Source organism: Cebidichthys violaceus, unplaced genomic scaffold (assembly GCF_023349555.1).
Source record: "Cebidichthys violaceus isolate CVI_PGR_0920_01 unplaced genomic scaffold, fCebVio1.0.p SCAF_37, whole genome shotgun sequence".
NCBI lineage: Eukaryota > Metazoa > Chordata > Actinopteri > Perciformes > Stichaeidae > Cebidichthys > Cebidichthys violaceus.
The window spans coordinates 2087914-2229700 of record NW_027176561.1 but is presented as its reverse complement, the minus strand read 5'-3'; the positions used below and the strand labels follow the sequence as shown (position 1 = coordinate 2229700).

The following is a 141787-nucleotide window of genomic DNA, read 5'->3' as shown; positions in this document are numbered from 1 at the left end:
TAATTCCTTATTGTCATTTATGTATTTTTCATTGGAATATCCTCATTAAGACTTGAACCAGACATGTTTTGAGACACTGAAACTCTTTTTTTTCCCCACAAAAAAGTTAATTCACTTAGTAATTCTATTAAATCCATCACTGAAAAATCCAGACACCATGACTTTGGATGTTCAGCCTACTACTTTGCTGAACTTAATTCTATGTGTTAGTGCAATGGAGGTTTCACGTTTCCACATCACGCTGCATATTGGACTACAATTGGCTTCCAAACTAGTTTTGATGTCTCAAAATCATCTTATACATATAAGTCTTATGTGTTATGTGTTCCATTTGAACTGGGAGTCCCAGTCGGAATTTTTAAACTGGAACGCGGCCTTTAGTCAGATTTCCAACTCAGATTTTCGGACCAACCCCACCAACTCCGACCTAAAAATCCAAGATGGCTGTCCCCCACATCAACAGTAACATAATCTGTGGTAATATGCTTTAATTAGCACTTCTGTCTTATTTGTGTCTCATTAAAGCGCTCATACACATCGTACTGTCCAACTTCTATCTGTGGACATGTTTGGTGTTTAACGGCGTAATGAAAAATATTTAGTATGTTTCAATACATAGTATTTAAAATGCAACATGCCAAAAATACCAGGATGTCCTACTGCTTCCGGTTGTATTTTGCAGTACACAAGCCAACACACTTTTCTGGCTGTTCTGACCTGATCCTCTGTGCAGCGGATACATGATCAAGATGGTCAAATTTCAAAATGTAATGTTATGTTGAAGTACCATGTCCCAATTGAATGCATACTGCATGCAACACTACTTACTTTGTGAGGGCAACTGCTGTATGTACTGTACGTCAAGGGAACGCCAATCCTAGTTGCATACTTAGTTTTTCGACATGCATGCAGTACGCATTCAATTAGGACGTTCTACTTTATTATAATGGTACCTTGAACTTGAGCTCAAAATACCTGCTGCGCAAAGGATTGTGGGTCAGAATAGCCAGAAAAGCGTGCTGGCTTGCATAATGCAACATGCGACCACTTGCAGTAGGACATCCTGGTATTTTTTGGCATACTGCATTTGACGCACTATGTATTGGGACATACAAAATATTATTAAGCATACTAAATAGTATGGGTATTGGAACGCACAGTCGCATTTAAATGAAGCACAAAAACACTTTGTTTTCAACAAACATGAAGTACAACAAACACATTTTTTTAAAGGAGGGGGAATTTAAATGTGCACTTTCTATGAAGGATTCGACACTCTGATTACTAGTTTATAGGTACAAATAAATACCCCTAACTCCAATAAAGCAGCCCTGCAACGACTACAAATGTTTCTATCAGTGAGTTATGACTCAACACAAAACAAACAGCAGCACAAACTACAACGTGGGAAATGACACACATTGATTCAACAACTCTTTGAACAGAACACAGAACTTTTTCAGTAAAATATGAGCAATAAAACCCTCATGAAGGAATTGTAGGACCGCATTAGTTAACGCTAACGTCAGGTGTACTTACTAAACGCTAATTGAGTTTGCTTTCTCGGAGACGGAAGGCTTCGTGTTAACGGTACAATGTGAAACTTTTGGAGAGCAATGTAAGCGTTGGACTGGATTTCTGATTGAATATATTTTTCAATATAACATCAAAACCAAAGAGCAAACCGAAAATAAACCCAGTAAATGTTCTCACCTCGAAATGAGAACGACCGTCTTCACCTGGCGTGGAAACGCTGTGTGAAGGACGACACTGCCTCCTAGTGGCAGAACTCAACACTGGAGGCTATGAAATACATGAACATTTCTCCTGTTCAATTTGGGAATAGGAATTGAAATATAATGCTACATAAACCGAATCCGAAGATTTCTAATAAATGCAGACTGAAAATGAGAAGAAACAAGAGGATGCCTTAAAATAACATTTCTTTATTGACATCCTGTTGTCTCAAAATTATTTTTGAAGCACCAGCTGGCTGCAGGATGACTAATATCTGATATCTGACTAATTGATAAGAAGTAGTCTTATGAGGACTAACGGGGCCTGATGCCTTCTCTCCGCAAGGTGGAGTTATACGTCTTGATGTAGCTTCAACTCTGTCAATGGAGCTGCATTCTGTTTTATTGAGCTTTTGCATTTGATTCCAGTTCATTGTACACTCACTGAACACGCTCCTCGTTCTAATAGCATCAATTTGCATAATAGTAATAGACTCTTTGTGAATCATCAGCTCCCACACTGACACTTGTGTGATTATGAGCCCTCAGCCTCACTACAGCTACCAAATTCCCAAAATAATTACTTTAATGAGTGGGGTGCAAGAAAAATAAAGATTACCTTGCAAATTACAGCTATTTCATCCATTTGTCAATTATATAGTAATATTTGAGGACTCCTGTGATCATCAATATGAAGAACAACAGAGAGAGAAGCTTGCGAAATGGATACAAGGGACTGTGGTATCTTTACAAGACAAACACACAATACTTTTATTCAAATTATATTTTTTCTTTGATCATTACAATTAATTTGCTTTCCCATCTCTCAGAGCGACATGACTTTCTCACTGTTTGGTCCAATGATTGTCAATACATGTTACTCAATGAATAACTGTCATCACTTTGGTAGGTGTTCATACTGTAACGCTTAATCTGGAGTCATATGGTGAAAAAACCCACATGTTGCCATAGCGCCCTGATGTGAAAGGCCTCAGTATGACTGTGTTTATGTTGGTGTAAGAGGAGAGAAAGGATTCCTATAAACAGTCTGGCAGGCGATGACTTGTTCTGCTTTCCAGAATGCTTCCATTTTTATTATTGTACATAGGAAGTTTTCTTTTTGTCTGGGGAACACTTTTTTAGTTCCTCATATATTCCACTCAAGAAAATATTCCAGTAATTGTCAAAATTGTTTTCTGTTTGGTAAACCATGAAGAACTTGTGCTTGCTTGTTTGTACACATTTGATGTTTTTCTCTTTAAAAAAATGCACATACAGTTTTCTGTATAGTCATATTTTTCATCATTGTATTTTTTGTTAATATTTCATTTTTCCCTTTTAGAGAGATTTAAACTCAGTTAGATATCATCATTGTTACTGTCACTGCTCCTGCTTATTTCTTAGTGTTTCTTGTGTTTCAGCACCTCCCTGTCTGTCTGTGGTGGCGCTCCTCCCGCCTCTCCTTGCTCCCAGCGCTGCTCATCACACACACCTGATTCCAATCAGGGAATCATCCCTCCCAGTCTGCACATTTGCTTCTCATCAGCCTGCAGTAAATCTACCCGGGCTTGTCAACCACACAGCTGCAGTGGTGGCTACACTAACAGGCCAAGCTTTGTAAGTTCAGTTTCTCCTACGTATTCTTTTGCCTGAATTAATTGTTGTCTTGTTTCCTGTGATCCAGGCTTTCTATCTGCTACCCTCGTTCAGCCTGGTCTTACAATAAACGTCTTTATAGGCTAACCTCTTGTCAGTGTTCTGTTTGGTTCCACCTGTACCACACTGTAACAGATTTAGTAGGACTGTATTTCAAGGGAAGCAGATACCAATCGCATCCTAATTCTATTGAAAGGCCCCTAGATATAACTTTTGAGTATCAAACTGTCGCCATCAGTGGGTTTGGGAGGTTGATGCAAAAAGGTCGAACGCTTCTTTCTTAAGGAAATAGCAGCTTTGTTGATCTTGTGTTGTTATCAGTTACTACAGAGCTGGATTGCAGCCACCTTTACGCCTCCAGGGAATGAATGTTTGATACATGTGTAGATTTGGGGTGATACTCACAAACACTTTAAACTCCTTACAGCTGCTTTATGTAGTTAGTAAAACAGGGGATGATTCCAGGATTCTCTCTGAGAGGCCACTTGTAATTCTGTACCTGGGTGCCAAACTGAGGGCCGCTCGAGGCTTTAACCTGCGACTCCCAGCAGGCTGTCCGCCAGCGGTGATGGAGACTTTCTGTTGAAATCCTTCCTTTGCGATGATCCCAGTGACCCCCGTGGTCTAACGTTGATCCTGAAGAGGGTCTCTGGGGCTTAAATACAATCCTGACATGCGGACCGTAAACAAGTAACTGTGATGTAAAGAAACGTACAGAAATCCTGAATTAACTGAATGAATGGTGTGTCATTATTACTGAACCTGGATTTCCCATCTGACAATGAACACTATGAAATATTACACTTATGTTTTGTATTAAGCATTGTTGCTTCCTCAATTTAATGCAATTTTAAGATGTCAAGATATTCCTCATTGACAGGATGGTTTCTCTTCATAAATGTAACCAAAGGTGTTACCAGTTATGAGAGATTACAATCACAATTCTAATACCTTGTCTCATTCATGGATGTCTCTCAGTAAAATCCAAACTCAAAGTAGGAGTAAATAATCAAAAAGCATAAGAACAAGAGATGCTTGAGGAAAAATATATTTTGTGCAAAAAAGGCTCAGTAGCACAAGCCTGCAACTCTGCACTAAACTTAATTTCACTGTGCCATCCGTCAGAGCAACATGACCTCATTGATGACATGTCATCCCCTATATAGAAACACTACCGGTCATGTTTCTGATTCATTGGATAACTAAGGACGCCCACGTTGCCTCCCTGCAGCCGTTTATGAGGCAATAACAGCAGGCTGTGGCGGTTTTCTTTTCCAGTGGTTGAGTTGTGTGCAGGGATCACACTGTGTGTCCTGCTCTGTTTGTGGACAGCAGCTGTATAATGATGAGTAAACAGGGATCTCTCGCCTTTGCCAGCAGCTGTTGGGTCAGATGCCAAGTGATGGGCAACGTGTCAGGAAGGAGCTGTTTGTACTGCCACAGCTGGCTTTCCTCCGATAGCGAATGAATTATCTTCTCAAGCCGTGTGCCTTTCTTACTTAGCCTGTCATTTTTTTTCTGCTACACAGTGTCTTGTTTACTCATTGTTCTTTTTAAAATCCTCACCAAGGCTTTTGAACAGAAACGCTTCGCATAACTGTCAATTAAATAACCTTTCAGTTTTATTCATAAAATGTGCCACAAACACATATGGAACATCTGCAGTAACAAACATGGCATACACATTCACTTGTTCTTGAATATCCATCTTGACATGACACAGCTTGCTCACTCTTTGCAGTTGATGCAAGGATTTAAAAAACAAATTCAAGTGTGTGGGGAAAAAAAAAAAAATTTGTGGTTGACCAGGCTTACACAAGAGCAGCTTTCATGACTCAGAGAAGCTTGGCTGGACATCTTCTTTCCCAACGGAGGTTGACAAGCAGCAACCACAACGTGAGTGCAGGATTATCAGCCTTTATACAACAAGAAGTACACAAACAGGCACTTGGATTAAAGTACCATCTCCTGTTCCTGTTTCTGTTCTGGCATAGTGCTGTACATTCTGAAAACGAGCAATAAACATTCAACAACATAACACACAGAATGAGCTACAATCAGAAAGGTTTAGCACAGCACAGAGAGTCGTAGTCTCCCTTTTTTTTTTAAATCAGTCTGGTCAATCGCACCAGACATTTCCATCCAGTAAACAGCGAAACAAACAAGTCCATGCTACATGGAGGAAGTGTTCTGAGCAGGCAGCATCTGTGTGGGAGTGCTCTCCTTGCTGTCAGAGGTCAAGGTGGTGTTATCTCCAGTGACGCCCACGTCAGACATCTCTGACATATGCAGCTCGCCGGCTCCATCCTGACAACCAGGCGGAGGAGGGGTGCCGGAGCTGGACTTGTGAGAGGAGGTGAGGGAGTTGGTGGGGCTGAGCTGAACGGCCGTAGTGTCCTGCAGCATCTGGTCGCTCGTCTCCATCTCGAACGCCGCCGTCCCCATCCGCATCAGCCCCCACTTCCCGCCTCCGTCGGGCCTGCGGGCCACGTGGGCCGGGGGCCTCCTGCTGACCACACAGCACGCCGTGAAGAAGGCCAGGGCTACCAACAGGAGGAGAGGCCCGATGATGATCGGGGGGTTGCCGGTAGGGATGAAGGTGCCGAAGGCGAATGCTCCCACCAGGGTGATGTTGATGCCGGCCAGCATGATGCACAGGCCGCAGGCGCAGCACAGGGCCGGGGAGGGCAGGCTCTGGTGCCGCGGGGCGCGTTGCTTGGGGGCCTTCATGGGAGCAGATGGTCCCGAGGAGTTTTCAGGTAGCACCATGTCTCATGGAGAGCTCTGTGAAAACCCAGAGGAGCTGAAGATTGCATGACTGACTTGTCAGTGAACTCATCACTCAACACAGAGAGAGACGATGATGATGATGAAGATGAAGAGGCTGAAGAGCCGACATGTGCAGCTCACTAACAGTGCAGCTATGTTTAAGAGGCTGCAGCTTTCATAAACTGCACTTTAGGTTTCTGTGACTCTTGATTTTTTTTCAAACATGCCATTCAAAAGTAATTCCTTCAATGCAGCAAAAAACTAAATCTCAATAAATTACTAAGTGACAAATTATAAAACACCTACTGAGGTTTTTCAACACCAATACCTGACTCAAGACATGTAATGCATGCAGCAATACCACTAAAAGTGCAGCTATTCCCAAAAAGAATACATTTTAAAACCACATTTACCTCACTGCTGGTCACTTTAAAATTTGCACCAAGAAGAAAACCTGGAAACATACGGTAACATTGTTGTAATGCCTTCTATTCTCAGTGTCACTTACCTTCGATCAGACCCATAAACCTCATCGATGTTTTGCTGTCTTCTGTCCGTCCATCACATGCAGAGTTGGAGATCTCTCCCTCCTGCAGGTGAACAGCAGAGTGAGCTGCTGCTCTCACACACACACACACACACACACACACACACACACACACACACACACACACACACACACACACACACACACACACACACACACACACACACACACACACCACATGTTATAATGAACAAGGACCGCCGGGGGTGCTACAGGGATCTGAAACAAACCCTCCAATCAAATCGGGGGCAATAAAGTGCTTGCATGTGTGCATCGAATACATTAACATTTGATTCTTTGAGGAATCTGAGAAATCAGTAGAAACTCAAACACACCAAATGGGTGGTGTTGAATGTTACTGCTGCTACTTGTTGCTTTAAATCCATTTATTTAATTATGGTAAAAGTACATTCTGTTGTTGGGATCTTAAAACGATTCAGCTTATCTGGGTACACACGCTTCTCCTCTGCTTTAAACTAAGTCTTAACAAGGACACAGGGCGCTATCTGATCAGCGTGTGTGCCGGTTAACCACACCGGCTTCCTGTTCCTTCACCGTCCTCTCAGCATTCAAGGACACTCCCTCAACTGAAGCGTTAAACCACATTTACTACTACTCAACACACCTGAATGAGAACTTGCATTAAAGAAAGAAAGCATAAATAGACAAATGAATGTAACACAGAGTAGACAGGCGAATATGTTTGAGGATATTGTTTTATTGAGAACACAGCTTACCAGTGAAAATGTGCTCCACACTGAGAGCTTTATGCATAGGACCCCATAAGAGTAAATGGAACCCCAGAACTGCATCTCATTTGATGATATTACATTACATTAGAAGTCCATTTATGTTGTGTTTTTTTTCTTTTTCCCGCTCTGAGCAAATCCCCGTCAATTCCTGCCAGCCTATGATGGCCCAGTGTTGCTATAGGGATGGGGTGTCCATAGCAACAGTGTGAAATCAGGGGGACGTGTCGTTTAACGGCCGCAACACACATAGTTAATTGGGTGATTATGGAAATAAAAAGGTGGTAAGACTGCCGTCGGTGTCCACTGGTCAAACAAAGACGGGCTTCATAATGAGCGAAACAAAGAGAAGTTAAAATATTTCTTTAAAATAAAAAAAAAAGGAGCTTGATGGACTCAACAAAATCTTGGTTAGTCCATTATTATTTTCCATCGGCACACTCAGAGCGAGTCACAGAACCAAAACTACAAAACACAAATATAAATCCATTCATCAGCTCACTACAAAGCGTAACATCAACTGTTCATAAACCCTCTTCAAGTCTCAAGTCTTCAGCTACAAACAACAAAAACAATTCTCACATCTCAATTCATCCAAACTAAAAACACACACGGATATCAAATCAATAACTCAGAGTCTTTTTGGGATGTTTAGTTTCAAAACAATGCGAAGATGTGGTGCAAAAAAAGAGCCAGAGGTAATGTTGAACTCTAATGAGGATTAAACAGTTGTTAAAACATCACTGCAGGTGTTGAGTTCAAATAAGACCAAACTGATTATTTACATACAATACAATATTCTCCCTTTCAGATAAATTAAATCAGAGACTTATGTTAAAGTACATCAGTGCTACAGGTAGCTTGTGTTGAAGTGAAAGCTAGAAACGATAAGAAATAAAAAAACTATTTGATCGAAGGGTCTTCTCAAACTTTCAACACCCGTTCACCGTCCTGCACGTTCTGTAAGTTCTACGGAGCCTCGACAGAAATTACTTAAAAAAATAAACAATGGGTAATATGGCGAAAAGCCCATTCTCAGTTTCCTCTAAGTCTATTTAACCACATCCATCAAACCAAATACACTGACAAGCTTCAAAAAGCAAAACATAAAAGAGAACGCACCCCTCTCCTCCAGTGACTGAGAAGCAATGAGCAGCATTTAAATACAATATTAACTAATTCACAGTTGGACAACAAGAAAAATAAAATCTATCAAAATTAGATAAAATTGCATTAGAACAGTAACAGCTGCAAAACAGTGCTGAACCCATGTAATGCTGTGTTAATAATGATATGTACTCATACAGGCATTAAGAGCGGTCTCTGCAGCACTGGGGTCATTGTAAAGCTGAATCATTGAACAGAAAATAAATATCTCTGTTAAGACTAACAGTAAACCCAAAAGCTGTTCTCAAATGAAACAGTTCTTGTCTAAAATCAATAAGGAAGTGGTAGCCGGCGTTTAACCGTCAGTGCTCAAACTCTGTGATAAGATTACTGGCCATGGGAAAGAGCTGCAACACCAAGAATGGTTACTGTGTGGCTGATCCTAAAAGGCTCCTGGTGAAAAAATAAATAAATTAAAACACAAACACAAACACGCGCGCACGCACGCGCGCGCACACACACACACACGCACACACACGCACACACACACACGCACACACACGCACACACACGCACACACACGCACACACACGCAAGTAGCAGGCAGAGGCTGAAATCAGTCAGACTATGCGACGAGGGGACTTTTACTGGTCCTTCAGGCTGTGAGGTCGTCTGACGCGGGTGCAAAGTCGCTGGTGCGCAGGGCGTTGGACTGCGCCCGTCTGCGGGCCAGTCTGGAGTTGGAGGGAGGAGAAAGCCTCATGGAGCAAACGATGGCGCCCACGTCCTCCTGCTGCTCGTCGTGCTGGGATAGCTGCCGGTTAAAGGCGATGGCTTCTGCTGCAAACTGGCTCAGGTCTTTGGTGCTGCTGTTCCTGGAAGCAGAAGAGGATATGAGAGTTTTTACCGAAATCATCAACACACACAGTTTTCACCCCAAACACATGTGTTCAGTCTATTACTTTAATCTTAATTGACTTATTCTCTAGAGCATTTCAAATCACTAGAATTTAGTTTAAAACAACTTCATAAATGCATTTGATGTGACTCTCTTAACTCTCTTACCTCTGTAGAACATGAGGTGTTGGAAGACCTCTCTCTGGAGCGTTCTGTAAAAAAAAAAAAAGATTAAATAATTGCTTTAAATACAACAAAAAATAGCATTGGATGAGTGATACAGTGGTCTTGCATATGAGATGAATCAGGAGATCTAATGACACCCACCCCTTGCACCCAAGGGTGCTTGAGGACCCGAGCAGCACTGAGGCGCAGAGTTGCGTCACGGACCAACAGCTTGGAGATGAGATCCTTGGCCCCCTCTGTGATGTGATCCCAGTCCTTGTCCGGAAATTCATACTTGCCCTGCTGGATGCTGTCAAACAGGTGACTCTGCGGAGAGAATACGACACGACATCCTGTAGAACTGTTCAGCTGTCGGTGCTTTTTGTTGTGCATTTTGTAGTGAAGCAGGATGCCAACGTTCTTCAAGCTGAAGCACAAACACAGACACTTCCTCACTTAAATCAGATAAGGCTAAACTAAGAGGCTCATCTACTAGGATTACTGTTGAGCAACACAGCCTGGCTGTAGCAGGCAAGCAGTATTTATAGCGGATATATTATCTTGTTAATAACTATGATATATGCATACTATACAACCCCATAACAAGTTCCCAGAGTCCACGGTGACTTGATCTTAAAATGTCTTGTTTTGTCGAACCAACAGTCCAAAACCTCAGTTTCCTGTCATAAAAGACTACAGTGGCCTTGTCAGAAAACCCCCTCCCCCCCACACACACCTAAAAGAAGTTCCGACTGTTTCTGCAATTTTCCGAAACGGACAATCTGTCGTTCACACCCGCTGTAACCACCGTAGGAAGTGAACACGTACAAGAGTGTCAGGTGAGATGGACACGGAGCGAGCGCAGTGGCTGATTGGGGGAGAAAAAAAAACAAAAAAACAACGTACCTGGCAGGTTCTGCAGGTTTCTCCCCGGTCCCAGCCACAGTCGGTGCCACAGTGGCCCGTGAAGGGGGGGCTGCCGCTCAGCAGGATGTAGAGGATGACCCCGAGACTCCACAGGTCACAGCGTTTGTCGTAGAAAGAGGCCTCGTCCGTGAACACCTCCACTACTTCTGGAGCCATGTACTCTGCTGAGCCACACTGAGAGAAATAAAAAACACACGGGAGAGTCACGTAACTCGTTTTCCATAAGTTTGGTTCAGTTTGTGTGTGTGTGTGTGTGTGTGTGTGTGTGTGTGTTATGAATTAAAAACTAGACTGTTACCGGTGTGGTGAGCTCGGGAGTCGTTATGGGCGTACAGGCACTGCTGAGCTTCACTCCACTTCCCAAGTCAAAATCACAGATCTTTACTGGGGACACCTGCGTAGAAAGATTATACTTGTACACTCTACACCTCGAGGAAACACTAAAGTTTTTCAGCTTCCTGTACTTTAAAAAGTCACTTACCCGGTCAGTGCATTCACAAAGGATGTTTTCCAGCTTAAGGTCTCTATGGGCAATGCCTGTAGAAAAGCACAGTCACCATGACGAAAATGAAAATAAATAATCCACAGTTACTCTCTTTGGCCTTTCACAGAACAGCCGTGGGGTTGTTGACGAACCTTTAGTGTGTAGGAAGTCAAGAGCTTGTGCAATGTCCCTGACCACCTTACTGGCCTCCAGCTCGTCAAAGTGCTTCCGGTTCTGGATGTGTGTGAGGATGGAGCCTGAAGGAAGAGAAGACAATTGTTGTAGCAATCTGTTTATCAAGAGAAAAAAAGCTACGTGTAAACAGATTTAATATTTATACTTACCACCACGCAGCTTTTCAAACACCAAATAAAAGCAGGTGCTGTCTTCAAAGAACTGGATCAATTCCAAAATGTTGCTGGATCAAGATATTTCAAGATACTGATTAGAATCGGTTTCATCCTGTGTTTGTTTTAATTTTGTTTAAAAAAAATGTCTTAAACAAAATACACTCACTTGTTTCCTTGACACTGGTAGAGAGTTTCCACTTCTCGAAAGACTCTGCTGCGGCTGTGCCCTGCACTCTTCTCTATGATCTTTGTAAAACAAAACATATTAAATACATTAAACGTATAAAAAGTCAAAGCATTTATGCAAACACTTGCATTATTAAGCCACAAAATGTGATACAAAACTATTTCCACAACTTTCTGTGTCATGGTTGTCCACCAGGTACAACATAATAAAGCACAGCTTCTTTTTTAAACTGAGAAACCGCCTCCAACAAGCTGTCTAAGCATTTCCTTAATCATAATAACAAATAACTTTGTTACCTAAAATGATCCGTACTCACCTTCACAGCATACTCCTGTCCGTTCTGCAGACTTATGCATCCTTGAACTTTAGCATACGCCCCTTGACCGAGCATCTCATCTGTCAGTTTGTAGAGATCTGAAGAAGGAATATCATTATGGGTCTGCAGTACATGTTTGTGTCATCTTTTGATTTTGAAATAATATCAGCTTCATTACCATCAAAGGTGCCCGTGGAGCTGTCGGTCGCTCTGGTCCTCTTCTTCTTTTTTCTTTTAGCTGCATCTGGGATATTCACTGGCTGGCTTTTCTCGATTTCTGTGGCGACACAAAAGAACCCATTTGCAAGCAAATTCGTTATAACAGCACAGAGTTTGCCGGAGTGTTACTGTTGTGAATCATGGCGCTGTTGTACCTCCTGGGCTTTGGGAAAGGTGCTGTCTCTCCTCTGAAGCGACCCCGTTCTCCTGAGTTCCCCCACAGCTCTGCCCCACTTGGCCCAAAGCCAGGGAGTTACCCTGTAACAAGAGCGAAGGAGGTCGCATGGGAGAGGGAGGGGGGGGAGAGGGAGCGAGGGGGAAAGTGCGAGAGTATCCAGAGTGAGATCAGGTGGTGGTACAGTAGAGAAAGCACGAGAGGGACATACATAATACGCTCACTTTGTTCTCAGTGTGAAATTACAAAAAAAAACTAAAAGATGTCCCACCAGCAGGCTTACCCTTATACGTGATGAAAACTTATTTTGCATAATGTATGTGTTTGCATGATGAATAACTACTATTACAACACATCATATCTCATCTTCCCCTTTGGCAACCTGCCAAAATAGTGGCCTGGTGTGAATCCAGGAAATGCCATATCAGGCCTTACCTCACCCTGGTTATTACCAGAAGCCTTTATACAAACACTGATAGTGCGTGACTCATGGAAAATGATGACACTTCTGCATTTCTGTTCTGACAGCCTTGACAGTCTGTGAACTGCGTCCAAGTTAAAGGGTTTGAAATCACCAGAATTAAGAGAACAGATCTTACCGGGAGGGAGTGCTGGAAGGTCTGCAACTCTGTCACCATGCTGTGCCTCACCATATCTGCCAACTGAGAGCAACAAATACTGAGTTAGTCTGGAACAAACTGCATCAGCAGATACATTAATATACACCAGGACAAGCTGTTTAGGTCAAATGGAATATAGAAAATGAAAAAGCAAAAAAAGTCCATTGATCACCTCAAAGTAACTTGACGTGTACCAAAAACTGTTTCCTCTTTCTTTCACTCTCTTGAGTCACATTTCGGTCTGGTTATCGAGTGACAGAATAAGGTTAAGATCTGCTAAAGTAGGTTAGCTTTAACATTATGACAAGTATTATGTAGCTTATGCATTGGACTTCTGTCCCGTTAGCTTTCTGCTGCAATATCCAGCGTTATACCAACTTAAAGTTACTAGAATGTAGCTTACTGTTGACGTAATGAAACTCGACAGTTAGCATGCGAGTACCGACAGCCAACACTGCAGCTAACATTTGCTACTTCATATTCGCACTGTTTCTACACAAATCGAGGCACACCGACCAAGAGGCAGCACCGGCTAAACGATGAACCACTCATGTGGAAAGCTTAGAGTCAGCGTTCACCGGTGACTGTACAACCATGGATGTTATTGTCGTTAGCCCCAGCTAGCTAGCTAGCAAGTACCCTTAGCTATAGTTTGCTCTACCAAATGTTCATCCATTCGCTAGTTTTGTGGTAGTTGGTATTTAAATACCAGTAAGGTTTCGTTAAACAGAAATAATAAATACAACAAACCTGGACTCTGGGTCCAAATGGTCCAAACCAGCCAAGTCCCCTCTGTCAAAGCCTCTCACAGCTGATGTAAGCACCCATCACTAGCTGAAATTTCAGTCAGTGACGCGCAGGGCGGGAAAACACATAAACAGACGTTTGCTCCGCCCCTTTCTGCAAAACCCACTTTCTCCCATTGGTCGACAATACGGCTACCTCTACTACGTCACCTCGCTTGTCTCCCCGCCACACCCCGCACCACGTAGTGGGGCTTTTCTTGTGCATGATGATGCGATATATTTACAGAAGCACAGGTTTGGCAGGTCAGCTTCACTTATACGATTAAGTATGACTCACGCCACATACCTACAATGTGTTATCATTCATATTTTTAATAATCCTTCTCCTTATCCTTGTCTTTATTTATCTGGTGAAATATTCATCTGTGTTGGTTTTTTGTACCTATTTTTTTGTTTTGCAGTGCAAAAACACATTTTCAAAAGCATTTTTAGACTGCATTTTTATGTTCAAACTGTACAAAAAAATACACACATTTACAATATAAACATTCAACAAAAAACGTCTTTACACTGTATATAAAAATGTCAAACATACATGCACAGGAGGAAATAATAAGCACAAGTACAGGAGGATGTATTATAATCCAACACAAAGTCCTATAATGATGGCACCAAGCACCACTTCACTGCGAAGGCACTGCCACCACTGAAGAAATGTAGTAAGTTAGTGGACCTTCCCAGTTATGCTCATACAACTTGATGTCAAATTGTTCTTTGTTTTGAGAGTTTTGACTTCTCACGGGGCTCAGATAACGTCAAAATGTAAACTCCTTTTGTCCTTGTAGTTTTGTTTAATTGCATATCTTCTCTGTCATCGCTTTCTGTAGGAAAAGAAAACAAAGCACATGTTTAACACATCAAACTCATATTGTACGAGGAGATGAATGATTGTTAATAAGTGCTATCTACACTTTCTGTATGAAGAACATTATTTCTCATTGTGAGAAAGAAAATTCCTATAAGACAAACAACAAAAAGAATTGCCTTATGTACTAAAGGTGGAACAATAAAACAGAGTTTGTTTACAAGACGCATCCTTTGTTGGAGTGTTGACATAAATGTCTCATCCCTGTTTCACTTTATGAGGGCGGATTACACGGCCCAGGCTTCATAATGATAACTGAAGCTTTTTATTGACGCTCGGAGGACCACTCTCCATCTGCTCATATGTGATGGAGGTCTACAACTACACAAACTCTGCCTCACTACATGACTACACAAAGACAGCAACTTCTCTTACGAGAGTTGTTGCTTCAAACCAAACCATAAAGCAGTTTACAAGTTTATTTCATAATGGAGAATTGGGGAAAAAGTCAATACTGGTTCCAATCCTAGAGTAAAATGGAAAATGATTGTTATCTTAAGGAGAACATAGTCTGTAAGACTTCAGAAAACAAAAATTGCCGTTATTTTCTTTGTGCATTACCCGGCAAAACACACTGGCATGAGGACAAAACTCAACCTCACCAAGCATGCTGCACATCAAGGTTATAGATGGCAGGATGGCTGATGTTTTCTGCAAGACTGACAGTTATGGGAGTGAGACTGACACCCCCTCCCAACACAAAACATCCATTTGATCCTCTTTCTCCTGCTCCCTGTCGTCACCTTCACACATCTGAGGTCGTTGCAATTGTCTCACCAGGGGCTCCAGTTCCGAGTGATCGATGAGGTTGAACTCCGAGATGAAGTAGTAGTAGTGCTTGTAGCAGGTATTGATGTGGGCCTCTGCACCCATGCTGCAGATGCTGTCAAAGTGATGGATGTAAACGTGCACAAACACCCTGAAGAGGCGGCTCAGGATCTTCTTGCACACCTGCTGGAAGTTCTTGGGGAAAGGTACACCTAGTGTGTAGAAAGGAGAAACGTGTTACAGACATTAGTAGACTTCCACCTGAGAAATTGTTTCATTAAATCTGAGACATCAATTTAATCATTTTATATAATTGAAACCATCATCATTTAATAGATGTAATATTCTATAAGTAATGACTTCTCCTCAACAGCATCAATCGTTGAGTGCTGGTGTATCCTAATGAAATCTGATTTGCATGGGCGCAGGCTCTTTTGAGGGACTGGGTTGATGAAAGTGAACATAAAGGAGAACATATAAGACCTGTAACTTAATACTCTGTTGCACCTTTTTCAAAAAATGTATAACAACAAATTTTTCAGTTGAAGAAGGCCTCTATCAGTCTAAGAAATGCGTTAATGATTTGTGTCAAAGAGATCAGATAAAAGCCTCTTTTAACTGAAATACTATCTTTTATATATTTGTAGGTAAAGGTGCAGTAGAGCGGTGATCCTCAGCCAGGAGTACATGTACTCCAGGGGTTACCTCTGCCCTTACTGTGGAGTATATTTGACAAAAAATACATAAAAAAATGTAAAAAAAGGAGAGAACTTGATCTTTAGCATATTTACTGCCACAATATCCATGACTCAAGCTGTTGTGTGAAACTTATCGAAACATTCCAACTTAATAACTACAGGTTACAGATAAATGGCAGAAAAGTCTAAACAAATACAAAAGGTTACGGTACTAAGGCACGTTGTTCCACGTCTTACATGGACGCTCACTCTATCCTCCCATTTTCTCTATCTATTCCTGCTCAGGGCCATGGAAGATTGAGCACACACTGGGTAAAAAGGTAGACAAACACCCGGTTAAAACTGGCAATCTTCAGTCTAGCAAGTAGGCAAAACCCTTTAACACCTAGAGGTAAATTTCACCTGACCTGCATGTCTGTGGAGTGCAGGGGGGGGAAGCAGAGCTCCCAGAGGAAAATCACACACAGAGAGGACCCCGATTCTCTCCTCTAACAAATGTTGATTGTCAAATCTGCTGCTGGGATAAAATATCACCACAATCACCCGTCTAGTCTCCTCTAAATGTCAACCTCATTGTTTAATTAACCCTGCTTGAACTTTATCATCCCATTTGAGATGTTAATGAAGGGGAACCGCACTGCACTCCAGGCAGACACTTCAGCAGTGATGCAGCACAACGTCAGTGCAGCAATCAATCAGGTATTAGGCTTCGCACTCAATAACAGTCTGACGCCTTCATTTGTAAGACTCCTCACACACCTACTCTGGTGGGGAAGATGTCCTCGTTATTGATGAGCGACTCGATCCAGTCCATCAGCAGGTTCATGTACTTGAGAGCGGGCAGCTTGGTGGGTTTCTTGTAGTCGTTGCCGTCCTGCCACCTGTACTCGTACCTCAGCCCCCCAGACATGATGGGACACGTGCGCTCGGAGCAGTACTCGCTCACCGTGCCGTAGATCAAGTTGATCCTGTTAAAAAAATCGACCACGTGAACGGCAATCCAGTCGTTGATGTTCTCCCCCTCCGGCAGCTGAACCACTTTCCTCAGGTCCAAGCCGGACTTGAGCGAGGCCTGGGCCTTCTTGTACAGTTCAAAGCGCTGGGTGCCCGGTTCGAAGCGCTTCCTCGGCCTGAACGTTTTGTCTTTGCTGAAGACTTGTCCGAGACACAGCGCCATTGACTCGGCCGATCCCCCTGTGATAAGGGGAGAGTAAGCTCTCCAGAATAATAATTAGTTTTGAGCTTGATAAAGCGTGACCTTTCCTGAGCGATGGCACCAAACGCGTTTCAGCTTGGAAATCAGGTCAAAGGGGGTCAGCGTCTGTCGTGTAAAGATTGCAGGGGGCCCTTGTTTTCAGATGGTGGGACGTTTCTGTGAAGAAGAAGAAGAAGAACAAGAAGAACAAGAGGAGTCAAAGGCTCATTCATTTCAGGTCAATCCACTGCTTTAAGCCCAAATAATCCAAAACATAAAGGTAACATCAAAGGTATACCTACAAACCAAACATAACACTATCAGATTGTGTAGGCTGGCATGATATTTAAATACACAAGCCAAACAAGAACTACAGTAGATCATTAAAATGACTCATGTGGGCCAAAGCATGTCAAACTGTATCACTCCCAAGTAACAAACTAGTGAGTTCATCCCAAATGGGCCTTCATCGCTTTGTGTGACTGAGACAACCTTTTCACAAGATCTTCGGTGGCACACGCTGATAAAAATAGCAACAGATTTAGTCGGTTGTGGTCAACCGCTACAGTCAAGCATAATTGAGAAAATGAATGGCATGCTGTGTCTCACTCAAAACACTGGATGCTATGATGGCAAAACTTTAAGTTTGGTTTATGACACACAAACAATACAATATTGACATATTATCTTTTTATGATAGCTATTTTTGTATTTTTATTCAACCCATTTTTAACCACGTGACCCAGAGGTCAACTAGTTTTTTTTACAAGGCCGACCTGGCCACAACAAGACGATATATCTTGTGATCTCAGACTATAACTATGTAATCACAGTGCTAATAACCGCCTGGCAGATAATACACACTGACCAGGAGCATGCCCTCTCTGAACTGTTATGTGATCCAAAGCCTTCATTATTATGGTAATAAAACAATATTGCCCGCATTTGAATATTAACTACATACTGTAGGTTATTATAGGAAAATGAGGTGGGCAGTTTGTGAGAGATACAGTCTAGGTACGTCACATAGTTGAAAGGGTTACATTTCATTGTGTTATACACTCCACTGAGTTGTGTGTTTCCATCCAGCAATGTGGAAGAGTGCAGCATATGTTGCTCCCACAGATTTGACACTGCAGTGACATTCAAGTGACTGTGGTTGCAACATGATACTATATCCGCATTTGTGTCCCATTTTGAACTGCCGGTCTCAAGGTTTCCTGTGGTTGTTTCTCTCTGACTCCAATAAGCAGAAGTTTTTTTTTTTTGTCCCCGCATTATCATCTGTGCTCACATTATAGGCTGAGCACTGATACGGTGGTTTGTTGTGAACTTCTGTTGACCTAGTGCCTCATTTCGGAAAAATAGGGTTCTGTTCTCTCTTATCCTTTTGAGCGAACAGTGAAATGCAAACAGAAGTTGATATATGAGAAGGGTACTCTTTCTTTCCACTAGCTTTCACAGTCTCAGTTTGAAACTCACCACTGGGGGAGCGTGAATACGTGGTCATGAGATAGCTCCTAATGTGTCCATAACAAAAGGGCTTTCTGAGGAAGGCTCACATACAGCATGCCATTCAGTTCTCCATAGGGAGACACGGTTTCAGCCAAATATTGAACTTGGACACTCTTAGTACTGAAGCCAGAAAGGGATTCAACAAAAAGTGACAGCATGTGGGACAGAGGGACTTTTTGTATTGATCACTTTACGTCTCCCTGCGTGCCTCAACAGCCTCGGAATGAAGCATGTCTGATCACGCACTGTTGGAATACTTAAATGGCTTTTTCTGCAGTTTGCTTCTGACAACTGCAGACTAGCAAAAGCCCTCCCAAGACCCAACACACAAATGAAAAAAAAGAGAAGGCGCTGCAAGTCTCGGTAACCAGAAACAAAGGAAGAGGGAGATCAAAAACAAGAGATTACAGAATCGGGGGAGTAAAAAAAAAAGCTGTCTGCACTGTACCTGGCTGAAATCCTACCGCAGAGGAATGTGGTGGAAAGTTGTGAGAAGTTCAGGGAGGATTCAGGCGCCAGAGCCCTTTGCTTTAAACTCCCCGTGGAGAACAGATCCAGCTGCTCTGCCCCCTCTATAGCTCCTCTGGATCCACTCCCTCTCTGCCGGCCACTAACAGACCGAGAGGCTCCAACTTCACTCAGCAGCACAGACAACACAGTAAAAGGAGAAAAAAGTTGTTTGGCTTCTCTTCCTGTGGATGATGTCACATCCTGACTTTGCCTTCTGGGCTCTGTGTGTGTGTGTGTGTGTGTGTGTGTGTGTGTGTGTGTGTGTGTGTGTGTATGTGTGTGTCAGTGCCTGTGTGTGTGTGTGTGTGTGTGTGTGTGTGTGTGTATGTGTGGAAGACCTATAAATTGAAAGAGTAGAAGGGCTGGAAAAGGCCTTTCTAAACCCCCACTCAGCCCTCCCTGTTTTCCATTTCTTTCCTTTCTTCTCATCCTGTAGACAGAGCAGCCGACCCACTTGTCCCACCAAAGTCCAGCCCTCTGGTAAAGGTCCTGAGAAAGCAACCCCTCCCTCTTAAGCCACATATAGGACAGAGGGAGCAGAATGATCCCACAAACATTTTTGGATGTTTGGCAGTCAGTGCAGCTCTTTTTTCTTTTCTTTTCTTTTTTGTGAAGTCTCAATAACATATTATTTAAATTCTTGGCCTTTTTTTTTAAAGATATTGTCGTTGAACTCAATCTTGAATAGAGAAAATGCTAGTCTCCACAAATCATGAGCAAACAAGGCATGTTTGACTGTCTGTCTCGCGGTGCCCTCGGGGACTGAGTGTTCTCCTGATAGCTGCCCTGACTGTTCGCTTTGTCTCAAAGGTGAATGGGTGCCGCTAAGATGAAGACGGTGTCTGTTTCTCTGCTGTGTAATGGCACCCAACCTGCAAAGAAGAAGCGGTCTATTCTTTGTGATACGAGTCCCTCCAGAATGGAGGCTCTGAGTTATGCTCTGCTTCATGCTCTTAGATGCTTGTTTGGAAAAGGAGATGTACTTATGACTTCTGGTGACTAGTAGTTCTTTTGATTACCAATGTTGAATGCACTTATTGTAAGTCGCTTTGGATAAAAGCGTCTGCTAAATGACTGTAATGTAATGTAATGTAATGAATGATAAAACTCCGGGATGAGATAAAGTCTCATTCACACAGGTTCAGCTTTATGACATGATTTACATTTTCTTAATTATGGAGCAACAAGATCAAAAGCTAGCAGACAGACAACTAGAGTTAGATCTGTGATGACTGATGCCTTCCTTACCAGGATTACAATATTGTAACAGTGTTCAGTGTGTGTCCTTATCGAAACACAAGTGTTTAACTGAGCTGCAGCAATCAAGTCAGTTAGTTGAATTGAGGGGGTGAGATTCCCAATTTTGGGGTCCTTCATGAAGCAACAGGTATAATGAGATTTTATTGTTTCCTTTATCTCAAGACGCTTCATGTTGCTGCATTGGAGGAATTCTGACCCTCCTCACAGTCATTGCTTTCAAGACATATTGTACTGTACGAGGTGAGAATTGTTTTTTTGGAAAAGTTATTCCTGACTATATATGGAGCCAAACATGTGCTACGAAGACTCAACCTGAGACATAAACGCATGATTATGATATTATTTGTATCATTTAAATTAGGGATGCTCCAATCGGGCCGATACTGACTCAAATAGCTGGTATTGTGGCAAAGTAGCCGATCTGTTCAATCCAATGCTATGTTTATATACTGTATACATTATAAACTGGTATTTTCATTCATGTTTAACTTTTTTTGACCAATTTGTTGAGTTGCAATTTCTGCGAATAACGTATTATTCTAATGATAACTAACAATTCAGTGAATTTATACCTATGTATTTATTTGTTACATTTTGTTCTGCAAAGTTAGGAAAACAATATTGAAGGTATCGGCCGATACCTAAAGCCCAGGTATCATATCGACTGACATTATGTATGCATAAGTATATATATGTATGTATTTTTGTATATTTTGTTGAATTTCTTATCAATTTAATTCTGCATCGCCACCTTTATACTATTCAGTGCTTAAATAATAAAGGGACATGGATTGGAGTGTAGTCATAAATTGCAGTGACACAACATATCCACTTGGGGTCACTATGACTATTACTATGAGTGCAGTTTCATGACACTTTCTATATTCTGGGTTATAAGTGATGATTTAACTATCATCAGAGGAATAGCTTTGTTTTCAGATCAGCGGGTGGTTTGGGTTTAAATATTGATTGAATATTGTTTAATGCTTATCAATTTGGCATAGAATGTTTGTACACTGCACAATACATAAAGAAAGTGGCCTCAGAATAAGTGGAAGATACACTTTTAAACTGAGGTTAAGTGTTGGATTAGTTTACCAAACTCAACTCAAAAGGAGTAGAAGTCCATGTTGGACAGAAAAAGGTCTATAATCTTTTACATACAATTACATGCGATCTAACCAAAACAGCTGACATAATGCAAGTACGATTTTTCAAAAAATCCCCAAAGTGACAACATTTCACACAGGAAATGCATGACAGATAGGTCTGCTGCTGCTCTATGCTCTACTTTAGCTCTGAGTGTTTCTGTCATGCCCAGAAATGTGACACAGGAGGAAGTGCAACCAGTCAGGCCTTCTCTTCAGCTTTGATCGTCACTCAGCATGGCACTCACTACCACCATTGAACATGCTGCCTGTCCAAACAAACCCAAAGTTTAATGACACAGTTGTAGCTGTGGGTTTGGGGAAAGTGGTATGCCTGTATTGAACTGTAAATATGTTTTGCTACCATCTGTTCTCAACTAAAAGTAAACAAGTTCACCTGGAATCCTCGGGTACTGTAACAGACACAGGTTGATGATTTATGATCATGTTAGCAGAGCAGGTGTCCGACTCAATACAGATCTCTCTGTGTTCTCTGTGTAATCATTACAGGTGAACGTCACCCATTGCAGTATCCATCTCACTTTAATGTGGGATTACTTTAAAAAGGAGACAGCAGGTGAATATGGACCAAAAACAAAACGAAAGGATATCACCACGAAGCTTCTCCATTTGATTACTTACATTTGGACAATTGTTTTTTTTGTACGACAAGTTTTCTGAAATGTTCTGTTTAAATATGCAAATTAGGTACTATATTTTTTAAATATATGCTAATTAGCAGCTATTTCCAGAACAGAAATCTGAACATTGGATAAAGCCAGGTTTGAAATTCTTGTTTCATTTCGTTGACATATTAGAGTCAGAGGTTTCAACAAAATATTTTCCAGACATAAAAAACGTTTTTAGGAATAAAATGTTCTATAAATCAGGCTATGAATGATATACATACCTCAGTAAAAACCTTCAGACTATAGTTTGGAATGAAAGTGGAAGGTTTGGTGTGTTTGTGAGAAAAAAAACAACTAATTTTGAGAAAATAGCCTTTAAAAGATATCTGATGCAAAATGCCATGATTTTTGAGAAAGCTACACATACAAATAGACAAATTGTAGCGAAATAAATACCTAAATGTGTAGTGTCTCACCTCAAGTGACCAGCATTAGATCATTTTTTTTAAATGTGACACGTATCTGAGCAGACGCAGGTTTAAATAGTGTCAAATGTAATGCTGCTGCTGTGTGACAGACATGCACAAGCAGCAGACCTTTATCTCTAAGGGGATCAGATTATGTCATTCGTTGACTGAATACCAGTGTTGTATAAATGATGTTGCCTTTTCATCCTACTGCACTGAACAGTGTGCCTGAAGATAAAAGCTGTTAAAGAGATAAAACTGTGAGGCAGGTAGCTCAGGCATGCTTTGTACGGGGGGCCCTGAGGGTCAAAACACAAAAACACTTCACACAAAACAAAAATGTTTCACAAAACCACAAAAGATAAAACACAACCACATTGAGGTGAGACACAAACAGGAAGTGGTATACGTATTGAACAACAATTCTGTCAGTCTGCGACAAACTGAATTACTTATTTTTCTGGATGCCTTGTGGCACATTGCTCCCTCTCAAAGGTCGGGATGATAAGATTAAATTAAACTTTATTTATCCCAAGGGAATTATTATACCATGTGTGAAGAGTGCAAATATGACGCCCAGTGTAGATGAGCTCTGCTCCGAGCTATCTCTAAGGCTGAGCCCAGCTCCCCTATGAAGGAAGCTCATTTTGTTCCGCTTGCATCCGTGATATCATTCATTGTGTCAACAACCAAAGCTCATGACCATTGGTGAGGGTCGAAGTGTAAATGGACAGCTAAATCAAGGCTCAGCTCCCTCATCACCACAACGGTCTGGTACAACGCCTGCATCTCACGCTCCATTTTACCCTCACTCATGAACGAGACCCCGACATACTTGAACTCCCTCACTTGGGGCGCTTAACGAAATATTGCTGTGTTTCCTGAAATGTTGCAAAATGTTGTGATGTTGTTGTGACATGTTGTTGTTTTGTTTTGTCAAACGTTATTGAGTTTTGTCAAATGTTACTGTGACGTTATATTTTGTGATTTGTTGTTGTGTTTTGACCCTCAAGGGCCACCTTAGATTTTAGCGTCTTATTTTGTTGGAAATATCATAGATATGGAGATTGTGTTAAAGGCTAAAGGCTAAAGGTTAAAGATTTTTTAAATCATCAAACCGAAAAACCAAGTTCAGTGTTGCCAACTCTTTTCCAATGAAAGTAGTGAGCAGCATTAGCTCCCAAAGTTGCTAAATCCAGCAAGAAAGTCGCCTGAGGTCCCTACAAAGCAACTCCCTCAAAATGATCATTATGAAAGTAACATCATAATGTCAAGTAGGCCGTTCAATCATTACATATGGGCTAAATGAAATTATTATTATTATTTTGACAGAATTGGATTCAATGATTGCTGTTGGGATTTAATGAGAATTTCAACATAAATAGATGAATAGAAGATTACCAACCCTGCCTTTAAGTTGGCTGTGACAGTATTTATATATATTATATATATATAGGTAGGTATTTATATATATATATATATATGTATATATATATATATATTTGGTTTTGATGGTAGTATGATGCCAAATACTATTTGCTCTCTTTACATCAAATACCAAAATGCAGTGTATAATTATACCCTATTCCAGAGATTAGACAGGTCCACTCCCATCAGAAGCAGCCTAACTCACACTTTAGTTTGTCCAATTAACCGCTGAGTCTGGCAGAATGAAGCTGCAGCTGATTGATCTCATATAGGCGGTGACTTGACATTTGATACAGTCAGTTGGTTAACTCCATATTTGGCGCCCAATTCACAGCAGTGTGTGGAGAGAGAAGACTCCACCTTTTTTTATTTTCCAGCTCCATCAAGCGTTTTTGCGTCGCGAGGAAGGTTTCCGCGGAGAGGAAGAGGAAGCAGGTCTAACTTCTCTCACGCGCTGGGTCATCAGGCTGCTGTCGACAGCCTTTATTTCAAGTGAGTACTTTTCTAACGCTATTTTAACAGTTTGACCGATGGGAATGCGTCGAATCGACGAGGTTTTAGGTTTTAGTTCATTTCAGATGCGTAAATAGATTGTTGGGTTGGTGTTTGGGGGGTTGCGCGCGCTGCCAATTTACGTAACGTCATATCAAAGTGTTATTCATTCAGGTGGCTTATTTTTCTTGTATAATTTGAATAGCTATGGCTAAACTCATTTGTTTTACTGTAAATCAATAGTTGTTTATTTTAAAGCGAATTAAAGTTAGGCGCGAGTTTTGTGCCCAAAACGTGTGCTTGGAAATTAAATTTGCTCAACAATATGCTTAGTTGTGTTGGGCTATTGATGGTTTCTTCTTCTCATCATTTGCACCTGTGCTGCGGACAAAGAGCTCATTGACAGCCGGGACTCTCTCCTCACTGTGAAGGCAGATGGTTGTGTCTTTTAGTTTCATTGTAGCCGTCAAACATGTACATGTCAGTGGTAATGAGAACACATTGGTGTGTGTGTGTGTGTTATGGCTGTTTAACAGGTCGGTTATGAATTATAGAAGATGTAGTTTAACTGTAGTCGATCTAGAAGTGCAAACAAAAACCCACCTACTGGCCAAATGTTATAACTGTATTATAACGGTTTTACTTTGAGACTCAGGTACATTCATGTGTCTTATTTAGAGACACAGAGCTCTTGGTAGCTCCAGTTTGTGGCACAAATTTAAGCCATTAATGGGTCAGAGGTGATGAAACTATCTACCACACACAGCATACAAGCTGTATGTAAATGATACATATTTACATACATATTTTTTTTTTTTTTTTTTTAGATTGTAAGATGTAGTTTCAGTAAAGCTCGAGAAACATTTGACTCATTTTGAGCAGCAGGAGGAGGAGTTGAACTTTGTACCGTGTGATTCTGAATACATGAGTAAATATTGACAGTGTATCATATATAAAGATAATGTTTTTTCGATAAGTACTCAGATTATTTTGCCAGGCGACTTTATTGCTTCAACAGCATTAGTCATGTTCAACTCTCGTTTAATTTCGCCACTGTGGGAGAAAGACAAGAACCACTAACTACCACACCTCGTCTATGCAATGCATGATGGGGAAAGAGCACTGGGAGGCTACGATTGTACGTTTTTACCACACAATTAAGCGTCATCTGAATATGATCCTGATTAAATAACACTGCTTCTTACACGTCAAGTTGACATTGGGCAGATGGCAATGTGTCAGCACCTGTTTGCATATTGTGAACAATGTTTATAAGATGGCGTCTTTATGGGTTTTTTTTTTACAAAAAAGGCAAAAGATGTTGCGCCGGAGCTTAGGGTGATGTTTCTTGAATGCCTCGTGTTAGCTGGCCCCCTTATTGATGGCCTCCTAAAGTAGTGTATGGATCACTAGCTCTGTGTAGACATGTAAACATTAGTCGTAACTAACGGCTGTGGATGGAGACAAAGGGCCTCAAGGTCTACCAGCCCAGGTGTACTACTGCTATTAATGTAAACACTAAAGCAGCGTGGTGGCTGTTAACGCTCCGCCGTTGCAGACTGTTATCACGTCATAATCTTCCAGAATCAACACTCTGATAAAAGGACACGCATTTAAGGCATGTTTCAGCCAGAGAAAATGACGCAGACATTCTTCAAACCACATTTTTATTTCACTAGAAAACGTTGCAGGCTGAGCTGAGGTGTGTTTATGCAGCAGTTGTACTTCAAACAGTGGACCAGTCTTCTCTTGTTGGTCACTGAGCAGCTGTAGTAAAGTGCTTTGCTAGGTAGTGGATAAATGTTAGTCACCGCTTACTCCAAACCACTCATTGGTAAGTGTCAGCTTGTGACTCAGACCATCTACAAAGTCTTCTTCAGTCCTTCCTCCGGGTATTTAAAGACGTTTGAAGCTCAAAGTGGGGGCCGTTTCTTCATAATGGCCGCCTCTGGTACACTGTAGAACCGTCTCTCTTTACTTTTGGCCCATGTCTGCCTTGTGCAGTGCACTTTTAAAACCAGTCAGTTTGTGAGACTAAGTGAAGAACTAGTGAAGTTCGGATGTCTAAAAGTTGAATGAAGTTTCCACTTCCTGTGGGAACAGAAACTACCGTGTTCCTGACATTCAGCATTTCATTTGGGCAAATGTTAGACTGCCAGTAAAGGTTCAGTTAAGGATCCTAAGCTACAGCTTGTGTAGATTACTTTGAGGCGGGGTTGTTTTCATAGATATGAAACGTGTCTACCCAATACTCGCAGTATTTCCGTTTCATTGGATCTAAGTGATTTTTTCCACTCAAATGTGTGAGTTTATCATTTGAAGCTGTTTTTTGGTGGCTGAACCGTTAGCCTACGTGTAGTAAAATGTTTTTGATCAAACATTATACAACAGGAGGATAACAAGTGAAGACAGTGGATACACAGTGTCAGCACTGACCTTGTTATGCCCTTTATAAATATGTCCTGATGACTGTGGGATGATTGTGGTTGTGTGTTTTGACCAGCATGTCTGAAATGTGGCTACAAGTTCAGGTGTGTTTTTAGTTTCATCATTGACTCCTTTTTAAAAAAACGTGTCCTGTAGTTATTACTTTGCCTCCTGGGTAATATTTTTAATAATATTTTTTTTTAATATCTGCTGCTCGCTTGCTTGTCTGCACAGCCATGAAGAGATTTAACAGAAAATAAAAATGTTGCTAAAAAATGCTGCCTCATCATTTTTTGGAAAATTGGACCAAAGGTCAGATTGTGTCTCTCTCTCTCTCTCTCTCTCTCTCTCTCTCTCTCTTTCTTTCTTTCTTTCTTTCTTTCTTTCTTTCTCTCTCTCTCCGTCTCTCTCGCTCTAGTGCTCACACGTCTGCACGTTTGACACATGGAGTAGAAGTTCTTGTCATAGTAGAATCTTAGGTATTCATGACGGGCATGAGGAGAGTCATTCCAGTCGTGATTATGTCTTGCATAATCCCAACCTGTCTGCAGGGCCTGTTTTACACTTGCCCCAAATATCAAGTCTGGAGCTGTTTTGCTGACTAAGGTTTTGCATGCTCTCCCATGAGACACCTACAAGGACACACCCTCGTGTGGGAGAGGAAAACCCTTTCAATGAGTGCACAAATGTAACTTTTTACACACATGAGGGAATCGCTTATGGTTAATGAAACAGTGTTGCAATTGAACTGGGTATTGTTCTTGCTTGTACTAAATACAAACCTACTAACTGTATTTAGTTTGACATCTGTAAAGTATAATTGCAGCAAAGTTGTATATGTGACGTGTTTACACTTAGACTCAACATTCAGATATCCGTAGGTTGTTTCAGGAGAGACGGAGGTGTTATGACCCTCATATGCAAATCCTGGTTAATTGTTCCTCTCAGATTACTAAACTGGCAGGATACTGCACACAGGGCTCCAGTGAGAACTTGTACATTTTTGCACAGTCTTGCCTCCCAGTATGCCATCGGTTTCTTACAACTTTTGTAGGTTTGGCCGTCGTTTAAACATCGTACTATCCAAGTTCCCTCTCGAGATCTCCATAAAACAGCTACATCTCTCAAAAGAGAAGAAAGTAAGCAGTTGTCATACAGGTTTACAAAAAAAAAAAAATTATTTGCAACATCATACCTAATTAAAGCTGCAAGCAGCATTGATCGGGCCCTCGCAACGTCACACACGTCGAGGGTACTGGCAGGACTCTGGTTGATGCGGCAATGCATTTCTGTGACCATCATACACTGCGTGCACAAGTTAGATGATATTTCCTGCGTCGACCAGCAGCATAGCAAGACCATGTTGCCAGGTCTTAAGCCTCAAATGTTTTGAGTGTACCTCCGATACAATCATAAATGTAAGCCTGTTAAGATCATTAAGAAAATGAACGTGTGAATGTGCTTCAGTATTTGTAACATAACAGACTGTCAGGTTACTGGGATGGAGTTCAACTCCCTGCAGTGTCCTACTGATTGTATTTGGACTTACATGAAAGTTAACAGAACAGCAGTGTCATTTGTTTTTACTTGAACACTTTAATTTGACACTGTTTTCATTTTAAGCTCTTCTGTAACTTTAGATTGTAGTGTGAAGCATTCATTGTAACATTTAACCTGATTCTCATGTAGAAGCTCTAGACAGATCATTTATACTAATGCCCACTGACATGGTTTGAAAAACACTGTTGATTAACTTTTGTTCTCCAAGCATCTTAGTTTGCACATATTTAGATCAGAGAAGTCTTTTTCTCATGGTGTGCCCACAAACCCTGTTTGGGCCGCTGTTATTAAAGAATTCTGTTTACGTCCGTGGTTGCCAGTAGGTGGCGCTATGACTATGAGTTAATATTGGCATGCAGAAGTCCTAAAATCACGACAGCAATCAAGCATGTCAAGTTTGGGGCAGTTTTGACAAAGTAAGGTTGAGTTACAAAAGCTTGATGGATGATGGCGAATCATGTAAAATTGCCGCGACACCAAGTCCATGTTATCCGATGAAACATCAAGCTTTTAGTAACTTTTAATCGTTAAGGTCTTTAGGTTGTTCTGACCAAATTCTAAACTGATCGGATTATTTCCCTAGGAGGAGTTCGTAGTGCAGCACCTGGAAAAGGAAATAAAACCACAAGAAATTCATACAAAATTCAAATTGGCTGACTTCTGGTTGGGTTTAGAGCATGGACCCCTAAGACTTTTTTTTAAGTCTACATGTGATACACCTGCTTACTTAATTTCATACATCTAGGTGAAACGTACTGCGAGGGCTGCATCGTCGAAATATTGTAGGGGGTGCTATCGAGCCGAGTTGCCACTCTGAAGCATTAAAATCACATCAGACAACTACATTCAGGATTTTAAATGTGTGTGACAAGTTTGATTTTGTTTTGAGTATTTTTAGCCCCTCAAAAACACCTTTGTTTTTCATGGCGAGGAATGCGTCGCCACGGCAACAGCATTTCACGAAACAACAAGCTTTGAGTAACTTTTAATCACAAAGGTCTTTAGATTGTTCTGACCAAATTCTAAGTTGATCTGATTAATTCCCTGGGAGGAGTTCGTTAAAGTAGAGCGCCTGGAAATTGCAAAAACGACACTAGAAATTCAGACTAAATTCAAAATGGCTGACTTCCGGTTGGGTTTAGGGCATGGCCCCAAGAGACTTTTATTTAAGTCCACATGTGATACATGTGCCTACCAAATTTTGTTAATCTATGTGAAACGTACTGCGAGGGCTGCTTCGTCGAAATTTTGTAGGGGGCGCTATTGAACCGATTTAACACTCTGATTGAATAAAATCATATTATAGAACTACATTTTGTCCTTGTGATCTGTGTGTCAAGTTTGCTTGTGTTTCGAGCTTTTTTAACCTCTCCAAATGACCATCGTTTTTCACGGCGAAGACTGCGTTACCACGGCAACGGCGTTCGACGAAACATCAAAAGCTTAGAGAACTGGCATTATGAACTTCTTACATTTGTGTGGAACAAATTTGATGTTGATTTGATTTTCCAACTAAGAGAAACAAGCCAAAGTATAAAGACTTTAACTTACTGTTGCCAGTAGGTGGCGCTATGACTATGATTCAAAATTGGCTTGCAGATGTCTTCAGGCCTGGAGTTTAATCAAACATGTGAAATCTGGTAAAGATCTGATGATGCGGAGTCGAGTTACATCAGTTTATTCGTTCATGGCGAAGGATCGAAATTCGCAGAGCCGCCACGTCGCCACGCTTCGACAACTTCCTACAATTTTCACAATGAAGCATTATCAAGGTCTTAAGGCTTTTGTGACAAAATTTGAGAAGGATCCGATTAATCTGTGAGCAGTAGGGTGTCAAAGTACACAACCTATGACTTCCTGTTGCCACTAGGTGGCGCTATTACTATGATTCAAAATTGTCATATACATGTGTTCAGGGTCAGGATGTTATGACATATGAGAAATTTGGAGCAGATTAGGCAATGTACAGCCGAGTTACAACAACTTCCTGTTTCATGGCGAATGGTGTTTTTTTGCCGCCACGCCACGGACACATAGTTCGATAACTTTTTGATCTTTGAGTATGGTTTCACTGCCAAGGTCTCAAGAGCATACTGACCAAATCTGAAGGCAATCGGGTTTAATCTCTAGGAGGAGTTCGTTAAAGTACGGCGCCTTGAAACGGTCCAAAAACGTCATAAAATTCAAAATGGCCGACTTCCTGTTTGGTTTAGGATATACCTCCTTTTGACTTTTTTGTACGTCCCATCACGTTCCACATACCTACCAAATTTCATACAGCTAGGTCAAACCCAAAGTTGGGGCTACTCTGTAGGGGGCGCTATCGAGCCAAAATGTCATGCAAATATTGGACACCCCAATAATACTGGAATTTTCACCACGATTGAATTTTGTGCCAAATTTCAAAAGATTCCCAGTATCCCAAGCACCTCCTTTTTGCGATGAAACTGGTACGATAATAATAATAATAATAATAATAATAATAATAATAATAATAATAATAAAAAACATTAGAATAACAATAGGTCCTCCGCTCCGACTACGTCGGTGCTCGGGCCCTGACTAGTTGCTACAATTTTGCAGTTAACTTAGGTGGGATCCATAATTCTGCAGTTCTCCCTGTTAATATCTCTGTGTGGAGACAAACTGAAGGATGCCGCCATGTTAATTCACTCTCCCTTATCCTTCCTGCGCCTGCTGAGCTGCAGTAGTTAAGCTTCAGCGACAGCTCTATCCGGATGCGTTATGTTTTCAGGTTGCCCATCCGTTGCGTTCTGGTGAATGCAACGTTCTCAGGAACGTCTGGAGGGAATTTCTTCAAATTTGGCACAAAGGTCAACCTGGACTGTGATCTCACAAAACACATTTTTGGCCACAACTCAAGAAATGATATGCTAATTATGACAATATTTTTTACACAAATTTCTGATAAGATAAAATGATGGAGTGATGGCATTTTGGACAAACTTGGATGTAAACTACAACATGACCGGTTGGCGGAGGTGGTAATCGTAGTTCGTCCACAATCGGCACCAGTTAGAGCTCATTCGTGAGGACGGGATGCTCTGTTGTTGTCGGTGGAAAATTACAGACATCTGAGTCGTTGAGACCTGCAGAGAGGTCAGAGAGGTCAGAGAGGGGGAGAAGGAGGGAGGGAGGGAAGACAATTAGACCAGTGTTTAACGGCCGGCCAGGTCTGCAGGTGTGATACTGCTCCCCCACCTACACACACACACACACACACACACACACACACACACACACACACACACACATCAAACCCTCAGACAAACACAATGAGGGTATAATCATGTCAGTGTCCAGACAAGTTTAGCAACATTCCTGTGCTGGAGGGGTCACGGTTACTACGACTTTAATTACTTACCAAAGTTTGCTTTTCTTAAATGTGTGTTGTTTTTTTATGGCTACATTGCACTCAATTTTTATATCCCCAGTATCATTTTTTATCATACCAAAAATCTGCCATGCGTGGCTGGAAACTAAGGGCGACATTCAAATCTAGATGGTTGTGCAATCATATTCTTTTGATTTTGATAAGGCAATGCAATGTGCATTAATATATTCAGACCAAAAGACAAGGTTGCAGCAACAGATTCAGAGTTTATCACGTGACATTTCTTCTTAAAGAGAGGCATGCCAACCAGGAATGTCTGCGGTAGTTTGAGGTAATTGAAGGGTCCATTAAAAGTGGGGAGGGAGTTAATGGAGGGGTTGTTTTTCTTTTAAATTCAGTGTTGGGTAAACTTTAACCAAAGTTAAATTTGTACATGTAATGAGCCTTTGTTTATGCTGAATGTGTAAAGTGTACTTTACCTCAACAAGCCTTCAGCCCAATACTGGATTTGTGAGGCTGTTATACATTACCCCTTTTTTTTCTTTATTACACAAGATTACATTTAAATACTGAAGAGCTGTGATAGATTTTAAATATAAGATCGATGTCCCTGAGTGTTAATCGCTGAAGGGGCTGTTGCCACATTACAAACAAGTTTAGTTTAGCTAATCAGATCATAGCAGAAAACATCATCTAATAAAAACCCACAGCGTCTAGACATAGGCCTAAGTTTACATTAACTAAACTGTTAGCTTGATCTTATATTTGCTACTGACGTTTCCACTTCAGGACCACCCAACAATACGCATCTCTAAGTCTTTGCTTCTACAAGCGGCATTTATTAGTTAACAGTAATAAGCAGCAACAAATTATGATTTGTTTAAATGGATGATTTATTTTGCTCCACCAACATAAATAGTTCTGCAACTGACTGGGACAAGCAACATGCGTCTACATGTTACCGCAGGCCAGATAGATTACGATTGTGAATGTAATTTATGGTCATTAGAATCCAGTAAAGTGGAGTGATAGTATAAATAGAATGCCTCTTGTCCAATCAAATTACTCGGTCGGAACTAACTGTCATATACAACAAATGACTGCTGAGCAGTGACGGTGTTTGATCATAATAAACATTAATATAACCTTCCCAGTTCTGAGCCAAACCCCTAATAACTCAAAATACACCATCAGTCTTTTCTTGCTTTTCAGAGAAGCATCATTTCTTGACAGAAGATATTTTCATGACATTGCATAGCTTGATCTGAGACTTGTACCTTGACAGCAAAGTCAGATTCCTCACACGAGTGTGTGACATGCTGGTGGAAATATCTGACTCAGTGCTCAGCCGCACACTTGTTCCTGCTTTTACACTCTCCAGGTCTCCAGATCATCCATTGGGGTTATTTATTGTTTTTATTAACTGTTGTAGGAAATTTAAGTCTAATTATCTTTGTCCTATTTGACATCGAAGATACGGTCTGCACACGAGGGCCTACCACATGTGGGCTGACTGGTTGAACTTCCTTTGACACTTAGGGAAGGCAGGTGATCGCATGTTCAGGGAATTAACATGCCATGGGGGAAATGTAAGTTTAGCTTCTGCCCTAGAGCTAAATTACAACCATGGTTTCCTCTGTCGCCAAGAGTGACCTTCGTGCGAGAACAGAGTGTCAAGTGAAAAACCAAGATACCATGCACTTCTCTTATCTCATGTGAAGACAGCCTGTCATGGGCTGTCTTCTGACTTGTGTGTACGCACGTTTACAACTATATAACCCAGTGGCTTGGAGTTGAAACTCTGAGCAGTCTTGACACATTACCTTGTATGTGTACAACCCTGTCTCCTTCTTGCAAGAATAAATGTCCTGTGATTATTACTTTTACATCGGCTTCGAGTGAATTTCTCTAACATTAACCATAGTTCAGAATTCAACTTTTTTTTGTCAGTAGAGTCCATTTGATGTAGCTCTTATGCATTTCAAGATAAAGTCATAGATGTGTTGTCACACTGTCACACTTTGTGTAATGGATTGATTTCCCGTCTTAAATGGACACATTCATTTTGTTTGGCACTGCTCATCTACAACACATGTCTGGCCTAGTTTTGATAATTCCCATTTCAGATAATAAGTTGAACTCATTGATTCTAAAGTCACTCCCACCTTTTATCTCTTTCAGCTGTTATGACGACAGATGTTGGGTTAAACAGATGTAGAACATGTGCATGTATCATTTACTTTGTGCTACTATAAAAGAAATGAAGACGATTATCTGTAAATTACTGTATTATTGTATTACAGATATATGATAATCGTAAAATGTACCATATTATATCTGTAATACAGTAATATGTTTGATTAAATTCAATTGACTTACTACAATAAACTTTTCAGGTTTTGGTTTTTACTTTGGTAAATACACTTAATACCAACTAGCCAAGACTTTTGCTTGACCAGGGTTACCATGGCTAACTTTTTACTTTTTCTAACATGACTTGTTTTGCTCTGATGGAGCAAAACTCTTCCAGGCTTTGTAAACCACAATAATTGTCACCTGAGGTGTTGGTTTCACAGGAAAAGATGAAATAACTCTGTCAGTCCACTATAGTAGAGGAAGCTGATCTATTTCGTTGTCAGGTGTGTTTTGGTGTTTGGGGGAGGGGCTGAAATGCACTGGAGAGCTGACCCCCCCCCCCCCCCCCCCCCCATCTCCCGCAGGGATCGAGTGACCAATCAGATGCAGTGATAAGATCACCAGATTCCAGATGTTTGTGGCCAGATGTAGTTAAACCAAGTTCAACTAGTATTTACAAAAAGATGACATCATACTTTTAATAGGAATTCCAGGGTTCTTATAACTATTTGCATTTTACTTATAAGCTACATTTTGAGCATGATCTGACTTTGCAGTGACTATTTCTGTATTAGTCCACAATAGTGAACGCTGCCTTGTTCATTGATTCATACATGTGACTTGATCTCTGAAACCCTTAATGTTTAAGTCATTGTGTGCGGTTTCATCACACCACATTAATAACTACTTATGTTCTCAAATGTACAGAAGTTATGCGTTCCTCCCTGCAGCCAAAGGACTAAAATGATTTCTCAGCATAAAATGAAAGGACTACAATTGCTATGATGTTTTGTTCCTCTCTTTGAAATGAATGGGTGTGGCAGTAAGATCAGAGTAAGTGATTTCCTATGACAAAAACCTCCTTACACAACACGCTCAGAGGAACTTTAAACATTATCATATGAGTCACCTTCTCCCCTCGCTGCATTCATTTTGGTCTGCCATTAGCCTCACTCTCCAACCCTGAGCATACATCAAGACTTTATGACTGTTCATGATGCTCCCTAGCTCCAATGTTCTTTATCTCTATCATGAGCTGTACTCCTTGTAGTTAGGTAGGAGTATATGAAGCAAGCATGTTGCCAAATATTAAGCAGACAAACAACAAAAGAGGCATTTTCCGCGATGACATCGATCATCTCCAAACAGAGAGCGAAACATGGAAGCTACTTTTGCTGTATGGGTGTTGGCTGGGTCCAGAGCCAATACAGGGTAACAATGGCCCCTTTCATGATAACACAGTGTCCTCTGATTTCTCGCCTGCTGCCTGTGAATAATATTATCAGCCCATCCCCGAGCGAAAAACTTACAGGGCGACTCCAGAGTTGTGTGTCGTGTGTGTGTGTGTGTGTGTGGGTGAACAGGAGAGAAAAAGGTGGGGGTTGGTATCTCAGACTCTTTGAATTCAGGGCGGTGGTCACAAAGCAGCATCTTAAATGGGGGTTAGGGTTTAAATAGGGCCCATCTCTCAATCTCACCCCAGTTGTACTCCGTCTTGGCGCTGGCTTGTGCTCGCTCTCTCTGGCTCATCCTCTTCCCCCTCCCTCTGCTTCTATGAGCTAGTTATTCATCCACTGTGTGAGTCAGGGAGGGTGGGGATTTGGAAGACTGCTGTACCAGTCACAGTTTGTCAGTTTACACTCTCATTCCCCTACCCCATCTCTCTCTTTCTCTCTCTCTCTCTCTTTCTCTCCCTGCTCTGCTGTTCTCTCTTTTTGCTGCTGCCTGTCGGCCCGTCCTTATAGTTTTGCAGAGAGGCTTTGCCGTCCTGTGAAAGAAGAATCCACATTGGCTTTTGATGATTTAAGAGGTTAATTCTAGTCTCAACGAGGTAAGTTGTATATGGTTACGTAGAAGGTGAACTAACTAACTAACTCCGCCCACATGTTGAGCAGCTCAGTGGTTCTGTTCTTTTGGTGTTCGAGGCTATCAGGCTGTGGTGGTTGAAATGTCCTTTTTATAACGGATACTTTGCTGTGTGTAACAGGTTTCCTGTCTGCTCCCTTTTTTTCCTCCTTTTTTTTTTTCCTAATTCAGTTCATCATTAACTTCTACCTCGTGAATGTGAGCTCCCTTTTTCCATCCTTATGATTCATTGACATGGCCTCCACAGGAAATGTTCCACCTCCCTTTCCACTCTTCTATAGAGACGTAACGGTGTGTTTTTGTAGAAGCATTAAAACAACATTTTACTCTGGTTTGAGAATGGACTTGTGTAGCTCAGGGCTGTACATTTTTGACATTCCTCTTGAGAGTCATCGCCTAAAGGCAGCGTGGTGCTTAAGCGGTCATGTGTCTGCTAAATGTCTTCGCTCCGTCATGGTAATACTCCAGCGCTGTGTGGACCCCTCTCACAGGTATGCGGATGTTCCTCTAATGTTGTGGAATTACTACTAGTGTTTGTTTATTTGGCTGAACTGCACTGAATGTACATATTAACAGTGGAGTTCCAATTCGTATGAGACACACAAGCCTTTAATTGGTGGAGATTGAAATCAGTTGAGTGGTCTCATCATGTTTGAGGTCACTGATGGGTAGAAGTGTCAGAGCAGTGATGTTCATTAACTGCTGTCGGCTGCTCTTGTAAAAGATCTGTGGTTTCACTAAGCTGGGATGGAAGGGATTTCATCTGGGACTCAAAGATAACAGAAATTGTGTTTCCTGTTTCTTCTTAGTGTTCATGATCACAAGACTATCCTCCTGACCTCGCACAATCAGTTTATTTATGTGTATTCTCTAAAACATCTCTCTCAAGTGAGTCACAAGTTGTTCAATCAGCAGTTTGAACCTGAAAACTGGGAGATTTATATGACTTGTATTCAAAAAGCAAATCCTACATATGTAATTGTAGGGTTTCTGTATAATCCCACTGTGCACTGCTGCAGTGTCGACAACATCATTTGATTGAACTCAGAAAAGTGGCTTTTGGTGTCCAAAAACTAAATCTATTTTTTCATGTATAAATTCAACTATTTAGTGAGTTACCAACATTTTGGCTTTAAGAAACAATTTATGAACTCAAATTCTAAGCCATGTGACGTCAAACTGCCACGACTCAATTCACGGTGTCACAATAAACTCGACATTATCACTAACCTGACCCGACGGTCCTCTGCTCAATGTAACTCAATGTAAGCATTTTTCCTCAGAACAAGACAGACTGTCCACAACAGACGTGATGGTACTCTTGTTGAAATGTGAGGCGCCTGACCGAATGTCTCACCGTCGGTTCAAAAACAACCAGCGTGTTTTGCGTAAGACTTTTCTGAAATGTCATGTATCTGATCTGCTGTACAACACCGTCATTTTCAATTTTGGTGATAACGGCGAGGGGCTGCAAGAGCACAAAAGTCCAGTTCAAGTTGTCACCATATTGACGAATGGAAGCTAAGTCAGCAGTGCAGCTGTTACAAATTGTTCTGGAATGCTGGACTCAATAACCTGGAAGCTCCACAAGAAGATCAAGCTCAAAGATACCGCCCTGTTGACGCTGCTTAACGCATGAAAAGCCCTGAGGCGAACAAACTGTACGAGGGAATTTAAAAAACGGAGATGATACAATCTGTTTAAACTGTAGATGTGTGCTGCTCAGAATCCGTTTCAACTTTGACACAATAAACTCACTAAATATGAACTTAAGCAGATCAAGGGCTGTTGTACATATTTTGTGTCGACAGCTCAGTATCTGTGTGGATTTATTATTTTTGCCGTTAGTCCTTCAAGATGTAAGATAATGTGTTGTACGTTCATTACCTTGAGGCATTCAGTGAGTGAGTTTTAGACTGAAGCAGCCTTGAAAACAAGTATGCACAAGTGCAGATTACAGAGCCGGTTTTACACCCTGGGAAAAAAACAGATTTTAAAAAATTGATACTGAAAGCTAGCTAGCTTTCTTAAACTTGGATCCAGCTCAGTGTTGGCAAAATCCACATCTGCAGTTTGCACTTAAAATATATTTTTACCTGAGCAGCACCTCTGTGAGCTCCACTCCTCACCTGCCCTTCATTCCACAACATGGGATTATCGGCTGGTAATTATATTGGTTTAAGGCGGGCTGTTCTTTAGGCCTTGAGCAGTGAAAACTCAGAGCTTTGCAGATTGTACAACAATAGCGTGGGGAGAGAGGGCCGCACCCTGAGTGTCCTCTACTTTGTGAATACACTGTACACTTGATATGGCCTTTTGTCAACAGAAACATTTGCAGGTCAGAAAACCAGAGCAACATTGGTGTGTGCACATAGTTGTAGTTGAGCTGATAGATTCAGTTTGCAGTGGCAATGTCTCAGTGCGGTTACTACGTAACAAGAAAAAAACAACCACTTGTTAGTTTAAGGAACTTGGATGACAATGTCAGAATTCTGTGGTTTGAGAGCAGTGTGTCTGTGTCTGTATGCAGAAGTCATGAAGTCAAGACACAAAAGCCAGCCGGTAGAGTGCCGCCCTGCTGTGAGACGAGGGTTTCCCTCCCAGTTCCTTGTAGCACCTCCTCTCTGATATCAGCCCATGTCTGATGGTATTTCTGTTGGGTGTGTTTGTTTGAGGAGAGATGAGTCGATAATTGCATTTCAATCCCGCTGAATCAGGAAATGCTCCAAAATGCTCCTCATTGATCCAAGCCCAAAAAAAAGCTGTGTGATTTTTATTTTTGTTGAAACCATTCATGACGGAGAACACTATTTTAGGAAATTTCACTATCTAGGAAACAGATCAAAACAGATGAGGAAAGATAATGGTACATGTTAGCTTCTTTTACACATCCAAAAAAGAAGACATCTGGATTGAGAAGACGTGTCCGAGATGTGACAATTGAAAAACGGACAAAATATAGTTTTCTTGAATTGAGTGATGCATCACTCTTTGAATTTCTGTCATGGGAGTGGTAGAGGGATTGCTGCTGTCTTTGGCCTTGACAACATTAAATTAACAATGAGCTTGTTGGTTCTTTGCAGATAATTTGGTCACAACAATTCAAGACGGCAAACATGCTTCGAGAGATTCAGGAGATTGGCTCACATGCCATTGACATCTACAACTACCTCTTGGCAGGAATTGGTAGGTGACTTAAACTAAACTAAGCTAAGCTAAATACAAAAGATCACTCTATATTATTGTTTTCTAACGTATTGCTCTTCTTTCTCTAGATCCACGGCTGAAGGAATATCCAATGATGCAGACTCCTGTTGCTATGTCTGCAATATTGCTGAGTTACCTCTTGTTTGTACTGTACCTTGGGCCGCGCTTGATGGCCAATCGTAAGCCCTTCCAGCTTAAGGAAGCCATGATAGTCTACAACTTCTCGCTAGTGGCACTGTCGATAATCATCGTCTACGAAGTAAGACACTGTTACCTAAAGTCTCCGACATTTAACGACTTGTAATTCATTGACTTTTTTGACACAGTTTGTACATTTCTTGGTCATACATGAGTAAAAAGTCGCTTAATTTGTCTAGTTTTGTTTGAATTTATATCTGTAAAGATCTTAATCTAGCAATGACCACAAACCTTGTAAATCAAATGTTCTTGTAATTTAGTTCCTGATGTCTGGTTGGGCCACAACATATACCTGGCGATGTGACCCAGTGGATACGTCTAACAGTCCTCAAGCACTTCGAGTAAGTCCCCTCTTTCTGCTCAATTGTTATGCAATTCTTGATTTAATATAAAATTAAATTAGTCTTTTCCCTCCTCAACAGATGGTCCGAGTGGCCTGGCTGTTCTGGTTCTCCAAGATTATTGAGCTCATCGACACAGTAAGTTCAGTCTTTTGCTTGACTCGCCTTTGTGTTTCAGTTTTGGTCACCGTAGCTTGACTTTAACTGATCAATATCGTCTTTCGCTCAGGTCTTCTTTGTGCTGAGGAAAAAGCACGGCCAGGTGACTTTCCTACACATCTTCCACCACTCCTTCATGCCCTGGACCTGGTGGTGGGGAATTGTCTATGCTCCTGGTGAGTACACAGCAACACAATCTTGATTAAAAAGTATTAATGGTTTTAGTGTCATTACCTTGTAAGCCAATCTTGTGGATGTTGACCTGTACAATCAGCAGCCCTGTCCTCCAGTTGGCTTCTGCTCTTGTTTTTTTAAAGGAACCTTCTGCAGGTTATTGTATAGTTGTGTTATAGTTTAGTCATGAGAAAATGATTAACCAAGAGTCTCTGACCTTCCAAGAATGTCGAGGCCGTAGATAATTCTTGGGTTCTTCCGCTACTTTAAGTTGGCCTAATGCTGTTTGTGATTATCACCCCCAGGTGGAATGGGATCTTTTCATGCCATGGTGAATTCCACCGTCCACATCATCATGTATTTCTACTACGGCCTGTCTGCTGCTGGACCACGCTTCCAGAAGTTTTTGTGGTGGAAGAAATACATGACCGCCATTCAGCTGGTAGGGAAACCCTATACTCTGCAGTTTTCTGTGTTGTTCGTTTCATCATCAATTTTTAATTTTAATTTAGCAACTCGTAGGCTTCGGGGATCAGCTCAAGGACAGCATGAGAGCCTTGCTAAGCGTCTTAAACTACTCAAGTCTTTTAATTTTAATGTCTGGTACTCTGGTTCAGGCTTCAAGACAAATTCATCTGCATATATTTATAGTAAGTGCTTGGCTGACTCCTGGTTTCTTCCCAACAGACCCAGTTTGTCCTGGTATCTCTCCACGCTACCCAGTACTACTTCATGGACAGCTGCGACTACCAGTTCCCCATGATCCTCCACCTTATCTGGATGTATGGAACCTTCTTCTTCGTGCTCTTCTCCAACTTCTGGATCCAGGCTTACGTGAAGGGCAAGCGGTTGCCGAAACAGGATGTTAAGCAGTGTCAGAACGGCGCGGCCGTCTACGCCAACAGCAAGCAGCACGAGAACGGCGTCAACCACGGAGCGAGCAACGGCTCCGCTCGCCACGAGAACGGCAGCAGTCACGTGAGCAAGATGAAGAAGGCCTAAGATCCCTGGAAGGAAACACCTAAGAAGTATGACCCAGTGAACCTGTTTGAACTACTACGGATTCCAAAGATAGTTTTGGCTGTGTTTCTTTTCCTGTTATTAGTTTGAATTGCAACACATGGGGAAATGACGTGGTCAATGATTTCCACAGTTGGGCTCCAAACTTTTGGTTGCTTTGTTTGTTCGTTCAACTCGAAACTTCTTTCTGAGTTGGGGAAACCGTTTATGGAACATAAATGTATGAAGAGAAGATGTTTTGACCAAAATATTATCTTCACTGATGTTGCAACAAGCTCCTAGTTCAGTATCACACTGGTGGCCTTTCACCCCACATGCCTTCACTACTTCTCTGACCCCCACATCGCACTGACCTCCCCCTGTTGACAGATAACTGTACAGTTTCTCTCAAACTTGAAAATACTTTTTGTAAATAGTTTTACAGCAAACAAAAATAACTAATTTGTATTGGTTTAGACTTTCTAAATTTTGTGTATTTAAAATTAAATGCCAATAAATTCAATTTTTAATTATCTTACACGTTTTGTGCGTCAGTATTTTCACTGAATAGGTGCTTACTGTATGTGTCGCATGCTTAATAAGTTCCAAGTTCAAGTTGCCAAGGCTCTGGGGAGAGACTGCTGTGTTGCAACAGAGAAAAGCATTTGCATTGCGTGCTGAAGCCTCTTGTCTTAACCATCTCAAGTATGTGGAGCCAGTAGGAGCTTAACAAGAGCCCCATTCTGCTTTGTCTGAAAAAAAAAAAATTCCATCGTCAACAGGCAGAGAGAAAGAAAGCATCCTGCAGACCGGATCTCCACCCACCGTTATCTACCACGCGCGGGTTCATCAGGTCCAGAAATGCGATCTTGTTAGCGAAAATGAGTTCTTTACGTCCATTCAGCCTGAAAATGAACGCAAGCTAAATAAACCACAGATCCAGTACATGAAGTAGTTGCTTTGTTTTACAGACTGGAACAGGCAGCTTTTCTTTAAATTCCACACGCCATGTCATAGCTGTAAACTAACCCTCCTTTCAAGTTGCTTCATAAAACTGATTCTTTTTTGTATATGACTGCATTATATTTTACATTGATAGGTGTCTCTAACATTCAAGTTAAATGTATACCTCTATGATAGTGTCAATCAAAACTGGAGTTTGTTATCTTTGTAAATGAGTTATTGGATTTGGTTTTACAGGTTTTCCCTAATAAAGTCAATGAAGGCATTTTTTGCACGTGAAATCTTAATCTGCAATGTAGTTTGTCATTATAGCAGTTGGAGCAAATGTAGTGGAGAAAAAAAACCCGATATTTCCCTCTGAAATGTGACGTATAAGTATGAAGCTAGTTAAGTACTTAAGTAAATGTGTCCTTGATGAACAGGCGGTAACTCGGTCGTTGTTGCAAGTTTAATTCCAGGCCGACATTACATTTCATGAGCAATCAATTAAAATACAACCAGTATGAAAACATCCTTTAGGCATTCATTCAGTGTGCATCAAATTGCTACAGATCTACTACATACTGTTCTTCAAGTCATTCTCTTTTTCTCTTTGCTTTTAGATCGTGGGTCTGAATCCAGCTCCCACTTTTAAAGGTACTCTCCATATTGGAATTGGTATTGAACATTGTGACGTGGACGATATCAAGCTATGAAGTTGCTACTACTGTACAGTGTACAGTGATCTGATGGCCCATCCTAAGTTTCATGCGTACCCAGATTGTCTGCTGCAGGGCAGGGTGAGATCAGAAAAACCACTAACCACTTCTCTCTACTCGTGAGTGGATGAGATGTATGCAGACCTTGGATGTGGTCCGGTTCGCCCTTTTGAATGCTTTTATTGCCCTGAAACCATTGGCAGCACTGATGAGACAGAGTTGTGGTCAGGGTTTGAAAAGATGAAATAGCGGGGTGTGTGCGCTCTTAAGTAATGTTCTCCAGGATGTAAAAGATGAGCTCCATCACGATGGGCTCGTCGCCCCTCTTGCGCCCCCTGCTGTGTATGACAGGGATCAGCACGCTGTCCAGGGCGTTCAGGTACTGAGCTGGGAGGGGAAGCCCATTGCTCCCAGCCACAAATCCCACCTGAAATTACAAAAGAAACCAGTAATTTGTTTGAATATAGTCACACCCAGGAGCTTGAGTTAATAACTTTACAACTGTGAGTCATATGTTACACCACTCACAGTTAGACCAGTATGATTTTTTACAAAACATCCATGACTATTTTTCATAAACTTTTTGTCCGAGGGAAGGAGCATCTGAACCCTGAGGGAATCCCAAGCTGATGTAAGTCTCACATTGTTAGCAGAATACCACTTATTCTGTAGCATAGAAAAGAAACTGCTAATTAAAGAATTTATAAATGATCACTGTGAGAAAAAAAATAAACGTTTATAGAAAATGGATTTAGTGTCGATGTCATGGTTGTATGGCTTCATTTTATGGCTCTACAGGCTGATAATATTACCAAATATATATATATTCCATAGACCTACATAACACCTAAAATAAATACAGAGACTACATTCTGCCTGGTGACTAGTATCTATAAACAATGTGTTACTTTCGCTATCTTTTCTTTTTTGGTGGGGGAATATAAACCCGATTCTGATAATCAGTCTTTCTGGTTTGCTATGCATCTGTTTGACATACAAATTATTTTTATATTGAAGTTAATATTAACCATTTAATATGTTTAAATATGTGACATAAAGGTAACTCAACCTAAGAGTGCAGTTACTGTGGCTTTCTATAGCATCATCATTTTTCTATGGCAGAGCAGACGTCTCAAACTAAATTCTGAACGAGTATGTACTTATTGTATTTTGGCTTTGTAGGACAGTATTCATGATGCGACCTTATAATGGGAAGTTAGTAACAACATGTCATTGTGACTCAGCTCACTGACACCAAATACCAAACATCCTTTCTGACCTCTTGAGCGTCAAACGCGACACGCAGCCCCAGCTTGGCCATCCCGTCCTCTTTCAGCAGCTTGAGGTGAGGACACAGTGCCAAGCAAAACGCCCGGGCGATCCGCTCCGTTAACCGGTCGTGTTCGGCAGAGTGACTCGCTCCTCCTTTGGGGTGATTCCCCCTCTGCAGGAAAAACACCTGCACAACACGTAGACAGAGATGTATAGGGAGGAGGCAGTTATGTTAAAGGCTGCAACTAACGGTTATTTTCATTGTCCATTATTCTGTTGATTATTTTACCGATTAATCAATGAGTTGTTTTTGTCCATAAAATGTCAGAATGTCGAACAGTGTTTCCCAAAGCCTAAGCTCTTTGATAGTCTTGTTTAGTCCACAACTCAAGTTCAAGTTTGACATTAGCTCTACTTATCTTGTGCATCTCATTACAGGTACTTCATTAGATGGAGAATACAGTGTGATGAATCAGATCTAGCTGAACACCTGCTGCAGCTTTATTTGCTCCACAATGTCAGTTTACTGTCACCGTGGAGCAAATAAATCAGAAAATATTCACATTTCAGGAGCTGGAATCGGAGAAATTTGACTTTTCTTTCTTAAAAAAAGGAGTTAAACCAATTATTCAAAGTTGTTGGTGATTCATTTAATAGTTGACAACTAATTGATTAATCGTTGCTGCTCTACTTATGTTGATATTTTAAGCAGATCATCATATGTACTTCTGTCCAGCGGATGATCTTTCCGTTTTCTTTGTATTCTGACTTCTGAAACATCTTCGTATTGCAGATGGACTCCATGGATTTGCCATCGATGGGGCTTATAACTCTGGAGGACACACATTTACAACATGGGACAGAAATGAAAACGCAGACGTTATTGTCTTAAAGCCTGCACACTCTGTTATGTTGTTCTCTTTGAGCACAAAAGCCTCATTCTGCCACATGAACATCAAACAGGCGGACACACTCACCCCTTATTCACCGAGCATTTCTCCTCCACCCACTGTACACACACGAGCTCCTGGCTGTCCGATTGGTCGAGCCGTCCACAGGTGACGGAGTAGTCTTTCATGTCCCGTAGCGACCGGCGCAGCTCGGCCATGGTTTCCACGGTGATCTGCACCATCAGTCCATCTGGGGAGAGGGGGCAGCGATACAGGAGGAACACACGAACAGACACACGTACACTCACATGCATCAACATGTACACACGCTTGGACAAACAGTCTGTTAAAATGTACACAGACACACACATATACACACACATTCTGAATAAACCAGTCTTAGAGCAGGGGTGTTAACATGCACTACTTTTTTTTTTCTTTTTAAATAGTAAAAATATGTAAGCAATGAATTTCCTGCAGGGCAGGAAAATGTCAAGGTGAATCTGACTCCCCTCTGAGCAGACATCCTACCTTCTACGATGCTGGACTTGGCAAGGTATCCTGCAGACGCTTTCAGTGCACTGCTGAATATAAAAAAGCATGATCCAGTAACTGCAATAACAAAAAAAGAGAAGGAAAAAAAAACATGTTTAGAGACAAACTCTGTGGCTCCTGATACATTAGTCTTTATCGTAACGAGAAAAAAAACGATCATGTTGTGCCATCTAGTGTTGCATAAGAGAACTTCTTGAGCCCTTTGTTTCTCTTTAATTTCCCTTTGGACCCATTTAAAAAATGAATAGTGTTAAACAGTCTGTATTCTATATCTGCTTCCGATACAATTACATTCATGTAACATTTTTAAATCCAAGATTTAATTTTGTACGGGCTGCATAATCACACGGAAACTTCTCCCTAGCGTTTACATACTTCCTTGTGCCACTGAATCAAATTATTGAATGTCTTTGGGAACGTGGGATGTAGAATAAAAGATCATGGGTTTGCTGCACATTTATCATTTCTAATGGTAGATATTGAGCAGCAAATACTATTTTAAAAAGGTGTAATATTAGTAGATAGAACCACATGGTTGGTGGAATTCAACGAGTGTTTCTAGTGAAAACCTGCACTGAATGTGTTGATCTCTTTCCTTCCAGCGCACAAATTCAACTGAACCAACGTTCACCGAAATAGATGAATTATATTATCATTCAATCGAGGTGTCCACATGCCTGTTTACAATGAATGTCCCCCACTACTGCTTGATTATGTTACATTAAGTCCAGACTCTGATATCTTGATGTGCCTCTCGGTATCCTGGAATGTCCCACCTTTGCGTGGCTGATTGTGGATGCTGATGGCCTGGGTCTGGTACTGGCCATCGTCTCCTTGCACACAGATGAGGTGGGAGTCTGCAGTCTCATTGAAGCACGCCCCAATGGCCAGAACGTGCTCATTGGACTTATTCAAAGCCTTCATTAGCTAATGAGAGGGAAGGATGGCGATTGATTAAAGAAAAATAAACTACATACAGATTATTATTATTAGATAGATAGATAGATAGATAGTAACTTTATTGATCCCACGAGGGGAAATTATTTCGTTACAAGCAGCAATAGGTTCCAGAGCAGCATTATTATTAACTCTGTGAGGCATTTAAAGGCTTAGTCCTACCTCATTGTACCCAGTGGTCGGTATCTTTATGCAGGTCCTCTGAGCCTCTAGATCCACAGTGAGCCCCGGCACCATCGGTAGGCTGTAACGGTAATTCCTAAAGTCCTGAAGCATGATGGGAGGAACGGGGAAAGTTTGGTCAAAGTTTCAACACCAAACGTAACTACTAATGGTGGGAAATGTGGTTTTTGTAACAACGCCGAACAGGAAGTTGTTACAAAATGTCACACTCACCACTAACAGTCTCATTATGGTGTGGCCGATTTCCCCAAACAAGGGCTTCCTAAAGCGCACGCTGTACAGAGGACACGGGTAAACTGGAACAAGAAAGAAAGCTGGTAACTGAAGAGGAATCCTGCAGCGTTACAGGCGCAGCATTTCATTCATTGCATGGCTTACATCTGTATTCGGCCCCCAATCGCAGCATGAGACGCAAGGGAAAGGCTTTGGCCCAGGCCACCTCTGCTCTGTGGACCAGCAGGCCAAAGAGGTAGGGCTGGTTTGGCAGAGGTAGACCTTGAAGGGACTGCAGAGTGGAGCGGATGTACAGGAAGCCCGCGTGCTCCTCGCTGCCCAGGAAACTACTGCCGAACAAGGACAGCGACAGGTGTTTCACAACCTTTCCTGCAGAAATACAAAGGAAAAAGACACACGTAATCATAGACTAAAGTACCCTTTTACCAAATTTAATATAAAACATAACTACTATACATAGCAAGTTGGAAATTACAGTATGTAAGCATATTATTGTGTGCGTGGCTCTCACCTGTGAGGGTGTCCCTGTACAGCTGGATAATGTGGCTGAAAATGTCTTTGGGGAAGCTTTTCTCTTCAGGCAAACACTGCAGCAACAACACCACCTCCACCTGGCCCACAGCGTGCATTCCCTTTGTCGTCACGCACCAGCACTTCCTGTTAACATCTGTCACACAATCAAGGCACAACCTCAGAGGTCTAAAAGGACAGTTGCTGTTTTGTTTTTTTCCAATTAAAATCACATTCAATCACCCCTTTTTGTAGTCAATAATAATAATAATGTGTTTGTAGGATCACAGCAGCGCTAATTGTGTACAATATGTTGCCAATGTGCCGTTTTCTATGCAGAGAAAAAAAAAGAAACGTACAGTTGACCAGCTTGACCATAGCAAGCAGGTTGGCATTGAGGACGAACACCAGTGGCTTGGGCCTTCCACTCTCCAGCTCCTGAATAAGCAGCGTCTCAGAGGGCTGCTCCTCCACAGTGTAATCTGAAGAACAAAGACATAATAACACTGATGTATCTTCTACTGCTCTTGCTTTGAGCTGGCAAACATATTTTAATTTTTCTGACACTGTACTTTCATCCATTGTAAGCAAGTAGGAGAGCTAACTTCATGACTTCATGACTGAACTCATTGCTGTGTAAGGATTAATAACCACTGTCTCTGTGGATGCTGCTGTTCCTTCATTTTGAGTTTCAGTTTGCTCCTTCTGATAAACTTTCATCTCGCCTTGTGCTGCCTGATTTGCACGGTACTCCTGTCCATGCCTCTTCTCTTCTCTTTGCACTGTGCAAGAGTTGACGATACCAAAAAATTTAAATACCAGGATATGCGCCACTACAAACACCAAAAAAGTAATTTAGCTAAATCTTTGACTCTCACCCTCAAATGGGATGGAACCTGTCTTACCTCCTTTGACTCCTGTGGAGGTGAGGATGGGTGGCAGGCCAACCAGGGGGATGAGGTTGGCAGAGCTGCTCACTAAAGCTGTGGTGCCCCAGCCGTAAGGACCACAGGCCTCCTAGAGGAGGTGGGAGGCAGAGGACTGAGCTCGTGTTTTTGTACAAACTATCTGACTAATTACAGATCCGCAGATACGTTCAGTGATCTTACGTTGATATTTGTCCCGTGTGGACGCAAGGCTCTCCTGATCTGTGGTGAGCCCACAGGACTTCTAACCAGCCCGCCCAGTGCTCGTCTCATCAGCGGTGAGAACCCTCTGACTGGTGTGGTCGGAGCAGATTCCGACTGCTTTTTGGGGAGGATGTCATCCGCAAACCACACCCTCCTTTTCCCCCTCGGAGGTGTCCCTGAAGAGAGGATGTAAGAGTTACTTAAGCAAAGTTTCATTTAAAAAAACTGTGAACTTAAACAAAAAAAAATAATCTGTGCTCACTTTTGACGAGGGTTGAATGACAGGAAACACAAACTCGTCCCTCCTTGCCATCCAGATGTGTGAGTCTGAACTTCAGGTTGGAGCAAAGCGCACAAAAAACCTGGCGATACACAAGTGCACATGCACACACCACACAAGGACAGACACACACGTTTAACACACCAACTGCAAGTCAATTTCTTGAGAACTTCTCCGTTTTATTTCAAATGCTGCACAACATATAAACGTCCTTCCTCACCTTCCCACAAGCACGGCAGTGATGCCTCCTCTTGGTAAACGTAAACTTGACCCCACACTTCATGCAGACCTGCGCCTGAGCATCAGGGACCCACACTGGGGCCACCTCCCCGAGGACAGTGCCTCGATCCCTGGTCAGAATGCCGACGGGGCTCAGCTGGGACTCGTTGTCGGGATCCAGAGGGGAAGCTGCACAGTCGCCCATCGCTCCCTCCCCACCGGCTGCCTGGGCCTTGCTGCTGCTCGTCTCATCTCCTCCTTTAGATCTGACCTCCTTGGACCCCCTGCCATCATGTGAGGGAGTAGAGGGTGCTGCTGTCGCCTCCGAGCTGCAGGACTGCTCTTGCTGCTCCAGCCTGCTCTCCTCCAGCTCCTTCTCCTCAACCACAGAGTCCTCCTTTGATGGGACAGCCTGGGGCTTCTTCTTCTTCTTCTCCTCCTCCTCTGCCGCCTCCTTTTCCTCTTCCTCCTCCTCCTCCTCCTCCTCCGGCCATGCAGCCTCTGCAGGGCTCAGCACCAGGGGGCTGGAAGACTCCCCGAAACCTCTCTCCCCCCACCTGGAGATGGCGGTCACAGTGCAGCTGCCTTCCTCCAGCTGGGAGGGTGAAGTCGTTTCGGCAGGATGTTCGGATGGTTTCTTCTCACATGGTCCAAAGCTGCTTCTTACCGACGCATCAGAAGAAGTCTTGGATGGAGATTCTGGTCTTATTTGGCCGCAACCCAATCCCGGTTTGGACACATCCCCATCTTTGAGCACCAGCAGACAGGGTCTGTTCAGCCAGTGGTGCTTGGTGTCCTGAAGAGACGGATTGTCTCCTTCATCTGTTTCGAAGGAGAGCATGATTATCACTAACACTCAATGTGTCTATCGCTCATTCTGTCACACACACACACACACACACACACACACACACACACACACACACACACACACACACACACACACACACCATGTTTTCATGCTCATTAATGACGACTTATTAGGCAGAAAATGTTCACATGTGCTAAGTGGCCATTTAACAGCATGTGTTAATCTATTCCATCACCCTGAACACACCTCTTAGCTTTCAATCACCATGAAAGGCAGCATTAGCACCCCGCCGCCCTTGAGAGGTGTGCTTGAGCTGATCCCAGAACGGATCACATGGTTGGAAATAAGAGGTTTGTTGTGGACTAAATATTGAATGTAAAACCAAAGCATAGTATACGCAGTGGATGATACCATATAACTGCTGGTTCCCCAGAGAACCAAATGTTCAATAGGCTCTGCAAGGACTCTCTGAGTGTCCAAATATTATCATGAGGATTAACAGATGGGTGGGTTTTTTTTTTATGGCTTGCAGGTGTTTACGCTGAAATCTTGACTGGTCCTGCGAATTGACCCATTTGTTGTGAGTCTTTGGAGGTAGACCAAAAACAAATGATACAACTGATCACCAAAGAACCGTGTCTCACATGTAAATACAGCCAAATGAGCCATTTGATTCTGAATGACTCCATTCCTAATCTCAACATTAGATTCTACATAAAGGCAAACACCTTTCTCTGATGACAGCCAATTACTGTTTCTGCACCTTTCTCTCGAATGGTAAGGTAGGTAATAACCATTACTGGTAATTACCAGCACGCATGGGAGTTAACGTGTCCATAGCAGGTGTTTCATTGAGCTGTAGCTGCCAGTGACTCATGAAGAGTTATGACTCAGGACCCGGTAAGAGGAATTAAAACAAACACCAGAAATCAGAGCCTATAGTATATCTCCATCTACCCGCGTATTACCGGCTGTTCCAATTCATACTTGACGTGAATGCTCTAATTTCCAAGGGTTAAACTGCATTGCAGCTCCCTCAATAAAAACCATAAAAAGGAAGGCGCGCCTTGTCGTTCACTGCTGCGAGCTGCAGAGTGAAGATTCGCCGACACGGCGGCGGGGCTGCACCGATCCAGCTGACTGGAGCGAACGCTTTCCCGGGACAGTGACGCATTCAACACACACACGCGCAAATGTTTAATCCGCTCGCAGGCACCGAGGCCGGCGGCAATGCGACACACACCCCGCACCCCGTTACATCAGACCACCGAGCAGGACTCATCACTGGGCTGATGTTTACGGAGGCCGGCGCGTGTATGTCAGCAGCATGTCTTCACACGGGAATGTGCGCAACACACACACATACACGCACGCGTTTTAGATGATGCGGACTATGCGCGCGGCGAAATGCTGCATCAGCGAATTTCTGTGACAAAACACAAGACGCGCTGTATCATCATCCTGTACCTCGCAGGCAATGAATGGGGCGGTGGGGGGGGGGGGTAAAGCGTCTCCACCCGCGGTGCGATCGACACAATTCTTACCCTCAGTTATTGCTCCCAGGAGGCTTTCATTCTCGTCATCCCGCGCAGAGAAGAACTTCAGCATTTTATCCCGTTACATGTGAGAGCCGAGGAGCCACGGGCTTCAAGCAGCAGCAGTGCCTTGCTCACAAGCGGAGGATGGGATGATTTCGCCCCTCTCTTCTGTGATCCCCCTCCTCCTCCCCCGTGTCTCTCTCTGCGGCTCTTTGAAGAAACTCAAGAGGTGTGCAGAAACGTCCCTCCCCAGTTTTGCCCGTCTGCACAGCCCGCAGGACCGCGCGCATGGCCAAGACAACACGAGCTATGCCAGATGTGAAAAGCCATGGCTGCATGCACAACCTGTCACACTGTAGACATCTCTCTCTCTCTCTCTCTCTATCTATATATAATTACTGGATCATTTCCATGCAAAACTGCATACATAAAATCTTCAGTTTGGATGAGAAGTGTTGATCTTTACACAATCTTGTCAATGACCACAGCACCATTTAAAAAATGTTAATCATCTTTATTTTGTTTCATAAACAAAGTCTTAAGACTAGCTTTAATGACCACTGTAATCCTGACCATGACTGACACTGTGGTGAAGGGATTTGACTGTTTGCCAGAAGGGAGTATTTTTTTTATTTGTTATAAGTGCACAAGCCAGTCTGACTCGGACATCCTTGGGCCATTGTGAAATAGAAAAGTCTCTGGTTTGTGGGGGGGTAGTGTCTGATATGTCTGGAGGACGACACTTTAAAAACACTGGAGGAGGTTTCTTGCTGCGTTGGAGTCCAGCCTGTGTGCAGGTGAACTTCCTGAGCGTCAGTTTGCCTCGTCCTTTGACGCTTCATCAAAGTTCTCCACCAGATCTGCGGAACAAGAACACATTGAGCATTATTACATTTGAAGAACAATGTTACAACTCTACAAAACTATATAAAATGCACTCAGCTGAATTTATATATTCAAGGACTGCAGTAGGCAATATATTACTTAAACAAAGTGGATCTTCCATATTTGAATAAATAACAGAGTCAGCATTATGAGAATTAGTTGAAATGTGTGTGTAGACTTCAGACTAATGGTCCATACCTGGAACATCATCGTCCTCTTCCTCAATGTCTTCTGCCTTTGGAGCCTTGCTGTCGAGAGCTGAGAGAAATACAAAAAAAAGAAAACACATTATAGCTTTGGCTATTAAACTATTGTAACCAGATTGTAATATTTTCTTAATATTAGAATATGTCTGTTGATATGTTATAGCTTTCTTATTGTTAACAAATGCCAGGGAAAAAAAAAAAGAAGAGCGAAACCAAAATGTATTTATTCTACTAAACATGTTCCGTGTGACACAGACTGGTTTAACCTATTCCTCTGTGACGTTGACCTCCATTGTTTTAAAAACATGTAAAAGTCAGTGAGTCACTTTTACTCTGGATGTAGAGTAATGTTGCTTCATTCCCATGAACAATGGACTTGTAGTTTATTTTCATTTGATGCCACATAAACCATCCTGCTGCTGCAAATACTCACTACAGCATCAAACGTATATTAATCCACCGCAGAAAATAGTCCCCAACAAATACACCGCTTACTCCAGTTTGAGTCAAATTTGCTTAGGAATTACAGTGCACTGCTGTTTTAGGACATTATTCTGCCCTTTTAGAAATGAAACTATATGAATGTGACCTGTTTTTAAACATTTACTTTTGTCTTCAGTAGGAACGAATGGGCTTGTAGCTGAAAAAAACTACTTAAATGGAAAAGCTTAAGGAGGAGCAAATGAGCAACGGAGGAGGGATTCCATGATATCTGAGCCAACAGGTGCCACAATAACCAATAGTTGGTCACTGACTGCTTACATGTTTAAACCAGTCCTCCCCCACACCTGCTCCTATCCTCTCCATGAGAAAAAGTTAATCTTGACATTACATATTTGCTTATTTAAATGGCTTCAGACCATCATTTTCCATCACATGGTATCAAGCAAGTTGCACTTTATATTGAAGCTGCAATGGGGATGACACACATGTAAACACACACCAATCATCCTAAACCACAAAAGGAGGTGTTGCAAGAACTTTTTTCAGGAGTGAAATTGTAATCGAACTGTGCCGTCAGCTTCGGATGCTTCACCTCCAACAGGAAGTGACTCGTCTTAATTAAACCACCCAAAGTCGTCCTCCTCTTTTACAGTGATTTTAAGGAGGTCAGAGGTCGAGGCACACCCACCTTGCCGAGGGAACTGTTCCGCCAGTTTGCGCAGGCTGCTGAGGCTGTCTGCTCCCAGCTGACTGAGGATGCCGGGAAGCATCTCTGTCAGCTGCTTGGTCTCAGCGTGGCCCGTGATGGCGAAGGTGTTGGCGGACAGAGACGCCTGAACTTTGGGGTTGTTGAAGTGGATCACAGTCCCGTCGTCCTTGATCATGTTCACCTGAGAAGACAAAGACCATTCAGTTTTTAATTGCGGCCAAATGCTCCGGTGCAATGACCTCAGGAGTTGCTCTATGCCGAGTGTAAGTATGCAGCCTGGTCTACACGGTAAGAATGCATCACATTAAAGTAAGATCATGTTCAGGATCCACATAAATGTACCTCTTCAATTCCAGCAATATTGTTGACAGCCAACTTCTTAAGTGAACTCTGAAGCTTCTTGTCATCAGCTGTTGCAGTTCTGTGTACCACCTTCTTCTTCCTGCGTGCAGATCCCTAAAACCAAAGCAGACATGAGGGTCCTAAATCACAGCCACCTGAAGCTAGCTCTTAGAAGAGTGACAGCATTAGAGGGAAAAGGCTAGAAGGGAAACATAGCCTCGGTTGTTCAATTGTAGTATTTTATACAAAACTCTCCATTAAATAGATGAATCGTGATACGAATCAAACAAGTTGCAATGTGATTCTGATCAAGATCTGTTGGAATCCACTGCTCATGTGGATATAGATATGTGAGAGTTTAAAAATTGTACATAAATATATATACCTACAAACATATATTACATAAATGCATAAACCTAATATAAACAGTATTAATTAACATCCCTTTGATGTTTTTAAATTGTCTCTGGACAAACTTTGTGATTCACTGTTTCTTAATTTATTTTTGTCTCACAAACTCTTCATCATGTGTTACGATAGCAATAAATTGGCAATAAGTTAATAACGACTGAAATATCGGTCTGGCAGATTTATTGGTCACGTTGACGTCTCCTGTTTTGCAAACCTTCATCTTTTGTTAACTCCACTAGCTGTTTTCTTTTTTCTGGTCAAATATCATATTTTAATTGATATGAGTTAGCTATAATCATCTGAAAGGACAGATGTAAGGCACATACTGAGACACGAAACAAATGCATCACAATACAACCATAACATAGCAATTAGGGCTAGTTGTTTATACTATCAGAGAAAAGTAAAAACACACTCATAACAATTTCCCAGAGCCCAATATGACATCTTCAAAATTGCTTCTTTTGTTTGACCATCAGTCCAAAAAAAGGGGATGGATTTACAATATAACATAATAATAAATAATAGTTTCACCTCTACATACTTTGATAGCAACTCAAATATCTAATGTTCAAATATTATCATTATTTTAAAATAAATTAGCATTTCAGCGCTAATCATCAAATCAATCTAAAAGCACAGCGCAGACTTTTTGTAAAGGAGGTGGATTTAAGATCCCACCCAAAAATACCTAGTCCAACAATTTTAATAAATGCCAAAAAAACACACAGTTAAACTTGTAAATAACAACAACTAAAGCATTATATATACACACAACACTTTTTATTGAAAGATGTCTTGCAGGTTTGGGTTAAGCGTAATTTATTTAACTTGTTATAAGTGACCTAACATTACTCCGTTCCAATTAAAACAATAAACCACTTCCTGGTTGTCAACTCACCTTCCCCCCTATCCGGACCTGGGCTTGAAGTTTTGCCAGTTTTTCTTGATTCATGTTCTCACCTGCAGAGTAAAACAAGTTGAAGATGCTGTTGAAAACAAATACATGTGATGTGTAAGCAGCTAAACAACTAGCATGCTGCTGCTGCTTTCCCTGTCGACTGTGAGCTGCTGCAACAACAACACCACGAGCTAAATCAGACGGAAGTCCAGTTCTTAAAGAATACAGTAAAAAAAATGTTAAGTCAACAAGGTAAACCAATAAAAAACAGACGTTAAAGAGACGTGAAAATGATACCACGCTGGTGCAATAATAACAAAGACTAGCTCCAAGTTGTCAGTCTGCTCTGGGTGTGTGTGCGTGTATGCGTGCGTGTGTGTGTGTGTGTGTGTGTGTGTGTGTGTGTGTGTGTGTGTGTGTGTGTGTGTGTGTGTGTGTGTGTGTGTGCGTTTGGTTAGCAGCTGCAGACATGACAACACAACACAGGGCCTACAGGCTGAACACAGCGTGTCACGGCTCGGCTCGATCCGACAGCTCCGGTCCGACCACACACCAACAGCCACGCGCTCCACGAGCGCCGCACGGTACACACAAATCAACACGTATCATCCCAAACCTGGTCAAATATCCACACAGGCATGCGGTGGCGAAAGATGGAGGTTATGAGGAAGAGATTACGTCACATGCCATACGGATTTTTCTTCTTCGTGTTGTATTTCCGACCAGTTGGAAGGATTTGAGCGCCGTGCTGCCACCTACAGGACAGTTTATGTATTACATCAACAAACGCTTCTGCCCATCCATCGAGCGTGAGACACAGCCTTTTCACAAACCATTAAGACAAATAATAATTAAAATGTTTCATTAAGATATGGAAATATGGAAAAGTGCAAAGAAACAAAGAAAACAATGGTCTTATATGGAGCCACAAGTGAGGATCTGAATTAATAATTGATTTTTCAGTTTTGTTTAGTTATAATCAACAAACTGGTTTTGTTTTGAATTAAATAATTGATTAATTCAATTTGCATTTACTTTATGCTTTTCAAAACTCGGAGTAAACTAAATAAGTAAAATAGTAAAAAGAAATAATTACATTTGTCAAGTCATATTTTTCTGTTTTTAAATTCTGAAATATAAAGTGGGTTTTAATGTGGAATCCTAATGTTATTATTTGTATTCATATTTTTTACCATTTGTTTTTTCATTTGTGTGTCTGCCTATTATAATCCACCTCACAATATGTTTGTTCTCAGCTCGACTGTAATATTCACAGTTTCCACTGTGTGATCGTTTTACTGTAATTACTGTAATGAATGGCTGTCAAAGACGTGTGAGCAGTGTGCCACCGACAAATCAAATTACACTAAACCCCCAGAGAAACAGTAGGAACTGTAATTAGCAATAACTCTGTCAACACATACCAGCTGGCAAAGTAATTACTCAGTTCATATGTCCTTCTCATGACTGATACATTATAATGTATATAATTGACTGACATTTAATGATTATAAATGGTTAGAATTGAAAATGTCTTTAATTATCTTGGTGCCACATCCATCACCAATCACAACAAAATATTTTCAAGATTTTTCATTTTGCTTCGTTTTCCATTTTCACCTTTATTACACATGTTTAGCCCAAGAAAAATGTCACAAAGATTTCACGAGAGAGAGAGCGAGAGTGATGATTTACTACAAGCATACAAGTTACCACAAGTGGACCACTGACCGACTGACGGGCCCTGCTCTGTCTGATAGACGGATAGATAGACGCTACAATTATTCAAACATTGTATGTTATTCAGTCTTTTTGTAGACTGGATCAAAATACGTCACGAGTTCAGTCACAGTATTTTGTACATTCTGCTGCTGACATTTGTGTTCTGCATTATACACATGTTCACGCTGATTCAAGCTGATTAACTAGATCGTAATCATGAATCCATATCTGGCTATTGCCAGTAACAGCAATAACAAAATAAGACAAAGAGAATCAAACACTTTCAGTAAAAATCCTTAGAGGTTAACCTTTAAGCCCTAAGCCTCTCCTTGAAAATTGCATACCCATAGTAAAGAGAGTGTATTTCGTCTAAATATAAGGTGTATTTTAATAGTTTTGGTATTTTAATAAAGCTAACACTTGTGAAATTTGTTCTGATTTGTAAATATCAGTATATATGTTACTGGTTAAGAGTACATTAAGATGGAACACAGCACAAATTGAAATCTTTTATCTCCGATTATAAAATAATCAAATTTTGATAAGATATATATATATATGTTTTTTTTAATGTTGTAGTTGAAAGCTCAAACCTCTCCCAGATCATAGCCCAATAGGTTGAGAGTCTCTCTGCACAATTTGTTCTTTGATAAAATGAAGCATTCAAGAGCTAGAGAGGTTAAAGTACAGAGATTTCAGCCAAGGTCAACCAAAATGTAATTTTGCTCCAGCTGCTCCATTGTAATTTTATATAGTATATAATTATATATTTCACTTCTTTTATGACTAATAGTGTTCAATCTATCCAGATGCAGCAGTTTGGCATCATGTAGAGAGCCTGGATCCTCTCTGAGCCTGTTTATGTCTGTCATTCATGGGATTTTCTCATCTGGCTTCCAGTCCATGTCTCCTAGCTCAGCCTATGGTTGGTCGATTTCAGTCAATGGACCCTCCTTAGAAGCGTCTGGGTCCTGGCTATTTAAGAGACCCATCGTGGTTTTGATTGACAGAAGTGTTAGCCAGTAAAGAGTAAAACCGTGGCGTGTCGCCTGAAACGTGCGTAAAGATTCTCCGAAAATCAAATCCCTTCCCCCACGGCGTGTAGTTAGACAGACCCTTGTTTCTACACGGGGACATTTCAGAGACGCATCGGAAACACGTAGAAATATGGTTGATGGAATTAAGCGGAGATTTACAGCAGAACAACGAAAAGGTAAGGAGCTTTGTATGATTTTGAAAGATATTGCGGTTTGTGCGTCTGGTGTTTGTTTGCTCACAGCTTTGTGATGGTTTGCTATCTCGGTTGTCTATGCTAACCGTTAGCTTTGTGATGCTAACTCGTAGAAGAGCGAGTTATGGCTAGAAATACGTGATATTGTGATAAATCTTTTAGTTGCGTATAATAGTTGTGTAGAATGGTGTTTGCCGTTTGTAAAAATGTCTTAGATTGTTTGTTTTACCCAGATTTTTTTTTGTTGATATATAACATATTCATATTCATAAATTGTACACATGCATAAATGGACTTTTTTCGACGGTAAATGCTACAGCGGACCCGAATTCGGGTCCGTCGGGCTTAAGGGCACAGGCTGGAGCTGCCAAATGGAAATCTCAACAGCATTAAGAACAAATATGGTCACTTTTCAAAATGAAATAGTTAAATAAAGGAATGACTGAACAAACCTGACTGCAATATTATTTCTGAGGATTGTGAACGTTTTAAACAGATTTTGTTCAGAGTCGTCGATATGTAAAACAGAGCTGAAAGTTAAAGTGGCAATCTTTTCATTTAAGTAAATGTCTGTTAAGTCACTATCTATCACCGAAGGAGGTAACACAATGGTGAATGAGCCTATAATATGGCCCACTGATGAAAGTACTGCAATATGTATATATATAATATATGTATTATGAACTGTGTGTCTGTGGCAACGTTCCCGGAATTTTTTTTTGTACTTCAGTTTTTCTCCATTGTATACACTCTCAAAAGGGAACTATGCACACAATCCTTCAAATTGAAAGTCCATGTATAAAGCAAAAAAGAAGACAAAACTGCTAAACTCTGAGCACAATTCCATTGTTTTCACTCAAATATAAATTGCAAATCAATCAGGACTGAAATCTCAAGGATTGCCACTTTAAGAGCAAAAAGTTCATCCCACATTATACAATAGAGCGCGTAGCTACATGGTGACCATTTTGCAAAAAGAGCATGATAACTAACTTTATAATGGTCGTTTATGTGCGGTAACTTTGATTGGGTGTATTCCAATAAAGTGCTGGACATCTTCACAGCTTCTTCCTGTTTTTCTCACATGGTGTTGTCGTATTAGAACATGTGACCCCGGGCTCAGGTGATGGATTTGATAGCAGTGTCTGGTAATCTACCGAGGAGGCGGCAGTCAGTCGGACCAAAGCCGGAGTTGCTGGTCTCCATGGAGCTGCGGAGCAGGCTGCGCTGCCAGCGTTGTAGGTAGTGAGACTTTGGGCCCCAGAAGTCGTGGAGCAACGTTAACATCTTCCTCAGAACAGCCTTCCTCAGCAGGATGTAGACCCAGGGGTCCAGGATCTGGTTCCACGTGGCCATACGCACCACCATCAGGAGGCTGAAGGACGCAGGCTCGTCTTTGGCTCTGGTGCTCAGCATGATGATACGGATCTGGTGGATTGGCCATAGAATAATGGAGAGTGAATAGCTGCATAATAACTAGACAAATATACAATTAACTGTATCTTTTAATATAACTCTCTATTTCTTAATTTAAGAAATATATATTTTATTCCACAAACTGCATGAAAGCATCTTATCAAATATTTTATAATTGATATTCAGAGTTACACAAAAGAGTCTGTAATGCAGTAAATGTTTTCCAACTCATCTTTTCAAAACTGATAGTAGCTATCACAAAGCATCTTCCACTTGATTCAATACACTATCATTTGCATTCTGATTGTAAACTAATTCATAAATAGTAACTGGAGTGTGGCATGTTCTGATCTAATGGTGTAGACCGCAGCGCACTTTTGCTGCAGTAACAAGAAGTATGAAGGGAACATGATTGTAGAGCAGGAGAGGTGGCTTGAAATGCATGTCCTTCTCAACCAGAGCAAGTGAATATTTTGAAGAATAATTATGGTGTTTTGATGTCATAATTGAATCGCTGAGAGCTTCAGCATCAGCATCAAAGAATGAAATGGGGGAACAGATTGAAAAGGAAAACCAGTCGTGCGAAAACCTTAAAAACAAGCTTGTCTTCAGTCATCTTCTCATTACACGTCACAGATAATAAAGGTTTCCGCCTCATTTAAAAAAGCCATTTCACTGCCTCTGACAGTCTCTTTGTACTTACCAATGTTCAAAATCCATGACAGACACACTGGCTAAGATGCGGGTTTTAAGATCAGAAACGTGATGGTATGTGATGATGTAAATCCAATAATAGATGAATTGTGATCAATCCAAATAATTGTCCGGAATAACAAAGAGTTCCGACTCATTTTCATGACTTCAGGCAGTAGGGAATGTGCGACCTGCCCACTCTTACCAGTAATGGGCCCCAGCACACGCAGGACACCAACATGATACCCAGCAACTGACAGATCATCTCTATGTGGTAGGACGTGCCTCGGCAGTGATGCTTACGGCGCAGTCTGGCCCGCAGAAGAGCACAGCTTGTCATTGCATTGCACACAATGGAGAGCAGCAGGGCCATCAGCCCCAGCATAGAGAAAAGCAGGGGGAGGAGCACATCCAGCCAATCTTTAGGTTCCTCCATATGGTAGAAGCACCAGCTCCTGGAGCTCTGAACCTTGTAGGGCCTCCACAGCAGCACGGGCAGCACAGCCACCAGGGCAGCGAGCAGCCAGGTGAGTCCCAGCAGCCGTTTCATGTGGTGGGATGCTAACGCTGTGGAGTGGAAGATGGGCCTGGTGACTCCAATGCAGCGCTCCACCGCCATGGCGCTCCCCAGGAACAAGGGGCTCAGGCCAAAGAACACCATGCACGCCCCAAAGACGCTGCACATGATGTGGTGGGGGTCAAACGTCTCCCATTTCTTGTGGAAGCTGTAGACGAAGATCACCAGGGAGCCGTTGATGAGGTGACCCAGCAGGTCGGTGACCACCAGGCTGCTGGCAAACAGCAGGAAGGACGCCTTGGACTTGATCCGGATGCGGTTGTAGGATTTGACGAGGATGAAGAGGGCGAGGGTGTTGGAGAAGATGCCCACAGTCATGGAGATGGCGGAGGCGGTGATAGACAGTTCCTCCTGGCTGCAGGTGTTGTTGCTTGGTCTGACCTCTAACCTGCAACCTGTTTCTGAGCTCCCATTGGCTGACATGGTGGACATGAAATCTGAGGGAGAGGATACATAGTGGATGGGACATGTGATTCATTTGTATCAGCATTTTTGGAATTAAACTTCAGGTGCTAAAAAATATATTTTTATACATTTAGTTTGGTGAGAAATCAATTCAACCATAACACATAGTTTCTCTGATTTGTAACAGATGCAGCTTTATATACATCTCACAAGCACTTTTGGGTGTGACTGGAATAAAAATCTTATCATGAAAAATGGCCCACATTCTTATAAGCCAATAACGTTTGTTAATGGTCCTGACATGTTAAAATCTTGCTCAGTTCCTTACCTCAGGTTTGCTCTTCTCTTACTCAACTCGCCATAAGTCGCCTTCACTCTGGGTCTTTTATGATCAGTAAAGCAAAGCGGCGTGTAATCAGCCCAGCTGTAAACGCCATTGAACGGGGAACGGCTCTCCTCAATATTCCTGTCGAGGCTGCGATCAGTGCAACTTGTTCTGTCTGCACTCCGCTGGAAGTCAGTGGGGGCGGACGAGCTTCAGTCTGCGAGGTGTCACTTCAAACTCAAGCCCACCGTGTGTCGCATCCAGCACACCCCCCCCCCCCCAGCTTAATTAAGTGTAGTACTCTTTTATTTCATCTCGACACTGGATAGGCATGAAAACGAAAATAAACTGTTGGCAAAATACGCACGACATTAATTCTTATAATTACGCATGATTGCTCGACATTGTGCTTCAATGACATCTAAAAGTCTCTATTTTCACGAGTGCTGCAATTTTCTGTATTTTTAAATTGAGCAAAATAATATCATCTATTTTTTTGGAGGCTTTCCATGAGTTCACATCATAATCCTTTCTCTGGTCTGCGGGTTGTCGGGTCACCCTGCTGCTTGCTTTTGCATGGCAGCAATAGGTTGTCAATAACACTGTGACTGCATGAGTCACCTGCTGGTTAATGACGTCTAATGTGATTTGTTGATTAAAAAAAAGATTGAGAAGTGTTTTTTTCCCCCAAAATGTTAAATCCTGTATACGTAAAAAAAATCGTGAATTATCACTTGGCTTATATTTCAATCTTACGTTTTATTTATTTATTTCCAGTCATATTGTATATCACCTCCTGGATAATTAATTTTGCAACAATCTTTTAAAATAGAAAACAGTTTGTTATCCAATACCAACATTCACTATCCAATTATTTTGATATAAAAAAATAATAGTAATACCAGACCAAATAAATCGGTTTTTTTTTCAATTATGAGGATTTAACAATGCAATGCTACAATTTGATATGAGAAAAACATCTGAGCCAGACTTTGCCAGTGGGAGAACAAAACGTCTTGGCTTGGACTGAACAGAGTGCTGGGCTGTGGCTGCATGTATTCACCCTAGCAGTCACACCTTTTGCTTTTCTGATGACATAATACACAGCCATGTCTTAGATCCAACTAGGCTTAACTAGAAGGATGGGGACAGACATGCTTTGGTTTAGTAACAGACGCTGGTTTTTCTAGTCCATTCGTGAATGGTTTTTATTTATTTTTTCCAAAATTTGTTTCCTGATTTCTGATTGAAGAAAGAGCTCTCAATGGAAACTGTGATGAGGAGGTTGCTCTTTGGGGATCATTTGTTACAGAAACTATATATACTGAGTATCACATTTACAGCCATGTCTGTCTACAGAATATAGAATTAGAATAATTTCATAACACTACATTATTTCCTTTGACTGTATTAAATTCACTGCTACTTTATGTCATTTTAAACTATCTCGGGGGGATGGGTAAGAAAGCAGACATGGACACAAACTGACTTGAAGCAGCTTAACAAAATAAGATCGAAGACACATAAATGGAAAGAAAAGTGCTCCAAAAAGAAGAAAGGGTCAGGGGGCAAAACAAAAGACCCTCTAAGCTTATTGCAGTTCTTCGCATGCGTCTGACCCAGCAGAGAGAAAAGTGTTGACTTTCCTGAGAGCTGGCAATTTAAGACGTATTAGAAAGCAGTGCACGTATCTGAAATTGATAAGCACCAAAAAATATTTTTATTATTCTTAAAAGAGTACGCAGATTTAGTATTGCACTCCTGTAACATTTTTGGACTCTTGAAGAACAGTTTATAAAAGAAATGATCGAAATCTATGCGGTGGAATCAGAGATAACATATTTGTTATTCTACACATTTTTTGTCCTCGTCAAAACCTGGTGCCTACATTACCCACAGTGCAACTCGACTACTGACTACTGACGCTGACATTTTGGTGCGTTATGCTAACAAAACAGACACAAGACAAACACTGCGTCTCAAAGCCTCTTCCTCCTTCACGCCACACCACTGGACCTGTGACACCTTCTGAAAGACTTTGACTTTAAAATCCTGCTGTTTATAAAGCACTGAATGGTTTAGGGCCAAAATACATCTCTGATCTGCTGTTACCCTATGAACCATCCCGACCCCTTAGGTCGTCTGGGACCGGTCTACTGTCTGTTCCCAGAGTCAGAACTAAACATGGAGAAGCAGCGTTCAGTTCTTCTGCTCCACATATCTGGAACAAAGTCCCAGAAAGCTGCAGGTCTGCTGAGACCCTCAGCTCCTTTAAATCCAGACTGAAGACTTTTCTGTTTGCTGCTGCCTTTAATTGAACCACATTCAATCAATTTCTGCATTTTACTACTACTGTATTTTATTTCTTAAACTGCACTGCAACTATTATTCTGTTTTTAGCTTTTTAGTGTTTTAATGACTGTTTTTAATGTTTCAATGAATGTTCTTAATTGTTTTTAAATCTCCTTTTCTTTTGCATCATGTTTTGATGCTTTTAATGGTTTTATGTGAAGCACTTTGAATTGCCTTGTTGTTGAAATGTGCTATACAAATAAACTTGCCTTGAAAGCTCAACAATGATATTCTTCATCTTTAAAAAGTACTATAAATATGTTATATTCTGCCATCTAACTCCATCTCAACTGTGGTAAACCAGACTCACTATCAGGCCTGTGTTATTTGAGTAATTTGCCAGCATTTTTGTTTGTTTCGCATCAAGTTTGGGCCCAGCAGTATTTTTCTGTGTATTCTATATGCTATGACTGATTCCCTTTGAGTAGGTTACTCAAAGGTGCAAGTGTTTAATGTGTTTCTAACACACAATTACTGTAAGCTTATTGTAATAAATGTAGTTTACAGACTACCTTGCAAGGAAAAGAGTTAAATGCTCAACTTCTTTACTTGTTTGCTGGTTTCAAGCGTACTCACAATAATTTATTTCACCATCATTTGGGCCTAATTCTGGTATAAACATCTGCTGATTTTGAGTTTTTAAAACATTTAATGTGGTTCCTTCTGACTAAAGTGAATTATTTAAAGGGGATTTAAAGGTACATAATAAGTGAGTCCACACACACACACACACACACACACACACACACACACAGTAGTGTTGATGACAAACACCCACTCAGTACACATCAGAGGTATACAGATTATAATAATGAATATTGAGTGTAAGTAAACAAATATAAAGTGCTGTTCTTAAGACCTGTAGAGCAGAACACTGTTACACACACCAAAGCACTTGGTTATAGCACTTGGAGAGAACTAACAGGATATGTCTGAGTGATATTTTGTCTGATTAGAGAGGAAGTTTGAACTTTCAGATGATGATTGTGTAATTACTTTGAAAAGGAAGCCAAGTTGCCTTCGTTCGCACATCCATTTCAGAGCCACAGTTAATTTCCTTAAGTTCTCCAAGTGAGTGCAGTCACAGCCCCACTAAGCTTATCATAGCCATAGACTCCGGGGTCAGCATTTTGATCGATATCGTCTCCATGACGTCAGCCCAGTGCCTGGAACATCTTAACATAACAGTTCCTGAGTATAAGCCTTGGTGCCAGGCAACTGAGTCAGACAACCTGTGGGTCACACATCAGCCGAAAGCAAACATCACATCATCTAGAACAGGGGTCGGGAACCTTTTTGACTGGGAGAGCCATAAAGGCCAAATATTTCGAAATATATTTCATTGAGAGCCATATAATATTTTTAACGTATAATAAATTAAATATGTATTCCCGTCACCTTGCCTGGTCCACACACGTAGTTGCTGCTGACTCGTCTGCACTCTCCGCTGTAGCTCTTCGCATGCCCTTTTCCTGCTGTCCCCCGCTGGATATTTCGATGCAAATGAAGCATGGTGCGTATCGAAGTGCCGCTTTATATTTGACCGTTTCATCGATGCAATTTTATCATTGCATATTAGACATACCGCAGATCCTGCTCTGTCCACAAATGCAAATTCCTCTGTCCACGCAGCCTGGAATGCACGGTAATCATCGTCTTTTTTTCTTTTCGCCATCTTTTCCGTTACAAGGGTTGAAGCGGATAAACTAGTTGGCTATCTGATAAAATAGATTTCTTCACCTTTACAATGACCCAGACATGCTCGCGAGCCATTGGTTCCCTACCCGACCCACGGGTGACCCGTGACCCGTGAAATTTATCTTCAAAACTAATTTCTGTTTACTTTAAAATGACACAGTATTATTAAGAAATATCACAAGTATTTTAAAATCAGTTCCAAATTGATTTTTTTTTTTCAACTCAAAATTGTCTGGGAGCCATATGCTGTCACCGGAAGAGCCATATATGGCTCGCGAGCCATAGGTTCCCGACCGCTGATCTAGAACTTTGTGCTTCTAACCAAAACACATTGTAGCAAAAGTCATTATCATTATGATACTGATTTGAGCTTAATCCAGGAGATGAGCTACCTGTAGTCATTTTAAACACAAAGCATTTTACTCTGTTGATGTCACAGTCATTTTCTAGTATGTGTATTAGTGCGACTTTATGGCATTTTCAACCGTCATTGCTTCAGGGTATTCATTTCAAACTTTGAAATTGGAGTCATTTTCCTTACTGCCCAATTATTGCAGCACCCTGAAGGACCTCAATGCTTCGTCATTCCTGACGTCTTGAAAAAAGCTGTGACTTCTTTCCATCCTCCAAAACTTAATTTCGTCTTTTTGTTCCCTTCACTCATTCAGTGAATGTCCCCTTCACTCTCTGTTGCTCTTTCTTTCAACAATTACAGCGAAGTGGAAAGATGAGGGTGGGAAGTCGGGATGAGGGCCACTCTACCAGGATGTCTTATGTTGGAAATCTTTGCTCATGAGCTTAACAGCCAACCAAACCTTGCTTGGTTTGGTCTTGTTTGGACAGAAATTCGTCAATTCTTGCTGTTGTTACTCAAAAATATCTAAGTTTACGTATACAATTAAGATGCTGCACAATCACCTCTGTAATTCCACCACATCTGTCTTATTGAACACAAGTATTTGTAGGTCTGGAGGACCTCAACACTTGTGCCATGAATACATCTTGGAAGAAGGGTTTGGTGATTTAAATACATTTTTAATCTTGTATGTTGGTGAACCTAATTGCCTCCACAATTTTGTGTCATTTGTATTAAATTCTGTATTTATACATACAGTATAAACTATGTGACTTCTGCAGGAGATGGTCCAGCAGCTTCACATCTTCCATGTAAAGCACTTTTTTTTAATACAATTTCAATGCTACTGAAAGAGTTCAGGTAGGGACAAAAAAAAAAAAAAAATGCTTTTCATTTTCATTCAAAATTAATTGATTGATTTTTAAGTCTGTAATTGAGTTATTAAAACCTACTTCTAAGCTTTCTCATGTGCCCAAATTGTCACTAATTATCCAACAAGGTGACTCTTGATGAAATCTTCTCCCAGGTGACATTACACCTAAGTGTGGTGTCATACAGTGTCTGCTGTAATGACAGGCAGCAGAGTGCTTGGTCACAAGGCAGGGAAAGCACAGGCATGGGAGCGCAATCACATTCATTTGTTGGTTGCATCAAATGGGGCTATTGTAATTGACTGCCTGCCTCAGTGGGGTTCAGATGGAGCCGGGAGTAGATTGAGCGAGATGGTAAAATAACCCATAATGCAAGCTTTTTGCCAGCGACACCGTCGCTTCCTCCTTCGCGTCTCTACTTAATCACAAAAACACCCCTGTGCCAAGATTCACAGGTAACAAACGTACTCTTCCTCTGCTCTCGCTCTTCTTGTACCTCCCATCATTTCTTTTGTCTGTCTGTCACCCTGACCAAACGATTTCCTCCATTTTGGAAATTGTTAATGGAGTGCAGTTGCAAAATGTGTCAAAGCTGGTTATCAAGAAGGGACAAACGGTCAGTCCAGAGAAAAGTAACACCCTCAGCAGTTTGAACACAGGTTGGGTTTGCTTCTTTGTGCTACCCTCTCACCCATTGCTAATATCTTACATATCCCTCGTTTTTAGACACAAATTTGATCCGAAAAGGTAAGGAAACTTTGTAGCTACTGAATTATTCCACAGTAACAGCTACATCTACTGGCCTCCCAGATGACAATCTCACATATCATCAAAACAGACTTTAATTAAACCACAAAGCCAACAGGGTTTCTTATTTGTGTGTGTAATTACTGTGTTGTCCCGGAGAGACTGGACCTAGAATTGGACCTTTATGAAGGCGTGCAGCTCTGGTAGAGACTGCACCTGAGCAGCAAAACCCAGATCAAGACATCAATTATGTTGTGTTTGAGGCAGGTAGGGATTTGTGGTTGGAGGTTTAATAAAGGGATCAGTGTACATCTCATAACTGCTGTTCAACTTACAGTAAGTAACTTGCTTGTTGACTCTGGTCTATTAGAAGCATAACTGCACAGTCTGGTGTCTCAACTGCTAAACCTTCAACATCAAGTCAGAATTATCCCGTCAATCATCCTTTTGTTTATTACCCTGTTGTTTCTACTAATTTGTATTTCAAAATGACTAGACATCTGCGTTAACGGAAGAACCTTAATACAGTAAGGCACAGCGTTTTTGGCGTAATCATGAACCTCCTCTGCATTTCTTGGCAAGACCGGCCCTGCATGGCCGGTTGAGGCGGAGCAAAACAGTTAAACTAATGCACACATCACACCCTGAAAGTGTTAGGATCATCTTGAGGCTAAAATTTCCCCTGGTCTCAGCAGTAATTTAGGATTAACTGTCCCTAAAAAAACATAATAGTTACTGTAAAGCAGGCAGTTCTTTAAATCAGTACAATGGGGCCAGAAATATGCTGACAGCTCATGGTCAGTGTTAGGCTAAAGTGCATGTAAGCCTGGTGTCACACGTTTTTACTGCACAATGAATAGAGCAGGCATGAAGTCTCAAAGTTTAATTTGCACTTGTTTTAGCCACAAATTGACACGAAAGGCCTCAGAAAACCCCAGAGTCCCAGGGCATCTCTCTGCACGTTGGAATTAAGCAGAACATTTCCTGCTTCCACACACTTTGTCACGCATGCTGCAGGAAAAAACAAAACACAAAACAAGTCATCAGCAGACTGAATGTAGTCAAACTGCTGGTTGTAACCAGCACACCTAGTTTACTAAAAAGATTCAAACGTAGTATAATGTTTATTACCATTCTGAGCACGGAGCCGTGACACAGCCTTCATAGCGAGAAGCTCCCATTCTTCCCGAGCGTCCGTCTCAAAACCATGAAGCCAGATTACAGCCAGAATGGTGGCCCACACTTCCTCGTTGACCTAATTCACCAAATCAAAGAACAGAAAATGGAACAGGGCCGAGAAGGAAAACAAAATCAAAGAGAACAAAGAAGAGATGGCACAAAGGGAAAATCTTATTTCCTAACAACGTAATCACAAGACAAATAAGTCCCATTATTAATTGACATTATTATGTTTGACAATAACCCACCGATGCAGGCTTGGCCTTTTTCACCTCCCTGCTGGTCTTTCCCAGTGCAGCAGCCAGAGCTGAATCCAGCAGCCAGAGCTGAATCCAGCAGCCAGCAGCCAGACGCCTTCTGGAGGGAGACCAACTGCTGAAAAGGGTCTTTGGGTGGCTTTTTGTGCAACGAGCAGTCTGAGGAGAAAATCAAAGTGCAGAGATAAGATCATCGTGGTGGATCAGTGTACCGGTACACATTATGAACATGCTTTTCTGTTGTTTTTTTTTTTTTTTTCCATTTTTGCCTATTTAATACTGATGTGTAGACATATTGCAGTTAAACACATTCGACTGAATTACTACACTTACAAATGCAAGTCAGTGTTTCCAAAGTTAGCATGCCACTGTATATCTTCAAATCATATTGATGCTTCTTATTGAATAATAAACATTAAGCATTTTAGTTTTCTTGAATTGGGTTTAGAAAAAGTCTGTTTTGATTTTGATCATTATGTAGAAAATGAATAGAGAACCAGATGGGAGCAAAATGAAAGTCTACAGTGATGCTAGCAGCTCTGTGAGGCAGAAACGTAGGCACAGCGGTGCTATGAGCTAACTGCAGCATGCTTACATGCTTACAGTGACTATGTTAACATGCTTTTTAGCTAGATTTTTAGCATAATCACCATCTTAGTCTAGCATCTAAGCATGCTGACATTTGCTAATTAGCGACATACGCAAAGCATAGCTGAAGCTGTCATTAGCTTGCAGGTATTTGGTCAATAATCAAAGTATTGGACGAATAAAAAGTTTGACCTTATGAAAGCGCTGCATAAAAAGTCATAAAATCAATAAATTGTTGACAATGAATCCTGAGAATGACATAAGTGTGTGTACTAAATCTCCTAAAAACTACTAAAAATTAGCCCCCATATTTAAAGTTGAAATGACTCAAGCTAGCTGCATTTCCAGACTTCAATTCAAAACTAATCACAGCCCATAATCAAAAGGTCCAACTGCAGGTACAGCCACTGTGTGATCTCACATATTGTTTCACATATGAATACTCATTCCACCAGTCTTTGTAGGACATCTGTCCCCAGCTAGAGAATATTAACTCAGAAAATTAAAACCTTCTGAGTAAATATAAACAATTATATAACAGAATTCTATTTACTTTTTGAGGTCATTTCTCGTGTTCAACATCCTGCTCATGCGCCTGATGACTGTTTTTACAATATTCAAACTCAGTCACAAAAAACACTAGCACAATTCTGATGTGGTGCTTTAGAAACATGATCAATGGTCAAAAGAAGCCGGGCATCTGCAAATAAAAATTGAAATACCTAAAGAAATATTTTACAACAAAAGTAAAGCCTGTTAAAGTGTGATCAGTATGATGTGTTAGCGTAAACTAGTATGAACACTGTAATATCTGCCCTGACATGCTGTAAATAATGAAACTGGACCGCTGTCTGCACACGTCTACTTACAGCCATCATCAGACCTGTACGTAGTATCTGACTGTGGAGGCTGGTCCATAGACTTCTTCTGTGGTTTCCAAAAGGCACGTAGCTTCTTTATCTTAGTAGAGAAGCAGCTTTTGCATCTGCCACCCGTAGGTTGGCTATCAGTGCATTCTGAGAAAGCAGATCTAACACAGCTTGATAATACAGAACTCTTTCAACCAAAAACGATTATTATTATTATAAGAAAATACACACGAGCCACATTGGGCATTTTGGTGAAATATTCCTTCATTATGAAAGCATTAAAAGAGACACACTATTGCATTGAGTGACATGATGTCACTCAATGCAATGGTGTGTCTCTTTTAATGCTGGACAATGACAATTCTGGAAGTTTTTTCAAACAAGGCCCGGCTGTTTGAGCGAGCTCACAATAAATGTGAGCAGCGACGAGGACTCTGCTGAGGGTTCTGGGTAATTCTTTGTTGTCCACTTCCATTCAGTTTGTGCTTACCTTCTGTGATGTCGTCATAGCAAAGTGGCATTACACTACGGTCCATCACACCTTTGAGGTCAAGACATGAGACATGAAAATTAGTAAGCAAAAAATATCAAAACTATTGGTTTTTGAACTTATTGCAAACTAACAACAAGCAGTTAATAATGGTACTTAAGATATTCGGGTCTTTTAAACTTTTTAGATACAGACAGGCAAATTTACAAATGATCAATGATTTCCTCGATGTTAAAGCAAGACACCATCCTGTTTCTCTTCCCTATCATTCATGGTCAGCATTAGTATCTCTTAAAAAGAGGGTCATTTTTGTATTTGAACTTACCCTCACTTGGTGTTGGACCATTTATGAGCACCAGAGGTCCTCGAATTGCCTCGCCGTTGCCTTTGATGACGGCAATGAAGACAGTGAAGGCACTGCTCACTCCTGATTGGACACTGAGCCCTACCACTCCTCCATCTTCCTTTCCTCTGAACACTCTCTCCTCTATCTCCAAGGAGCGAATGAGAGTCCGAGCAGCCAACCTGTGGACTGTTAATCTGCAGACAGGAGAGAGACGTTAACGCAACTTAACTGCACACATATTTAACATTTAACAATAACCCTTCTAATTATTATTTTATTTACCGGTGTATCCTGTTTAGGGTCATAAAGAGCTGGAGCCTAATCTGGAGGTATATAACCTAATCTGCATGTCAGTGAGAGAAAACAAGAGCACCCAGAGGAAACTAACACAGACATATGAAAACTCTCAAGGCCCTAGCTACACCGAAGTCTGTCGGCCAAGTGAGTGGTGGAAACTAGCTCCAGATTTCTATTCTGTCAAGAGCTCTGCTATCCAAGTATTTAGAGATTTAAAGATACCATAGCAACTTTGATTACTAGAGAAAAGGAAAAAAAAACTGTTCCCGTGGGCCCTATTTTAATCACACACACTCACAAACATTAAGTGCAAAGTGGTAGTGGCACTTGTTATTTTGGTTCGGGTATGTGCAGCACTGCAAAGGGGCTGGAGAAGTAGAATATAGATCAGAGGGTGCAGTGATCATTAAATACAATTTCAGCCAATCACAGTGATGCATGACGAAAACAAAATGGAAAAACTTCTCCAGGGAAACATGTATCGATTGTTACCTTTCTGAGTTGAAACATGAAGTACTTTTACGATATTGCTCTGCTGAAGAGATTCTCAGGGTTTCGTTAAGTATTGCATGTAAACCTACAGGCTATATTGATTTAAAAAAACCAAACATAATTCATCAGCATGCATCAGCGCAATAATCTTGTATTAAATAGTGACATTTTTTTTTATTTCTTGTTACAGTCTTATTTTAGCTAAATAATCAGTCTAAACTATAACTTATTTTTTACCCAGTGTCCTCTGCAGGTCTGAGACTGAAGTGGAGCTGGTTCTGAAAGGGATGACCTGCCAGGCTGTACTTCACCGTCACACAGCCTGCTGCTGCCTCTGAACTCTGAGAAAGCAACATGTTTATTACTGTAATTACTTGCCAGATGGATGGATGGATGGATCAGAGAAAAAAATTAGACTGGAGAGGTATTTTACTATGAGATGGCGCTGCTCCTACCTGTCCAGTGAGCTGTGCATAAACCAGTGACCTTTCACCCTGCAAAATCACTGTGGTCGGTGGAGAGAGTACAGTGACAGAAACTTCCTTTGGCAAATCCCAATTCACTGAGATGTCCACCACAGCTGGTTGCAGAGCAAAACACAGCGACTGCATCGCCTGGTGAGAAACAGTTAACAGAAAGTTGGAAAAGGCACTACGCTTTTATCATGCCTGCATGCTTTATTAACATTGATATGACTGTGATGTCTTACTTTGGGTTGCATCATGTCGTTCCCTGGGATGAACTGAGCGTGACCTCGTCCTTTCTTGGCCAACCTGTTGATAAGAGCAGAGCTTGCCCCTTGCCCGATCCCAAAAGAGAAACACCTACAATACAGCAGTTGTGTTTTTAACACACAGCATTTGAACATGGGTCATATTCTGGGAATTGTGGGGGTGTTTTTTTTTTTGTGTTTCTGTGGTTTCACCTGTGGGAACCTGAATTCTTCTTCACCAGACGTAAAACTTATTTGGCGTTCCAAACCTCTCCATCAGTAAAGACAAAAAGCTAAGGAGCAGAGTTTACATATCACTCTTAAGTTATATGAAGTCACAAACAGAAACATGCAGTGTTGAAAGTAATCCCCAAAATTCTCACAGCGTGGTTTTGACAGTAAAGTTTGAAGAACAACAAAGGTGTGAGTCGAATAAACTGGTCAGAGTAGAAGAGTAGGACCTATTGAGTGGATCAGTTCAGGGATTTTCAATGGATCGTACGGTATGTTCTAAGTCTGATCTATTTCCAATCCCTTGTTTGGTTCCAGCTTTAATCATGTTAAACTTTCAATTTGATGCTGATTCTTTCATTCTTGGAATTAGGCCTGGTAGAGGAGCTCAGTCCAAAGTGATGACATGCAGCAAAGCAAAGTTTAAGATCAAGACAATACCAAACTATCAGAGCGTCGTAGTTCTGACACATAAACAGAACCCCTAGTGTTGAGGACGGAGTATGCCATTTGTGAGTGTGTGTGTGTGTGCGTGTGTGTGTGTGCGTGTGTGTGTTTCTGTTTCTTACTTGTCTAGGTTGACTGGGAATGCAGGACTGGCTGTAAATGTGTTGGAGGGGTTTAATGATGTCTGTTCCTCGCAGATCAGCGCTCATCTCTTTAACTGTCTTCAGAGCCTCATTCATGGTCTTCTCGCTGTACTCCACACTCTTACTGCCATCAGAAACACACAAATGGAGGATGTCAGATGGTGGATTGGTTGTGAGAAACTACCAACTTCTACACCGCAATTTAGAATTCACATCCAGTCTCAGACCAACTTTTTGGAAGTAAAACCACAATCTTTCCCATAGACTTACGCATGTGTTCACTGTAGAAATAATCATTTTTTTAAAAACGTTGTAATGGAACATTTAAAAACAATGACATGGATCATAATCCATGGTTTTGCAGGATCCCTCAATATTAATTATCTATCTGCCAATAGAGCTGACATGAATTACACATGTACAAACGGTGACGTCTGAGAGACCGGAGAGACTCACGGGAAGATGTGTTCATAGCTGGACTCAAAACTGTAGATGTTGAAGTAGCAGCCCATTGGTAAGCTCTTCAGCAGGAGCAGCAGAGTATCCTTAAGGGAGGAGAGAAAAGATAATAAATGACACGGTCTGAGAGGGACAATATGAATGATGTTATGATCAAAAATAACGCACAACGAAAACCTTAGCACTGCCGATGTGATCCCTCATACTGCTGGATCGATCCAGGAAGAACACAAACTCTCCACATGAGGAGACTGAGGACATCTCAGCCTGAGGGCACTCGGGGTACAAGCTCAGCATCACTACTGAATCACCCATCAGAGTGCCTGGAAACACAGAAGAGAGAGCACACATCTGGCTTTTAGAGTTTATACCCGTAACGTATCAGTTGGAGAATGAAGATAATTCACAAAGTAACTCCTTCACTAATTTGCACTCACCATGCTTGGCAGAGGCCTGTCCTGCCTCCACCACAGCAGTGGGCCGGTGGGCGTCTTTGTAATAAATCAGCAGCTCAACATCTCTGTCAAACTTGTGTCCTGCAGCCAGCTTGATCTGCAGTTCACAAAACACACACGGAAATAAGAATACAATGACGTATGTTGCTCTCAGTGGTGAGGAACAATCATCATTAGCACTCTACCTACCGTGGCCCGGGTTTGTTCTGTGTTGAGGTACTGGAGACAGTCCAGGGGACAGTTGGACTCCACTTTAGAGACTGGACGAGAAGAGGACAGTCGGGCAGAGAAAGACAGATTGTAGGGCACCAGAGAGGCTGGAACAGAGGTCACCTGCACACTGCCCCCTTCATGTCCTGTAAACAAGATCGGACACATTAGGAATATTGTAAGAGACAAGAATCTTTAGTTCAGCAGAAGTTCTGGATGACCAGAGAAGATCGCAATAACACACTCAATTTGTTTTGGTAAGAAACACTGAATGTAAACCCAAGAAAACTCTGCAGGGCATTTGAAAGTATTTGGATAAATAAAAGAAATATCAGCCAGTATAAAGTTAAGCATTATATCAATATTGATTTCAACCTCAGATGCCAAGCTGGTTTGGTGTCTGCCTGTGAGAGGAGTTGTGAGATGATGTGTTCTGCCGCCACTGTATTGGACATTGGTCAAGAGTGGTGTGCGAGGGTTGAGCACGGCAGGCAGACAAAACCTCAGCCCTGTCATCAGCCTGCACAGCTCAGTGACGTACTCCAGCCTGATGGAGGTGCTCTCTCCTGGAGGCAGACTGCCCACACATAGAGAGAACACATCTGGACTCTGCTTACTCTCCTCCAGCAGGTAGTCCTGCTGACCGGAGAGCAGAGCGTCATCGTACTCGTCACGAGCCTGGAGTACGGACGGCGCATGTGTGTAACATTCACTGTGTTTTAAAGCTGCACTGTGAGTTGAGTCTTTGCTGACCAGCTCACCTCCTGTATCTCCTTCACCTCAGCTACAATCTCTGTCTGTCCAGTCTCAGCACTGAAAATGACAGACGGCAGCATCTCCAGGCAGAGGGGAAGACAAAAACAGCCTCTAGTGGTTTGTCTTCCTCGTTCTCGTAGATCAGTGGAGACCACTGTCGCTACATGGTCCCTCACCTCCAGCTCCACCTCCACACTCTTCAGAGGAACTGAAGGAAACACAATGAGGTCACTGTGCGCTCAGCTTCACAGCAGCTACGACATAATTTTTGGCTTTTTTTTTTGTCTGCACACAGACTTTACACCCCTGACCCGATTTGGCGATGGAGTGGTGTGGTTATTATTATTTTCAGATTCCTCTGAAATGTGTTTTGCATCACAAGGTGTGCAGAATGACTCAGATTTCTGCGAGTAGTTTAAACATTAAGCCGACAAGGACCGTCAGGTTCTGCGCTCTCAAAGAACATAATGACCCTTGGAGAAAAACAAACATGCTGGTCCCTTGAGAGACGTACAGCTTTTATTAGTGAGGAGGATCATGGGAACACCTCACACTGTTGCCCTGGACTAAAGAGAGTGGGGGCACATTTGATTACTTTCCTCAATTTATGGGTCAATAATAAAAACCTTTGATTTTGAAGAAAGTGGAAACCTGAAGGGCGTGTTGCAAACAAAGTGGCTCAAAACAAAGAAAGAAAAATCTTTGTTTTTGTGTCTCCATCTGCAGTCGTTTGTGAGTTCTTTAACTCACTTTACACAGCTGCCACTTAATGCCCATGAATTTAAAAAATATCAGAAATATTGTAACATTACCTCAAGTGGTGTGGTATTCATGCAACATAGTTCACATTGACAAATGCAGCAGCAGATATCTTTAAGGTGTACACAAAATCAATACGCCACATGTGTCGGGTTATGAAAACTTGGTGAATACATTCAAAAACAATAATTCATTTTTAATCTTTTTTTTTTGTATTCCTCCCTATAAAGCATCATTTACCACCAGCCAAAATGCTTCGTGGTATGTCAAATGATACTGTATGATTTCAAATGACAATAATGGTAAAGATTTATATAGAAAATATATGCAAAATCTCACCAATGCAGAAGCCACACACTGAAACAAATTTAGTTTAAGAACATTTATTCAGTGGAAATAGGGCAACTAAATATGATGTGTTATTAATACCACCAGTAAAGCACTCAAAACTTCAAAGCTTACTTCCACTGAAAACAAAACAATTGGCAAATGGTTAAACCACATCTTTGGTTTTATTTTGAAGGAATGTGTTATACAGTAGTTATACTGTATAATGTGTTATAACTATTTTTTTAAACTACCACTAGGAGTCGCTAAAGTCAGACATTCCTAAATCCTTCACATACACTAGGGCCTTTACAGGGAACACCAATTTTACAGCATACATTTGGGTTGAAAAGTTTGAAATAAAATCTCGTGGTTTGGAGAAAGAAGTGCGCTCAACAGACCTTTCAAAGCCACAAAACCTTTCCTAATGTGATTTCATTTGATGTTGTTATACTATTATACATTACTAAACTGCTGCACCTCTTATGTTACATATCTATCGTATACTTGACACATTTTCCAAATCAGTGGTTCCAGGTTGTTAGTCTGAACAGAAAATGCTGAGACACTGAGAGGCCACCAGGTGTCAGTGCAGCCTCACATCACAGTTCTGTATTTACATTTTAAAAAGGTTCAGTTTAATCATTTGTTTTATTGGATTCTGGCTATAAAAAAAAGATTACTTGGTGAAATGTGAATAAGAGAGAGCTCATTCGTAAATTCTTGTCTCTCAAACAGCATGGTATTTTGCAGGCTCGCTGATAAAATGCCACTATTGTTTTATAAAGAAGAGCAGTTGTGTAACTCAGACAGTTTCACACACTGTGTTGATCAACAGCAGGTATGTGCTTCCTGTATGTGTGAAGAATGTCAGAATTGCTGAGGAGATGGAAGTGTGAGTTCATCCTGCTGCTCTATTTACAGCCAAACACACAGAGATGAGTACAAGTGTTAAACACCGGAACATTTTTCTAACGGCCTTAAAAATTCACTGCATTAGTGAGACTTGCTTTAATACTAGTAAACAATTTCTTATATCATATATCATATTGTGCCGTTCAGTATAAGGCTCACAATTCAGTACAATAGTGTGCTCAAAGAAATAAGCAGACACAACAAAAGCAGTGCTGTGGACCACACATCTGATCGGGTTTTTTGTGCTAAATTAGTTTTGTCTTAGATTAAATGTTGCTGGAAAATCCCTCAGAGGGATCCAGAAAAAATCAAGTTTTTTTATTCAGAAATCCCAAATGTATTTTCCTGAATATGTTGAATGTTATAACGAGCTAAAAAAGGAAATGTAAGACACATTGTACTTCTTTATGCTGCAAAACATATTAAATCCTTAAAACCACCATTTGATATTTATGAACCGTTACATTCTTTCTCAGTTTTTTTTCTCAAAAATCACAGTTTTGTATTGACGAGCTTTGCATGGTAAACATGGGACTGAAGCCAGCAGCTGGCTTGCTTAGCTTAGCATAGAGAGCTGCTAGTAGGCAGACTTCGTTAAAATGCCGGTGACACCCCTCTGGCTCCAAGCACCTTCGTCTCCCCTGGTTTCCAAGGTGAATGAAAATCACGATGCCGCCTCGAGCTTGAGTTTAAGACAGCGACGGCGCGCTCATTTGCAGCCAGCTTGTCCTTTGAAGCGTTTGAGAGCCAACCTTTCTACCTGAGGAGTTAGTAATTGGTGTGCTGAGCACACAGCGCAGATCTCAGGAGCAGCCAGTTAGCTTGATACTCAAGCACTGCATGAGCTTTTCTCAGAGCACCTGTGAGAATTACAACATTAAGATTCCACCTGTGTACGGGAACAGGCAGCAGTGAATGTCTTTTTAAAAAAATTCTTTTTAGGCCCCTCTGCAGGATGGCACTTTGTGAATTCTGCAATAGTCTTGCTGCTCCGCTCTCTCTGGCGATACGGTTGGATAGCACAGTGTAATCCCTTGCTAACAAGTATGCTGAAGAGGCGGAGGCCTGCGGGTCAGGACTGAAGAGGCTGCTTGTGACACTCTGATGTAATCATTTGTATTAGTATTACGGAGGAAGTGCCTTGGAGGGCTTGTTCACACATTTGGCTTTAGTAACAGGACAAATCGTGGCCCCCAGTATCAGACACATGGGTTTTTATGAGGGGCCAGAACAAAATATTGACTTATTAACATGTCCCTTTGATCTAGGTCAGGCCTAGATATGATTTAAGGATTATATTTACACTTGGTTTCTAAATCCATCTCAATTTAGTGTGACAAAATCTTGATTATGTGAACAAAATGTTTAGTTGTGGTTTGAAAGTGCTTTACATTCACGTTTTTAACACTTTTGTTTGTACTTTTAAAGTTGTCAAATGTGTGTCTGACCTGAACTTGATTTGAGTGACTCAATATTTCATAGATTTAATGTTTTTTATGCAACATTTTACCACCAGGATCCTGACACCAGGGTTGTAGAAATACTGATGTCAAGAGTCTAAATAATGTGACAACATGTGACATGTCTGATTATTGTCTAATTGTATTTAATTTCCCTCGATGATGATGATGGTTCAAACTTTATTTTGGAATATACAGTACAATTGCTGCAGAATTCTACAAGTCTTTACTGTAATTTTAATTTTTTTGGTCTAAAAATTAGATAGTGTCTCTGTTTTACTGGTGAGAATTTGTTCAGAACAATTCCATTTCTGATGCCATGCTGTCCTACACCTCACCAGTCATCAGCAACCATGGACCATATGTTCTGGTCATGCATCTCTTTATATCATTGCTTCACATATTTGAAATGTTTTCATATATTTAAGTGAGAAGTTAATCGACAGAAAATTAATTGGCAACACTTTTGATAAACAATATTATAGTTTGAGTCATGTATTAAGCAAAAAATGACAAACATTCACTGGTTTCATCTTCTCCAATGTGATAATTTCTTTTGTCAAATCAGAACAAGACACGTGAGGACCTTACTGTATAGGTTTTAAGAATGCATAAAAGCAATTTTTCATGATTTTCTGACATTTAATAGACAAAACAATTAATCCAGACATCAAAAAAAAAACACCAATATATTACTTGGCAATGACAATACCATTAAAATAGACCCAATCAATTAACTGAAATATTTGTTGTACCTTCAGAGCACCCGCATTACTTCATATCATCCGACTGTATTTGCTTCACTGTTGGCTTTGAAGGCTGCCTGTTATACGACAGATCAAGATGGTGGTCTGATGTTGCTTCACTGATTTTGTGGAGACTCTCTCCTAACCAACAACATATACATAAACACTTCTACCTCTCCTTTTGTTGCCTCTTTGTGTTGTTCAAGTTATTTCTACTTACCTTAATGATCCATGAATTTATTGCACTATACATACATGATATAAGTGGCCTACTGCAATGTGATGGGTTTGTTCTGTCATTGACACATCGAGTATGAGTAGATTGTATGTTACAACCGAATATGCAGTGTTTGCAACTGTAACTGTAACACCTTTTGTACTCAGTGTTGTCATTGTCGTCTGTATTGTGAATACTGTATTGTTGAAAGAGGATAAAAGTGTTAAAGAAACTGAAAACTCAAAAAATATGACAATGACATTCATTTGTGTGTAATTGAGAAGTTTAGTCACATTCCCAGAAATAATGAGGGCATGACCTCAGTGTCCTCAGTGAATCTGTAATAACTTTATGAAAATGGATCGGTCCTACTGCAAGTTATTGCAGCGGTGTACTTGCCTCATTGTCTGTCTCCTCTCTGACAGCTACAGTGTTGTTAAAGCAGCTCTACTCAGAGTTAAAAAAGACAACCAAAAAACACTCGAGCCCACCTCCATGGCTTTGATTCCAGTGTGAAATTCATCCTATTATAGTTACACTTCCAAAACACTGTCGGGGCTTTGTGCTGCCATTACGCAATGATCCCATTCTGCCAAGCTGCTTAGGCAGCAGGCTCACAGCCACAACAGTCGCTTGCTCTGTCCCACACTGCTGTCTCATGCATTCATGTCGTCCAGAGAGGGAATCTGGAAACCGTCCACACACATATTCATCCACACTTCTGGGGATTGTCCCTGGAGCGAATCTCAGGATCCAGCTGGAACCGGAGCGTGGGAGCTGTTCACGCCGGCGGTGACGGCGGCCGGCTTCCAGTCCGGCTGGTGAAAGTGGATGTCGAGGGTTCGAGCCCAGTTCGCAAACACGACCTTCTCCGTGTTGAAGCGGTGGTGGCTTCCTTGTTTGTTCCTCTCGTGGGAGAGATACATGGAGCACTCGTCGGGCCCCGAGGGCTCATAGTAATGATACGGCAGAGAGGGATGAGAGGATCTACACGGGAGAGCCGAGGAGAGGAGTAAAGCGTGAACAAGGCATGCAAGTCAGAGAGGGAGGGAGGGAGGAATGGGGATGATTATGAGACGAGGTGGGGGAGAGGGAGCGAGTCACAGCGGGGGAGAAATGGAGAGAGGAACAAAGAAAAAAAGAAAGATCAGAAGAATCTGGGCTCACAGATGTGTTCATTATTCACCATCTTATTCCTCTGATATTCACGGTCACGCCAAGCTCAGTGGAAGACTGAGCGTCACTTCTGGCCTGCATGTCTCTCTGAATATCCAAACGTGTCAAACTGTCCTTCATGCCGTTGTAGAACATCATCAGCCAAATTATTCGCAATATGAAACGACTGCACTTTACATTTCTAACCTATTAAGTGAAATGTGTTGTTTGTCTTGGAAAAATGTCAAGATGAACATTTCCACTGGTGCTGAAATCACACTAATTCACCAGCCTGACTAAGAGACACTGCAGGCTGTCAATCAACGATTGTCGTCACAAGTTGAAGGCACCATGAAAGATGTACTAGACAAGATTTGTATGTGGAAACACACCCTCGTTGTCAGCACACAGTGTGGAGTTAAAGGCGCTGCAACAGAAGAGAGCGAACCCAACCCGCCTTCACGCACTAGTTGCCCCACTTGCTCAAACAGGAAGTGACAAACTACAAAGTCCCGAGGACGAGGACTTCGTTGGTGTCTTGGATGTATAATTTAACAAATGAGCTACTGAACAGAAGTGTTTGTGCATAATGTTTCTGTTACTGTCAAATGAATTACACAAAAATATCTTATAGTATAATACAGTATATGCTATTGCTTGGTTGTTTGGTGGAGTTTTCCTGGCTTTGTTTCCCTACAGTATATTAGTAAATATATTGTGAAATGTGTGAAAACTGTTTGGTTTTAAGTTACATATTTTGTCATGATGCCTTCAAATGAAGTGAGGTTGTATTTTGACCTGACAAGTCAAGGACACAATATTATTGGCGTGGAGGCCATGTGAACACTGTTGCTAGGAAACTGACAATGAAAAGGGACATTGCCTAGTTTCTTTTTCAAAGGTGGTTCATGATTTTTTGAGTTCTCTGAGTTTCAGTGTCAAACATAATTGATGAATAAATAATCAAAAAGAAGCTTTCGTGGGCTCCAACACTTTTAGGAACGTTACATCATGACTCGTGAACGTTCATTGTGGGACATTTAAATGGATGCTTCTTAGGAACACAACGCTAAATACTTGAGGTCAGAACTGGATGATAATGTTATGCTGTAACTTCAAGTACATTGTATTAAATGCAACCTTAAATCATGTGATTGTGATTTTACATATTACATACATATTTCACAGCTAAAGAGACATTTCCCTCAGCAGTTGGTGGAGACCAAAAACAGATAAAAGTGAGTGAATATTTGAGTTATACACCAGGAGGCCAGACTCCAAATGAATACTAATTTTGCTCTGCATCTACTGTAACTGATAAAGTTGACATATAGCTAAAGTAGAAAGTTGTGGACATACATTTAAGTAAATGAACATAATTTGATCTCATCCCTTTGGTATAAAATGACAGACTGGCCTGCTAAGCAAGCTGCTAAGTTCACAGTCATAGTATTGCTATTTTGCTATTTTTTAGCTTCCCACTAGTCTGCAAAATTGAGTTAAAATTGCTAAGCACCTAAATTCTGGGATTATAAAATAATCTGAGTCTTACCTGCAGAAATCAGGCGGCACCATGCCGTACACGTCGATCCTGTCACACAGCTCCACGGCTATGGCCATGGTGAACCAGCCGGTAGTCAGCCAGGACTTGGAACTCTTCCTGGAAGAAGAGAGGAAGTCAACATATTTACAAATTCCACACTCATATAGAGTAAATATTTTGGTGGTACTGACTCCTTCCAAGAGACTAACTGATCAAATGATACCAGATTAAAGCTGTGAATTCATAATTCTAGAATTTGTCTGATCAATCATCTTTTCAGAAATAATAAATAAGAAGATTGAAGAAAGACTTTCTTTGATTCTATGCCTTGTACACAGTAAAAGAAACATCAATGAGAACGACATTTATTCTGGCGCTGACTGTGCTTGTTTGGAGGTTGATGTGATTGGATTCTTAATTCAAATGCAACATCCTCTTATCTTCCTGTTAGCTTACTCTTCACATGCAAATGAGTTTATGGAGTGATGTTGGCAAAATGTCTTTATATCGAGCTCTTATTTTGCAAGATCATTGTCAGCCATTTTTCTACAGTGTTTTCTAATGTTGACCAATGAGTGACACTGCAGGAATCCATGAGCCTATAAAAGTGTAGACTAAATTGACACAGGTGTGGCACACAGTGAGGTGGTTATTGACTGTGAGTCAGGGTGATGGTGTTTACAGTTTGAATTAATACATGGATTGGTATAACCGATATTAGGTTTTGTCTTTTTGATGACAACAAAGGAAAAGAGAGTCACGAGTTGGAAGAGCAAGACGTCTGCCTCTGAAAATGACTTCTCTCAGTTAAGATGTAGGAGAACATTCTCTGCATGGTGTTATTAAACATGTACATGTTTTTATGTCTCTGCATCAAGTCCACACAAATCCTGTTACAATTATAATATTTGGAAAAAAGGTCCTTACTTTAATAAAAGAGTACCAAAGCTGAATTCAGTCTGAAAAAAAATAACAAGTATTACTAATTTCTCGCTGACTGTGGCACTTAAAGATGCAGAGCGGCAGGACGAGTCCATTAAGTCTCGACATTAACCAATCCCCAGTATCACTGTTCAGTTCACATACCACACAACATTTGTAATTGTTAAAAAAAGTGTTATTTATTTATGTTGCAGCTACCTAGTTTGTAATTTGTCCCTTTCAGTAAATAATGTGTCAGTTCTTACTTCAAGATACTAATTAATGTTTACTCATCCCATTGTTTTTCGGGTTGTAATCACTGGGGAAACATAACACATCTTACAGAATCCAAATGACATTGAAACTAAATGTGTGTGCTTTCCTTTCTGATGTTGAGCCACGTCTGTAGAGGTCCTGCTACATGGTAGCACATAAGAAAGTGCTTTGCAATAGTCTCCCTAAGCCTGGCATTAGTGGGCCAACTGTGAACTTGGCATGAATCAAATCCCTTAAACTCCTTTTAAAGATAATAGACACGTTTTAAATCTAAATCCTATTAATAATGCTGTGAGTGTTTGGAGCTCTGACTTATTCTTTTGTGAACTCGTATACTAAAATATGTGAGGCTTTTTCTGAAGAAGAAAACCCCTCAAACACAGGACATTTCTGTGGACATTTACCTGTCAAGCCCCGTTTCCTTTTCAAACAATTCATCGAACTTCAGCATTTTGATCCGAGAAGTGATGTAGACTTTAAGTTTGGGCAGTAGCTGGTTCAACAGCCTGAGGTTGTTGTAAACGTTGCCTTTCCCATCCCGTCTCATGCAGCTGTTGGGTCCCCAGAAGATGAACACTGTGTCTTGGCTCGCGTTGAGCAGCTCCTGCCGGCTGCGCAGGACCATCTGCAGGCTGGCGTGAGATACGACACGCAGGCTTGTGCGTCGCCCAACGTCCTGCTGATGCCTTATACTGGGAGCATCGTTCATACGGATTACGCACTCAGAGCTGTCGATTTCCTCGCCTCTCCTGCTCCCAGTTAGCTGGCCGGAGCTGGTCACCAGGGCACAAGTCCTGCAGTGCATCTTCAGAGGCTGTATAGATGAAAGATTAAAGGTCAGATTGGTTTTCAATCCAGAGTATAGTCTTATCAAGCCATTTCCCATTTGGAATCGCTTCTGTTTTTCTGTCAGTAAAAACCTTTTAAAAATGACAGCATGACGTATTCTCAGAGGCAATAAAAAGACAAGACTAGATGCTACAGTGCTCACCACGACAATGCTATACCATACCAATGTTCACCGTCTTAATTAAGCGTATTAGCATGCTAACGTTTGCTAATTAGCACCAGGCATGAAATAAAGCTAAGGCTCATGGGAATGTTGTTGATTTTGGAAATATTTGATAATATTGACAAGTTAATTTCACTAAAAGAAAAGTAGAGGGATCACTAAAGGGGAACATGATTGTCTGTCCAAAAATTCATGGAAATCCATTTTAGACTTTTCCTTCAAAACCACAAATGTCAACCTCCTGACTGTGCTAGAGCACTGTGGGTCTCTGTGATCGTTATTTGCCAACTAATGCAATATTTACCTTCCACTTTGAAAACCTCTGTGCAAGAGGAAAAGTCAGAAGATCACCAAACTAGTAGTAGTAGTAGTAGTAGTTAAATAGAGCCACCCCGCTAGCGTAGTAGTGGCAACAGGCAAAAGGGATGCGTCCTGTAGCCGTTAAGGGTGAGTCGTAGTCTTAAAAATCCAATGATCCTGAAAGAGTTCAGCACAGTCTGTATGACAGCACATGTGGACAACTTCAACTGTAAACAGTCCACACTTAAAGTTGATATGCTGCCCTTTAGTACCATGATTATGCTGTCTTCTGCAGCCACACCTGAATAAAGTGTAACTGGCAGAGTCGACCAGCTAGGCCGGTAATGGCCTCTTTTGTCAGGTATCCTATTATTCAAATGCACTGCAGGTTGCCAGTAGAGCAGAGGCTATTCTGTGTGCTACTTTCATTTTTGTAGGAACATCACGAATACACATAAGCCGGTATATTTATTTTGCGCCCGAAAAGATACACACTACTATTTACTCACGCAGGTTGAACGATAGTACACACGTTGTGTAAGTAGTGCATAGCATGCGATTTCTGACTCAGCAATAAGCTTTGTCGAGGTGCATTGCAGGGTAGTTGTGTTGGTTGGCATTATATTGACCAGGTATTTGTGTTTAGTGTCCACACAGGTTTTCCAAGTTGAAAAAGGCGAGCTGGGATTGAGTGATCTGACAGCAAAAACCCAGAAACTCTTCACATGAATTATTCTGAACCTTAATAGAGAGCTACATTGGCATTCTGAACTGTGCTCTGAGCATACCCACACCATCAAGTTCAGAAGTGGGAATGTGTGTGTGTGTGTGTGTGTGTGTGTGTGTGTGTGTGTGTGTGTGTGTGTACAATACAGGTGATATTACCAGCGCCACAGGCTGTGCTGCTCCCTCTGCTATATTTATTATACTCTCCCACTATCTCTGCAACCCCACACTGACTGATTGCCTTGTGTGCGTGTATGTGTGTGTGTGTGTGTGTGTGGTCCTGCGTCTGTATATGTGTGTACAGGTGGTGGAGTCTGTGGATGTCCTTAAATCTTTGTGCAGAGTTCGATGTCGACCCAGATGTGTCATACAATCACGTTCCTCTGGCAAGATCTGTCTAAAAAGTGTCAAGATCCAAAACCAGTTGTAATCCCTTCTACACACACATGCACAGTCACAGTCTGGGTGTACACACACACACACACACACACACACACACACACACACACACACACACCTCCTCCCTTAATAACAAGTTGGCTGGTGCAAATGACGTGCTTCACTGCACAAACACCCTCCCTGCCTTAAAAAATATCCCAGTCCCATTAGCTGTTTCTTCTTTTACATACAACAGATAAAGGGCATTTTCCCTTCGGCACGGTCCAAACAACTACTCCCAAGCAGCTTTTAATCATTTTGAAAGTCGGGGGATGTGTTAAACTAGGAAAAGGCAATTGAAGGTTGCATGGACAGTGTTGTGGTTTAAAGTGCTTGTGAAATACTAAAAGTGTCCTTGACGGTGACGCTGAAGCTCCAGCGTCAGCTCCCCGAGCTTCTGACAGCTTGATGATGCTGGGAAATAGCCACTTATGGACCGTGGTGCATCACATTGAGAGGAGCTTTCAGAATCAGATGGAGAATATATATCAGCAGGGCAGGCAGCTGAAGATGTGACCCACACACTCTTGAATGAATGAACAAATGAATGAGGGCACTGCATTGCATATTACAGGTGGATTTTTTTACTCATAATCAGCCTTGAATTAACACAGAGGTCCTTTAATTTGTGAACCAATTAGCACTCGAACACTTGCTGACTCCCACAGAGACACGCAGTCTGCACTTTATTATGCAGGCAGAGCGCTGTCCGCCTTGATCAATAATGCATACCCTCATAAGATAACACTTTCCTGGATAATTCAACTTCACGAGGCCATGCAGTGAACTCTGATGTGATCGTCGACAAAAGAAGAGACCTCCGGTGTCATGGCAGTGTGAAGATGTCTCCACATGCACTCCTCATTCATTTATAGTTCACCTGGGAGGTCGTTTATCGAAAATGCATTCAAATAGTTTCTAAACTACTGTGGTACTAAAAAGTATCTAGAGGCACGACCAGACTAAATGAGGATGCTAGCCAATACAACAACGTTACCGATCGTCTGTGTTTACTGTTGTTGCCTTTAATGAAGCCTACTTTCCTTTGCTTCCTCTCTCTCTCTATCGTAGGTCATGAGTCTTTACGTCAAGTGTTCTCTTTTCATGGTCGTCACTCGCCACACAACAAAACAACTTTGAAAGAGAACTTTACATGTCGTGATCAAAAGACAAAGTAGACAAAAAAAGACAGTGAAAGATGAACCAGGACCAAGAAAGAAAGAAATCAATGCAGCAGGATAATGAGGACTTTTGGTTTGCTCCACTATTTTGGGGACATGCTGGATAAAGTCAACCCAAAGCTTAACTCAGAAGTTAAATTCAAAATCTAACAGGTGCCACTTTAGGCGGAGACGGACTCCCAAAATCAACTGTTAATAAAAGAGAGGGCTTTATTATGCAATCAGTCTTTTTATAATCTATGTTTAATGAAGCTTAAGTAAATATTCTATATTTACTTTACACTTTAAGTATCCAGTACTGTTTATTCTGGCTCTGGCGCAATATATCTCCACTTTTCTAAAGTATTAACCCCAAGCAATAGGAAAGTTATGTCAATGCATATTAAAGGGGAAAATAATATTCCCAAATTAACCAAATTTCCACCCACCTTCAATTAGTCTTATCATTCCCGGAGGTAATAGAGATGTTAGAAGGATATATAATTATTGGGAGGGGAAAGTTTACCGTTCTAGAGTTGATTCTGAGGCCAGAGGCACAGTCAGTTATTCATAAAGACATCCTCTTTGAAGCAGGTGGAATTGTTGATTTGCCTTTGAGAACTCTTCAACAAACAAGCGACACAAGCAAGTATTTATTCTCCCAACTGGGATGATGAAAATTTGATACAAGCCTTTTTCTCCTCAATACCAAATTCTCATTTCAGATACTCACTCTCTTATAATAAGGGAGACTTCAACTGGTTGCTTATCAACTAGATCTTCTCACATATCAAAAATGGTGTTGTTAATTTTTTTTAAATATGGAAACCTTTCATATCCTATTTTTCCATTTTCAGAGGCTAATAGTGCCCCTGATGTATATGTATTTACGATCCTGTGAATTAGTAGTATCAACAAATTGATTTATATCTGTCTATGTAATTTATTTTTGTAATATAATTTTCTATATTGTATTTCCTATTGTTGCATTTCAGAAGAAAGACTTATTGTGTGAGATTTTTCCATGCATGTTTGTGTACGTTGAGATCCTTCGTCTGTATATAAATTAAATAAAGTGTTTAAGGAGAGAGACGTGGCATTCAGAGCAGCAGCAGAAGAAGAAGAAGCGGTTAAGCGTGTGGCTCCGGTTCCAGTCCCAGTCAATTACCGCCCACACAGACTCATCAGTATGATTCTGTTCATTCACTTCCCTGGGGTTCCCAGAATCATAATTGGTTTCAGAGCAAACCCCATCAGTCATCCTCTGATATTACACCAGAGCCTCCAATCCACCAGTCTCTGTCTGCACCCCTTTCAGTTTGAGAGGGGTGGAGAGTACAGACCTACAGGTAAAAATATTGAGCTATAAGCTCAGAGAGGAGTCATTAGCACAAGAACAAAAAGGGCCCCATTGTCATTGTTAACCATGGTAAGACTGGAGTCAATTTGATATTTTTCTTATTGTTAACAAATCCCATGAATCCCATGCTTTAGCCAAAGTCACTTCCCGTTTAAGCTACTATATACAGTAGTACACAGTATTTATTGAGTGTCACAGTTCTGGGAAATGTCTGCACAATACGGTGCCCTCAAAAAAATGGAAAAAGTAATGTCCATGGCATGTGCGCTGCTAAGGATCCGACAATGTAATGCATTGCTTCAGATTTTATAGATGTAAAGATATACGGATAGATAAAATATACCGTGGGATCATCAGCTGCAGTGATGATGTAAAAATGATGATTGGTTTGGTTTTATTCTGTCATAAATCAAACTATTTTTTTCATACTATTCTTTCACAAAATGTCACTCAAACAGGAGCAAATAGTGCATTTGTTGGGGACTATTTTCAGCTGCAAACTTGGACATACCTTCTATATGCTAACAGTGGGTGTGACCACAAAAAACGAGACCTAAATATTTAATTCTGTAGACTACCTAAAGAAGACAACTGACGTCAGAAATGGTTTCCGAAAGCAGTCGTCTAATAGTTGGAACATAATACAGCGAGGTGTTAGCCTGGTAAATCAGTAAAGAAGCTAACTGAACTGACTAAAAATCTCAATTTGTAAGCTGGTGCATTTCATGGTTAAGATAATATGTGAGCTAATATGTGAGCTCACATATTATCAGTTACCAGTTACCTGGCAGACTTTTTTTAATTATCAATTACACCTACAAGACTGTTGTGGGATTTGTTGACAATAAGAAAACTGTAGAATATCTCCAACCTTATCCCTTGATGTCAAACATCCTCTGATGTGAGCAGTGGTGAGCGATCATGACTCAGCTGTATTTTCTTAATTATTTCAATTAGAGTTGATCGTTATCATAACAGTAACTGTACATTTTCTGAAGCTTGCAGAATTAGGCTAACGGCTCAACGGAGAGCAGAGGTGGATTAAGTGGTGCCGGTTGTGTGGTGTGAAGTTTAATGATCAGAGCTGCTTTCTCTTCTCAGAGACCAATTAATTACATCGAAACCCCTCCTGACGGTCGACATCTCATTAAGCTCCTTCTGGCAACACACATTCAAGCCACGACGCTAAACTTGCTCTGTTCTCAATTGAAGGGAATAAAGGCGAGACAATCAAGGCGCCTGTCTTCTTCTTCTTCTTCTTCTTCTTCTTCTTCCTCCTCCAGTCAACCTCAGTCAGAGATAAGTGGATGGCTGCACCAGAGTATGAGTACAGAGCCTCGTTAGCAGCACACACTGATGGGGAGAAGTGGAATAATTTCTGGCTGGTTTCCACCATGACCAGAAAGAAGATGATATTCATGACTTCCTGTCAGCTCTTGCCCTTCACCATAAGAAAAATGCAGTGGTATCGCTACACGACCGGATCGGCCAGACCCCTTTTGGAAATGGTCAGAGATGTGATCACAATGTAGGCGAGATAACAAGGAAAGCATTTTAATACAAGGCGTAAATGCTAAGACCCATGGATTGGATGTCATCCCCCGGATACACATTACATGTTAATACCAGGTGTAGTTTATACGTATATAAGCAGGACTACAAGCTGGGCTATGTAATGTAAGTCTGAAGACGACACCTGATTCTGTTTTTCCAGGAGTGCTCCCTCACTTTGAGTGTATTTAAAATTTGCATATCCTGAAACCTCATCCATTAAGTAAGCTGACCATTAACATACTGATTGTATAGCACATCTTACATAGAACGGGGTCATTTTGTTTGCATAATTGACTTTCTAATGACACCTTTTTCTCCGGGGCTGACAGCGTTGTAGGCTGTGAGAGACACGGAGTGGTATTGCCCATAATAAGTAGGTACATCATAAACTGGCATAGGCCCACAATCCACATTCATGCTCTCACACAGACTTTGTGATTAGAGTGTATAAAGGCCAATGTAGATTGATTCTGCTGACAGTTCTTCAAAGGTCAACATCTCTTTAACTGGAATCGGCAAAACGTCAGAGAGCAAGAGAAGATGAGGAGCTAAGCAGAAGAAAAGAGAGGCTGTATAGATGTTCAAATATGTGTGTGTGTGTGTGTGTGTGTGTGTGTGTGTGTGTGTGTGTGTGTGTGTGTGTGTGTGTGTGTGTGTGGCTCTAATTACTGTAGCTTGTCAAAGAAAAGAAATATATGCTAGAGAAGGACATCTCACAAAAACCTGCAGAGATTGCAGAAGGCAGACAAAGAGGAACATAATGAACACAGAGACTCCTAGCAAGTCGCTCAAAACATCCCACATACAGTAAATGTGCACCATAACTTTATAGTCTGATCTCACAGTGTATACATGTCTGTCAACAGTGCTGCTCTGCTGTTTTCATATCACTATTAAGCACTGAAGGGGCAGAAGGAAAAGCCAAATGTTTAGCCTTTAACGCACTGCCGCATGAAGTAGCACCGGTCTTAGCGATTGATGTGTGCTTGGTGTTTTGCAAACTCCTGGGTGAGATGTAAATGGGCGAAGCAACCACAGACCATCACCAACCTCGGTGAAATCCCAGCCCATGCAGACAAGATGTGCACATTAGTCGATATGGACCATAAACAAGGTCCAGCAGGCACATTAGATAGAGCTCCCGTCGCATTTTTAAAGCTTCGCTGGCTCTGACGAGAGCATAAAATTTTAACAACACGTCTGGGCATTTGCATGCAGGTTGTCTGCATGCGTGCGCCAGAGCTGTGTGAATGTGTGTGTAACCCTGTGTGAGTCAAAGCCAAGATTCCCTCAAGCAGCAGCAGCGGACCTCAGATGACCCTGAAGGAAATAATACAGACCGATCCACCCACTCCACTGATCCTACAGCAGGTCTGCTCTGGTTAGTCATTCCCCGGCTCTGTCGGAGGGTGAAGCAGCAGCAGCAGAAAGAGCTGGAAGCCCCACGGGAGGTGGGAGCATAGTGACACTAAGCAGTATGAAATTGTCGCAGTGTGGATCCATCATGAATCAGCTGTCAGCCAGGAGGAAGTGGACAAACATGAAGGATTTGTGAATAATGTAGTGCCTACAAAAAAAACCCTCCAAACGCTCATTTCTCTTAGGAGCCACGGTAAAAAAAAATGTCATTGACTTTAAAGGGATCCCAACGTCGCAGAGGAGCCCTGAACGTAGAATCTGGCTAAATCAAGAAGTCCAGGATGCCTCAGCCGGATTTAACCTCTCTCCGAACCTACATCGCTCTCACACTCTCCTATCATTGATCATTAATCACTGAAAGGTGAAATGTAACAACACTTTTTTCCTTCCAAATCTTCTCCTGTCCAGACCTGCCTGAGCAATGTGCTTCGAGCGGAAAGCTATCTTTCTCACTGTGGGGGAGACACGGCGGCGTCTGGATGATCTGTCTGTAACACTGTGCTGGTTTCTCAATGATAGGCCTCTGCATTACAACAACACTGACTGTGGCGCTTACACAAAAGATTACTGCGGTGATGTCTTGAGTAGCCGTTCAGGTAGAAATCCATCCGTTTTTAAGTGCTTTTGTCACTAAATATTTCATAACGGGTTAGGCAAGGCAAGGCAAGTTTATTTGTATAGCACATTTCAACAACAAGGCAATTCAAAGTGCTTCACATCAATTATGAACCAACAAACAGAGTAAAGTACAGAGATCATTTAGAGAGTGTTCTACCACAGCAACTTCAGCTTTTGACTTCATTGTTTAAGAGATTGATTGGTATTATTATAGCCTTACAGGGGACAGCAAAGCTGTAATAAACTTATATTTCATTCTGTAGCTTTTCCTTATTAAAATTGCTACAAAATGTAATTTATCACATTTAGAGTTTAATTTATCGCTAAAAACATAATCTATCAAATGTAAAAGCAAATGCAAATAATCATTGTATTACCCAAGATGAAAAGAACTGGATGTCGCATTCAGCTGTGGGGTGGACATGTACACAAGTCAAACACATCAGAAGAGGATTCTTCAGTTCTCTCTGTAACCAGGGCAGCACCAGAAGCTTCAAAAAGACATTTTCAGTGCATTCCTGAAACCTACATTTACATGCTCGTCTCTCTGGTGGATGACAGTTGAATACAGATTGCGTGCACTTTGTGTTATATATGTGGCAAAAGTGGCAAAAAAATCAGTTTTCTTTTCAAGGGGTGGCTGCTCGACACAAATATGTCACGCACAATACATCCCAATGCCAAATCCCTTGATGTAGAGTGGCAGGAGACTAAGGTTACTACCGCCATCTTAAAGGATATGTAGTGCATTAACTGATTCAGTGCATCAAGCAAGGTCTGTCTGGCACATCCCAGACAATAAAGATATTCAAAGTGACTTTGCTGCTTCTTTTTCTGTAGCTTTTCCTACTCGGTTTGTAAGTGACAAAGTCCCACGCGCTGCTGTCCTTGTCACTTGTATCTCCACTGCCGGCCTCCACATGCTCCTTCCAAAACTCTGTATACACACTTTTCACCTGCCAGTATGCTATTACCCCAAATCCCACTCCCGTCTCCATGCAGTCTCCTAATGCACCGACAACAACCTGATCCGTCACCCCAAAACACTGTCACTGTGTTTGATGGAACACAACCAAGCTGAGGTTTACCCTATATATCTCTGTGGTAGTGGTGGGTGAACCAACCTGCGCCACTTTCCTGCATCATTTATTGAAGTTGAGTTTTGGTTCTTTTCAAACAAGACAAAGAGCATAAAATGGCCTTCAGGCCCTGTTTACTGACATGAATTATCAAACAGATTTCCCTCTTCCAGCTGGCCTCCCTATAGCTCTTATGTATAGCTATATTAGACATCATCACTGTGCAGTGCACCATGAAATGGCATAAGGAGACAGATCACAGTGCACAGATGGTGCATATTTACCTTATGATCCATGACACCTGTGTACCCCGAAAGTGTCGGTGTTGGGAGTGGCTGCGGTCTCTCTGGCTTTTTCGTGGATGGAACAGGACCATCTAAACGGTGTGACGATAGGGATGATGAGGAATATGATCTGTCACCAGAGCCGCTGTTGTTGTACACCAACATAAAACCGGTAACCATGGTGACGAGGATGATGCCACTAACCCCATGGCACTGCAGAGAGACACACACGACAGACGTTAAGATATAAAATAAGAGCATAAAAACAACATCAAGTCAGAGCATTTGATTTAGGAAATCGGCTTCAGGACGAGAGCTACATTTCTTTTGATCAAGAAGATCACTGCTAATTAAATATCAGCTTTGAAAGCAGGGGCCACACAGTAATTGCAGCTGCTCTTTTCCTCATGCAAGGCTGCAGATGGAACCTCAGCTGTGCCACTCTCCGTCAGCAATGTTTTAAAGAGAGGTGCAAAAAAATAGCAGCTGAAATCAAAACATATGTTTCATTATTACTTTGAGTGATTGCCGAGATCGAAAAGTGGCCGATGGTATGCCACTGTTATACCGATGGTGGTATGCCACTCCTTTTCTAACAGCATATACTGCTTGAAAGTTTATATTAGTGGTATATGCTGTTGAATCAGAGTGGTATGTCATTCATTTCAGTCGTATGATATATATATATATATATATATATAGATATATATATATATATATATATATATATATATATATATATATATATATATATATATATATATATAATGGTATGGTGGTATACCACTCTATAGGTAGGTACATACCTTTGCTGATTGCATATGATGATGCATATGCACATTTAATGCAAATTGGTTTGATTCCCAAACAGTGATGCCGCAAAATGTATTTTTTCTGACTTTATTGACAAAGTAGCACAACACAGCGTCTTAAATATAGGAATGTATCTATTCTATCTCGTCCATTTTCTTGTTCGGATATACGAAAGGCTTTTGAAATGACAACAAAGTGATTTAGTATTTGCTGATGTGCCCTGAAACTGATATTATTGTCAATGTGTATATATACACAGAGGCTGTGCTGCCGACTTTGTCAATACAGTCAGATGAATACATCAAAGGGAGTGGCATACCACTCCAGGTATAGGTGCATACCACTGAACACAGAGGCATACCACTCCAGGTATAGGTGCATACCACTGAACACAGAGGCATACCACTCCAGGTATAGGTGCATACCACTGAACACAGAGGCATACCACTCCAGGTATAGGTGCATACCACTGAACACAGAGGCATACCACTCCAGGTATAGGTGCATACCACTGAACACAGAGGCATACCACTCCAGGTATAGGTGCATACCACTGAACACAGAGGCATACCACTCCAGGTATAGGTGCATACCACTGAACAAAGAGGCATACCACTCCAGGTATAGGTGCATACCACTGAACAAAGAGGCATACCACTCCAGGTATAGGTGCATACCACTGAACACAGTGGCATACCACTCCAGGTATAGGTACCACTGAACAAAGAGGCATACCACTCCAGGTATAGGTACCACTGAACACAGAGGCATACCACTCTAGGGGTACAAACCGCAGAACAACAGTAGCATACCATCGGCCACTTTTCGATCTCGGCGCTACTGATTACTTTCCCCTCTTGCAGAAAAAAAAGATCTTTAGACATGTGCGCTCCTACATGATTGTCTTATAGGAATCAAATCAATTAAAGATTCTTTAAATGATCAAAATGAAAATGAGGTCATAGACAATATAATGACAGCTCAGCCTCTAACTCACTTATGAGAAAACACTAAAGCGCCCCACAAATGAACATTACAGTGATGTCTCATTCATAATTACCACTCTTATCTTCATCTTCATTGCCCCTCGGAATTCCAACCTTCATCCTATATCATCCTCTTAAAAGCTCCTTCACAGAGCGTCGGGACTCTTCAGCATGCAACACTTGAGCGGCAGCAGATCGGCGCGCAGCAGTGACAAAAAAAACAAAAAACGACGCTCCACTACTCTTCTCCCATGCTCTCCTCTACAGGGACGGCCTCACTCGACACTCCTCATGGTCCTAAACAACTCGGTTTCCCCGCCCAACCCTCAGTCTCAGGGTTCACTAGGGGTTCACGAGATGGTATTTATACACTTAACAGTTAACTGTTACTGTGCAACACGCAGTAATGCTCCTGGTCAATGTCAAGGGAGCTCTGCGTGATTCTCGAATGTGTTTTCTTAGTGGTATTGTTACGTATTTGTATCTCTGTTTCTATACTTAATTATTCCGTTACAGCTTTTCTTGGCACAATTAAAACAATCATTATTGTCAACACACTTTGTGAAATAGGTCATTTTCACTTTTTAGCTCACAGTAAATGCATTTTGCATTGCTTTCATATAGCATCGCAGTTATTTTCAAATGGTCCAGTAATGCATTCAATCTCAAAATGTTTTTTTGTGGGTCTTTTTTCTATGTATTATTTTCCAATGTGTTAATCAATATGCTTATCGTGTAAGTCCTCACATCCTCAATCAGAGTGTATTCAAACATCATACTGTACCACATGCTGTTGTATGAGTGCTTTGCCATCATTCAGTGGAGTTTCTCCCACTCTACTCCCCATTTCTCAATCCAGTTGAACATTTCTATTCTACACGGAGATGACAGGTGTATAATCATCATCCTCGTGATCACACAGTAGGTCTGTGTGTTGGGAACAATGAATGCTCCCTATGGTTCGCCAGATATGAGGTGCCACAATGGCCTACAGATACAATGTTTAGCATTTTTAGCCTCTTTGTCCTATATTTCCTTTACTGTACAATGAAACCACAGCTGTACATTTTCAGTTTGAAAGATATATTTAATGCTAATTGTTATAAAAAATTAAATACAGAAACACAACTTCAGTGGACTCTCTCACATCGACACTATTTCTTAGATCTCTTGAGTTACACTTGGATGAAAGGACATTTCACTTTGCTGGCAGTGATTCAGTGGCTGATGATATTTATTTTAAATGTCAACACGAGTTAAGTGTTTTTTTTCTTGGAGTTCTGAGAGAGGTGACAGTGTTTCATAAAATATGTTCTTGAGATATTGAGGAAACATTTAATGTCGCTGCCTCGTCTTGTTGTTTTGTCATTTTATTGCATCCCGCTAAAGATTATATAGTTCTTCAAAGGGTGTTAATGATAATGCATCACCATTTTCTTTGTCATTCAAGATGATTTGGGGACATCCCATTTAAGGACAGGGAAGTATTTTACTCGTTTGTCACGGCAACCTGAGCAGCTAAAGCTCCTCGTGGGAGACAGACTTTGCTGGAGGCTGTAATCTGGTGAGGAGGAGCTGGGATATTGGGGAATGAGTCTTTTTATAGACGCCCTCTGAGCTCATTGTGTTCATTTTCTAATGTGTCTTTCATGTTCTAGTCATTCAAGACTCACTTTACAAACTGAAATGTATCTGTTGGCTTTGTGGGAATTAATAAGTAATCTATCCCAAAACCAACACGGAATATCGCAGCCAGACCAAACACTGCAGGAAAAATCAGGGTAGCTACTGTGGGAACAGCACGTCTTTTCCTTTTATGTTTTTGGCCCAGATTTACACAAGTTTAAACAAATGTCTTTTTGGACTAATTAGCTTCCTATTTGTTCAGGGATTCATGTAGAATATAATGAGATACAAGATAACACAAAGCAATTGGAATGATGCATTATGATGCCATACAATATTAAGCAAGGCAAACTCATTTGAAACGTGAGGGTAGCATCCAGTGTTCAGTAGCACAACACATCAGCATGTAATTAAACCATAAAAGGAAATTCTTTGACAGGAAACAATGAATATATGCCTCATGCAATGTAAAAAAGTGCTTCAAAACAAGAGAATGCATCAGAAACAGAAATACAAACAGAAACAAGGGACACTCAACTACTACAAGGTCAATTTGAAAGTGGGATAAAAAATGTAATGTTCATGTGGCTTCTAATAAAAGAGACCTAGAGCTAGATCAAACGCTTTGACCACCTTTCGTCTTTCATTTAGCCTCTGAACCGATCCAAGCTTCTGAGGACAACAGCTGAAATAGAACCTATTATAGAGCCAGCTCATTTGTTGGTTTGACAGCGATCAATACCTTACATATTCACTTGTGTGGGGTTGCTAAAATGAAGACCACACTGTCATTTTTTTGTGCTCTTGTTACAGTCGCTGAGTTTGTAGCTGAGAAAATGATAAAAAATATCGAATGACTCACTGCGGTCTGTTTAAATCTGTTATTAAGGTACAGCTTCATATGAAACTACAATGTTTCCAAAACATATGCACTATGTAACATTCCCCATTTCTCTGTTTTCCATATGGGCATATCATTGGAAGACTAATTCTAATCACCAAATTATCTGCATCACTGAGGAGCAGCGGCTCAAAATGCAAATCATCATCGTGAATTCAAAGGATTGGGTGGCTTGTGGTCTGTGTATTTTGATTAAAGGGTGTCCCTGAGGTCTTGAACGCATCTCAAAACACACACGCATGAACAATGTCTGTGGAAAAAAAATCTTATGGGAATTAACTTGAAGTATGAAATTATCTGTATTGTTTGCACCTGTTTGCTGTGCCAAAAGCTGTTGTTTTTTACACATTATAATGTCTTCAATTTCAAGAATGGTTGCCTCCAGATGTCAGTACGAAACTAAGCGCAGGTACCAGTGGGTACAACATATGTTATACTAAACCATGTCTGCACTGTACGTGTCGGAGGCTCGACTACAATGGAAGTTTGGTTCAGTGAGTTTTATCAACACAAAATAAAGCTATATGCTAATAGTGGCTTTTCTCTCAGTCAGTTTAATGGCAAAATATGCAAAATTATAAATTGTTTTCATCAGAATTGTTTTGTTGGCAGGGTAGAAATACCTCAAAATGAGCAAGTCTGTAAATGTACTTTTAGTGGCTGATTAGTTTCTTATGGCAGAGTGATATACAGTGGTTGGAGGGAAAAGGGACTGTCAATATAAGCAAGGCAGCGCTGGATCTATTTCTATTAAACAGGCAATATTAACCTCTTAATTAATACCAATATTAATACCAATACAAAACTCTAATGCACTTGCAGAAAACAAAGGTGGAGGCGATGGTGTGGTGGATGGTATTGTATCCTCCAGTCCAGACAAATGCTGTGCTCTTCAGCTGTGACACATCTTTTACAACAGAGGGGTAGAAACAAGCTTTATTTCCTGCATTTTCAGGCCCAGGAGATATCGCTTTGCAAATTGCGTCCGCTTAAAGACGGATCACTGACTCATCGACTGGCATCCCAACCAATCACAGATGCAATTTCCTGTTACCCAATGTTTCTCAGAATTGTTGCTGTTTATCCAATTGATTGGGGGATAAAAAAAAAAGACCTCCGATCATTGAGTGTATCTCTGCTGACCGTTTATGCAGGGATGCTATACTGCTGTACAGTGTTACCGAATCACTTCCTTTTAATGGTGGGACTTGGGGGGATTTCAATTTTTAGGAGTCAGCAGGGTTGATTGCTGTTGCAGCTATTGTAAGTGCTGAAGTAAAAAGACAAAGGGTGATTGTGTTGAGAGCACCTTTTGCCTCTAATCATAAAAACTCACTCACTCTGCAAACTGCAAAAGGACAACTGCGGCACAGAAATATATTCTCTTGTGTTTCGGAAAGTGGAGCTAAATACAGTTAGATCACAGTTCACCTATGGAATGTGTCACAGTCCTTGATCAGTCCTTGCAGGATTAGTGAATCTTCCCACTGCTGGCAATGAACAAAGGCTTTGCTTGACCTTGTGACATGTAATAGCGTTACAGTTCAGCCCAATTCGGCTCAGTCAAAGGTGGATAACACGGTCCCCAACACACACCAACACCATTCGCTGACTTATGCTCTTATCATTTTTGTATGTTTGTTGTTTTTGTATGTGTTTTATGCAGGTTATTTGTTGCTCTTTGTTACTATTACTTGTGTTATGATACGTAAGGTAACCATGAAAGGTGCACATGAATAAAATGTATTATTATTATTGTTCACTTCTATAAAAGTACAAATGCACACAACAGCAGGCAGTATGTTTCCAAATAGGGTCCATCTGGCTGTGGAATCATTCTATTTATAGCATCAAAGCCAACTGCATCAGATGTCGATGAGCAGAAGTTCAAAAATGACATCACAAATTCTCACAGAAACAGACAGTAGGACTGATAAACAATCCTTTACATTTCTACATCTGCTGGCTATACCATGTTTTTTTGTTTTAGTGTCCTTTTCTTTTCTTTTTTTTTCCTTTTCATAATAGACAAAATACATACATACAGAAAGAGAAAAACAAAAACATATAATTAAAAAAAAAAATATAGATATATATATATATAATAAAATAAATATATAATCAAATAAATAAATACATTTAATAATTAAATAAAGATAAAAAGGTTAGGCCATAAAAGGTTTAAAACCACTGTCCTATGCCTGTGTCATCAAGACAAATGGCTCTTCGTTTATCGTATTGCATTTGGCAATAATGTGATCCTGATTCTGGCACTGATTCCTCCACATCAACATATGATCGGTCCCGGGGAAGTCAATCCCTTCTTAATGCCTGGCCTTTGGCTACCTGAGCTCCCATTACTTTTATCCAGAGCACTGAGAGAGACATCACTTTTTAGATGTCAGTGTGTAATACAAATTACCTGTCCCATTTCTAATCTAATCTTACATTAAAATGCATGAAATATTTAACGTTTTAGATATGATGTCATTAAAAAGACATAACGCTTGGCGATGTGCAATTATTATTCAGGGAGCAACCAGGTTGAGTCCCTTTGGCTGCAGCTGTCACAGATAAAAACATTCTTCTAACTTGGTCTTACTTTGCTGATACTATATGAAAATTGAACCCTGCAGCTCTTGGATCCCCCGGTTATTGTGAATCATTTTCAGTCTCTGCTGCCCCGTCCTGGTCTTAGTCACTACTCTCAAAACCCATTACCAAGATGTGTCTGTGTGTGAATACTAATATAGAAAGTACATATTGAAGTGTTGTAGCCTACTTCACTTAATTCAGTATTATTGAGTCACAGAAAAACTGTGACTCAATACTTTAACTCCATTTCAAATGGGAAATTTATTTACATTTATGTACATTTATTTTGCAGAACACATTTTTACATAACTCATAAACTGTGATGTAGTCTACTGTTTAAATGACCCAACAATGGACAAACTGTGTTTGAATGAGTAAGTGAGAGCCACTTGGATCGCGCAAAAATAATGAAACACTGCTTACTGGTGACACATACAATAATAATGGATTCAGAGGGCACATATGTATGTGTGTAATATTTTCTATACATTTTTTTTCCTACATAAAGGACCTGAACCACACACACAGGTGAGCGTGTAATGTGCTTGATTGACAGGTTGAGTTGAGTTTTGTTGCATCTGTTTAGGTGGGAGAAGTTACACCTTTATCATTGTTATAAGTTAATATAAAAACAAGTGGAAACTCTATTGTGCAACACATAAGAGAGATAAAACATGCATTCATGTCACTGTTAATAAATATAGGAGGAGGCAGAGAGAGAGAGCAATATTTGCAATGCCACAGAAAGCCCAGCTGAGGGCAGTGTTTCACCACCGAACGCCTCACTGTGAAGATATATATGTCACTGCCTCCTAAAAATACTGCCTGCAATATTGGCTGTATTATTAATCAACCAAAAGAGGCCTCCTGGAATTCACAGCTTTTATTGCAGACACAGGCCGTTTACTAAGCCCTGCATTGTCTAGCATCGTCATAAGTCCTACACATATTCATGTCAGCGGACAAACTGCACTAAAACGGTGTGCTTTAAATCAACACCCAAAACAAAAGGTAAACGAAAATTCACTAGCAGCAGCAGCAGCCACGGTGCACGTTCCCTTTAAGACCGTTTTGGAATAATTAATGACGTCGCGCTGTAAACACGACTGACGCTCAGCTGCGTGGCCGAAGCATCCTCCAAGAAGCTCGAGACCTCTCCAGGTTTCCTCCTGTGTTTATTTCTCGACGGGACCGTGCGAAAGCCACTAAAATAACTGCGGTTCACCTCGACTCTCATATGCGGTCTCCAAAACCAAGACGACGTCGCATTTGTCCTACTAAGTGCCATGGCTAGAAAGACGGACGTCCCCTCCTCTTACTATGGTGAGTCGGTTCGTCTTTGTTGTAAACGCCAACATATTTTTCCCCTCTGTACTGTGTATAACGGTATGACAACATGATACATTGGTATGTTATTTAGCCTGAGTGATGTTTTTAACCCATTGCTGTGATTTACGGGGACGTTAGCTAGCTTACATTGTCAGTTGTTAACTATTTAGGGGGCTATTTAACGGTTAACCGTTGACATCCAATACGCAGTCAACGTTAACGGTTTTAAACGACTATTAACGTTCGAATAAGTAGCCTAACGTCTTTTTTTGTGTGTGTCTTGAATCTGCTTCTTTGGCGATAGTTTAATGTTACCTGGTTAACTCCGGTGATATAACGTTAAGGTTTATGCCTTTGTGTTGTTTACCTTGTGAATAAAGTCTCCTCAATAATAAGTCGTTATTACTTATCACTTTCCTCCTCCACTTGTCATCACTTCATCTTTGTTGTAAACGCAGATATATTTTATACCGTTATTGGGTGACGGTTATAACAACATGAAGATATAACGTTATCTCCATAAACGATTGGTCTGCCGATATGTCATCAGATGTATCGTTTTGTCTGGTTATTGTTTTAACTGTCGGAATGTAACGTTAGTGGAAAATGCCCATCACTATTTCCCAAAGACGATGCCATCAGATGTCATTGTTTTTTTGAATAGGACAAAGAAAAGCAGCTAAGCTAGCGTTTATCCTCACATTGAGAAACTGGAATTTGGTCATTTTAGCTTTGAAAGACTTCCAACGATTAATTGATATGACATCAAATAGGTATTAACGGTAGAATAACGTTTTAAACGGTTATTTGTAAAATAAAGCCCAACGTCTTTTTAAATCCGTCGCGAGGATTATCGGTTTCCTCTTGTTACCGGAAAGAATTCAAGATTTATTTTTTTTTTGACGATCGATTAATAGATTAGTTAACCGTTAACCTCTTGCTGTAGTTTAAAGAAACGTTAACTAACACAGCCCACAGTTAGTCAGTTGGCTATTTAACGGTTAACGTCAAATACGTAACTATAACTATAATAATATATATATAATAACTAAAACTGTTTGTTTTTTGTAAACGGTTGTGTCGCCTAAGTTTCCTGAGTAGGTCAGTCTAATGGCTTTTTCAGAGTGTTTATTATGTTTCACCCTACACATGCTCAAGATGATTGTTGCCTTGTTTTTATTACATATAAAAAATTGTGCAGTATACTGTTAACAACAATAAGTCTTTATCTCCGCCTCTTCTCGCCCACATTATACAACGTTGTAACAAAGCAGTCCTGGTAGTTCTGTTAGTGATGAAGATTCAAAGCATTGTCCTCTGTGAATGGTAATGACAACAAAGGATGTATAGTCTCCAGGATATATGTAACACATGAGCAGATCTTCTGTCCATTAGCCGGCCTTAGTAATCATGTTGTTTATCAAAGCAAAAATAATCCTTTATCACCACCAGATGCCACACAGTGGCTTTCCTCTGAGACAAAGAATCACTTACACTGGTGATGTTTACCACACTGGTGGCTTTCTGAGGTTTGATACTAGTATTGATTCTTCCACAGATGAAAAATATTGTTCTCTATATTTAGTAATCTTCCATCTAATCATTGAAAAATAAATATTTTGTGCTTCTTTCACAATTGTATTCATGTTGTGAGTGTACCGCTGCTCTCAGGCTACTACAGGGCTATCATGGGAAACTAACTAGCTATTGAAACCTAGACTAAGTGATCCACCACACTGACAGGACAATTAATGTCTCCTTTCAATGAGAAATGTCTTTGCATATATGGCTGTTTTGAAAGAGTGACTTTAATTCATGTCTACACTCATCTATTTTCTCAGATTCACCCAAAAGCAAAGGTAGACCAAAAACATGATCAGCTAATTTGTCCAACCCCAGTTATAACGCATTATTGACTATTCACTTTTTCATGTCGTGCTATAATCATTGTCTGCAGAGCCTTCCACATCATTGTCGGTTAGATACAGATATCATCCTACTCCAAGCTTTATGTAATACTTACAACCAAAATGACCGTCAGGGAGGCTTGATCTTTAGATAGAGTAGCAATATAGAGTAGGTCTGCTCCTAACTGTGTCTCCCAAATGCTGACCCCGAATGTCCCTCAGACCTCATGACCACAGCACTCTGCCAATCACTTCTGCAACCTGTCATCTGTGGTAGATTCTCACTGCTCTCGGCAGACATGCAGCTCACCATCGGGGCCTTCAAACCCTATCACCATAAACCTGACACTAGAGATTATGTGTAGTGTAAAGTAAACATCTTGGCGCAGGTTTGGAGTGAGACTGTGTATCATCGTTATTATTATATACATTACTTAGATGCAGGGTGTGCATCATTACAGAGGATGATATAATACATATACCTGCATTATCTTCTCTTGTGTCAACTCGAGTGCTACTCTCCAGAGAATTACATCGAATACATTGAGACAGTTTAATTAAGGAACATAATTTTGCCTAACAGCATCCACTGACCTAGCTAGCGGAGCATCGGCTGGAGTTATGGGGCCTCACTGTGTTTAGGTCAGCGGCTTTATGTTATTGGCTCCCTGGTGCTTTCGTTCCATCAGCTATAACTCGGCAAAAGAGCAATTCAGAAAATGTTGGTCTCACAGCTGAGCATAGAATGAAAAGACACATTTTACATCGGCATACTCTACCCCGTAGTGTTGACAAATTAGACTGGAAACTAGTGTGCATAGTAACGAAAATCTTTTTTTGCGATAGCTGGTAATGTACCCACGGTTTCTGGCGTTCTGTGGTGATTTACTTCTTTTATTCCAAAAGGAAGTGGACGATTCTATCCAGTTAATTATTTCCAGTTCAGCCAGTCGGATAGATCCTGTCCAACTTGCCAAACTGTGTGTCAGTTGATTCTGACACAGTTGATTTCGCAGAACCAAAGAAAAGGAGTTTTCTTTCTAGACTTGCCACATTGTAGTGACACTCAGACACCCGCTTCTTTATGAACAGTAGCCACAAGGCATGTTTTGTATAAGAATTGGGTTTTTCTTAACAGGAAAACCTCCTACTCGCTTGAAAGCGATGAGTATATTTCTAAGAAATGAGGGAATCACGTAGCTAAGGCAGGATGATGGACTGTTATGATGCCATTCCACATCAACAGAGAGTTATCACCTAGCCCTAACTTATTATATTCTTGGGTTTTTCTTTTAATGAACATAATTACATGCCCTCATAGAAAGCAGCGAAAAACAAGTGAGCCATGAGTTGTGCCATGTATTTAAGCAGCTGCTTAAAAACAACTACCTGCCATCCCATCATTCACGTCCAGCCGTTTGAGCCAGATTGAAGTGCTAGTATATTATATAACGTTTCTAACTATGTAGCAAGTGTTCAGTGGGCTTATTCTGTCCTGCTGAACTGTTCAGTCAGTCATAAAAGAAGGAAATAGCTCATAATCATTCTGTGACAGGTTTGTAAGTAACAATTTAGATACGAGTTCCATTCACCACAGAAAGTGTTGAGTCGGGCACACTGTTAATTAACAAATTTCTCGCATGGGCAGCTTCCCTAAACGCTGCATTTTCATACAGAGTCAATGACAGAAAGCTGAGCGTCCTGGTTTAGAATCAAACATTCACAGCCTCTTCCTGTGAAATTGCAGTCAGAGAAGGTTGCGGCTCAAATGGCCCATTTTGCGCCCAGGACTAAGTACCATCATGGGCTTTTAAGTGTCACTGTCCTCTGCAAACACTCTGACTCCATAGTGCTCCTACACGTTTTATTAGTCTTCATGGCATATCTGCTCGTTATTTTTAACAAGGTTATGTTCTTCTGCTACTAATTTCATGTGTCTTTTCTCTATAGACTGCAAAGTCAGTGCCTGAAAGTATGTTGTTCACACTAATGATAGGGTGAGTCAGTAAATAATTGTCAGACTCACTTCTGCACAGCACTGGATGGGGATTTGTTCAAGTCCGTGAAAATGGGACATTTAGCTGCGAAGCGACTTTCTAGGCGACAGCAAGGAGACTTTTAAATTTCCAATTTGTAGTGCAAATACAGTCAGTGTTTGTTTATGACTAGGAGGCTAAGTGACATTGGCAGTGATTTATGAAACACAAGCCAAAGATACACTGGAAAAGGAGTGAGAGATAAAGCTACCTTCATGCTAGACACGTAGGTTTTGAGTCTCGGGTGCACAGGGAGACTCTAAATTACTTTTGATAGCTTTAATCTGCTAAATGATGCAGCTAGCGTGATCGAAACAAATGCATCATTATCCTAAGAACAAAAGAGACATGGTGTTCTGACGTTGCAAACATGCGTTTTGTTTTTTGCACAGGTGAGGGTCTTGCATTGCACCCTACAGGTTTGCTTAGATAAATCAGGGATTTAGTGTCGTTGACGCTAATCTGAGTTTAATGTGTGCAGACTGCTGAAAGGCAGCGGTTCAGAGGACACACGGACAGTGAAGTGATGTTAAAGGCAGTGTTGGTAATCATCATCAAAAAACAGTATTCATATTTTTATTGAAATTCTCATTACATCCTGACAGATTAATCAATTATTCAAGTGCTTAAAAAAAGAAGAAAGAAACCAGGTATATGTGGCAGGACTGCCTGCCTGCCTGCCTGCACGTATTCTGCAAGGGTGCTCCCTGCTTGTCAAATACTAACGATAGCCATGTTTGTTGTTTTTGGTCATTATGATGATTTTGGGGGAGTGGCTTTAGACGGAGGCCTAAAGAGACAGGGCTGTCACTTTCTTGCTAGATTTAGCAACTTTTGGAGCAATCGTTGATCGGTGCTTTCATCAGAAAAGAGTTGGCATCATGGGATGGGTTTTTCAGTTGGATGATTTTAAAAATCTAGCGCAGGCTTGCTAGTTTCTCAAGAAATGAAGACATTGGCCCTACTTCTACCTCAAGTAGAGCATCACTTGCTTTTTGAAATCTATATTGTATAACTAGTTGCATAAAGTCATTAAATTACATAAGTGCATTAACATTTCCTGCAAAGAATCCAGATTCAGACTCTGTGATGTGCTGTGACACACATACATACATATATATATATATATATATATATATATATATATATATATATATATATATATATATATATATATATATATATATATATATGCACTTAAATAAAGCCACATCATTGACAGTCAGTGAGAGATTCTCTTTGTGGTTTTAAATTTAATTTGTGTAAAGTGTTGCTTACACATGATGACCTTCAGCTTTCTGCTAGTTTTTGTTGGGCTCAAAGTGGACACAGTTGAATAAAATATGCAATTGAAAACAGTGTTATGGAAATATACTCATTCTCCATGAAATGTGCAATTGCAAAGTCTCATTACTCCTACCATTACGAATCTTGGCCCAGATGCATCTTGCCTAACATAAAACTTTAATGTGCAAAGGGAGATGAGGATTTTTTCTGTGTTAACATACGCAGCAAAAAATCCTCATGGTAATTAGTCGTTTAGATCAGTACGGAGTTCTGGAAATCTTGTTTTCCTAAAACATACAAATAGATCTGGCTACAGGGTGAGATTTTTTACAGTAATCTGTTTTTTAGTGCAGATTAATTTGAACATACTTTTGTGAGAAGCGAGCTGCCTTATCCTGTCGTGGTTTTTCAGGATATCAACACTAATACCTGAGGAAGTTGTATACGCGAGACAAGTCTTGAATACTGAGTATGAGAGAGGATGTGGGCATTTGTAGTGGTGTGTAGAGGGCATATTTGGTTATCAAGATGAGGCACATCCTCTTATGTTTAAGTCTTTATGAATCCAGGCCAAAGCCGGTTGAGCCCGTCACTGATCTACAGTAGCAGGAGTGAGCCTGGTTTCACAGGAACACTGGGCTGCCACTGAAATGCCTGGAGGCTTCCACAGAAGTAACCAAGGTCACAAAGCCCCAGCCACAATATACTGCCACTTCTGCGCTCAGAGCGGCAGGCTAGCTGTCAGCGGCTGACACACTCGGATGCTAACTCCTCTCTTGGGGGTCGAATCCCAGCCCGGATCCCACTATCCTCTGCTTCTGTGTCTTAGCTCGCCTCTGAAAATGTGCACCGGAAACACTGTTCATGCACAGATAGGAGTTAACCCAGTGGGCTACCAAAACCAGATATGCCAAGTACTCCTTGAGCATCTGCTAATAGTTGAGAGGATCCCAGGGGACTCTGCTAAGTAAAACCTAAACCGGAGATCTGGATGTTGTTGTCTTGTTTCAATAAGGAGACAGGCGCTTGAAAGGTTGCACTGTTGTCCAGTGGGGGGGAATAAGAGCGTGGCAGGGAAGATGTTTTTGGATACAGAAGGGCGCTGGAAGGAAGCCAGAGAAAAAGAGAGTGATGGTGCTACACGGAGAGTGTTTGTGTGTATTATCTCTCTACACTTTTAACATTATGAAAATGGGGGAGCCATCTGGAGCTTTTTAACTGCTTTGATTATTCCGGCTTAGTTTATTTTTTTCTCTTTCTTTTCTGATGAGTGTGGGTGACTTCCTTGTTCATAACGCGGTTCCCAATAGTCAATGTGTGTAGTTTCTTTTAGTGTAGTGTAGCTAGGGTTACTTGGATGTGAGAGAAACCGGAACACTGCTAAATTAGAAATACAAATTACAGTAAAAGCCCAAAGCCACGTCACTGCTGTTGCTTTCCTCTCTGGATTGGCAGAAGCCAGTGCTTCCATCAATTATGAATGAACATACTGTATACAGCGTTCAGGCCTACAGGATGTGCCCGCCCTGCTGAGCAACATCATTATGCAGAATTTTTAACATTTCCATTACTTTTTTTTTGTTTTGTTTATTTGTAGCTGGATCTAAGCCCAGTGTAGCTTTAACAGGAGTGCAAACTCACAGCACTCCGCTCTCTCCAGGTCTTAGAAATGTTTGTTAAACAGCAGAGTGACGACAACAACAAAAAAAGGTCCTTCCCTAATGCCCCCTCTGACCCAGCCCATGTAGAGCACCTGCAGTGTTCGAGCTGTTTGCCTGACCACGGTATGAAAGAGGCCTGTGTTGGACAGTGGGGCCGGGGCACACTGGTGCCTGTGTCTGCCCGTGTTCATGTGTCTGTGGACTGGACGAGCTGGGAAACGCTGGGAGGGGTGGGGGGGGCGTCGTGGAAACGGGCTGGAGAAAGTAAAGAAAGTTTTACTGTGGAGGGTGTGATTACAGCACTGTACTGTGTGTTTAACATTCCTACCATATCATATTTGACAATTATGTGCTTTCGATTTTTTTAACTTGGATTTTAAGATTTCTATATTTGCTGCATAGGCTTTGCTCTCACATTATCAGATCTCACAGTATCTGCAGTGATGTTTGCCACGTAAAGTATAAATTATGTGACTCGGTAGATAATCCCCGAGCAGTCTAACCTTATGATGAAGTGAGCTGCAGGAGATAAGTGTGCAGTTTAGTCTCCTCCCAAATTGTAAGGTACAAGGCGATGAATTGCTTCTGTGACTTTCCGGTGAAGCTTTATCTGTCCGGGCTGGGTTGTTATACCTGGCTTTTTTTTCCTGCACAGGCACTCTGCAGTTGATTCTCAGCAGTCAATCCAGCACATACTTTAGAATCCGTCTGACAGGAGGCACGGACTTCAAATTGAGGCATTCTCACACTGAGCTTTTATTAAACCTCTGTTGGAAGAAGGCATTTTATCACAAAATATGTGTGTCACGGACTTATTTTACGGTGCCAGGGTCCTCACCACTGTAAAGTGATCCATAGGTCTTGTTGCTATGGCAGACTTGCTGCAAATGCAAATGGGGTTTTCGGAGCAAAGATTAGTGCCAAAGCCTTTGTCTGATCCTGATGTGTAATTCCTCACCCAGTCCAGCCTCATTGCCTCGGAGCCTCTGATTACTACCATGACTGTTGTGTTATGCGTAAATCTTTGGGTCACAGCAGGACACGTGTCATTATTCAACACTCTGTCAATAGAGGAGAACTAGCAGTTAGTGGAGCTAACAGTGACTTCAGCCGTCCCGGTGCAGCATGCCTGCCAGGCTTTTTCCGAATGTTGTTGACCACAGAGCCTCTCTCAGCCTGACTACAGCCAGCGGCACACATCCAGTGCACCGCCCTCGTCTCCTGCACCGGCACACTGCAGTGCGGTCTAAACAGCCGTCACCTAATGCAGAGCCTGCTTGTATCCGGGCATCACTGGTGGTTTTCACCACTCTCTCTCAACCCTTCATTCAAATCTGTGTTGTGGGACAACAGCCTGGTGTAAGGCGTCAAGCTGATGTAGCTAATTTTATCTGTGCTGAATAAGCACAATCTCTATCACCTGAATGTTATTGTGTTAGAGTGAAGGGGTATGTAGTCCGCCAGAATGTTTTAGTATGCTGTACGCTACACTACAATATCTTTTTACTGACGGGGGGTATGCAACAATCACATGTTAGTTTTTGAGTTCCCTCCATCGTACTGTGTTGACAGGATTACATATATTGGACATTGGCGGGGGACCGTGCTGCTTGCCTGCTGGTCCTCTTGCTGGACACACCGGCAGGCTCCCCAACTCCAAAACAGAAGGCTGATCAAGAAAGCACACAGGACTCTGTAAAAAAAAAGCTCTGGTCCCTGACAGTCACTGCACCACAATCTGTCCTCTCACCACTGGCTCTCCTTGATCTCAGTGTGATTCAACTTGCACTCACCATATGGACTTACTTGTTTGTGTCACAGTTTCTCCCGCACTGTGGAGACCTTATGTTTTGATTATTCACACAACCGAGGAGGATCAATGAAATGATTTTTTGAACATCCATTTAAATTCAGCTTACGTTGGGCCCCGTCTAGTACCCAGCTACGAATCTCGTTCACCCCCAGCAGCTGCATCTCTAATTAGCTCTGATGTGAGTTAATGTGATGCAACCTGCTGGCCGTGTGGGTGTAGCAACAACCACTGGGATATATAAAACAATTGGAGGCAACTTCCGGCACAACACAGAGGAATAGCTTACTCTGTCAGTACATCATGCACGGATGCTGATAGGATTGTAAGAGTATGAGATTTTCACGGTACGATAGTATAACAGTATTTCACTCTTTTTTCTTTTTTTTTTATTAATTAAAACAAGTTTAAAATCTAAGTGGTATGGAGCTGTTTTTAGTTCACAAGGTTAAATTGAATTGGGATGCTTGACCATTGAAATGTATGTTTCAATTGCTCAATATGTGTCATTATACAGAATTATGTGTATGATGCATCATCTGTGAAAACATCTTTGAGCTCTTAAATTTGTAGGTTATTTGAAATGGAGTGTAGCATCCTCTTAAATCCAGTGCTAGCGCTCTCTGAATGCTGCAGTGAGCACCTGGTCCGGTGACATCGTGTCCTTGGCCGAGGATTTAACACACTTAACCCAGAACATCTCACACTTTTAGACCTGAAACACCACTAAAGTGAGAGGCTTTCAGTGATGGCCAAACAGATGGCTAGGCACCCTCATGGGGTTTTTAACAGCAAGGACAAAAGAAAAAAAGCATATGAGCCTCTGGTATCGAGGCTAGCCGCTCACGCTGCTGCCATGACAAGGGGCTAAAATGGTCATTATCACACCTACAGTGCATTTAAGGAATTTCCTCATGATCTAATATCTGCACACAGCCCCATGCGGTCATGAGACCAGCCAACTGTAACCTCTGACACATGCACAGTTCTCCATCTGCCATAATTCTTACGCCTCTCCAGTATACAGAAATGTGACAATTACTCACCTAGATTCCAGTGCATTTGTTGTTGCTGCTGACTCTGCAGCTTAAGGGCACCAGGGTTGTTGGTGATTGAAAGTGTTGTCACTTTTCCTGACATTATTACTGTTGGCCCAGCAATTTGGCATCTCTATCCTTCAGAAAGGCAGGCAAGAAGATATACTTTCACACATGCAAATGTGTGCAACATCCGCCTTAACGTCCTGCAGAAATATTAGCTTTGGAAACCTTGTTTGCCACAACGTGAAGGAATTCCACCACGGCCAGATGATTGTGGTGACTTTCCTCCGTCACTATGGGATGTGTAGCTGGAGCAGCCACTTTTTTTTTGCTAACATGTATTGAATTATAGGGTTTCTCATTTTGCAATTGTGTCCAGTTCAGGCATTATACCATTTAAAAAAAAATCTTAAACAGAAGAGACGTTTTTTTATGTTTTAGTTAACTTTTGTTGACCGCAATTCTTTTAATCTCATATTCAATGTAGCCGCAGTTCTTTCATTACAAACAGATGGATATTACGCGCTCTTCACAATGTCATAATTGATCTAACACCGATGTCTCTGTGTTGAATTTGTTAGAGACATGAAAGAGATGTTGCTGTGGTTTTTACTTTTACTGTATTTGGCCATTTACTGACCTTTTATGGGCAGACGAAGGAAAGCCAATACAGTCTCGTACTGCAGACTAACAAGACATTTAGTGGAGCTGTGAATAGTATCGACATCACAATAATGTCACCATTTGGCAGAAACAAGTGCTCAGTGCATCTCCTGGTTTAGTTCATCTGGTGAAATAATGCTTTTTTTCTGGTAAAATAACCTTTTTGCCGAAGCATAGCAATACATTACAAGCGACAACTTCATGTTTTGTTTTGTAGTTTATTTCTTAAAAAGAGGTATTCATTTTCTCCAGTTAAGTTAACAAACCAGTTTTGGTTTGTTCACCCATGCATGAAAAAAATATTGAATAATAATATGTAAGACATTAGCTACAGTGTATTTAATGAACTTGTCTAGGTTATTACTCCGTGTACACCATGGAGAGCTGGATGCTGCGTTCAAAGACAGCGGCCTGGTCAACCCTATGAAAGTTGCTCACTGGGCAGAAGGAGCTTCATTTTCAGGCTGCCTTTGTGGATTTCGAGCTCGCCATAGTTAAACGTTGAGCCTGGAGCGTGTGCAATAGTGAGAACACCCGGAGAGGTTAAAAATAAAGATATACAGCGAGCTAACGGAGTATGTTAACACATCATTAACGAGCGCTAGCACTTCTATGCTACGCTAGTTACTGAATGCATGCATGCTGCTTTCGCTTTTTAATGATTGTAACAGTGAATAGACCTACTTGTCTTTAACAGTGTTGTTCCTTAATTTCATTGTCTTCTGTCTAGATTGCCAGGTGATGGGGTGGTTCACTTTCACACTGTGATCTGTTGGATGAAAACGTATTCACTGTTTTACAACCACGGCACACACAACTCACAGTCATAATCAAAACTACAGTTGTGGACTTGTTCCAGAATAAACTACACTGGCCAAGTTGATTGTAGTGGAGATTATATCACCCAAAGCAACAGTATGGCTTTTTAATGTGTTTTTTTTATAGTTTTTGCATCATTGCGGAGATCTATGGGATGGAGGCGTGAGCTCAATCAATTACAGCCAATACTTATTAGGATAAATTTACTGTTGGCTTTGGTCTTTTAATTGTATTTGCTGATAGAAATAAAAGTGTTATGTGCTTGTTCATTTTAGGACTCATTACCTTTGACAGTACATTGAGAACATGGTGTGTACGTGGTGCAGTGTACTCATTCCTCACACTTTAAGAAGCAGGGCTGAGCTGTACGTCTCTCGACAGGATGAATGGGCAGATGGGAGATTGGCCCACTCATGCTGCCCCTAAGTCTGCCCCAGCTGCTTGGAGATATTACGCCCCATGTGCGGTGATTAATAGGTCCTCAGTCGTCACGTCATACTAGTTTCAACTGGGATAGAGACGACTTGGGCACCAAAGAAGAAGCCAGTGATAAATGTAAATGTGTCTTCATACCTGCAAGAGCACCCAGTGGGAGTTATCCTCTCGCGTGACTGATGGTGCTCGTAGCATTGGTTCAGTATTCGCTTTGCTGGGTCAAATGGGGAATCCTCACTGTGACCCATATACGCTGTTTGGCTTCGGCCTTAGAGTTGTTAAAATGATTTATCATATTTCTGTGTTTAGCTACATTGTTTTGGCTTTATTGCTTTATCTTTGCATGATCATCCCTCATCATCGCAGTCCTGCTACGAGACCTGAACTGTGAAGTGGCCTCGTTAGGTTTTACTGGCCAATTAAATAGAACAGCAGGTTAATTTTGCTAGTATAGTATATGGTGTCAGTGTTGTGAAATGTTGCTCATAACCATTTGGATGTGTTGTTCACTCTGTCAGTTATATTGTTGTTCCATTTGATTCTAACCTCACCCTACTCTGCTTTTCTTATAGGTGAGCCGCGCAAGTATGACCCAAACTTCAGAGGGCCTGTTCATAACAGGTACTACACATACTCAACATCTCCACCTTTTGCTTTATAGTTGATGCATCTAACAGAGTAATACTAAATAATCATACTTTCGATGCACAATTACATTACTGCATTACAAATATGTTTTGAGACATGTAGGCAGAAATCACAGTCAGTTATCTCAAAACTTAAATATTATATGTGTATGTATGTACTACTAGGACTTTGTAAGAAAATGTGTTTGTTTTTGTTTTTCTGGTGGCGTGACCCTTGTAACTTGTTTGTCGCTGTCTTTCGTGTATATTGATTTTGTTCATTGTATAATCTTTTTTGGTACACGCCCAAGTCGGAGCGTTGATAGATTGATCATTCGTCATGCCACGTTAATAAAGATTGAGGCCGAGTGCTGGCAGCTCTCTCCACTCCACCACACAGATCAATGGCCATAAGTCAAGCTGGTGGCTGGAGTTAGCCCAATGACACACACTATTAACCAGCCAGATACACCCAAACAGATGTAGTCCACACATCACCGGGGGCCATTGCATCGAGGTGTCTCCTGTTTTTCAACCAGAAGCACGAGGGCACGTCTCCTGATGAACTACAGCCTACTGTCTACCTAGTAAGGGCTACAATTCTATTAATGTAGGGTATAGAAAATATGGCGTCACGTCACACAGCTCGCTGTATATTCCAAAGATGGAATAAAAAGATGTCTTATAAATTGCTGCACATGAAATTGGCAACTTGTGTGATACTTTAGGCACTTAAAAGTGAGCTCACATATGTCAAAAAAAGATTGACAGTGATGGTGCTTTACAGATGTGATCTTCATTTAGAATCGTAGACCTATCAACTGTGGATTGGCAATTGTGCCTCTCAAAAATGAGGATATTTAAAATGAAGTCTACATTTTATGACTACCTGATTTCCGAGCACAATGAAGAGCGGAATTTTGCAATAAAGCAAAAACCCTTTGAGGGGGTCGCCACAGGCTTTTTTGATGACTCAGTTATTTTCTGAGGTAAAGTAGGCTCTTATCTCTTTTATGTTCCATGTGAGTTTGGCAGGCTGCTGTGAAGGCATGTTTCAGTCCTCCTGTGTCTCTTTAGCCCACCCTCTCCAGCTCATTCCACTGCTACAGCTGGGTGAAGGCACCACGGATGCTTTGATGTTTCTGTGGCTCAGAGGCTTTCCTTAATGAGAACGGGGAGAGAACCGACTCGGCGGTCGTCTTGTTTTCACGCGAGCTCTGTGCCGAAATGAAGTAACCTGAAGTAATCCGTGGTTATTGAGCGGTCCTCTAAAGGACGTACAGAAGTGGACACGGTGTACTGGGACAATATAATACACAGATAAAATCTGTGTCCAAAATATACACAGAGGAGCCACAACTGCACAACCGTATTGCAATGTAGTAATGCCTTTTTGATGTGCACTCACAAACAAATGTATCCTGCCGCCATAGCATGTGTGACCGCTACCTAAAGGAGCCCCGTGTTTGTCAGAAAAGTCACTCTTGGCTTCATGACCGTGAGGAATATCCCCATAGTGTGAAAATCTGATCCTCCAAATGTCCTTTCCTGTTGATGTCTGTTACAAAGCAGGGACAGGCTGGCAGATTCACACTACAATGGAACTCATGCTACTCTGGGCACTGCTGCCATCTGTGTCACCTTGGCTCTCTCAGAATATCAGCCCAACAAATACAACACTGACACAAGAGTTTCACTGTTGCAGAACTTCCAGTACTGATGTTTTGTTTTTTTCCCCGTTCAGTACACCAGCAATGCTTTGGTCCCTCTGGTCCCACTTCACATCTGAAGAGGCCGGGTCAGGGTCCGAATAGATTTGCAGTTTTTTTTTGGTTTTTTTTGCCTGCTTTTCTGAGATAAGAGAACAAAGCTGAAATGTTTTCACTCCCCTCACTTGGTCAGCTTCTCTTCGACGCTCACCTATGCGTGCTTCACAGGTGACCGTGGTGCTGTGTGCACTCTGCCTTAATAATGCAGATGGATCTACTGTAACATAGTACGGCGTAGGAGAGGCGAGGTCGTCTTTAAACCCCTCAGATCTCCCCCTTTAATCATCCATGATGTGCTGCTGAGTGATAGCTAACTCATCTTCCAACTAAAGGGATTCAACCATTGCCATGGCAACCCTGACAGCCTTTCCCCTTGTTCTTTCCTTGAACGTGATGAATTGGTACTCCCTTGTCTCTCTTTGTTAATCATATGCACGGTATCAGCAACAGCTTTGCTTGTAGTGTGTCAGGTGTTTTTTATACTGTAGCTGTCTTCCTCAGGCAGAGCCTTTGTTTCTCTATTATCTCCCAAAAATAATTGCTGCGCTTTTCTTAAAAACAAAAACAAAAAGGTTTACACCAAGTCCCTAAGCCTCACTTCATATGGCAACCAACTGCTTGTTTAGTCTTTTGTCTTCCAGTGTCAGTTTTTGGAGGTTTTGGCTGATGTTGGGATGTTTGCCTGAAGATAGAAAGTAGATGGTCTGTGAGTGGAGATATAATATTTTTAATTTGCAGGTATTCACAGTCGTGATGTAATTCAGATGAGAGTGGTGATAATGGAGTCATCTTATTCTAAAATGAGAAATGAGGAGAATCAGCAGCCCTGCTGGAACAGAAAACATTCCACATGCTCTCTCTCTCTCTCTCTCTCTCTCTCTCTCTCTCTCTCTCTCTCTCTCTCTCTCTCTCTCTCTCTCTATATATATATATATATATATATATATATATATATATATATATATATATATATATATATATATATATATATATATTAAGTTCAGAGCAAACCAGTCTACCATGGAGTTCAAGCTTTACTGCAGTTATTAATGCAGGACTATAAAAATAGCTCTTAAACTTATAAACAGTCTGGGATAATTTGCAAGGCAAGCTTAAATTACACAGCTGACCCCAACGGATAATTGATTAATTGATTCTAAGAGGCTACACTGAGTAACACTACACTGACTAATGTAAAAGAATAAGTATTTAAGCTGTATTTGCCCCTGTTTGTATGGGTTGATGTGTGTGTGCTCTAGCCTCTCTTCACTGTCTGCTACTTAATCATGAAATTGTACTTGGAGGCTGAAGAGTATAGCCTGTGTAGAAGCATGTAACCATGCTGCATACAGAACGAGGACAATCCTCTCTTCAAAGAACTACACAGAGGAAACACTGTCACATCTCTGATCTCAGGCCTCCTTTTGACATCGGCCTCGCTCCTCTGGATGAAAGAGGAGAAGGGTTGAAAGCTGGAGGAGATGAGGGTCTCCAGTCAATTTGTGGTGTGAGAGGGAGCCTATGTATGTCATCTGTATGGTACTACTGGGCACAGTGGATTGAGCTTGGCTGTATTCAAGGCTGGGCTCAGTACTCTTGAGTCTGAATAGTTTTTTTAAAAAGGGGCTGGACTGACAGCTTCTCTCTGAGTGGAAAGGAGGGGATGAAAGCTTGTTGTTGGGAGAGAGACAGTGAAGAAGGAGAGGGAGAGAGAGAGAGAGACTCTGAGACGCTGCTTTAAACTAGCAAGCTGAGGATGCTGTGGGGAGAGAGGCAAACTTCAAATAGCTGTCTGTGCCTGTGGGACAGTTAACTCTGGGGGGAGGTTCAGAGTCTCATTAGAAAGTCAGTAGACCTCCACTGCAGTCTCTCTGAAAGCAGAGTACACATGACACCTTGTTATACCTGGTAGCAAATGCTGCACCCAGATGTAAAGCTCAGATTCACTTATAAACAGCAGCTCCGTCATGAGTACCAACAAGGAAATGGTTAAACACACAATCAACAGAAAATGTATTTTTCTCAGGACAACCATTCATAAATAACCTTATTTTAAGCTTTTAATCTTTCCAGTGTCACACGTCTGTTATTTGTTTTCACACATTTTTGGTTTTTTTTTCCTCCCAGGAGCTGCACTGATGTGGTGTGCTGCGTCATCTTCATCGTTGTCATCCTCGGGTACATCGCGCTGGGTACCGTGGGTGAGTTTGACACATTGATTGCAAAGTTCTAATGACACACACACACACACACACACACACACACACACACACACACACACACACACACGATATGATATGTTCTGGTCTGGTTATGAAGTGAAGGTGTCTGCCTGTGACAATAATTTGTCAAAATGCTAATTTAACACAAACAAAATGAGTTTGCTCAACTCCAGAGGATGCACTGACACTTAAGAACAACATAAGCTGTTTTTTTTTTTTATTAGTTTGATTTATTCATAATTTCTTGGTGGGCTATTAGACAAAATGTTTGATCATTGAAATTGCGTGGGAGTTGAGAAATGCAGCTCCCCCAGAGAATGGGCCAGTCTTTTAATAAGAGGGAGATTCACCACAACATGCAGCCTGTATGTTTTCTGTAGTTTGTTTTTCCCTCTGGCTCTCATTTCTTTCAAATTGTCTCGTTCACTTGAGTGTGACAAAGTCCACTTTGTCTGCAAATGACTGAGGCCATGCAGTGTGGTGAATCTCCTCATTGGCTTTTCTTTATTTCCATCTTGCCTCAAGTTTTCCTTTTTCTCATTTAATTTTCTTGACTCTCTCTTTCTCTCTACTTTTTTATTTCACCGTCTCATTTTTCCCCAATCTGCCACTTTTCTTTCCCGCTATCTCATGCAGAAAACATATCCTGTTTTATCCAGCACACCTGACCGCACATTTCTGTCCTCGTGTCTTTCACACGTATGATAAACATCACGATTTAGGGATGAAATGAATTCCAAATTCTGTCCCCAAAGTGCCGTCCGTTGCCAGCTTGTTATCTGCGGAGTCACGTCTCAATCTGGGCATGAGAAGGACTTTTACTGTTTCACAATCATTTAAAAAGAGCAGCAGCCATGACAATGGATGTGACTTCAAATACACACTGACATTGTCTGCAATCAGCTGAATAACTCTGTGTTCTTTCTGTAAAATGTGTAAAGTTTCGTCATCCTTGTTGTGTCAAACACTTGGAGACTGTCATTGTTTTACCGCTTCACATTCATAAAACAATACTTCATAAACTTAGAATTGCTTAGTAAAAATTAATTGCACCATTAATTTCAAGGTCCCTGCTACTCCTGTCTAGAGAAACAAATTAAACTGGATTGATGTGTTTATTGTTTTTTAATCTGTGTCGATGTTTCTTCTGAATTCGCATGCATACATACATTCCAAATACATTTCCGTTATCTTTTTAATTGTGTTTCTTTTTTTTCTTGGTTGGTCCACAGAGAGACACGCATGGCCTTGGCCTGATGCACTTCTATAGATTCATATAGGACCCTCTCTGACCCAGCTATATCTAATAATAATAATAATAATGCAGTACATGTCTTAAGGTAGCTGATACAAGCTCTCAGACTTACTCTCCACATTCCCAGACTGATAGCATGTTTCCTTTAGGACCACAAAGAGCCGTGTGTACCTCGGTAGGTAGAACGATGACACTGAGTCTGTGTCTGGTGTGGTGACACATGTTTAAATTGTGCTGCGCTGTGTTTTCAGCCTGGATCCATGGTGACCCCAGGAAGGTCGTCTATCCGACCGATAGCCGCGGCCAGTTCTGTGGCCACAAGAACACCCCTAATGCGTGAGTGGAGAAATGTCTTTCTTGAACGATTGTTCGCTAGAATAATTATGTTCCCCAATTTGTCCGCCAGCTTCCCGGCGTTATCTTTACACTTTCAAAAAGGATTTGACCACAATACACGGTGATGCTTTGTGATTAATTATGGCAGGCTTCACTGCATGGCTCCCTCTCCCTCCCTCTCTGCATGTGTGCGTTTGTGTTTAAATATTTGCTGATAAGACTTTGCTTCTCTGTCTTTTGAATCCTTCTAATCAGACTTCTCTCCTTATCGTCACCGTTTGTCTCCACAGAAACAAATCCAGATTATTCTACTTCAACATGCTGAAATGTGCCAATCCTGCAGTTTTGATTACCCTCCAGTGCCCTACAACCCAGGTAAGAGACTGAATGAAGCCCCTTCTACCACCACCTTTTTTTGCCCTGCTTTGTGATCCTCACCCAACCTGTCCTCCACGCTTGATTATGCAAGATTGATGGGATGTCTCATTAAGTGGATGTGTTGCCTCCTCCAGCTCTGTGTCTCCAAGTGCCCTGACAGATTTGCAACTCTACTGGATGCGTGGAATACCAAAAACTGGGAATACTACAAGCAATTCTGCCAGCCGGGCTTTGAGATTAGCAGTAAGGTGAGAGACGGTGGTTTGTGGTCCATTTTCTCTTTTTGCAAAAAGGGCTTCTAAATTACAAGAGTTTAAACCTTCTTCTGTTGTAGACACACTTCTCGAAAATATAATTGTACAAGAAAGCCTCTAAACACAAAAAAAAGTAATCCATCCTCAGGTTTCATCACTTTATCTGTCCGGTGGTTATAATGAAGAGCTCATTTCAATGTGACTTGAGAGATGGCCGGAAGTGAGCTAGCAGCTGCTGATGCACATCACAGCCCCGTCCAGTCGGCTGGCGGCAGTTCAGTGACGGTGACGTTGGCGCGGTGGTGTGTAAGAACCACAAAGTGAGGTGGTGTGTGGGTGCACCTAACGGCTCAGTCACACTGTTAGAACTGAATCCCTCATTTCCATTCCCACATCCTCCAAGCATGACAGTGTTGCGTCAGAAAGGATTCAATCCAACCACGTCACATCCGACTTCTGTGGTCTTCAGGAACAATATTATCATTGATACCAACGCTCTCTGCAAATTAAATGCTGAAGTGAGATCTATAACTGAGATCATTTTCAAAATGGGAATTATTTAAATGTTTGTAAAACATACTGATAATTATTTAGTTCACAAGACTAAACTGTGAAACTATGTTTTATATGTTATTATTCCATATGAATTAAAATCATTGGCAGCCAGGCCCACAAGACTTTAGAGAAATACAGAAACCTGCAGGACCGATTCAGATAAAACAACGAATCAGTTAATTGAATGGTAAAGGCGCTCCACTCCGTCTCTAACGACAATAAACACTATGATAAATATCTTGTTTTCAGTTGTTGTGCCATCTCTTTTGTTTCCCTTTCAGTCGGTTGTAGAAGTCATACGAGATGAAGACTGCCCGTCTATGATTGTGCCAAGCCGACCCTGTAAGTACATCTGAATAACTGTAATCACACCAACACACGATGGCTCCCAATCTGTTTGCCAGGCCAGTAAAGAAATGTGTTTCAGTCCTTCAGCGGTGCTTCCCGGATTTCATTACAAGAAATGGAATTTTAACTGTAGCCAATGAGACCCTCTTCAAAGACGGTGACAATAACCAGAGAAGTGTCCTCGACCTCAAAGACGCTGCCAAGTAAGATCTGCTTCCCTGCAATGTGAATCTTTATCCTTGTTGTTCAACCAGTTAAGTTATGCAAACAATTTAAAAGTAATGTACATGAGATCGAGAATTGGCATTTTTGCTGTAGTAAAAGAACATGTATCCATATTTTATTTTCAAGTGATTTAAAACTGTTATACTGTCAATAGGGCTGCCCACTCTGCATCCACAGAGCTCTGGACAAATATGACAGGGTAGGACAAGTGGGCAAGTCACTGACGCCCAGCAATGTGTCCAACCACATTCAAAGTCGTTTGCACGTTTATTGCATGAAAATGCAGCTAACCCGCAAGTTCAAGACTCGAACTTCAGGTGTGCCTACGAGCTCACAACAGCTGCTTTGTAAATCTACGCCATCGACAGACATGTTAATGGACTGAGATAGCTTCAAATGTTGGATAAGCAGAGAAATCATGTATTTAAACCAGTGAGCTGATATTCTAACATACATGATTCTGTGTCTGCCGGGACCCAACTTGTGAAAGATAATGTGCTTTAATGCTTTTCTTTTCGTAGCCAAGTAACGGCCATGCAGCAAGGAGTGGAAAGGTCTCAAACATGATTTATTATAGCTTTTTAACTTTTGCCTCCGCTGTAGCCAGTAGACTAACCCCGCCTCTTCATCATAAACAATCTGTTCCTGCTTCCCTCCACCTGCAGCAGTGGACGGGAATCAGGACAGATTAATACAATTGTTTGTGGCATATATAATACATCTACCTCAAAACATCCAGTCATCTACTACTTTGGGTGTCAAATAACATGGAGGGTGATGTGGTGCCCCCTGGTGGTCGTTAGGTTTGCTCCCTGGATCTAGATATGAATGCAGGTTTGCATAACAGTGCTGGATATGATCCAAACTCTCGTCTATAGACTCAGTGACCTTTAGGGAGCTGAATAACAGCTCTTCATCTTCTTGCTTGGTGTTTGTCCCGTAGCGATGTTAGCTCGTCCTCTGTCCCTCCTCGGCCTGTACTTTAGACATTTATCTGAGTCATAGGGCAGCGTCTCTGCGGTCACATTTTGCAGGAGCAATGTTCTGTGTTCTGACTGTGTTACCAGTCTGGTAGTTATATTCTCCCCGTGGACATCTCAACATCTGGTTTTCATTACCAGAGTTCTTTAAATACACTGACACAATAGACGAGACATTTGTCTTTGCTTAACATTTTTTTGTTTTTTTCACAGGGAAAGGTTAAGTTCAAATATCAAAACAGAACAGATTGAGTCATTTGAGTTTTCTTAAATAAAGATGAATTTAGATGACAAATAAAACAGATTAAAAAAACAATACAAATTATCTTGAGTCTGCTATGCTGAGTATTTGAAGCACTTAGTTAGTTTTATTAGTTATCGGACACTTGACCTGTACTGTGACTATAAATAACTGTGTTCTTGACCTGACACATCCATTAATATGTGCTCTTCCACTAGCTGCTCCTCTGTATCACATTCAGTAACATGCTGCTGTACCATTCACCGCCATACCGAAGCAACTATTGCTGCATAGCTCTTCAGCAACACTAACGCTGTCTTGTGGCTCTTTGATATTATAGTTAGATTACTTCTCTCCTTACCTTCATAACCCAATACGTAGCTCTTAAAGCTGAGAATATCAAAAAGCAATTTTAAACTGTATCCATCTTTGTTTCATCGTAAGAGCATCAAAGATGAGTAAAGTGTCAACATGTTTTTGAGAAACCCTAGTAAGTACATTTTTAGGAGCAGAATCACAAACCTGCCCCAGTCCGTCTCTGTGTCCTTATTAAATCCCTTTTTTATTGTCATCTCTCCTCTTCCCACTCGTTCCCTTCTCACCTTGTGACTCCATCACAGAGGTCTCTCCAGTCTGCTGAATGCCAAAGAAGTTGGCATGAAGATCTTTGAGGATTATGCAAATTCCTGGGACTGGATCCTCTTGTAAGAAGGTTTTCACTCTCCTAATGGATGATGTGCTTCTTTATAGAGTGATATAAAAGATGAAACTTAATCAAATGTTTACCCTGTAACTTCAGTACCCAGTATGTGTCTGTGTTGTTGCAGTGGTCTGGTGATCACCATGGTGGTCAGTCTGGCCTTCATCCTCCTGCTGCGCTACACTGCCGGTGTGCTCCTGTGGCTCATTATGTTCGGAGTCATCGCTGCGATCGGCTTTGGTGAGAATTCACCACAGACGGTTGCCTCACATTGCCGGTGGCTACTGTATGCTTTGTACACTTTGTTAGAGATGTTGCCCACATGTTTTCACCTGTCTTAGCCATGTGCTGTGCTGTTGTCATGGCAAACTGTGGCAGATTTAGATGAGTCTTGCCTTACCTGTTGCATCTTTTCCTGACGTTCATTCTTTCTCTCTGCGTCTCTCAGGCATCTGGCACTGCTACTGGGAGTACAGCACTCTGAGCGGGAAGCCCGGCGCTGACGTCGTCATCTCCGATATCGGCTTCCACACCGACTTCAGCATTTATCTTCAGCTCCGCCAAACGTGGCTCATCTTCAGTATGTTGTTATCCACTCTAATGCATTATGTCCCACTGAGATTTGCTCAACCACAATCATATGAATAACATTTTTCCAATCCTTGTAGACGGGAGTTTTTGAAAATGAATCCGTCATTATTTTGAAATGCTAAATTGACATGTTAAAACATATTTGTTGCATTGACTAATAATAAAGCATGTCTTCTGTTTTGTAGTGATCTCGCTCTCTGTGATTGAGGTCATCGTTGTGGTCATACTGATATTTCTGAGGTCGAGGCTGCGCATCGCCATTGCGTTGCTGCAGGAGGGAAGCAGGTAAGTACCAATAGAAGCTCTGTTGACTCCTTAAAGAAGAAATAGTGTTTGACTTTGATCCTTCTTGTTTCTAGGGCCATCAGCTACATCATGTCCACTCTCTTCTACCCCATCATCACCTTTTTCCTTCTGGCCATCTGCATCGCCTACTGGGCCGTCACAGCAGTGTATCCTTACTGCTGCTACGTTGATGAACTGTTTCACTCAGAGAGTTCTGCTGTAGGAACACACTACATCAAGTTCATTAACGTTATCCACGAGGTCTTATATAATAACCTGTGAGTAAACAGACCATGCATCAACATCATCAACCCTATTGGACTAGACAAATAAAACTGAATTTATTTTAATTGTATAGTAATAGAACATGGATAGTGCTTCTTTCACTTGTTTTTGGGAGAAAGCTTGTGCTCTTGTGTCTCAGTGAATCATTTAGAATAGACCTAGCAGCAAAACAGACTCTTTTATCAGCAGTTAGGGATGTGCTGTGTGCATAAAATGTCCCTTTGTGTTGCCCTTAACTAGTCTGTCCTCAGCTTCTTAGCATCGTCGGGTAACGCGGTCTACAAGGTCACAGCTGCTGATGATAAATGCATGTATGCCAACCTCACCTGCAGTCCAAAGGTTAGTCCTCCCCTCTCTTACACAATGAAGTCTGGAGAAATACTGGTGTCACTCATTCTTCATTTTTGTAACCTTGTCATTTCTCCTCCACTTCTTGCTCTGTTAAATACTTCCTGCTCAGTCTGCAATCAATCAAAGTGAATGTAATAGCTTTTCTTATTGCCTACAAGTCAAATGTGATAGCTAGCAGTGAGTTCTTAGAATCAATCTCTAATGCTCTAATGTTAATAGAGTTTGCATTAGTTGCTGACTGCTAAGAACGATTATTTGACAAATGTTATTCATCATTCTGCCTGCCCCCCCCCCCCCCCCCCGGTTTGTTTAAGGTAATGTGAAATTGTGAAATCTAAAAGCTTTTATATGTTATGTGGTCACACAACCTTTTAATATATGCAGGACTACCTCATACATTAGCAAAAATTATTCATTAACGTTCAAAAGTGAGGTACAGTGGAGGATAAAGCCAAGAACAGAAAAGCGACACCACAATTTTTTTCTGTGATTGAGTAGTTTGTCTCACTATGAATTAAGCGTGAAATATTTACTTCAATACGAGATCACAATACTCTCATCTGACTCAAATCTGTTGCTTTCTTTCAGACCTTCAGTCAGAGCAACATGACCAAAGTGTGCCCCGGGTCACAATGCATGTTTGCCTTCTACGGTGGGGAGAGTGTGTACCACCGCTACATCCTGGTCCTCCATCTGTGTAACCTGTTTGTGTTCCTCTGGCTGGTCAACTTCACCATCGCGCTGGGTCAGTGCACCCTGGCAGGGGCCTTCGCCTCCTACTACTGGGCCCTGAAGAAGCCCAACGACATCCCTGCATGCCCCCTCTACTCCTCTTTTAGCCAAGCCATACGGTAAGGACATGTTCTATTGTACCTCTTTACCCCTAAACATGTTTGGTGTGAATATAAGTCAAATTCTGCTTGTCTCATAAATACAGCATTTCTCAATACAAGCAATCTATTGAATCTGCTAAGAATCTTCCGCAAATGTTCCAGTATCAGTTCTATTTGGTTTCTCTTGTCACAGTTACCACACAGGTTCTCTGGCCTTCGGTTCTCTGATCCTCGCTGTGGTGCAGATTATCCGAGTGGTACTAGAGTACCTGGATCACAAACTGAAAGGTAAACTGTGACTCTTAAAACACAAAATCGTACACAATTTGATGGTTATTTCAAACGCGATGTTGATAATTGACGATTTTTCCGCAGGTTCCCAAAACAAATGTGCTCGATTTGTGTTTTGCTGCCTCAAATGCTGCTTCTGGTGCCTGGAACGTTTCATCAAGTTCATAAACAGAAACGCATACATTATGGTGAGTTTAAGAAACCTCTGATTTATTGCAAATATCTGTTTTTAGTTGGCTTGGCTTGTTTCTCAACGTTTCATTACTCTCTACTTTTCTCTCGCCAACAGATAGCAATATACGGAAAGAGCTTCTGCACCTCTTCCAAGGACGCTTTCTTCCTCTTGATGAGGAACGTTATTCGGTAAGCCCTCTCTTGTAGATCCGTTTGCTAAAATAAGGTCAGAGTATAGATTATTAACTAAGCCAGGCTAAGACAAAAAGATTTGTAGGTTTGCTTATAACTCTGTGAAGCAATCAGGATGTGTGTTTTGAGCATTGAACCTTTTTGCTTGTTAGCATTCTCGACGTGTATTTAATGGCGTCTCAGTGTGTGACATTGCCTGCCTCTCTCTCCTCCACTCTGGCTGTTCTCTCCTCCTCTGTAGGGTGGCTGTCCTGGACAAGGTGACAGACTTTCTGCTCTTCTTGGGGAAACTGCTTATTTCAGGAAGTGTTGGTGAGTTTCATGTCCCCTGCAGTCTGTGAAGTGACAGACGGGATGAGATATCCTCCTGAATGTTAGCTGGATGATGAATCGTCTCACTCCCAGTTATTTCTCCTGTGCACATCCTCACATACTCTTATTTCCGCTCGAGTTTAAATTTACTGTTGCAAAGGTCGTCTGCTGCTCTGTGAAAATGATTTAAATCTCTTACATTCAATTAATCCTAGTAGTTGCCCTTGCAAATCCCTGTACAGTAAATATTGAGCTATTTGTCCTCAGGTTTCACTAATGTAAGATTTATTGATCTAAATGTAGCAGAACAAGTATGTGTGCTCTTAAGGCTTTAATGTTTCCCCTTTCAACCAGTTTTTAAAGAGCTTTTTAGGATGATTTGTGCTGCTTGCTGTCGGAAACCCCCCTGTTGATTCATCCAAGAATCCTTTATGTATTTATGTTTGGTCTTTAAAGGTTTATAAAGGAACCATTTCAAGGCTTTTTTTTATGTTTTTTCAGGTGTTCTGGCATTTTTCTTCTTCACACGTAAAATACCTGTCATTCAAGAGGAGGTGCCATCCCTGAATTACTCCTGGGTCCCACTTCTGGTAAGGAATTCAAAATGTGGGCTTTTTAACGCGTAATTGTACCAGCAATAACAACTGAGACTGAACCCTAGGTTCTTTGTGAGGTGGAGGTATGTTTGTATTCAGACTTGGACTACTCACTCTGCACACAACAGATTTCGTCCAGACGCTCGGGGGTGCTCAGTTTTACTCAGAACCTTCCTTCCTCTATGTTGTGTCTCTGGCTCAGCCTTCATCTTTTAAATAGAGTGCTTGTGTAATTGTGTTTTGTTTAAATAACTGTAGAGATACATTACAAGGCTGCTGGAGCAACAGTATGAAAAGTTATTCTGCTTTTTTTCCACTGGTGTTAAAATATATGTATTATAGTATTTATTATTCATATAGCTTATCTTCCGCCTTTACATTTGTCACATTTTTTGCAAAGCATGACTGATTCAATTTAATAATTTAGAACTGATTTAAAATGAAGCCTTCTAAATGTGTAAGTAGTTTTGTTTCTTGGTGACTCTGCTCATTTCCATGAAGACCTGCAGGTAGGCCTCCTCCTCCATGACAACATGTCTAACGCCTCACCTGTCCCCACAACAGAGACAACACACACTTCCTGGTGTTACGTGTGAGGGATGACGTTTGTCTCTGTGGCGTAGATTACAATGGTCACTGGGTTTCATCTTTTTTTTCTTAATTGTGGGAAGTGACGCCACGTCAGATGGCATAATAAAACACGTTGACGGTGTAGACTGACTTCGACCTGTTGATTCTTCCAGACGGTGATATTTGGATCCTACATGATTGCACATGGCTTTTTTAACGTCTATGCGATGTGTGTGGACACGTTGTTCCTGTGCTTTTGTAAGTATGCTGGGGTTTTCGTTCAGTAATTTACATGACACAATGTGAAAGTATGACTACTTGTAATGAGCGCTGCTACGATGGTTAAAGATCAAATGTCTAGTAGCTCGTCAGCTGCTAAATTTAACTCCTTCCTTCTTTAAAACTGACCCTAAATGACAACTGAAGCTGGCTCCCGCTCACTCGGCTCTCTTAATTCCTGCACGGCCTTTTTGAGTATTTATCTCTACTAAGTCTCTGCTTTGCTTTCTCTTTCTGGCTATCACTCTGTGTGCTCTTCCTGCTCTTCCTGCTCCCCCTGTCCTCCGCTGTGCCGGCTACCTGGTCTCAGGTGAAGACCTGGAGAGGAACGACGGTTCTCCCTCCAGGCCTTACTACATGTCTCCTGGCCTGCACAAGATCCTGCGCAAAGGAGAGGAGGGTGCCAAATTATGCGCTGCCTCCTGAGCGACGTGCAGACTTTTTTTTTTTTTTTTTTTAATTGAACTCTCTCACTCACTTCTCCATATCTACTGTAAGTGTGAGGGGTCCGGACGTTCGAGAGCGAGTACTGTAGGGCTAAGCATCAAAACTGGACGCATCCCGGCCTGGTCGGGGATGGTCTTGACATAAAAGGACACGCTTTTACTTCAGTTCCTCCCAGAAAAAGGCTCGGGGGACTAGAAAAGACCAGTTTACTTCCTCTCTTGAGCCAAACTCAGATACTTGCCTTTTTTTCTGCCACGCTTATTTTCCTTTCCTTCTCTGTATTCTCTGCTGACCTCTGCCTTACTGAGAGGGTACGTGTCAACTCGCAGGACGGACGCACAGACCGAGATGAATATGATAAGAGCATTTTTGCATTAAACAAACTTAAAGGACCTTAAGATGTACAGATGCCACTGATGGACTACGGCGTATGGCCTCACCATGAAAAAGAGGCGGCGTTACGGAACACCCTCTTGTCGCACTTTGGTCTTCTCGTGTGAAATCATGTTTTGTATGCACTTTCACATATGGGAAGAGAACCATGTGATTTATTTCCTCTGTCGAGCATGATTATGTTGCTGGCTGTTGATGTTTACCATCGGTTTTATAGGTTGCTTTGATCCACCGTATTTATACTAACACTAACGCACACATCCAAAAATAGTGTGTAATTCTGCACTTAGCGAAAACAGGTTTCTCTGATTTTTCATCATTAAGGAAAAAAAGGTCGCAATCATTCCCATCATGCTCATAAACGTACTGTAAACCAGAGACTTTGTGGGAGGTCAAGACTTCAAAAGACATTTCATGGTTTTTGCTTAGAATCTGAACAGAACCTGACAGTTTTCAGGACACTTCTGAATGCAGCCACTAGTTTATGTGCCTAGTTGTGAAGAAAAAAAAAAAGATGTTCCTCTGAATCTGTGGTTTTAGCCCCAACACCAGGAACCTTTTGCGATACAGTTTATATAAGGATGTCAAAGCCATTTTTGGTAATTTTTTTATTGGATGGTTCGGATGTATTGCTGTTTTAATACTAAGTATACTACACGCATCTATCTGGAGGTTATTCAGTGTTCTTTTTGTATAGGAGCATTTTTTTATCAATGAAATCCAATGAAAAATGTGAATAAATTGTTTTGGAATAAACATAAATGTTTTAAGTATTGTCCAGTGCATCTGAGATTTAATCTTTGTCGCCACTGCTGCCTCCTAGTGTGGGATCTGGAGGCGAACGACGGCTCTCCCCACCGGCCCTTCTACATGGACAAAACCTTGATGAATATCGTCAACAAGAAAAACGTTCAGACGCCCGGCAGGAGATAGAGGAAAGACCAAAGAAACGCTCGAGAGCAAAGCATGGTACATGTGGCAGTAAGCATTTTGCCAAATGTATTTGAAGTGTACACAAGTTGCAACTGTACACTATAATGGACTAACTAACTCTATACTAATGATTTATGGACTTGATATTTAGTTTGTATTTATAGCTCACTAGTTTGTATACAAAAGTATTTTTATTGGATGGTGTACAATGTCACACCAAGTTCTTGTAAATATATAGTTTTTTATGTTATAGTTATAACAGACATATATTGATATGTATAGTTTTATACAGCCACAGTCATACTTCACACTAAGTTCCTATTGGAATGAGTGATTTCTTTCTTTATTGAGATTGTGGTAAATGTCATTTAATATCTTGTAGTTGCTGGTTTTCACCACTTAGTGGCGCCATTCATCACCAGACGTTTTATGTGTACAGTTGTTGAGATGTGAATGCTACAGCTGACTGAACTAGTTCTTCCATGAAATGGTCAAACGCCAGCTCACCTGTGTATTGTGTTATCACAGTTTTTGACCTCATATTGTCTCACATTGAGAAACGTATTTGCGTCCACTGTTTATATATTTAACTGCCAAGGAGCAGTTCACAGTGCTTCACTCTTTAAGTGCCTTTTTGTCTCAGAAACTCCACATTGAGGGTCTAATTGCATCCTGCAGCTACATAATTTACATTTGAAGATGCTTTTAATTGTTGACATTTTTATAGAACTTGTTGAAGGGATACTCAGCAGCCAGCGATGGCTTTTCACTGTTAGGGCTATGAATGGAAGGTGAAGCATGAGGAATGTTGTGTTTGGTGCTTTGGAAGCACGTCACACGACCATAAAGTCACAGGTTTATTCTCAGCTGCAGCAAAGAACACAGAACCTTGACGTGTTACTCGTGCTTACCATTACGTTGAGTGCTCTTAAAGTGATACTCTCCCAGGTTTGAGATGTTTCTATGATCCTTTTTGTGTTTAATACCCAGCATAAACAACCACTGTGCTCCCTATGAAGTACGACACTTCAGTCTTTGCTTCTGCCAAGATAGATCTGGGTAGAGTATCACCTTAATTCTGAGGATTGAACAAAACATAACGGCAACATTTCTTGTCGAAGTCGTGAACTTCAGTTTAAACAACGTTAAATTGTTTCATCACTGTTGCTCATGGTGTTGATCCAAAGTGGAGCTGGTCCATGGGAAGTATTGTTGCGTTACTAAAGTGTTATTCGACCAGAACCTTTTCTGTTTATCAGGTTGTGTTTTTGTATTTTTTTATTTACCGTTTTCACATTGTTGCTTTTTTACGTCAAAGCACATTTCTGGCTTCAGACATGCAACACAACTGATGTCAGTTTGAATGTTGGTATTACTGGTGAGCCACTAGTGTGGACGATGCAGTCTCTTTGACCACATTTTTGATTAGTTGATGCAATCCTGTTGGGGATGCAGCCGTTTTTAGTTTTTTGTCCTTGAATCAGAATCTGGAAACTCTGGAGAAAGTTCTCTGCAAAGAGGTTTGATTTGCAGGTTTGGACGTCACCACCTTGTTGGTAAAATGACTGATGAAATAAATGAGTGGTACAGCTGCTGTGTCCTTGTGTTTCACAGACTTCAAACTTCCGCTGGTGTTTTCCTTTTTTCCCTGAATGGATCCATGCGTCACTTGAAATGATGTTCGCTTTCAGATCCTTGAGATGTGACTCATGCTTGTATCTTCGTGGCGTGTTTGTCAAACCTGAGAATCGGCCCTCACGGGGGCCTCAGAGTGACAGCGCCGCTCTCACTCCTGCCTCCATCTGAGCTGAACACGCTGGGACACGCACCATGTAACCATTCAGTAAAAGCAAAACAACTGTGCCTGTGTATTTGAAAGGAGAGAAATGATGCATGTAGCGCTCAGTGTGGCACATTACCAGTGAGTATACGCATGTTGTTGTTCCTTTTGTTTATACTGAATAACTACACCGGTAGAATTGTGGATCTTTATGGTCATGGTTCAGGTTTTTAGTTTCATTCCCATGAGGGTGAATACCTGAGATCTGATAAGTGAAGTAAAAAGTGGTTTTATATTCCTTCCCCCTCCCTCGCATGTCTGTAAATTAGATTCTTTTGGTCAACCACAGTCAACAAGTAGACACAAGTAAATCTGCTCTCCTCGCTAGAACCTGCATCAGTTTTCTTACCGCAGACTCTTAAAAGTGAAACTCTGGAGACGCAGCGCTCAAACCTGTCAATACTCCAACCGCTTTTATTTATTTTGGCTCATTTGTGCAGAAAGCTGACAGGATAAATGCCTCTGTCATATATTTATTTATATAGTAAAGGTTGCATGTGTTTCCAGCAGAGTATATTGTATTTAAATAGTAGATGTTTTGTTATTTCTGTTTTAATCAATAAATAGTTTTTTGTTTTTTTTACAATGCATGTACTTTGTTGCCAAATTTTGAAAATGCACAATCAGCTCTAACCACTGCAGCATGTCCGCTGTCACCGGATCACTAGATATCTGTTTTCATTCATTCAGCGCAGGTTTGTGAAATTAGACATTTATTTTACAAAACAGACTTCACATACAATAAATAAATTAAATTGCAATATCCAAACACTGTTATATAAACAATTTCAAGTTCACCTTCATAATGATTTGACATTTTGGGTCATTTTGGTGTCTTTGACTCAGAGTAGCACGGTCAAACTGTGTCACCAACTACACAAACAAATATAAATCTATGATGTCATATGTCACAATCCAATGATGTACACTGAAACTTTTCCATTTTCACATTATACAGTACAAATTATAGTCATCCATGATACGGCGAGTTAAGTGTTTTCAAAGAAGGTCAACATGTAATGAATTACTGGCCGTTCAAGAAAAGGAAACGTTTTATGGTTCACTTGAAATTAATTCATATTTACCATGAAGATCTGAATACTGCGGCCGCTAATGACGGCCGACCGCTGGTGGATGACTGAGGCTGCTGCGTGTGTGTGCGTGTGTGTGTGTGTGCGTGTGTGTGTGTGTGTGTGAGAAAGAGAGAGAGCAGCTCAGGCGTGAGACACAGGCAGGGAGGTCATGGCGTGGGCCGGCAGCAGCGGTTGAAACATGGATGGAGGGGAGTGTACTGTGGGCAAGCACAGAGAGCACTGGAGTCATTACAGTTTCCAAAAATTATATTAATATTTACAAATATATATATATATATATATATATATATATATATATAATTTTAATTTAGACATCATTCATTTTCAAAAAATAAATGTCCATTTTTCTAGCAGTTGTAATTGTGAAAGCTTTTATTTTTTCTATTAAAACTCCTGGTGACTTGTAGTATTTTCCTTAAAAATACAGAAAGTGACAAATTATAATTATCATTATTATTATTATATATTTGTAGAAGCAGCAACACTGGTTTGCATCATGAGCAGTGATGTGCACTGTGGCCTTCCGGACGGACATCTTTTTCGATGTTCATCCTATAACCCATAGGCAACCTTAGGCCAAGACCCGCCCTGCTCTGCCTCTGATTGGCTGCTACTCATTGCCTAGAATTTGTTAGGTTTATTCCTGAAGATTGGTGGAAAATTCGTAGGGTTGATGATGAGGTGGTGGACGAATTACAATGACCTGATTATGGGAGGAAAAATGTTTGTAAATAATGTTGCTCTGCACGTTGCCTATATGGATGGTATGAAATGACAGAACCATTGGAGATTTAAATTTTGATGTAGTGTCATAATTAAACTGTTTTTGTTTTTAAACTGTAACATTAAAATGTTAAACTGGCACCACATGTCAAAAATGTTGCCGACCCCTGCTGTAACCTGATACTTTAGAAAAATCACCAATGCTCTCAACCTTAGAATAGACTTTTAAAATGTTACTTAAATAACCTAAAAACATCAGCAAATAACTTAACGCTTATCTGTTTCTCTGACTCACTCTCTTCAGAGCCAAAGGTTCAATCACATAAAGAAGGAGATCATGAGGCGACCTTCATTAGTGCCTTTTGTTAGTCGCAATACTTAAGATATAGTTAAATTGAAATAAGCCATAACAATATAATATTTCAAATGTTAAAATAGGAATTTGTCATATAGTAAAAATCATGAAAAGGCTGGGGCTCACTGTCTATGAAGGAGTGTAGCGCAGAGAGCATTGATCCCTCCGGGCCACCGTACGCTGTGTACTGCAGCTCCTCGGGGGTCAGGGTGGGCTGGGAGAGCCGGCTGGACTGCAGTGAGCTCATGGGGGTGCTGGAGGTGTGGTTGGGGCTCACGTGCTTCTTGTGGCGCGCTCTGCAGTTTTGGAACCAGACCTGTACGGGACGAGGAGGGATACGTTTGGTCGTAACAAGCCGTGACAGAAGCATCCATCGTCACAAAGCACAGAGATGATTAGTGTGGGGTTTACGATCGCCTGTAATCCGTACGAGCTTTTATCTCTCAGCCAAGAAATCTCATGCTGTGACAGTGGAGGAGTCACTTCTGCCCCCGGTGAGGAAAACCATCGTCACTATCAGACCATTGGAAACTGTCTCACAACCGTTCATTTAAAGCTGTGCGACTGGAACCACAGCTCCGTAAACTAAATAACCTTACAGAGAGTTTGCCACTACTTATGTTAAAACACTCCCATTGTGTGGCTTCAGAGGAAATTGAGGTACTTTGTACATAACAGTTACTTTGTCAATTCATATTTTTATATTTGAAATACAATGCACTGCTGTGGATCAAACTGTCCAGCATAATTTAAAGTATTTAAAACTATAGCTTCACCTCAAGCAGCTATTTTAAAATGCACAATAATACATCAATAATCATAAACCAATAATGCATCATAGTATGGATGATGTGCAAAGCTGGCTATTCACATACAAAACATTTAAATAAGGTTTTACACAAACAAGTATTATTTTAAAGCATAAACAAGTATGTTTAATGCTATAATTTATGTTTTCTTCTGGTTTTGTACATGTTTAACCAGCATATAGTGGTTATGTTTAACTCTCTCCTCTCTCTAAGTAGGAGGATCATACTGTAGATTACATCATCCATTTCCTCCACTGACCTGTATGACTCTTCGACTGAGGCCCGTCTGCTCCGCCAGCTTCTGCAGCGTTTGGGCATCGGGGTTGTTGTCCTGAGCAAACTGTCCCTGCATCACCTGCATGTTCAGAGGTAAAAGAACGCGATTGAAACATCACACAGGGTTACTTTGTTGTCACGTGAGGAAATGCCTGTTTAACTGCTGTGTGGAGATTTGACCAAGGTTATCTGTATCACAAGCACTGCTGTTAATAAATAATACATGTATTTATACAGATTTATACATGTGAATAAAAAAAACACTGAACAGGAAATAAAAAAATGGGTAATTTTGGACATTAATTTATAGCGTTCTGAACAATACAACATAATTATAATTATTAAGTGAGGAAAAACTGTAAAAGAAGGCTATTCTTTTAAAGCCAGCATCCTTGTTTGTGGCATTCTGCCTGCATCACGTCTGTTTTATTAAAATAAATGCTGTACTACATTTATAAAAGTTTATTAAAATGTACACCTTATTTTAGTTTTACCCTGTAACTTAAATCTTAATTACACAAATTTGTAATTATAATGAAATAACACAACAGGATGGGGCTAGTGTGTTTTTAGGCTCAGTTATTTAGGCCATAAATGACAGAATAATTCTATTATGTATATTTTATTATGTATCTATCTGTCGGTTTTATGTGAGGATGGAGGTTGACCTGCAGCTGGTCGGCAGTGAAGCTGGTCCGTGCTCTCTTGGAGGGTTTGGGCTGGTTAATCTCCTGCTCAGTGGGCACAGCCCCCTCCATGTTAACATTGTTTCCTGCAACAAGAGCAGATATTCAGATTAAAACAAATTGAAATGTTCAGCACAGAATTAAGAAATCTGTTTATTTGAAATACAGTATATTTTAAACCTGTTAAATAAAAAATAAACCAAGCCATTAAAAATGTCTGGGACAAGTTCACTTTAATTTTAAATAGATTCTCACGACATGATATAGGGCCTACATGTTGGAAAACCACTGTGTGTTCAGATTAGGCCTTTTTAATACATTTCATCTCAAATTGCATTAGTTTAAAAATCTGAGTTTTGTGATGCATATATATTTTTTTCTTTTAAAGATAAAAGGAAATATTGTGTCTTTTTATGTCAAAATATAACAGATCTGGAGGAACATACTCATAAGTAATTTAAGTTACTCTTCCGGCCTCCAATTGGAAATGACTTCAAGTAAAAACAAGAGTGTTTCAGCGGACACCGGGCCGGCCGGCTCACCCTTCTCCACGGCCCGCTTGAGGTTGTCCAGCATGCAGTCGTAGTGGACCCTGCAGAGCACCTTCTCCTCCACCAGAGCGAACTCCTCCCCGGTGGACAGCTGCCTCTTACAGGAGAAGCAGGCGAAGCAGGCCAGGTGGTACACGTTGCCCTTAGCCCGGCGGACCCAGTCTGTGGAGTGGATGTTCCGGCCGCAGCACGCGCACCAGGTGCCGAATCTTCTGCAGGTGAAGGTCACGCAAATTAGACACCCGCATGCTGAAGCTGACCCGAGGGCGTTTAAAGGCATCTTTATTTTGAACTTTTTTATCCAGCAGAATAAGTCTAGAATTGAACCTGGACCACTGGATAAACACTCTGACATGCAGCTGCCTTTGTTAAATTTTGAGATAAAGTAGTCCGTGTTAAATGGAATTAGTCAAAGAGCAATAGTCTCGTCTCCTCGTATAGAAGTCATACATCCTTTGCTCAGCAACATTTTGTTTGGAATTAAAATAAAGATAAAACAAAAAAAGTTTTAAAAAATATCCAGCTCAAAGCAAAGTGAAATGTCAAGTCTTGCGACTGTTATTATTGCAATTAATATTCCTCAATATGCATTATAATATATTAATTATTAAGCGCTTCTTTAAATTATTTCGTTCCGATAGCTGTGGTTGTCGTTTGAGCTGCGCTGATAACAGTCGATGCACATACCTAAAGTAATCCAGTTTACAGAACACCTCTTTCTCTTTGATGTAGCAGCTCGTGTGGCTGCCAAGTGAGGTTTGGCACACGCTGCAGGAGAGACAGCGCACATGCCAGCACAAGTCGTTAACCTAAAGCAGAGACGGGATCAATTTAAATCAGCAGAAGTCAATCACGGTGTAAGGTCTGTATGGATACCTGCGCGTGCCTTAAAACTCAAAGACATCCAAAAGCAACCGAGAAAAAAAACTCATGATCCAAAATTTAAAAAAAGCAGTCCTTGGAAAAAAAAAAAGTGTTTACCTTTAATAAATATTTATCCACAATTTCCCCGTTGCAGCTCGCACACACAGCTCTGCCTAACAGAGGTGCCGATGCCATCGCCTGCAGCGACGACGCGTCCTCATCCAAAACTTCCACCGGCGCGCCCTGAGGGGATCAGACGTGCGGTTAGAAAATTATGCGCGTCCACCCCGTACATACGGTACAGTGTAGCCTAAACAGCATACATAACGTGTTTGAACTCAGCTCACCAACTTCATGAAAAACTGTAAAAAAAAAAAAAGAAAAAACTCAGATTCTAGTTTTTCTGGCTCAACACAATTTGATTAAATATGTGTCAATATGTTATCTTAAAACGTGATAAATAAAGTTAGTTTACAGAATAATATTAGAAGCTGTTATCACTAACTGAATGACAACCCTAACCCTAAATCAAACTGAATTTGTCTCACTCGTTGCCTAATTAGCTAAAATAAAGTTAGCTGATCTTAGATGCTGATTTTAGGTCTATCAGAAATATTCTTCATATTTGCCGAAAGTGTTTTCATTTTGTTGTCCACAGTCAAGAATATGTCAAACTGTATCCGTCAATAAAAAAAACACAATGGCCTCTCGTTCGCCCTCGACCTGTTTTGGAGAATAGGTTTTTAGTTCCTACCATAATGTCTCTCCTGTCCTCAGTGCATTTGTCTAGCAGCTCTTCGTCTCCTTTGCAATCTTCGCACATGACGAGAAGCTACACGTTGGGAAGAGGATGCAGGTCTGTCAGACGGTCGCAGCTGCCTTAAATGCCCCCCGCGCCATCCCATAAATATCATGCCTTTCACTTTTCACCATGACAACGCGGACGATTACCACAATGACATTTAAAAGAGAAGGATCGCCATTACGTACATAAACAGACAACACTTGAGCTAATACTTATCCTTATGTGCATTATGTTCTTGAGATCTGCATTTGTGAGCCAGCAACTGCTCGCTTGCATGCGCGCGCGCGCTGTGGTTAAACACCCCTCCGACGCACCAATTTCACGTGTCAATCAGAAACAAAACAGCGCGAGGTCTCGGGGTGGGAAAAGGGGTTTGATTTTTTTAATAACAGCAATTAAAAAGGCTAAGTTCGCCACAAACGTCTACCCGGGGCAACCAAAAGGTGAAGAGGTCTCATTAACTACTTGAGTTTTTAATTGCAGAATTCAGGGGAGGGGTAATTTTCTTCGACATTTCTTAAAATTGTGAAAATACTGAGCTGTCAGCCTGTGGAGGGCCGGCTACACCGACTTTACTGGAAGCCCACTTTAATTTAATTGGCAAAGCAATTTCGATTAGTATTTATTTAATCTGCGACTCGGTTTTACGCACCGACTGACTCACACCTCGACCTGCTGATGACAACGTCCGTCTTTCATTTGCATGACTCACCTCATCGTTGGACAACAGAAATCCGTTTTCTGTCTCGTTAACGACGCAACACTCTACTTTGACTTCACTTTTCCAGCGCATGTCTGAGTCCAGGAGTGTGAGGCTTCCCCAGTTTCAAAGTAAAAGTGCTGTTATTCTTTCTCTCTCCTCCAGGATTCCTCTGTGTGTCTGTGTGAGCTGCTTCCAGAGGGCGGACCATAATTCCTATTTCCCTGTCCTCTGTGGCCGCGCCTCCCTTTTGGGAAATAAACTTATTGTGAGATTTGAGGGTTTGGGGAAATAATGCAAAGTCTTGTCATTGTTTTCTATTGTTATTGATATTTACTGATCCATTTCTCATTGGAATTTCAGTTTGCCTTCAGGTAAACCTCCTGAAGGCAGCCTAATGAAGTTAATAACATTAACCAGTGGTGAAAGTACATTTACTCAAGTACCATACATAATTATAATTTTTGAGATATTGTAGCTACTTAACATGAGTGTTTTAATTATACTTATTTACTACTACTTTATACATTTCTTAGGGCAAAGTTGTACTTTTTACTGCACTATAGTATTTATCTGACAGCTTTAGTCACTAATTTTTCCTATTTTTATATTCAAAACATGGTTATCTAATAGAATATGATGAATTATTATACATTTACCTACACAATATGATATAAAATACTTAAAATTAGCTCCACCACAGGTTACAACTTAACACGAATCATCCACGATCCAGGATACTACTTATTTTTTAATGGATTTTGCTGATAATACTTTACTTAAGTAAACATTTTACTGTATCGCTATTACTTGTCAGGAAGTAGGCCTATGTATCGGAATACTTCTTCCACTGGTGATTAGCATAGACTGTATATAATTAGCCCACGAACGTTATAATATCTTTGAGCAACATCTGTTTATTGAAGGCTACATCAACTGTTTGCTCTCTCTGAGTCTCACTGACTTCACTTCGTAGAACTTAAAGTACTTCTAGGCTACTAAAACTTTATGTATTTCATTTACAGTTTGAGACCATGCATAAATTAATTAACTTGTTAGGGCAGTGTAGTTCCAATCTAATTGGTCCTAGACCCCTTAGAGCGAAGCAATACTGGCAACCTCTATATGAGTAACTTAAGGATGCCTAAAGAGAGAAATTGATTCCTTAGTTCCCAAGAAGAAGAATTAAACATTGTAATAAAATCTGAAAATAAATCTGCATAATTTATGTTGCAGAATTATGTTTTATTTCTGCTTTCTTATTAAATGCCCAAGCCCAGTATGGTGAAAGGAAGGGTTACCACTTGAATATATTTCTACATTTTGTGTATAAAAATCTGAAGAAAAGAAAAAAAGTCAGTAAAGGAAAGATATTGTTTGATTTTGTAATTATTTTGAATCTACAGCAGTGGTCTGCAGGAACCCAAACGACGAGGAAGTAAAGTCAATGTCAGCTAAATACAAGGTTTAAGTGTACTTGAGTAAATGTACTCAAGTACTTTCCACCGCTGCTCTTTGGCCCTCTGAGTGATGTTGCATCATCCCAAAACAGAAAATCAGGCCGCCCACCTGCTTAAAGTCTGTATGCAAATCTCGTTAACTGTTAATATCCATCCAAGCAGTGGAGGGGGACGCTGTCGGCCCTTATTCTCTATAAGGGGTCATGCAGATACTTTACAGGGATGACGAGTACAGGAGTCTCATAAACAAACTCTCTGGGTTACTTGAAAGAAAACACACAGTTTGCTTATACTCTTTTTATCTTTTCACAGACTCATTCAACCCAGTCGCTCACGCAATCCCACCCATCATCACCAAACACACACACACACACACACACACACACACACACACACACACACCCTTCCATCCCAACCGCCATACACACACAAACAGCGAAAGGCTATTTTCTGTCCTCTGAGGGGATAACAGGCCGACCTGCACCGGCATGAGTCTGCGTCCGTATCGCACCATCTCAGCGGGATATAAAGGAGTTAGCGTGCCTCCATCGAGATGTGTCCTGTTCCACCTGGTGGAGATGAATGCTCTTTATCAGATAACAGATCTCAAACATGGCAGAGCAGACAGTTCACCGAAGCAGCCACTCCTCCCTCAGTCCCTGTTGCTGCAGAGCTCTTTGAACAATTCAAAGTATTAAAAAAATCCTGTAAAACCCTTTTTTTTTGGAGAGGTCAAAGGTTAGAGGAGAGATGTAATGCCACCAAGGCCTTACTGCAAAGTATAATGATATCAAAAGAAATAAAACCTACCTGTAATACCTTATCATGAAAAGACGAATCCTTTCTCAGACATTAAAGTCTTTATCGCTCCAATGCACCATCTGTAGAATGCCTGATATGACCACAGATGTTGGGAAAGATGTACCTCTGAGTGTGTAACTGTTGCACGGCTCACTTCTGAAATGTTTTGCGTGATGTGGACCAGACAAAAACAATGTCTCATCTGTCAACAATTCTTACTAAGTCGTTCTGTTGCTCTGCTGTATTTACAGTATGATCTATAAATACTCCATCAATATGAGATGTAAAAAGTAGGTCAGTGATTGCGATGGTAAAGCTCTGAGAATATGCAGACGCAGCTTTGGAGAATTATGCTTTTATAAACTTACAGTGTTACATTGTGGCACATGTACCAAAAGCTGCTTGAACAGCATATTTTAATTGTAGTTTTCTCATTA

The 141787-nt window shown here is 41.1% G+C and overlaps 10 protein-coding genes and 1 pseudogene across 14 annotated transcripts; 2 read left to right on the top strand and 9 right to left on the bottom strand.

Moving 5' to 3' along the window:
- Positions 1-4982: 4982 nt before the first annotated feature.
- LOC137884256 (transmembrane protein 275-like) lies at positions 4983-6882 on the bottom strand. The gene is made up of 2 exons (XM_068725987.1): positions 6670-6882; positions 4983-6176 (listed from the first exon to the last, which is right to left on the bottom strand). Exon 2 carries the CDS (start codon positions 6159-6161, stop codon positions 5565-5567), a length of 597 nt encoding a protein of 198 aa, XP_068582088.1. The 5' UTR covers positions 6162-6176; positions 6670-6882; the 3' UTR covers positions 4983-5564.
- Positions 6883-7406: 524 nt separating this feature from the next.
- On the bottom strand, positions 7407-13740 carry mknk1 (MAPK interacting serine/threonine kinase 1). Its single transcript, XM_068726000.1, has 14 exons — positions 13655-13740; positions 12884-12946; positions 12265-12367; positions 12069-12167; positions 11891-11988; positions 11554-11633; positions 11382-11455; positions 11190-11294; positions 11035-11090; positions 10852-10947; positions 10533-10727; positions 9789-9953; positions 9630-9673; positions 7407-9439 (listed from the first exon to the last, which is right to left on the bottom strand). The coding sequence occupies exons 2-14, from the start codon at positions 12935-12937 to the stop codon at positions 9220-9222; spliced, it is 1389 nt and encodes a 462-aa protein (XP_068582101.1). The 5' UTR covers positions 12938-12946; positions 13655-13740; the 3' UTR covers positions 7407-9219.
- Positions 13741-14133: 393 nt separating this feature from the next.
- mob3c (MOB kinase activator 3C) lies at positions 14134-19533 on the bottom strand. The gene is made up of 4 exons (XM_068725947.1): positions 19200-19533; positions 16801-17413; positions 15353-15555; positions 14134-14531 (listed from the first exon to the last, which is right to left on the bottom strand). Exons 2-4 carry the CDS (start codon positions 17216-17218, stop codon positions 14502-14504), a joined length of 651 nt encoding a protein of 216 aa, XP_068582048.1. The 5' UTR covers positions 17219-17413; positions 19200-19533; the 3' UTR covers positions 14134-14501.
- A 5043-nt stretch (positions 19534-24576) lies between these two features.
- Positions 24577-41864, top strand: elovl1b (ELOVL fatty acid elongase 1b). Of its 2 annotated transcripts, none has more exons than XM_068725885.1 (8): positions 24577-24685; positions 39332-39434; positions 39524-39714; positions 39914-39994; positions 40076-40132; positions 40224-40329; positions 40633-40769; positions 41015-41864. In XM_068725885.1, exons 2-8 carry the CDS (start codon positions 39365-39367, stop codon positions 41327-41329), a joined length of 957 nt encoding a protein of 318 aa, XP_068581986.1. In that variant the 5' UTR covers positions 24577-24685; positions 39332-39364; the 3' UTR covers positions 41330-41864. The 2 variants fall into 2 exon arrangements, with proteins under 2 accessions (XP_068581986.1, XP_068581987.1); XM_068725886.1 differs by lacking the exon at positions 24577-24685 and adding an exon at positions 36017-36213.
- Positions 41865-42722: 858 nt separating this feature from the next.
- zfyve9b (zinc finger, FYVE domain containing 9b) lies at positions 42723-51761 on the bottom strand. 2 transcript variants are annotated; one of them, XM_068725883.1, is made up of 16 exons: positions 51573-51761; positions 49219-50039; positions 48981-49080; positions 48698-48894; positions 48494-48605; positions 47948-48070; positions 47590-47745; positions 47223-47447; positions 47058-47140; positions 46824-46928; positions 46481-46631; positions 45681-45761; positions 45237-45492; positions 44986-45091; positions 44267-44446; positions 42723-43414 (listed from the first exon to the last, which is right to left on the bottom strand). In XM_068725883.1, the coding sequence occupies exons 1-16, from the start codon at positions 51634-51636 to the stop codon at positions 43253-43255; spliced, it is 2922 nt and encodes a 973-aa protein (XP_068581984.1). In that variant the 5' UTR covers positions 51637-51761; the 3' UTR covers positions 42723-43252. The 2 variants fall into 2 exon arrangements, with proteins under 2 accessions (XP_068581984.1, XP_068581985.1); XM_068725884.1 differs by having other exon boundaries at positions 45237-45399.
- A 304-nt stretch (positions 51762-52065) lies between these two features.
- On the bottom strand, positions 52066-56179 carry btf3l4 (basic transcription factor 3-like 4). The gene is made up of 6 exons (XM_068726010.1): positions 56081-56179; positions 55465-55526; positions 54153-54266; positions 53790-53991; positions 52650-52709; positions 52066-52426 (listed from the first exon to the last, which is right to left on the bottom strand). The coding sequence occupies exons 2-6, from the start codon at positions 55516-55518 to the stop codon at positions 52380-52382; spliced, it is 477 nt and encodes a 158-aa protein (XP_068582111.1). The 5' UTR covers positions 55519-55526; positions 56081-56179; the 3' UTR covers positions 52066-52379.
- A 3054-nt stretch (positions 56180-59233) lies between these two features.
- Positions 59234-61929, bottom strand: ptgfr (prostaglandin F receptor (FP)). The gene is made up of 3 exons (XM_068725992.1): positions 61837-61929; positions 60732-61540; positions 59234-59845 (listed from the first exon to the last, which is right to left on the bottom strand). The coding sequence occupies exons 2-3, from the start codon at positions 61533-61535 to the stop codon at positions 59537-59539; spliced, it is 1113 nt and encodes a 370-aa protein (XP_068582093.1). The 5' UTR covers positions 61536-61540; positions 61837-61929; the 3' UTR covers positions 59234-59536.
- A 6796-nt stretch (positions 61930-68725) lies between these two features.
- On the bottom strand, positions 68726-76254 carry LOC137884197 (von Willebrand factor A domain-containing protein 5A-like; annotated as a pseudogene).
- Positions 76255-79832: 3578 nt separating this feature from the next.
- st6galnac5b (ST6 (alpha-N-acetyl-neuraminyl-2,3-beta-galactosyl-1,3)-N-acetylgalactosaminide alpha-2,6-sialyltransferase 5b) lies at positions 79833-96052 on the bottom strand. The gene is made up of 5 exons (XM_068725969.1): positions 95931-96052; positions 94058-94270; positions 84512-84921; positions 82920-83027; positions 79833-81199 (listed from the first exon to the last, which is right to left on the bottom strand). The coding sequence occupies exons 1-5, from the start codon at positions 95949-95951 to the stop codon at positions 80959-80961; spliced, it is 993 nt and encodes a 330-aa protein (XP_068582070.1). The 5' UTR covers positions 95952-96052; the 3' UTR covers positions 79833-80958.
- Positions 96053-102114: 6062 nt separating this feature from the next.
- Positions 102115-131978, top strand: slc44a5b (solute carrier family 44 member 5b). Of its 2 annotated transcripts, none has more exons than XM_068725904.1 (22): positions 102115-102301; positions 114538-114586; positions 118488-118561; positions 120089-120173; positions 120464-120548; positions 120686-120799; positions 121642-121702; positions 121788-121911; positions 123775-123858; positions 123982-124094; positions 124303-124434; positions 124631-124730; positions 124805-124897; positions 125267-125354; positions 125955-126217; positions 126393-126487; positions 126575-126678; positions 126780-126853; positions 127098-127168; positions 127670-127758; positions 128508-128592; positions 130277-131978. In XM_068725904.1, the coding sequence occupies exons 1-22, from the start codon at positions 102265-102267 to the stop codon at positions 130384-130386; spliced, it is 2130 nt and encodes a 709-aa protein (XP_068582005.1). In that variant the 5' UTR covers positions 102115-102264; the 3' UTR covers positions 130387-131978. The 2 variants fall into 2 exon arrangements, with proteins under 2 accessions (XP_068582005.1, XP_068582004.1); XM_068725903.1 differs by lacking the exon at positions 130277-131978 and adding an exon at positions 128924-130227.
- Positions 131979-132995: 1017 nt separating this feature from the next.
- On the bottom strand, positions 132996-139182 carry LOC137884206 (LIM/homeobox protein Lhx8). 2 transcript variants are annotated; one of them, XM_068725906.1, is made up of 9 exons: positions 139102-139158; positions 138339-138416; positions 137702-137827; positions 137408-137529; positions 136712-136932; positions 136152-136255; positions 135467-135562; positions 134525-134714; positions 132996-133517 (listed from the first exon to the last, which is right to left on the bottom strand). In XM_068725906.1, exons 2-9 carry the CDS (start codon positions 138405-138407, stop codon positions 133441-133443), a joined length of 1005 nt encoding a protein of 334 aa, XP_068582007.1. In that variant the 5' UTR covers positions 138408-138416; positions 139102-139158; the 3' UTR covers positions 132996-133440. The 2 variants fall into 2 exon arrangements, with proteins under 2 accessions (XP_068582007.1, XP_068582006.1); XM_068725905.1 differs by lacking the exon at positions 138339-138416 and having other exon boundaries at positions 139102-139182.
- Between the last annotated feature and the right edge of the window lie 2605 nt (positions 139183-141787).

Excerpts from the sequence above, each read along its gene's own strand:
- btf3l4 (XM_068726010.1), bottom strand. The coding sequence starts at position 55,518 with ATGAATCAAGAAAAACTGGCAAAACTTCAAGCCCAGGTCCGGATAGGG. Across the intron at positions 52,710-53,789 it reads GGAACAGTTCCCTCGGCAAG|CTCTCGACAGCAAGGCTCCA; the intron begins GTGGGTGTGCCT and ends TATTTCTCTCAG. Across the intron at positions 52,427-52,649 it reads AGAGGACGATGATGTTCCAG|ATCTGGTGGAGAACTTTGAT; the intron begins GTATGGACCATT and ends CTTGTTCCGCAG.
- ptgfr (XM_068725992.1), bottom strand. The coding sequence starts at position 61,535 with ATGTCCACCATGTCAGCCAATGGGAGCTCAGAAACAGGTTGCAGGTTA. Across the intron at positions 59,846-60,731 it reads TGTGCTGGGGCCCATTACTG|ATCCGTATCATCATGCTGAG; the intron begins GTAAGAGTGGGC and ends CCAATCCACCAG.
- st6galnac5b (XM_068725969.1), bottom strand. The coding sequence starts at position 95,951 with ATGAAGATGAAGATAAGAGTG. Across the intron at positions 94,271-95,930 it reads TGAAGATGAAGATAAGAGTG|TGCCATGGGGTTAGTGGCAT; the intron begins GTAATTATGAAT and ends GTCTCTCTGCAG. Across the intron at positions 84,922-94,057 it reads CAGGTGTCATGGATCATAAG|CCTCTGAAGATGCACTGCAG; the intron begins GTAAATATGCAC and ends TCATCTATACAG.
- mknk1 (XM_068726000.1), bottom strand. The coding sequence starts at position 12,937 with ATGGTGAGGCACAGCATGGTGACAGAGTTGCAGACCTTCCAGCACTCC. Across the intron at positions 11,456-11,553 it reads TACCAGTGTCAAGGAAACAA|CAACATTTTGGAATTGATCC; the intron begins GTGAGTGTATTT and ends ATCTTGATCCAG. Across the intron at positions 11,091-11,189 it reads TGACTTCCTACACACTAAAG|GCATTGCCCATAGAGACCTT; the intron begins GTTCGTCAACAA and ends GCTTTTCTACAG.
- zfyve9b (XM_068725883.1), bottom strand. The coding sequence starts at position 51,636 with ATGCTGAAGTTCTTCTCTGCGCGGGATGACGAGAATGAAAGCCTCCTG. Across the intron at positions 47,746-47,947 it reads TATGGTCAAGCTGGTCAACT|ATGTTAACAGGAAGTGCTGG; the intron begins GTACGTTTCTTT and ends ATTGTGTGACAG. Across the intron at positions 44,447-44,985 it reads AGATCATCCGCTGGACAGAA|GTGTTTTTCCTGCAGAGGGG; the intron begins GTACATATGATG and ends CGTGTTGTGCAG.
- slc44a5b (XM_068725903.1), top strand. The coding sequence starts at position 102,265 with ATGGCTAGAAAGACGGACGTCCCCTCCTCTTACTATG. Across the intron at positions 127,169-127,669 it reads GCTTATTTCAGGAAGTGTTG|GTGTTCTGGCATTTTTCTTC; the intron begins GTGAGTTTCATG and ends ATGTTTTTTCAG. Across the intron at positions 127,759-128,507 it reads ACTCCTGGGTCCCACTTCTG|ACGGTGATATTTGGATCCTA; the intron begins GTAAGGAATTCA and ends TGATTCTTCCAG.
- LOC137884256 (XM_068725987.1), bottom strand. The coding sequence starts at position 6,161 with ATGGTGCTACCTGAAAACTCCTCGGGACCATCTGCTCCCATGAAGGCC.
- mob3c (XM_068725947.1), bottom strand. The coding sequence starts at position 17,218 with ATGGCGCTGTGTCTCGGACAAGTCTTCAGCAAAGACAAAACGTTCAGG. Across the intron at positions 15,556-16,800 it reads CATCTTCCCCACCAGAGTAG|GTGTACCTTTCCCCAAGAAC; the intron begins GTGTGTGAGGAG and ends TCTACACACTAG. Across the intron at positions 14,532-15,352 it reads ACTCGGAACTGGAGCCCCTG|AAAGCGATGACAGAGAAGAT; the intron begins GTGAGACAATTG and ends CTTTTCCTACAG.
- LOC137884206 (XM_068725905.1), bottom strand. The coding sequence starts at position 139,182 with ATGCGCTGGAAAAGTGAAGTCAAAGTAGAGTGTTGCGTCGTTAACGAG. Across the intron at positions 137,828-139,101 it reads TTCTGTTGTCCAACGATGAG|GGCGCGCCGGTGGAAGTTTT; the intron begins GTGAGTCATGCA and ends TGATCCCCTCAG. Across the intron at positions 136,256-136,711 it reads CAAGCGGGCCGTGGAGAAGG|GAAACAATGTTAACATGGAG; the intron begins GTGAGCCGGCCG and ends CTCTTGTTGCAG.
- elovl1b (XM_068725885.1), top strand. The coding sequence starts at position 39,365 with ATGCTTCGAGAGATTCAGGAGATTGGCTCACATGCCATTGACATCTAC. Across the intron at positions 39,715-39,913 it reads CGATAATCATCGTCTACGAA|TTCCTGATGTCTGGTTGGGC; the intron begins GTAAGACACTGT and ends CTTGTAATTTAG. Across the intron at positions 40,770-41,014 it reads ACATGACCGCCATTCAGCTG|ACCCAGTTTGTCCTGGTATC; the intron begins GTAGGGAAACCC and ends TCTTCCCAACAG.